At 38.8% G+C, this 121,896-nt stretch overlaps 3 protein-coding genes across 10 annotated transcripts; 2 read left to right on the forward strand and 1 right to left on the reverse strand.

Moving 5' to 3' along the window:
• The first annotated feature begins 8,078 nt into the window (after nucleotides 1–8,078).
• Nucleotides 8,079–12,946, forward strand: BCDIN3D (BCDIN3 domain containing RNA methyltransferase). The gene is made up of 2 exons (XM_012550435.3): nucleotides 8,079–8,452; nucleotides 12,002–12,946. Exons 1-2 carry the CDS (start codon nucleotides 8,213–8,215, stop codon nucleotides 12,590–12,592), a joined length of 831 nt encoding a protein of 276 aa, XP_012405889.2. The 5' UTR covers nucleotides 8,079–8,212; the 3' UTR covers nucleotides 12,593–12,946.
• A 13,270-nt stretch (nucleotides 12,947–26,216) lies between these two features.
• On the forward strand, nucleotides 26,217–75,178 carry NCKAP5L (NCK associated protein 5 like). Of its 6 annotated transcripts, none has more exons than XM_031937931.1 (14): nucleotides 26,310–27,400; nucleotides 37,016–38,440; nucleotides 38,548–38,623; nucleotides 44,678–44,798; nucleotides 46,044–46,112; nucleotides 52,800–52,838; nucleotides 53,864–53,983; nucleotides 68,343–68,456; nucleotides 68,730–71,458; nucleotides 71,831–71,987; nucleotides 72,247–72,328; nucleotides 73,052–73,360; nucleotides 73,610–73,752; nucleotides 74,313–75,178. In XM_031937931.1, exons 4-14 carry the CDS (start codon nucleotides 44,682–44,684, stop codon nucleotides 74,523–74,525), a joined length of 4,092 nt encoding a protein of 1,363 aa, XP_031793791.1. In that variant the 5' UTR covers nucleotides 26,310–27,400; nucleotides 37,016–38,440; nucleotides 38,548–38,623; nucleotides 44,678–44,681; the 3' UTR covers nucleotides 74,526–75,178. The 6 variants fall into 6 exon arrangements, with proteins under 6 accessions (XP_031793792.1, XP_031793791.1, XP_023360028.1 ...); XM_023504260.2 differs by having other exon boundaries at nucleotides 37,016–37,197; XM_031937932.1 differs by lacking the exons at nucleotides 26,310–27,400; nucleotides 37,016–38,440 and adding an exon at nucleotides 26,217–26,294.
• A 22,499-nt stretch (nucleotides 75,179–97,677) lies between these two features.
• TMBIM6 (transmembrane BAX inhibitor motif containing 6) lies at nucleotides 97,678–113,867 on the reverse strand. 3 transcript variants are annotated; one of them, XM_003770863.3, is made up of 10 exons: nucleotides 113,629–113,776; nucleotides 104,789–104,876; nucleotides 104,182–104,290; nucleotides 103,210–103,330; nucleotides 102,452–102,500; nucleotides 102,263–102,360; nucleotides 101,980–102,059; nucleotides 101,214–101,314; nucleotides 100,711–100,786; nucleotides 97,678–99,737 (listed from the first exon to the last, which is right to left on the reverse strand). In XM_003770863.3, the coding sequence occupies exons 2-10, from the start codon at nucleotides 104,842–104,844 to the stop codon at nucleotides 99,714–99,716; spliced, it is 714 nt and encodes a 237-aa protein (XP_003770911.1). In that variant the 5' UTR covers nucleotides 104,845–104,876; nucleotides 113,629–113,776; the 3' UTR covers nucleotides 97,678–99,713. The 3 variants fall into 3 exon arrangements, with proteins under 3 accessions (XP_003770911.1, XP_031793795.1, XP_031793794.1); XM_031937935.1 differs by lacking the exon at nucleotides 113,629–113,776 and adding an exon at nucleotides 113,844–113,867 and having other exon boundaries at nucleotides 99,597–99,737; XM_031937934.1 differs by lacking the exon at nucleotides 113,629–113,776 and adding an exon at nucleotides 112,927–113,045 and having other exon boundaries at nucleotides 99,597–99,737.
• Between the last annotated feature and the right edge of the window lie 8,029 nt (nucleotides 113,868–121,896).

The following is a 121,896-nucleotide window of genomic DNA, read 5'->3' on the forward strand; positions in this document are numbered from 1 at the left end:
TGGTATTAAGTGATTTAGAACTGTCTCTCCTGTAATTATTAATAATTTTCAATTCTTTTGAAAGCTATGTTGTCCTTTCATTTAACCACTTATCCACTGGGGAATTTAATCAACAAGAATTTATTGAGCCCTATTATATTCCAGCTATTGTACTAACCAATGGGGATATAAATGTAAGAGGTGGCTCCTCAGAGAATCAATTGCAGAAACTGATAGAGAGAACAATAAAACTTGAAGAAGCAAATGTGGCTAAACTAGAACAAGAATTTCAGGTATAACATATTGACCAAGAACTACAGGCATACTTAACTGGTATTAAGAAGATCCACTGTTGTGTATGTGATCCACTGTTGGACATAGAAAACCAATTTATGAGAGATTTCCAAGCTGCAAAAAATAATGGAATTTGGGAAAATCAGATCAATCTAACCCCAGGACATCTTTCCCTGTGTAGGTTTTGTTGTGTCCAACTCCATGGACCATTTCACACTAGATCCTTCTTTCTAATTAACATCTCCATTATCTCTCAAAGTCTGTCCAAGCCCAGGTTTTGCTTCCATGGCACTGTCTATTCTTTTCATCCTTTGCCATCCCCTTTTCCATTAGCCTGTAGTCTTTCCCAAAATCAGGATCTTTTCCAGTGAGTAGCAGCTTCTTATTATGTTGTTTTAGATTCAGTATTTGAATGAATAACTTAAATTAATTTCTTCAAACCAAGTAAAAGATCATTTCTGTCACCCCGACGCAAAAGCAAGTACCTACAAAGAATCTGTAAGTTACAGCAGACAGGAAAATGTGCAATACTTTTACCTGGGGAAAATGAGAGAACATGATCATCAGATGCAAAGACCCTGGCAATGAAGTGGTTCATTAGTGACCTAGATGGGCACAGGAGTGATGTGTGCACCCGAGAGAAACGGAGAGGCTGGAGAAGCAAGAAGGAAACAGAGATGGCATCAGAATTGGAGCTCCTGCCCCAAAAGCAAACTTCACCTCAACACTAGTTGCATGTAGCTTCCTTCTACCTGGGCCATTGGAACCCACACAGAAATGACAAAAAGATTGGAAATGTGTTATGTAATGTTGTACTAGACAGTGGATTCCAAAGTGGGATGTGACATGTGCCTGGGAGCAATTCACATTATCCACTTCAAAAGCTCCATACCTTTTCAAGTCATAAAGATTTTCCTAGTGTTGCAAGAACTCAGAAAACCATATGAAAGAATTGATAATCAACAGTATAAATCACTGAGTTTTATTTACAGTCTGTGTATACTACCTATAGTAGTATCCTTTTATCCTTAACCTTTCACATATTTTCCTAAAAGAAGGGGTTGAGTCTAAGTGAAGGGAGAGGGCAGTTATTTGGGAGAAAGGGTTTGTTTCCTAGGAAGTTTGATTAAATATTGATAACACTTCATTTCTTCAGGTATGTCTGGGAAGAAAATTTAGACTGGAGGAATATATTTCTTTCTTAATGTTTTCAATTTAATTAAAAAAGAAGTTTTGATATTCTTCCCCATTTGGTACTCCTAGAGTTCACTCAGAGCAAGGTAACTTCCTCTGTCCTCTCTTTTCCAGAGAGACTCAGAACTGTCTCTCTTCAATCCAATGATGGCTGTTCCATCAACAAGACACTCCATCTCTCAGCTCCCAAACATTTTCTCTGGTTGTCTCCCATGCCCAGAACGCTCTTCCATTTCTCCATTCCAACTTCAGACCTCCCTGAGTTCTTTTAAATCCCAAGTAAATTTCATCTTTTCCTGGAAGCTTTCTCCAATCCCTCTCAATTCTAGTGCTCTCCCTCTGTTAACTGTTTCCTATTTATCCTGTGTGTGACTTGCCTTGCATTTGTTTGCTTGTTATCTCTCCCATTAGATAGTGAGCTCCTTGAGTACAAGGACTAACTTTTGCCTCTTTTTGTATCCTCAGAGTTTTGCACAATTTCTAACAAACAGTAGCTGCTTAATAAATGTTTATTGATTGATTCAATTTTGTTACCATTCTGTCATTATGTCTTGCAGGTGTACTGGCTTACTGTCCCTCACACACTCCATTTCCCATTTCTGGCCTTTGACTCTCTCCTATGTCTGATCTGTACTTCCTCCTCACCTCTGCATCATAAACTTCCTTTCTTTCTTCAAGACATAACTCAAGCATCACCTTCTACATAAAGCTTTTCCTAATCCTTCTCTAATTATCTTGTATTTATTCTATACATATTTATGTGTGTCCATACTATCTCCCCCCAAAGAAATGTAAGCATAAATGTAAGCATCTTAAGAATAAAGATTGTTCCATTCTTTTTTTTTTTTTGTATATATATCCATGCGTACAAGGAGAGAGACATTTCAGTAAGATACACTATTTTTAAGGTCTTTTTTCACAAGGAGTAGTTAATAATGAAAAGGGAAGAATAAGCATTTTTATATAAAGGAAGAAATTTTCATTAAATCAAAAGGTATGAAATGTTTCCATTTTGATGTTTACAATGAGTAGAAAAGTACTTTTTAAAAAAATACACTGCTAATGTATATTTGTGTATGTGCGTGTGTGTGTGTGTGAAGAAACACCTTTCCGACAGGATTTGGATAGTTTGAAAGAGAAGAAATGACTTGTAATATGTAGATATATGTAGTGGGTGCTTAATAAATGTCAACTCTAAACTCTTCTTTGTAATAACTCATAGTTTATCCAATACTTAAGGGTTTTCGCTGAGCCTCTAAGGATGAGGATGCGAAAAGTGATTCTAAGAACTGCAGCTGTTTGCAGTCGTCACCAGAGAGATGACTTCAGGATGAGCAATTCCTGATTGGTTAGAGAGAGAAGAGAACTGATTTCACTAACGAAGAATTTCATGCGTTTCGCTGTTTCACTGTTGGCTGTGGTCCCCCACCTACAAGTAGAAAAAGGTAAAACTTTTCAGAGGGCCTTCTCATCTGTTACCATGTCTTGCATAAGGCAAGGGAGAGAAGGTTTGGGAATTTCTGCTGGCATCCCCGTGAGCTGGCTTCAAGAAGCAATCTGGATTGGGTGGCTGTGACTTCCATTCTGAGTAGGCAGCTAGTGAATGAATTGGCCTGACCTGTCTCCCTCCAGAGATGGCCAGTTAGATGAGTTTGGCAGTTGTCTGGCTGAAAGAAGTACCATTCACCTTAAGAGCTAACATTTTGTTCCAGCAGAGAAAAGGATTTCTTCAAATGTAGAAAGTGGTGAGAATCAAGTGGACATTTTTGTGCCAGGCCTATGGATCAAGGACTAAATACAGTGTGAGCAAAGAAGCACTTTAGTGTGGAACAGATATTTAATATTGACACATAATCTAGAAGTACAAATTATCCTGATCACATGCATCCACCTCATCAGAGCTACTGTGCATTGGCAGAAAAGCATGATCTGGGTTTATATGCATTGTGATGTATTTTATTGTTTATGCATTTGCTTTAACCTATCTCTTGTTTAACTAAGTAAATGGTTATCTTTAAGATCTAGGACATTATTGTGGATGACTGGGTTATGTAAATATCACACTGGATGTATTGCCTCATGAATTGATTATATAGATCAAAAACATTGAATGTGGATTCAACAGCTAGAGGAATTAATAGGGGAAATATTTTTAACAGAGTTTTAATATAACTAGCTAGTAATGGTGGTGGTAGAAGAAAAAGAGAATCTCTGGGCATGTAAACCTGCTAGTGGGAGGATGGAAGAAATGAGTTAAACCCAAAGAAAGAGAAAAGATATCTCACAGTCTATATATGAATTGTGAGACCTGATAAGGTAGAAGAGACCAAGTATGAGAAGTGTTTATATTCAGATTTTTCTGTCAGCCCCTCTCTAATCTATTTATCTTGTTACATTTTGGAGCACCAGAAGAAATCATTCCATATGTCTAGTGATACTTTCCAAAACTATTTACTGCTATGATGAAGATTTGGAACAAATTCCAAGAGGAAAGAAGTTTCTCTGTGATTGGTGAGTTTGTGTTACCACTTGGAAAAGATTGTGGCATGTATTTGGATAAAACCTACAGAATTTGCCCATCATTCTATATATCTGTGACAGTACAGATGGACAATATTTTTCCTATAGATGGACATAACTCCAGGTGAAGAAAGACAGGTTGGAAAATTGCAAAACTCTCTTTTAATGACTCCAAGCTTGCTTTGGAAACAAAGGCCTATTTTCTTAAAATACCAGTATTCTACAGCTGTTCCTAATTAGCAGGAAGACAAGGAATACAATAGTCTCTGAAGGATTAAAAATGGATTATCATATGGAGATACTGATAGAATATGTTGTTGTTGTTGTTTATCCTTCATTCTTGAAAAGGACCATGACATCAAGGAGGTGATGCCATTGCATGGAATGGAAAGATGAGATGAAGAATTTACAGGCATGTGTGAATGATTTTTCTTCATTTTATTTTCATTATTTCTGTATCTCCCTATGACCTATGTGTAAGCCTCTACTTACTTAAACTTAGGCCAGTTACAGACATATTTACTTAACCTAAACTGGTGGCATTTATCAATATTTGACCTTGTTTAACCTATTAGTTTAAACACTGTCAGCTTAGTTATCTGGTGATTTAAGGTTTCCTAAGAAGTGGGTAATTGCAGTAAATTGGTAAACATTCCATTCCCATTTTTTTGACAGCAATATCCCATTAGGAGGCCCCACGCTTCTTAATGCTTTCTAATTTGTGGTGTGGTTACAAGACATTACTCTTGTAACAAAACCTATAAAAAAAAGTATGTTTGTACTAATTCTTTGGGCCTCCTGCTGTGAGTCTTTTTATCTCACAGTGGGACTGTTCTACTTACCCAAGAGTTGCTGTAATAAACAACCTTTTCTGCTTCCTACTTTGAGTGAACTCTGAGAAGTCATTTTTGGGTAGGGGTCTTTTGCATCCCACACACCATGCATGCAAGTGAATTGGATTTAAGTGAGGGAGTGCTGGGCAAGGTCACCTGCCTCAATTTCCCTTCTAAAACCATCTGGCTCTAGTAGCCAGATATAGATCAGGATGATTAGAGATGGACCTGGATGGGGAGGGAGACCAAACATCCTTACACTTCACCTACTCATCCAAGAATTTTTTCATCCAATGACCTTGCTGTTCCTTGTACAAAAATTGAATCTCCCAACTTTTTGTGTTTTCACTGGCTGTCTCCCATGTCTGGAACTCTCTTCCTCTTCTCTTCCTCTTGGCTTTCCAGGCTTCCTTAAGGTCTCAGCTAAAATCTCAACTTCTATAGGAGACTTTCCCCAATTTTTTTATTCTATTGCCCTCCCTCAATTGATGATTTCCAGCTAATCCTATTTATATAGTTATTTGCGCATTGTCTCCCCCATTAAATTGTGAGCTCCTTGAGAGCAGAAATTATCTTTTACCATTTTTGTAACACCAGCATTAACAATCTCCTTTTACAGAGGAACCCACCAACAATTCTTTTCTCCCGGTAAATGATTCCCAAAGAAACTGACCAAGTAAAGAAACAAGGTTAAGACATCTTTTCTCAGGATTCTATAGAGAGATACTGTTAATGGATATTAACTGACCAAGAAGTTCTTAGTTAAACAAGAAATTAAAAAGATCATAGTAGAAAAAATGAAAAACCTTGATTACATAAAAATAAAGATTCTGCACAAAAACAAATTAAATTTAGATGAGAAACAATTAATTGGGAAAATATCTAGGAATAAAGTTTCTCTGACTCCTGCCCAAAATAGAATCAATTACTCAATAGATAAATATGAATAAGAATTCTAATTGGCAAGCTATCATGGAGCGGGAGGGGGGAGGGGAGAAGGTTCCAAATTACCACTAATAAAGAGAATTTTTGTTTGGTATGGGTAGTTGGTTTATGTAGTATCTGAAGCCATTTATGTTCCCTAAAAGGAAGATATTCTTTTTATTCAGATACCTACCAGTTATTTAATAAGTGATGTCCTTTTCCCACTCTCACCCCCACTAGCTAGAGTTGAGGCATCTGCCACCTTAGCTCTCCTTTACTAGTTTATTAAAAATATCCTTATGGTGAGAAGCAAGAACCAGCACAGGATCAAAACTAGTGATCCTTCTGTAAAGATTTGGGGAAGGAGGAGTGTATGTATATATGTGTGTATGTGTAGAATGTGACATAATAACAACACTGGACTTGGAGTCAGTAAAACCTGGGTTCAAATCCCATCTTAGAACCTCATTAATGTGATCCATGGCATGTCATTCAACTCTTCTGGGTCTAAATTTTTCTTCTCTGCAAAGGATGAGATTGTACTTGATAACCTTTGAGATTCACTTCCAGACCTAAGTCTATGCTTCTGTAATTCTTTCTAGCTCAGAGATATGTTTCTGGCTTGTGAGTCAGTAAGGAGAGTTAAGTAGGAGAACCTGAAACAATAGGAGCTATTATTCAGGGTTAGCAAGCTGCGATATAGAACAGGAATAAACAATGGCATCAGGGAAATGAGTCATGCGGTAATTTCCTAAGGGTAAGAAATGATCAGTGGACTAGTAGGATAGAAAGGCCAGGAATATTAAACACTGCCTTCAAAACACCGAGTGGGTCTCTGTGATGGAAGGATATGCGGCAAGAATGCGATAACTAGAATAGTTCTGACAAATACTTCCTATGACTTAGGAGACCCTGGACTAGTCACTTAATCACCACCAACTTTAGATTCTTCCTCTGCAAAATGGAGATAAGAATTACATGGGCCTGCCCTTTTTGTAGTGGCTAGAAACTGGAAACTGAATGGATGTCCATCAGTTGGAGAATGGCTGAATAAATTGTGGTATATGAATATTATGGAATATTATTGTTCTGTAAGAAATGACCAACAGGATGATTTCAGAAAGGCCTGGAGAGACTTACACGAACTGATGCTGAGTGAAATGAAGGACCAGGAGATCATTATATACTTCAACAACAATACTATATGATGACCAGTTCGAATGGACCAGGCCATCCTCAGCAAGGAGATCAACCAAATCATTTCCAATGGAGCAGTAATGAACTGAACCAGCTACGCCCAGAGAAAGAACTCTGTGTGATGACTAAAAACCATTACATTGAATTCCCAATCCCTATATTTATGCCTACCTGCATTTTTGATTTCCTTCACAAGCTAATTGTACAATATTTCAGAGTCTGATTCTTTTTGTACAGCAAAATAACGGTTTGGTCATGTATACTTATTGTGTATCTAATTTATATTTTAATGTATTTAACATCTACTGGTCATCCTGCCATCTGGGGGAGGGGGTGGGGGGTAAGAGGTGAAAAATTGGAACAAGAGGTTTGGCAATTGTTAACGCTGTAAAGTTACCCATGCATATATCCTGTAAATAAAAGGCTATTAAATTTTTTTAAAAATAAAATAAAATAAATAAATAAAAATTAAAAAAAAAAAAAAAGAATTACATGTGCCTAATAAGATCATTTTGAGACGCTAATAAGATATAGAAAGTGTTTAGAGAATCTTAAATTGTCATTAGCTTTTCATTGTTTCCGTGACCCCATTTGGGTGCCATTTTAGTGTGTTTATTTATAATCCCCTTTTTTGGGGGGCAGAGACACTAGAGTGATTTGCCATTTCTTTCTCCAGATCATTTTAAAGAAACTGAGGCAAATGAGACTGACTTGCTCAGCTAGTGAGTGTCTGAGGTCGGGGTTTGAATTTATGAAGATGAGTCTTCCTGATTGCAAGCCCAGTGCTGGAATCCCCAGATTAGTGAGATTATAAATCTCATTTTTTTTAAGTATTTTAAGTATAATTTGGTTCGTTGGCCCAGGCCGGGCCAGTGACTACGGTTCCCCGCCTAATTTTTCCTACGCTCCGGAAGGGCATCAGAGCTCCTCTGAGGCAAAGGAACGGGGACTCTAAGCAACCATGGCTAGAGCCTTCCTCGAATGATGGCGTCAGCAGAGACCCCATCCCTTCACTCTTGTATTCATTCTATTCCTGTCAGTAATTTGTGAGGGAGTAACTGTGGGCTCGTGAAAAAGCTCACTAGCATTTGAATTAAGGATAAAAACGGACCGGGAGGAAACCTCTTTGTTTCCATTACGTAATCCCCAATACACGCTTGCGCACTGCGCAGCCCGGAACCAAAGCTCCCGGTCCCAATAGTTCCACGCTTTCCGAGCGCCCCGGAATCCAAGAGCGGCGGACTGAAGCCAAGAGCGGCGGACTGAAGCCAATGGCGGCGCCCATCTTGTCGGTGGCGGAGGCGGAAACCGATGGAGAAGCGGTGACGGCTGAACCGGGATTCTTGGCACCCGGAGCCGCTCCGTACGGAAATTTCCCTTTTTACTCCCGTTTCCACCCGCCCGAGCAGCGGCTTCGCCTTCTGCCCCCGGGGCTGTTGCAGCGGCTCTTTCCGCCAGAGGGCTCCGATGCTCGGCCGCTGCTGGGGCTCGATGTGGGCTGTAACTCGGGGGTGAGTAACTGGAGAGCTCTGCGCATGCTCGGGCCCCGCCCCGGGGTGACGTGTCGACGTATCTTGAGATATATATATAGATATATATATATATTGATTTATATATTGATATATTGATATATATATATAGATATATTGATATTTATTGATATATTGATAAATATATAGATATATTAATATATATTGATATATATATATTGATATATTGATATATATATAGATATATTGGTATATTGATATATATATAGATATATATATATCGTCCCTTGTTTCCGCAAGCTTTTGGGTCACTTAAAATTTGATTCTAAAGTAATGTTATTCCATGATTTGCAGTTATTATTAAAATATTAACGTTAGCAAGATAATTTTTTTTGTTTGTTTTAGGAAGCAGCTTAAGACCATTACCATATATTGACATATAACTCCCAGATGCAGTCCATTCACCTGTTCTCTTCCTCCTCATCAATTTTGGGCCCAGTTAGTTGTCTTTCTGCAGTACTTACCCAAGATATGTGAATTAATGAACTATTTCAGTGGCCTGATTGTCCATCCAACTGTATCACCCGCTTGGACAAGAATATCATATTCTTAGGCCAAACTCTTGAGTAGATGTGAATTTTTTTAGGGAAGCCCTGAAATGGATATTTGTCATTTTAATCACATCTGGCTCTGCATAATCCCATTTGGGGTTTTCTTGGCAAATATACTGGGGTGGTTTGCCATTTCCTTCTTTTTTTTTTTTTTTTTTTTTTTATTTAATAGCCTTTTATTTACAGGTTATATGCATGGGTAACTTTACAGCATTAACAATTGCCAAACCTCTTGTTCCAATTTTTCACCTCTTACCCCCCCACCCCCTCCCCTAAATGTCAGGATGACCAGTAGATGTTAAAATATATTAAAATATAACTTAGATACACAATAAGTATACATGACCAAAACATTATTTTGCTGTACAAAAAGAATCAGACTCTGAACCACTGCACAACTAGCCTGTGAAGGAAATCAAAAATGCAGGTGTGCATAAATATAGGGATTGGGAATTCAATGTAATGGTTTTTAGTCATCTCCCAGAGTTCTCTCTCTGGGCGTAGCTGGTTCAGTTCATTACTGCTCCATTAGAAATGATTTGGTTGATCTCGTTATGACACAACAAAAGCAATAATGATCAAATTCTGGGAAATAACAAGGTTGAGCCAGAGTACAGTGAGATGGGAAGACATTGTTGGAAAGATTTGGGAACACCAGTGTAGTATAGGATTGAACATTGGTATCAAACTCAAATAGAACTAGGAGGTCACCAAGTATACACACACAAGGATCCCTGAAAGCCACAAGTGTGACTAAATTTTCTAAATGTAATGTTATCTACATCTTACTGTATTTTATTTATTTTGTGAAATATTTCCCAAATTACATTTTAATCTGGTTCTCAAGAGACACATTTGTCACCTCTGGAGTAGAGAATAAGTAGACCAGTGGAATAATTGAAAATTAAGAAATTGGAGAAACATTGCAGAGGACACATTGTTATTAGCTTGGTCATTAGGATATAAGCTTCTGGAAGAGAGGGGACTTGTTGTGAAGGTTTTGGAGAGGGGATTAGAACCTCATAACCACTATGCACAGCAGCACTTGAATTAATTGGCCATAATGATAATCTTGTGGTGTGTCATGGTTACAAAGCATTTTTATATACATTCTCTAGTGTAATCCTAATAATCTTTGGAAGTAGGTATATTATTACTCCCATTCTACAGATGAGGAAATTGAATCCCGGAAAGCTGAAAAGGCATGGTAAGCCAACAAAGCTAGGACTTGAAACCAAGCTTCCAACTCCAAGTCTTCCTACTTATTTCATGTTGTCTCCCATGTGGAGCCTAAGAAGTTGGGAATAAAAATATCGATCCCAAGGTGGTAGTCCACAAGGCTGAGTAGTGTTTTTAATTTAAAAAATGAATAGCAGTAATTTAATGGCAGGAAGATATCCAATCAAGATGACTACAGCAAGTCTATCAGTTTGTGTATTCTGGACCATGTTCTCAAGGCTTTAGAGACCTTAAGATGTCTAAAACCCACCAATTGTAGAATTTCACTAGGAAAGAAGTGAAAGTTAATTTTAGTGAAGTGAGAAATAAAGGAGAATGAAAGTATTTAATGTAGAATGATCACTGTGGAGCAGGGGAGAAGAATGTTGTATCTGTCCTCATTAGAGAGCCTGAATTTGAACCCTAACTTGGATGCTTTCTGTTTGGGTGACCTTTGACATGCCCTACACTTCTCTGAATGTTAGTGTCTTTGTCTGTGAAATAAACAGATTGGAAACGTCAACTCCAGGACGTTTCCAGTGCCAGCCATGCCAGAACCATACTCCTCTGAGGCAGCTGGGGACAGTCAATAAATCTCAGACTTGACTTTTGCTGGCTGCATCTCACTGCAGAGTCATTTAACTTTTCTGAGTCTGTTTCCTTATCAGTAAGATAAGAGTAATAATATTTGAGGTAGCTAGTCCCACAGAGGCAACTGAGTGAGTTCAAATCTGGCCTCAGACACTTACTAGCTGTGTAACCCCGAGCAAGTCACTCAATCCAGTTTTCCTGTTTCCTCATCTGTAAAATGAGCGTGAGAAGGAAATGGCAAACCAGTCCAGGATCTTTGCAACAACAACAACAACAAAACACTCCCTCTTCCTAGCTGTGTGACCCTGGGCAAGTCATTTAACCCCAATTGCCTTAGGGGGAAAAAAAACCCATCCCCAAATAGAACCACGAAGAGTCAGCCATGACTGAACAACAATAGTGACTGTACTATTTACCTCCTCGGGGTGGGGGCCGTGAGGAAAATGTTTTGTAACCATTAAACATTAATTGATCTCTTTGGGATGCTTGGGTGAAGCCTGGTTGGGCCTGTCTTCCTAAAAAACCTAAACCTCCTGTCTCTTAAAATACAGTTCATGACACCTTGTGTCCACTGGAGGGCACCGAGAACCGAAACAGGAGAAAAGCTCACTGTGCAGGGATGCTAGCTCTCTAGTTGTAGCTTAGGGTATTCTAAAGGTAGACCAATAAATCACTTCTGAAGTGTCTATTGCTTGAACAAAGTCAGCTTCTTATTGCAAATGTGGAAAGCTCTTTAATAATGCCCCAAGATGAAATAAATTGAGTTGATACTAGAATCATTCCACAGAATCTCAAAATCAGAAGGGTTTTATAGACCATCTCATACATCCTAAGGGAATGATCATCCAGCATTTACCAGAAGATCTCTAATGAAAGAAAATCTTTGACTCCTTGAGACATTGTGCTCTGAGATAGTTCTGCTTGTTAGGATTTATTTCCTTAAATTTAGCCAAAGTCTGCCTATCTGCAACTTTCATCTGTTATGCTTAATTCTGCCCTTTGGGGCTATAAATCTTATTGTCCTTTTGCATGAAATACAATGGGGGCAAGATCAGTGTTCCCTAGGGAAAGGAGCTGTTTTCTTCTCTTTCTAACTTTCTTCTTTGGGGAGAGGCTAAAAAAATGACAGTGTTCTCTTGGATTTCTACAGGAGCTGAGTATTGCTCTATACAGACACCTCCTCTCACTGGAAGAGGGAGAGATCTGTTCAGTTTCCGCTAGAGACCTCCGATTCCTTTGCTGTGACATTGACCCTGCCCTGGTGGATCGGGCTAAGAAAGACTGTCCCTTTCCTGCAACCATGTCCTTTGTTACCTTGGACTTCATGGATCCCCAGACCCGGGAGCCCCTTTTGAGATCCTTCCTGAACCAGTTTGGCCAGTCAGTCTTTGATATAGTTTTCTGTATGTCCATCACCATGTGGATCCATCTGAACCATGGGGACAATGGCCTACTTGCATTCCTGGCCCACCTTGCCTCTCTCTGCCGCTACCTCTTGGTTGAACCACAGCCTTGGAAATGTTACCGGGCAGCTGCCAGGCGGCTTAGAAAACTAGGCCGCCATAACTTTGACCACTTTCGTTCTCTTGCTCTTCATGGTGACATGGCTGACCGTATCATTCAGATTCTCACCAAAGACCATGGCATGGAGCTGGTGTGCTGCTTTGGTAGCACTAGCTGGGACCGAAGTCTCTTGCTCTTCAGAGCAAACCAGCCATCAGAGCCTACATCATCCCAGTAACCAAGATGAAACATGATGAACAGAATAGATAGATAGATGTCTTTGAAGCAACAAGGTCAGAGGGATAGAGAAATAAATTTAGAGCAACCAAAAAATGCTGACCTGGCTGTGGAAATCTCTGGGTACATCCTCACCTGGACTATTAAGAAGATAGCATCAAAACCAATAGAAGTTGAACGAAAGCTTAATGAATGGTCAAGATAAATGGTACTTGTACTTGTTCCCCAACGCTGTGGGGGTAGGGGAAAGGTCATAGATCATGAATAGGAGAATCTCAAATCAGCAATACCCTGGGATTTCTAGAACACAGGAATGTCCATTGTAATTTGGACATGGTACCGAAGTTATTGGGGGGGGGGGGGGGGCGGTTCTTCAGAGGAGGTTGAGCTGAAACCCAGTCAACTTGAAATGAATTGATCATATTTGGCTTTGGTCTAGTTTCTTTGGAGGGATTCCTCTGGATTGGAAAAAGACTGGCTGTTTTCATAATATATCCCTAGGTATCATGCTGAAATTATACTATCTAGAATGAAGACTTGCTGACCTGACTAAAATAAAGATTTATGGAAAAGCCATCTTATCTCTGTTGAAAAGATCAGGTATAAAACTTACCAGTGACTTGGAATAGTCTACACAAACACAATCAGTTGGATGTGTATGACCTGACAGAACCAATAAACAGATTATGAAATCAGTATGTAAATCATTAAAAATAATGTATTTTGGTTTATGTTAAAAATGAATGTTTTCTAAATGAATAAGAGTAAAGAATAAACTCAGTATCCAACTTTGTCCTAGGGAGCTCTCAACTAGAGACTATCAACAAAATTAACTCAGTCTAGAACAGAATATCTGTGAGTTACAGAAAATGGTTAGCTTAGAACTGTTATATACGACTGGAACTCTCCCCATTTAATGATCACTTCCAAAACACATAAGTATGAGAGTCTAAAAGATATGTACATAAATGCAGATTTAACAGTTGGACAGAAATAGAAGTAAAAAAATAGCAAGGATTGGGATGATCGGAGCCGAGGTCTTCAGATGAGATTGTCTTCATGGAGGAGCTGGGTCTCAAGGAGTTTGAGTGACAGAAAGGATAGATAACCAAGGCAGAATGGCCTTTGATTAATCTGATTCTGCCACTTATTACTCAAGTGTACTTGAGTATATTACTTCATCTCTCCTTATCTATTAAATGGTTGTATGCCCCAAAGAGATCAAAGACATTTTTATGAAGTATTCATGGTAGCATTTTGGTTTTTTTTGCATGGTTGCAAAAACCTATAAAAAAGAAAAAAAGTAGAGGTCCATCAATTAGGGAATGGTCAAACAAATGTTACATGAATGTAGTACAAAATTATTGTGTGATAAAAAACGATGAATACAAAACATGAAGAACATAAGAAAAATAGTATGGACACAGAGGCTAAAATAAATAGAACCCAAAAAACTTCATGTAAAATTATATAAAGGGAAAAACCACTAACTAGAAACCATACAGTGTGTATTTAGAGTGACTATTCAACTTCAGAGAAGAAATATACTTCCTTTTCTTGGAGAAGCAGGGAAACCTTAGAATGATATATACAAACAACTATCAGAGTGGTCACTTTTTGAGTTGGATTTATTTAATTTTTTTTCTTTGAAACTTGGGAATGTTTCCTAAGTAGGACAGGGTGTATGTCCAGAAATAAAAATAGAAAAAGATATCAATGAAACTTTTTGTAAATAAATGGTGAAGACAGACTAGTTCTTTACAATTCCTTCCAGCTCTAAATCTTATTTCAGTCAACAAGCATTTGATTAAGTGCTTACTTAATGCCAGGCACTGTGACAAGTTTTGGGGATGCAAAGAAAGACAAATGCATTATTCCTGACATTAAAGAGCTTATATTCTAATGGGGAGACAAGGTACAAGCAATTGAGTATATACAAAATATTTAGAGAGTAGGTGAAAGGCAGGCACTCAATAGTGAGGGTCCTGTTCTTAGAACAGTTCTTAGGAAGATTGGCAGAAATTGAGAATATGGAATTAGGAATAATGAGGTATATTTTGGGGAGAGGAAGGAAGACATTTATTTTAAAGGAAAAATTGAACCAAGAGATTCATTTGTAGGATAGGGAAAATATATGTTAAGGCCTTAATATGATATTAAGTTCTGGTGAGGAATTTGAAATTTATGCATGGAATATTATAAAACTATTGCAAATCTCAGAGTACCAAAGAAACTGAACAAAATAATGTTAAGAAATTACTCTTGCTACTGTGTATAAGATAGCTAGAGTAAGAAAGAAAGTCAATAAAGTGATACATGCAGGTAGCTAATATTTGGACATAAAATAATGAGAGGAAGAGTTATATGTTATAAGAAATGATATGAATTGAAAGAAACATGAAAAGACTTAATTATACTAATAAAGGGAAATAAGCAAAATCGGAAAACAATATGTACCATGACTACAATATAAATGGAACAAATGAAAAAATTGAATACTGTTTTCATTTATAATTGACAAACAGCTTCAGAGAAGAGTTGAAAAAATGCATTTTGTTTTCATTGAAGAGATGGAAAACTATAAAACTGGAATACACCATCAGTCCCAGTATTTGTTAATTTTGATGAACTACTTTTTTCTCCTTTTAAATCTTTGTTACAACAGTTGCTTTATTGTGCAAGGGAGAGGGAAGAATATATTTGATTTATTCCTTTTCTAGCATTTTTAGTTGCAAGCCTAATTCATTAACCTTCTCTCTCTATTTTATGCAAGTAGGCCTTTAGGTTGATTATTTTTCTCTGGTTTTACCCAGAACTTAATGATTGGAAATCAGTAGTACTAATTATACTAGAAAAATAGGAGCCTCATCAGTAGATGGAGACGTATAGAAATAGTCATACAACATCTACAAAGTGTCAATATCAAGCTGCAGCTTCAAATCCGAAGTGATGTGTAGATGTAAAATGATAAAAAAGTTGTCGAATAAGGCAGACGATTAAGAATAAAGAGCCAATAATTACGTGTAAACCGTGAAAGCCAGTTGCTCTAGAGATATGAAATTTCCCCTTATTACCGCTTTGGCACATCCCACACATTTTGGTATGACGTCTCATTATTGTTATTTTCTTGAGTAAGGTTATTAATTATGTCTATGATTTGCTGTTTCACCCAATCATTCTTTAGTATGAGATTATTTAGTTTCCAATTATTTTTTGGTCTATTTTCCCCTGGCTTTTTGTTGAATGTAATTTTCATTGTATCGTGGTCTGAAAAAGGATGCATTTACTGTTTCTGCCTTACTGCATTTGAGTTTGAGGTTTTTTGGCCTAATATATGGTCAATTTTTGTATAAGTTCCATGAACTGCTGAGAAGAAAATGTATTCCTTTCTGTCTCCATTTAGTTTTCTCCAGAGATTTATCATATCTAATTTTTCTAATATTCTATTTACCTCTTTGACTTCTTTCTTATTTATTTTGTGGTTTGATTTATCTAATTCTGAGAGTGCAAGGTTGAGATCTCCCACTATTATAGTTTTGCTGTCTATTTCTTCTTGCAACTCTCTTAATTTCTCTTTTAAGAATTTGGATGCTACACCACTTGGTGCATATATGTTTAATATTGATATTGCTTCATTATCTATGTAACCCTTTAGCAAGATACAATGCCCTTCCTTATCTCTTTTAATTAGATCAATTTTTGCTTTTGCTTGATCTGAGATCAGGATGGCTACCCCTGCTTTTTTGATTTCACCTGAAGCATAATAGATTCTGCTCCAACCTTTTCCCTTTACTCTATATGTATCTCCCTGCTTCAGGTGTGTTTCCTGTAAGCAACCTATTGTAGAATTCTGGTTTTTAATCCATTCTGCTAACTGCTTCCTCTTTATGGGGGAGTTTACCCCATTCACATTTATGGTTAAAATTACCAATTCTGTATTACTTGCCATCTTGTTAACACCTGTTTATGCTTTTCTCCCTTCCTTCCCCCTTACCCCCCTCCCCAGTATTAAACTTGTGAGCACCACTTGTTTCTCACAGCCCTCCCTTTTTCATATCCTTCCCCTTCTCCCCCTTAGAGTTCCTCCCCCTGTCTTACTCCTTTTCCTCACGATTTCTGTATTTCCTTATGCTTAGCTTATTCCTTCCCTTTTCACTTTTCCGGGAAGAATATATTTGGAAATGAATATGACCTAGAAACAAAAGGTACCAATAAAAATGAAGGAAATGCTTTTTAAAAGAGGAGATGTCTCAGACAACAGGAAACACTTAACTGGAAAGAAAGTAAAAGATCAGTATTAGACATGAAAATTATAGTCATTCATATATATCTAGGTGGTAATTGAAATTGTAAGAGTGAGAGTAGATAAGGGAGAACTTAAAAATAACAGGGACACAGAGATCCATAACATGGAAACATTTTATTGAATGGGGAAAAGCTCTTTTCCAACAGCAGCTGGTGGAAGTCCCTCTTAAATGCCTGAAAAATGAATGCCCCAGGGAAACTTTCTGCAGTCACTGGATTGATCCAAATGGAGACTTCAAAGAATCTGATTAGTCATTTTTATTCAGACTATTACTAGATATGCAACCTAGAGAGTCACACTGCATGTTGAGTTGATAGATTCATTTTACAACCTGGCAGAGCAGATGGTGTATAAAGTTCCAGTGATCAGGATTAGACAGTGGCCAGTCACTACTTTAGTTGGGATCTTTTATGTGCCCTATCTGTATAGTCTTCCATAAATTCCCTGCCTCCTACCAAGTAAACAAATTCAGAGATGAGGCTTGTTTATTGATGATAAAAAGTGCTGCTCTAAATACTTTTGTAGGTTGAATGTTTAATCTGTGCCCAGCACAGTGCTAAGCATTAGAGAAAAAGCCCCTGCTCTCAAGGAGATAACCTCTGCATAAATAGATATCTCTACAAAGCATTTGAGCTGACTCCTGAAGGAATGCTTCAGGGAAATCTAAAAGGGTAGAGATGAGTAGGTAGTGCACTGCAAGCATGGGTACAAGTACAGAACAAAAGCAAAGGGTGGGGGGTGAGAATTGGAATGGAGTGTAAAAGGAACAGCTAGCGGGCTATTTTAGCCGAATTTAGAGTCTATGTTATATGTCTATAAGTCTGGAAAGGCAGGAGATAGATTGCAAATGTGTAACAGAAGAGTTTGTATATCATCCTAAAGAGAAAAGCTTTTTGAGCAGAGTGGCATTGGATATAGAGTGTGCTTAAGGCAGAACATTTAGGCAATTGGAATTAGGGGCTTGTGTGAGGAAAACCAAGGAGACCAGTATAGCTAAACTATGGAGTGCATAGAGAAGCTGTCACCTTTAACTGAGCTTCCTAGTCACCTGATTATAAAAACAGATAGGACTTGAGGGGTTGGGTCTCTTTCCTCAATGTTTGGACCACAGACCAGTAACATGATCAGCAATACCCAGGAAAGCTTTACCTAACTAAATGATCCATATTCTCATTGATATCCCTTAATGTCCTTCCCCTACTTTGGCTAAGTGAACCTCCCTTTCAATAGGTTATGAGTGTCTCATTTCATTCCAGTTACAAACTTCAGGTACAAGCCAAGTAACCTTATGACAATAGTCCTTCCTTCCTTATTCCATCTCTTGTGCACAAAGTTGCCTACTCATTGAGGTTTTTGCACACTCAGGTTTTAAATAACCTAAAGAAGATTCAAATTTCTCCCCAGTTGGCAAATTACCTTTCCCTTCTGCTAGAATTATTGGAAAATGTTTTACTATTTAATGCTATGAGGGATTTGAAATTGTCCTGAATTCACCTGGAAAAAAGATGATCCTTTAGGTCAGTGCTATCAAACTCAAATAGAAACATGGGCTGTTAAACCAAAAAGAAGGATTTCTATGGGCTTTTCATAGTGACTTTAAAAATTACATATTAATATTACCTATGTTCTATTGTATTTATTATTAAATATATACCAATTATATTTGAATTTGGTTTGGGCAGTGTTCCCAGAGCTCTCTTTATTTGGCATCTCTGCTTTAGCTGACTTGATGGTTATTCTGAGTCCCTGGATGAAGGTAAGGATGAGTTTTCATCAAATATACCACAACACAACACAGTACACCACCACCATTCCCCAACAGAAAACAAGAGAAAAACTCCTCATTAGAAGCCTACAAAGAGGCCAACATTTTATATTATCTAGAGAAACAGAGTGTTTGTTTAGATGGCCATAGAACACTGAGTAGGTAGCAGTATGAGGCTTATGGTCACTTAGCTACCCTGGACCTGGGCCAGTAACAACATTATGAGAATTAAGCATCTTCTACCATGGGCCTGATATTCCTATGGTTTATGAGGACAGCCACTCTGAACTATCCCTATCCCTAGCATTACCCTCAGTGTATGAATGATCCTTGTTAAAAAATTGTTTGGTTTTGTATTTAATGACTGTATTAAATTCTGCCTCAAGTGCTGTTTCTTCCTGAAGTCAGAATTATTTTAAGATTACTTTAGTAGGGAAAGTTCTCTAGAATAAAAATTATTGGGATTTTTCTACAAGAGCTATAGTCTGGTAGGAGTAGCTCTTATTTATTGGAAGCAGAGTTGGTCTTCCTTTAGGGAAGCCATTCGTGGGATTATCATTGGCTTGGCTTCCTTGCCATCTATAAAAGCCCATCCTAGAAGGTGTTGGTAGAAGTTAGCAATAAGGGTTTAGCAGAATTTTCACTGTCTTGCAGGAACACAACTTTCTGATTTAGCATGGCCATTGCTATGATGAATGAAGAGGCAGAGAAGTAACATTTCATCAGAATTATATCCTTTTTAATCTTAAAGAAATTTGTTTTTTTTTTTACCACATTTTATGGTTCACAAATATCTCACTACATTTTAAGCCAAACCCTTAATCACTGTACTTTACTGAGCTAGGCCTCACTCAAAATATGTATGATGAAATTCAGATTCCCTCGATTCCTGGTCAGGGAACCAAATGAGGTTCAGATCCCCTCTATTCCTAGTCAGGAAACCAAATGATGAGGTTTGGCACAGGGCAGAGAGTTGTGGGAACCCCTTGTGGTCAAATTTACGAACCCCAAAAGTTAGACTGGCAAAAAGAAGTTTATTGTTGGCACTGAGAAGTCAGCCTTAGCTAGGAAGACTGACCTCCTCAGTGGCAAGGTCCCAACAGAGAGAGATAAAGTTCCTAGCAGAGAAATCCTGGCAGAGAGATAAAGAGGGGTTAACACTGAAAAAAGAATGTCTTCTCAGTGGGTAAGGGGTCCTCATAGGCAGCTATGCCACGGAGAAAGAGAAGTTCCTTAACAAGGCATATCCTGCATTGGCCCTCTGCAAGGTCCTGTTAGGGAAATAAAGGCTGACACTGAGAAGAAAATGCCTTCTCAGCGGGCAGAGGATCCTCACAGGCAGCTATGCTAAGGAGAGGGAGTAGTTCCTTGGCATAGCATGTTCCTGCTTTGAGCCTCTGCAAGAAAGTGCCCCAAGTTGCCCCTTTTTATAAGGAATTTGAAACTTATTATCTTGGCCAGGGGCTGGGAGAAGTTTGAGTTGAAATCAGAAGGAGATCTTTGAATTGAATAGAAATTTTCCAATTGAATGAGTAGTCCTAGACTAATCTCCAACTCAATAGAGGTCGATAGAAATCTATATCTCCAGCTCAGGCTAAGTAGGAGTGGTCCTGGACTCAACTTACCCCACCAAGATAACAGAATGAAATCACTTTATCTTGTTCCCTGGGGCAGGTCTTTCACAGAGGCAAGGAGAATTTCTCAAGAGTTCCCTCCAAAGTCAGAACAGTATTTGGGTTTCCCCATTATGTATAGTTTTGAATGAAGTCCTATCAATTATGTCATATGTATTGCACTATATTTTTCCCCATGGGACAGATTGTGATCTATACAGCAAAATATATATCTTCTTCAAACATTCAGGGCATTCCATTTTGTGTTTCTAGATGCCACATGTGCAACCTTTCACTTCAGAACTGGCTTGGGATATTATGTCCCATTGAAAAACCTGCCATAGTTCTATACTCACCCTTGGATAAACAAACTGAACTTCAGAGCATTCCCAAATCCTGAAATGACTCTGAAACTTCCTGAAGGGACACTAGATCAGCCACTATGTCCTTTTTTTTATAGACTAATACATTACTGTTGTAAGTTTGGGAGTCTAATATTTAGGGAACCATTCTCTTTCCACTTTTGCCTAATTCCAGGCAAATAAACCAAGAGAACATCTTGCATGCTAGACCTTCAAGGCTTGATACATGAAGTATCAGTAATAAACATCATACATGATCTATGTAATAGATCTCTGGAGCAATGGCCATACTTCATTCCAACCTCAGTTGTATGTACAACTGGAATAAATAATGTAGAATTATCTTATAATTACATTCAAACTCCATGGGTATTTAGCACATACAGAAGAAGCTGAAGCCTTAAAAAGGTCAGTGTTAGCAGTCCGTAAGAGGAAAATCTGTCAATAGCAATGAATAGAATGTTTATTATCACTCTACCCCCTTTTTACTGAAAGAGAAAGACATCAAAAATTCATCCATGTATTTAATTGCACTATGATGAACCACCTCTATTATCATTTGGCAGCAGACCTAAGCATCAATTTGCTCATTTGCAAAATGGAGTAACAATACTTACACTTCATACCTCATATACCCCCTTTCTTTCTCTTTTTCTTTTTTAGAGGAAAGTTTATAGCAAAGTGGTGGTGACAGAAATGAGAAGTTTAAGTCTCATGACTTCTAATCTTTCCACCTGATATATTCCACACTCTTGTGAGCTGTGGAAATGATGGGGTAATATTGTCCTGACTTGGGGGGACCATGAGGTAAACACTTGAGAACTCTCAGAGAAGCTCTCCCCTGAGAAAGACTTGCCCCAGGAAATCAAGATAAGTAGTTTCATTCTGTTATCCTGGAGGATACATCACATCCCACATTGATAACACTCACTACTGATTATACTTCTATTGAGTTGAAGATTAGTCTAGGACTACTCATTCAATTGGAAAACTTCTATTCAATTAGAAGATCTCCATCTGATTTCAACTCAAATTGCCCCCAGCCCCTAGCCCCTAGCCAAGATAAAATGTTTCTCCTCCCTCATTTCTTTGCAGAGAGCCAAAAGCAGGAATCATACCATGCCATGGTACCTCTCCTTGGCATAGCTACCTGCGAGGACCCCTGCCCACTGAGAAGACACTCTTTTCTCAACATTAACCCCTCTTTATCTCTCTGCCAGGATTTCTCTGCTAGACCTTTACTTTTCTGCCAGGACCTTGCCACTGAGGAAATTAGCCCCCTAGCAAAAGCTTCTCAGTGCCAATAAACTTCTTTTTGCCAGTCTAACTTTTCAGGATTGTGAATTCTTTTATGAAGTACCTGCACTGAGCAGAAGAGATTCCCACAATTCTTTGCCCTGCCCCAGACCTCATCAGAAACAGTGTGAAATGGTGTCCACACTATGTAAACAGCTAAAGTGTCAAGCTCCTAGACAAGGAGTCCTGATTTTTTTCTGAGTCCTAGACCCCTTTGAGTGCCTGATGAAGTCTGGATTCCCCACTCAGAATAATATTTTTAAATGCATAAAATAAAATACATAAGATTACACAAAGGTACTCAATTACATTGAAATAAAGTGGAAAAAAAAAAAGACAAAAACAATTTCACAGATCCTAGATTAAGAATTCCTATCTAGACAATGAAGTCTATTACATCAAGGAACCCTAACTGTTCAACGTACAGAAGTGAATCAGTAGCTTCCTGAGATGGCATCTACCAGTCGTCAACACAATGTCCCCATTTAAATAATGTCACCAGCCCTGTCTGTTATTAACATCTTTCAGCTTCTTCTAAAGCTTCTCCCGATAGAAAAGGTCATTTAACTCTGCTGGCCTCAGTTTCCCCATCTATAAAATAAGCTGTTGAAAGAAATGGACAAAAGCTCCAGTATCTTGGCCAAGAAAACCCTACATGGGACCGACCATGAAGAGTCCAGCACAACTAAAACAACTGAACAAAAACAATTTAAATGTATTGCTTCATTTTAATCTCACAATAGCCTTATTTATAGGTGAGAAAAGTCGAGTTTCCTGGCCATGAATCTATTAAGTGTCCAAGGCAGAATTTGAACCCATGTTTTCCAGACTCTGACTCCAGCATTCTATTGATTACGGTACCCTGTGTATAAATAATAACAAACATCCTTATAAGAAGTTTAAAATTCAGTTATAGAAATATTGGCAACATGCTTGAAATTTCCAGTTACTTGGAAACATTCAAATATTATGAAAACAAGTTTTCAGTGTATATACATCATCAAATAAAAGGCCAAAAATTTCAAACCAGTCACTGTTCAGCCTTGAAAAAGAAATATGAGAAAGTTGATGGAGATAGCATCTTGTGGCCTCCAATTTATCCTATACATAGCAACTATAATAACAGCCTTTCAATGTTTTCATCACTGTTTTCCTACAAAGACTCCTTGTTCCCCATCATTTAGACCCAGACATTTCAGCCTTCCTTTTATATTCTCAAACTTCACTACAAAAAAGAAATCATCCAAAAAACAATCAGATAATGGTTAAAAATACAGAAAAGTTGATCAATGAAATAGATTAGGTTCATAAGAACCAGAGGTGATGGAACATAATCGTAGTATTTATAAAGCCTCAAACTTCAAAACAAAGGCAAGGACTATTTAACAAAAATTTCTGGAAAAACTTGAATGCTATCTGGAAGAAATTAATTCAGGCCAACATCTTACATTTTTTTTACCACAATAAAGTCCAAGCGACTGCAAGCTTTAGATATAAAGTTAAATTACAAATTTGAAAAACAGGGAAGGAAATACATTTCACAGTTAAGGATAAAGGATAAGTTCTAGAACCAAAGAGGAGATAGAAAAGATCACAAGATTAAATGAATAATTGTGATTATATGGAATTGATAAGTCTACACAAACTAAATCATTGCAGTTAAAATTAGGAGGGGAATAAATTCCCCTGGGGAAAAAAATCTTTGCAAGTCTATTATCTAAGACTTTGGGAGTTTATTCAAATATATAAGAACAAAAGCTATTTCTACATGGAGTATTGACTGAAATTGAGTTTGTATTTGAGCTATGATTTTTTATTAATGTTTGCTTCAGATGCTCTGAATATACTTCTAAAAATGGTTGTGACTAGGACTGTACCTATCCCCACCTTTCAAATCTGAGTGAAACTATTGGCAAGGGGAGTTTTCTGTTCTGTTTTTTTCAAAGAAGATAAATATCAACAAAAAGATAAGCTCAAACCTAGTAAACATGTCCCAGAAGTGATTTAGACAATGTTGTGCAAGGTGAAATGTAAAATTCCTAATTAGCAGTTTTGTAAACTGCTTTATGTTGTGATGAGGTTTAAGTATCAGCCTCCAAACAGATTAATAACAATTTGTTGTTCAGTCATGTTTTACTCTTCTTGGCAAAGATACTGTAGAGCTGAGGTGAATAGAGATGAAGTGCCCAAGACACATAGTGTCTGAGGAACAATTTGAACTCAGATCTTCCCAACTTCAAATCAGAGCTCTAGCCAACTGTACCACCTACCTGCCCTATATAATGACAGTCTTGAACTAAGTTACTGAATACTGTTTTAATTCATTCATATTTAGCATTCTTGAATATGGAGGAATAAATTACCTATCCTATCCTATCCAATGCCCCTTTACTCCTTACTTTTGGCCATAGATATAAATAAAATCATCACTAGTGCATTAGGAGAGGAGTTGTAGCGAGCTAAAAAGAAAAAAATAGAAAAATTGATCTATCTAGGCCCCTTTCAAGTCACTCCATAGAAACTGTTGAAAACTTCATGCCTAGTTACAGAATACTGGGTGGCTCTATACCTTAGCCCCTGTGGCCTAGTCCTTGGGTCCATACATTTTAATTAAAAAAATTTTTTTTGAAAAATTTAAGAACTGACCTATGTTTATTTTTTTTAAAATAGAACATGGACAAAGCTGTCTAGCTTTGTAACCAATGTGTTGAATTAAAATTTACATTTTTTCCCTTGACTCTCTTCCCCTTTTTTGGGGGGGATCACTATCACTAACTCTTTCTGTCCTCCCCAACTTCACTACTACCACACACACACAAAAGTAAAGAGAATTAAGGAACCTTTTTTGTGAGGGTTAGGGTCAGGGTTTGGTGGTGTGGATCTAGGTGATTGGAGAGGATGGAGCTGGGCCTGGAGTCAGGAAGACCTGAGTATAAACCGGGCCATAGACATATAGCTGTGACTCTGGGGAAGTCACATAACCCCATTTGCCTCAGTTTCCCTATCTGTAAAATGAGCTGGAGAAGGAAATGGCAAATCACTTTAGCATCTTTACCAAGAGAATCCAAAATGTGGTCACAAAGAGTAACAACACAATAAAGTTAAGACAGGATAGAAATCCTCTTTTTTATTCTTAGTATATGGAGGTGTTTGTTATTATTATAAGTTTAGAAACAGAAGAATCAAAATTAAAATCCTGGGGAGGGGAGTGGGAATAATAACAATGTTAAAGCTAGAAGCAGTTTTAGAAATCATTTAGTTCATTTCCTGTCTCCTTGCCAGCGGTTCATATAAAATTTGTCAGAACATGGAAATGCTTGCAAATATCTATAGCATACAGATTAACCAAACAAATAATAAAATCTTGGTAGAGATAGGGTGGTAAGATATTTTTGTTTTGTTGCTGAGGCAATTGGGGTCACATAGCTAGGAAGTGCGTCTGAGGTCACATTAGAACTCAGGTCCTCCTGGCTTTAGGGCTATCCACTAGCGCCACCTAGCTGCCCCCATGGATGGTAAGAATCTTAATTTGTTACAGACGAAAAAAAAAATTTACGGATCATCTTAGAGATCCTGTGTCCCGGACCAACATTTCGTAGCAACATTTTCTTTTACTGTTCTTAGTATACGGACGTGTTTGTTGCTACTTGTCGTGTTCAGAATTAACAGAAAATTAAATTTACGACGGTACAATAGCGCACTAGTACGAGGACATCCAGTCCCTGGCTGTCTGGAACCGTTAGGAGGGGGAGGAAGGTGAGGGCATCCCAGGCTAAGGAGCACCCTCTTCCCCATTTACATCACACCCATACAGATATAACGTCATGGTGCAGATACAAACACTTTCGCTGACACAGACACGTGCACACAGGTATGCACCAGATGTGCACACCCGTCTCGCGCCCAAAGGAGGCGGCGAGGCTCCCCCAGCCCCCACCCCGCCCTGCCTCAAGGCCACCAATCCCAGCACGGAAAAGGTGGATCAGAGCGGCCGGGTAGGATAACCGGCAGTGTCTCCCAGACTGGGCGGAAGCGGCGCACGCGGCTCGGGGTGGGGGGTGTGAGAGGAGAGTCCGATTCGGGCCGAGAGCCACTGGCAGAGGCGAGGGGCGGGGCCCGAGCTCTAGGGGCGCGGTGATTGGCTGAGCGAGCGGGCGAGGGCGAGGTCTGGACGAGAGGGGGCGGAACCAGAAGGCCTCTTCAAAGCCCTGACATCAGGCGGCGGCCCGAACCTTGCCTTCCTCCGCCCCTCGTTCCCGGGCCGTTGCCTCAGCCGCAGCCGCAGCCGCAGCCCCAGCCGCAGCCGTATCTGCCATGGACCCAGTGGATCCGGCCCGGCCCGGCCCCGGCCAGAGCCCTCGGTAAGTCTTGGCCACGCGCGAATCGTACTGCGGAAAGCGGGGGCAGCCCCGGCCCAGGAAGGTTAACGCTTTCGTAGCAGCGCGGCCTTGGTCCAGACGGACTCCCATACCCCACCCCAGCCTCCTCCCTCCTCCCTGGGGGCGCTCCCGCCCGCGGCTTGGTCCATTCGGCGTCCCCCCACCCCCGCCCTCTCCGCGCACGCTCCGTGTCCCCGGAAGGAAAACTGGAGGGGCAGAGGGGTGTTCCGGGGCCGGTCCCTTCCCAGTGCCTGAGTCCCTGACCTTGTCCCGCTCCCTCTATTTTCCTGCCCTGAGCATCGTAGTCCGCCACCCCGTTCCGGTCCCCACGGCGAGGGGACAGAACTCCTCCAGTGCTCAGAACTCTCTGCGGATGGGGTGGGATAAAAGGAGGATGGAGGGTGAAGAAAAGGCTGAATGGGGGTGGGTTACGCAGGAAGTGGGGCCTAGGCACCCCCTTCACCGAAGTGGGCCCGGGCTCTTGGCTTAGGGGCCACACAAATGCGGGAAATGCGTCTGTGCCCGCCACTGCCCCTACCCTGACCGGAGGGCGGCGCTGGGGATTGACCCTCCACTCCGCCTCAGCCTTCATGTTCTAAGATCCAGACCCCTTCCGCACCGAGACCCGCACTCCCCTATCCCCGGCTCACTGCCTCCATCGCTGCACCCCGAGTCAGCTCCCGTGGCACGGGGTTTGCCCTGGGGCCGCACTGAGGGTCAAATGGGTCAGCATCCTCCAGGGGTCAGTTAGAAATCTCCTCTAGGCTGAGAGAGGGAATTGAGGTTGATGGGGTGATCAAGGGAGACCTTATATGACAACTCCTTTTCTCCCAACAACGATAGAGACCTTCCTGTAACCTTGAGGAAAATTAACTAGGGTCCACAGACTGTTCTGCAGTCTCTCCTCAGCTCATGCCGTGCCAGCCTTCTGAGAAATCTGTCAAGGAGGGAGTGAAAAAATTCACCGCTGTTCAAGCTCTTCCTCCTCCTCGGCTGATGGGATTCTGGACTCAGAAGAACTCCACATCCTTGCCCCGGCAGATGCTTATTCGCAGCTGAGCCCTGTTTTCAAAACAGGTGGTCCAAGGGTGAGGTGACCTTGGTCCTTTGAGCACCCCTTATCTACTCCTAAGGCAGCAGAGGGAGAGGACTAGGAGAATAAGTTGAACTTCAAGAGGAGGTTATTGTCCCAGAAACGTAGCCAGCTCCAAAATGTAGCAGGATGAAGCTGGTGGCGCCCTGGGAAGGAAGAAAGCCTGGGGTTGAGACTTGACAGGCATCAGGGGACTTAAGCCAGTAATTCAATTTAAATGTCAGTTTACTTGTGACTTGGTTTGAAGTCTTAGGCAAAGAAATCATGGAGGGGGAGGGCAAGGATGAGGTTGCAGCCGATACCTTCCCCTTCTCCTTCCTTTGTCACAGGACTGGCAAAGTCTGCAGGAGGATGGCCTCTGCTGAGATTCTTTGGCTCTTCTAGTATTTGAGTTGGTCCTTTAAGTTGGGATTAAGAAGGGAGGAGAGCAGTGAAATAGGCAGATTCCCAGGAGACAGTTTGAGGTTCAGCTGTTTGGACTTGTTTTAGTATCTGAGCCAGGGAGAAAGCTCATCCATTCCTTCACAGGGAGACGGGAAGTTGGGGGAAGTGCCATGCTGCACTACACCCTTTTAGGAACTCAGAACTGAAGTTGCTTCTTCCCCCTCTGCTTCCCATCCATCCCCCAGTTTCACTTCTTCCGACCTGGCCTATCTTATCTTCCTGATTGTAAGCCCTCCTACCTCTTTATTCAAGAACTATTCCCTCCAGCCCCGCCTTTTTTTTCCCTGGCCACAGGACTTTCTCTGGAGTCTGGCTCTCCAGGTTGGAACTTGTTCTTCTCCTTTGGAGCTAGAGGCCCCTCTGTCCCCCTTATTTCTTTTTATCCTTGGTTTCTTGGGTGCTACTGGGAACATTGGAGGTTAGAAGTACTGGGAACCATCACAGTTTGTATGTACTGTCATTTCTCTCTTTCTATTCACTTGACACAGTGGAGACTTGAGTTTCAGCACAGTTAGTTGCTCAATGTGGTCATATTTCTAGTAGATGGTACATATGAAGGAGAATGTCTTAGTGTCCTATCCTGAGTTTTGGTATAGATTGTGTCACCTCCCAGAATAAAAAACATTATCAAAAATCATTTGCACTGATACACATCCCTCCCTGAAACACCCTAGATGAAGTTGAATTATCTACTAAAGGTTAGACAATATATGTCACTTCTTCAAGGTAGATTGCTTTGGGCCCAGTTTCATCATAAAGTTGGGGGTGACTTTGTCTAAGAGATGGTAGAGGCATGAATTGATCCCCTAATTCAAGGGGTTTTATCTGGATTCCTCAGATACACCCCCCCCCCCCTTTCCCAGGGGGTCTATGAATAGATTTTAGTGGATCCAGGAACTTGATTGGGGAAAAAAAAATACATCATTATTTCTATGTATTGTTTTATTTTCATACATTTAGAAATATTATTTCAAGGAAAGGGCTAATAGACATCAATCAAATTGCCAAAGGGGTCTATTGATACCAAAAAAAAGAGTCAAGAACCCTTATTTTAAAAGAAGACCACCTGATATCTTTGTGGTGATCCTATTGCTCCCATCTGTCATTTTCTATAGCAGCTATATCTTCCCTGACACCAAAGAGTATTTTGAACTTACTAGCTATACTAATGAATTGATTGGATTAGATTTTTTTCATATTTAGGATTTGTTTTGAAACTGTCACATACAAATTCATTCAAATAACCATCCCACTATATTAAAATAATAGAATCTTGGAATATAAAAAGTAGAAGAGATCTCAAAAAATCAGTCCAGTTTTTCATTTCACAAATGAGGAAAGTGAGGCCCAGGGAAGCATCTTGGCATAAAATAGGCATAGGAGTGAGATCTGGTTCAAATCCCAGTTCTTTATAGACCATGATAATGCTGGGCAAATGATTTTACCTTATTGGGCCTCATTTCTTCATCCATAATTGAGAATATGAATGACTATTTCTTACCTTAGAAAGCAGAAGGGATTTTGTAAACCTTAAAACACCATATAAATGTATATTTTTATTTTTGCTTAAGATCACTTAAGTGGTTGAGACCCAGTATTAGACTTGAATTTCCCAATTCCCACCCAGTGTCTTTTCCACTATAACACACTGATTAGCTCATGTGAGAAGGTCCAGCTGACTGGGAGATAGGATTGGAGAGAGGCATAGGCAGGACGTGAAATAGCTAATTATCTTAATTGGGGTTGGGTTCTTGGGGGGTTCTATGCAGTTAGTGTTCCCTGAGAATGAGGAAGGACTTCCTCTGGAGCGTCTTATCAGATCTTTGATATATCTAAGGTTATATCTAGGAGAAGCACTCAAAAGCCTTAAAATGGGGGAATCTTAAATCCAAACCTGTTCTTGAAGAACTGGTGAAAACTCCTATTTGTTGCTTATTCCCAAGCCTTTTTTTTTGTTTGTTTGTTTGTTCCTGTCATTTCTGAGTCTTCCTGTGCAATGCCTATCTGTGGGGCTGGACTCGATTGCCTTTGGTAAGGAGGAGAACTAAGGTTCTTTACCCTGGCATTTCTAGGGTGGCAGCAGGGCAAAGGCAAGCTTTTGTCCCATGCTTCATTGAATGAACCAGGTAGGCCTTGCCACTGTATAGAATTCCTGTTTAAAAGATATGAAAGTGGAAGCCTGGGGCAATGAGAAAAGAGAACTGTAATATGGAGATGGACAAATTAAGAGCCAGAATTGGGATAAATCCTACCTTTTGTTGACCCAAAGGTGTAAGGTAGCAATGTTTTTAGTATAAACATTGATAAAGTTGACATTGATAGAGTACTTCCCCTGAATTATTTCAGGGATCTTGCTGTCTAGTGGCTTTAGCCAATCAGAAGACAAGATTTCACGAGTTTTGAAAGGGGTACCCAGAAGTCAAATCCTTGTTTTATCATTTTATATAACTCTGACTCTTTAGCCAGGGCAGGGAAAGGGCCTAGTAGCTGCCATCTTCAACAGTGAATGAGATAGGATAACCATCCCTTCCCTAATACCCGATAAAAGTTGAAGGGCAATTTGATCATTCTGTCTTCAGTCTTCAAGTGATGTGAGACTCAGAAGACAATATTTTGGAGGTCCTGAGTTCAGTAATGGAAGATTTTTTTTTTCCTTTTGCCTCAGTTTCCCTGCATGTGCCAGTGAGTTAATAACATGCCATCATAAGGGTGTAACTTCATCCACTAATTACCTTTTGCCCAGCCCGGGGAGCTATACAGATGAAAGAATTGGTGGAGACCAAGTTGTTATTAAGGGAAATTATCATTGATGTTATTACAATTTCAGAAAAACTATGCTTCTACAGCAATGAAAAAAGCCATGCCAGGTTTGAATTCATTCTCTTACCATCACTCCCACCTTTGCACATTGTTTTAAAAAAAACCTTGTTGGGTTGTTACTAGCCATCCTCATTAGGTGTTTAATTAGTGACTATTTCCTACAGTTCTACCTCTCATTCCATCTTGTCTTTCAGTTCTCCCATTTCCCATACCTTCATGCCCAATCTAAAATTGTTAAATGGCTCACATTCTGGATTTTAAAATTAGGGGGAGGTGGGAATGGGAAAGAGCACAATAGGATTTTTCTGGGCTTTGATTGGGGGGCCCTCCAACTCTTGGGGTGTGGCTCTGTAGTTATTTAGTGGTGGAGGTTCCCAGGGCCTGATTCACCGTAGCTCTAGGCTGGGCTTGATGTGGGGGATATAATTGGCCCATTGGTATGGGGATCTGTTGAAACACCCTCCACACTGACTGTAGCACCCCAGCTACCTCTAGGAGCCAGTGCTTTTCCAACTCTCCCTCACCCCCACTTCCTGGGCAACTCAACATCACCATTTTCAGCCACTTTTGCCAATTTCCAGCTTTCTTCCTCTAATCCAGAGTTTTTTTCTCAGAGGCTAATAGAGGTTTGGAGACAGAAATTGTCCTGATCACTTCCTAAACAGATTATTTGTTAGTCTAGCCCTTCAAAGATAATTTCATAGTCTTTCTCAATATGAGATAACCTGTCTTCTCACACACACACACACACACACACACACACACACACGCCCTCACTCCCCCTTCCTACATCCCCCAACTGAGAGGATCATCTCCATTTCTAAATAAAGGAAATGCTTTAATATCACTAGGCTGACTCCCCCTCATGTCCTCTTCTGCCTCTCCCTGCTGGGATCTCATGTACAACAACTGCTCATATTCCCTTTTAAATGCCTGCAACTCAGCTATTGGACCCCAGACTACCCATATAGAATAAGAGAATCAGTGCAAGTCAGTCTTGGACCTCTTGCCCAGCTACCTCCCAGAGACATCTAAACTTGACTGGGGTCACCTGAGGACCTGGGAGAAGCTGTGAACAACTACAAAAATTCTAGTAGGTTTGAACTTGCCTTAGGCCCTTCTTTCCTGGCAGGAAAGGAAGAATTGGTTCTGTGCCCCAGCCCTAGTTTGAAAGTGCAGGGTTTTGTGGAAGGAAAAATTTAAAAGGACATAAGATTTTCTTTGGAAGCCTCTCTCACTTAATGAAAACATTCTACAAGTGCTTCTTGGCTTTGGGAATAATGTGTATGTCAAGGCCAAAAAACTGGGAACTAAATGTTGGGAAAAGAGAAATTTAAGGAAGCCTACTATGTTGGGCATCCTCAAGAAAAGGATCCTTGAATCCTTCAAATGATGATACATCCCCACTTTTACCATGAATATTGAACCATGACACTTCTTTGGTTACACTGCCTTAGGCCCCAGGTATGTTAATATTGCACTAAACCCCTTGTGGATATTGCCTGAAGGATGTGGAAACTGATGTCTATGTTCGGGCAGAATCAGCTATTTCTCCCACTCAATGTATGGATGTCTTTTTAGGCTCCTTCTTTTGACTGCTAGTAACTCTGGGGAGCTTAATATTTAAGGGGGGAAAGACCCTTTCTGCCAGGTTACATAGTACCTTGTACCTCAGCCCTAGGCCCATTTCCCAAAGTTTAAGCTTTCCCTTCAATTATAGATTGGGGCTGGTGAGAAGAAGGTGGGGGTAATTAGTTTGTGGCCCTTTGTTTCCTTTGCAGAAGACACCTCCAAGCCTTTGCCTTTCTGTCCCTTATTCTCTTTTGTTTTTGTTTTTCTTAGGAAATAGGTAAGTGGAGGAGAGAATCCATCAAATAATAGGCATAGGCCTATTACAATAAGGTATAACATATATGATGCCTTAAGGTATGCAAAGTACTTAACATATGTTCTCATTAGATCCTCAAAACAACCATATGTAATTGGTGCTATTCTAATTCTTATTTTAATAACGTAGAGCCTGTTTCAGAAAGGTGACAGGATTTGCAGCATAATAAAATGCTGGACTTGGGGTCAGGAATACTTGGATTCAAATCACACCTCAGCCATTTACTAGATGTGTAACTTGTCAATTTACCTCTGTTCTCTGAGCTTGTTTTCTCATCTATAAAATGAGGGGTTTGGCCTTGGTGGTCTCTGAGATACCTTCCAACACTACATCTTTAAATCTAAAACTTGATCAGGACTACATAGTTAAAGGTGTCTGAGGTAGGATATGAACCCTGGAGCTTCTTGACTGTCTCTGCTATACTACACTATCTCTGAGGCCCAGATCTTCTTAAACAGATTGCTAATCTGTTCTTCAACACCAGATACTTCCCAGTGAGAGGATTCTGAACTCTAGAATACTGTCTTTGTAGGAATTGCAAAGCTTTTTCAGGTAATATCTTTTCATATTAATTGCATTGATTTTGTTTGTGTATCACTTTTTAGTTTTATATAATATCAAAATTGTCTCTTTTATGTTCTGTGATCTTCTCTGTTTCATATTTGGTCATGAACTCATTCTCTATTCAGAGTTGCAGAAGCTATTTCTTTTCTTGTTCCTTATCTGTTTATGCTGTGATCATTTATATCTAAGTCATATATCCCATTAGGAGCTTATATTGGCAAAAGATATGAAGTGTTTGTTGTTGTTCAATTTTTCAGTCATGTGGAACCTCTTCCTGGTCCCTATGGACCATATTGCCCATGAAATTTTCTTGGCAAATGCTGGAGTAGTTTGTCATCTCCTCTGCCAGTGAATTAAGGCAATCAGGGTTTAAGTGACATGCCCAGGGTCACACAGCTAAGGAAATGTCTGAAACTAAATTTGAATTCCGATCTTCCTGACTCTTGTGAATTCATTTCATTAACACTATAGTGACTGATTTGGTTTAAGCCTAATTTCTGCCAAATTGCTGTCTTGTTTTCCCAGTAGTTTTTGTTAAATAGTGAGTCCAGTAGTTGGGTGTCTTTGAATTTATCAAATTAAATGATATGTTCATTTCCTTTTGAATGTTACATACCTAATCAGTTTTCTGTATTTTAACCAAGTACCAAATAGTTTTCATAATTACTGTTTTCCATGTGTGGTTTGAGATCTGATACTGCCAGGCTGCTTTCCTTTTCACTTTGTCTGTTATTTCTTTTGAGATTTTAGACATTTTCTCCCCAAATGAATTTTGTTAGTTAATCTAGGAAACATTATATTTTTATTATGTCAGCATGGCCCAAACATGGTCAATTAAGATCTCTCCAATTATTTAGGTTTCTGTTTCATAAAGTTTTGTACTTGTATTCATATAATTCCCATGTATGCCTTGATAGGTGGACTCCCAAACATTTTATATATTTTATTTATGTTTATATGTTATATTTATTTATATATCCTACATTTTTTTAAGTGGAATTTTTCAGTCTCTTCCTGCTGGGATTTGATTTGTGTGGGTTTATCTTATATCCTACTTCTTTGCTGCAATTATTGTTTCGAAGCCAGACATGACCTCATTCATCTTCACCATGGCCTGATGAGGGAACTGTGACCCAGAGAGGTTAAGGTCTTGGCTAGAGTTATATATCATTCTTGATTCTGGTCCCCAGCTAGTGGACAGAGCTGAGCCTAAAGTGGGGCTTGAAGGAATACCATGGTTCCTCTAGTACCCTTTACTCTTTTCCCTTCCTCTTTTGGAGATAGCGGACCACATAGGCAGATCCTCAGCATTTTGGTCCATGCCACGCCCTGCCAGTTGGTCCTTGAGGACTCAGATCAGGATTGGAGTTGCTCAGGCCCAGATGAATGCCCTGCATGCCAGAACCTGTTCTCTTGGCATCCATGGGTCACCCTGGGGCTTTGAATTATGGAAATTTAGGAGATGTATGAGAGTCAAGCACCTATTTGTGAGTTCTGGACTGACTAGGACACATTTCTGAGGTTGAAAGGGAGAAACTGCTTTCCTGTTTTATCCTTCATATGTAACCCATAGAGTTTTTTCCTCTCTTGTGTTTTTAGAGCAGTTAGAAGCCAATCCATTATCAGATCTGCTGCTCTCCTATATGCAGACTCTGTTCCAAAGGATCAGAAGTGAATCTTGACTTACGCCTAGAAGGTTGAAAAGGTGTTGGCTTCCTTGATCTTCTGGGATTGAAGATAGGTAGATTTACAATGTTCATGGACTAGGGAGGGGAGAACATTTCTAGGTAAAGTTGGATTAGCTCAGAGAAGAGTATGCTAAATAAAGCCTGTAATAGTTGCAAGTTTCCTCAAGGCCATAGCCCCTGTGGGATCTTGCTCCTTCACCCCTCGCACTTTACTGAATTTGAACATCAGGACAGGTAGAGTTGGAAGAGAGATTGTGTGAGACTTCAGCCTCTTCATCCTGACAGGTAGGACCTTTAAGGAATAGATATTAATCCTCAGCCTATTAGATAATCTCACTTACCTCCCCTCCCCAGTAATTCCCACTCTGAATATTGAGTTCTCTATTAGTTCACATTTATAAATAGCCTATTATGTGCCCCTGGAATGGGGACTGTGGTAGAATATACAAAAAAATATTATTCTAAACCTTAATCTATGTAGGGAGGAATCAAGACTAACTCCACCCAACATGAAACAATTATCTTCCTATTAGTCTAAGAGGAACACAAAGAATAGAAATTAGTGTGGACCTTGAGAATGAGGATTGGATTGAGAAATGCAGAGGTGAAAGATGGAAATAACATCAGAATGAGTATGGTCTGCCCAGATTATAGTGTAAAATCCTGCCCATTCTTCCCCTGAAATCTGAATAAAAGGCAGCAGAAGCCCTGGACTTAGAGTCTGCAGAACCCCTAATGTGTGACCCTATAAATAAATCCATTGTTTTGGTGTTCCATTCCCTTCCCCATTGCAGCTGCTATTTTTGTTACTTGTGTTGTGCTAAAGCTGGGGAACCCTGCATGTTTTGGGGGAAGGAAGTATTCATCTGATATCCTGGAGCCTCAGGGAAGCATACATAATTGGTAGTGGGCTATGGAAAAAATTTCTGCCCTTTATTGTCTGTGTACACAGGATTCATCTCAGAGATCCAGACAAGATCACCAATGTAAACTCCACAAGTTTCCTAGCAGGGTGTGTGTGTGTGTGTGTGTGTGTGTGTGTGTGTGTGTGTGTGTGTGTGTGTGTTTGTATAAGGAGATTTAGAGGGGATTGTAGCCAGTCCTCCCAATTCTCCAGAGCAGATGTGTCTTCTCACAATCAGAAGAAAAGAGCTATTGTGTCTAGTGGTACCAGTTGTCAGGAAAACAGAGGGGGGAAATTAAGTTGTCTGGATTCTTTTTCCCTCATCCACGGTTTTGATTTAGGATGAAATTACCAAAATATCTGGTTCCAGACTAAGGATGCATCTTCAGTAATGAGGCCCCTTTTAGTCTCTAGAATTGTCAAGCTCTTACCTTGACTAATACTGTCTCCGTTCCTTTTTTTTTTCCCCCCCTGAGGCAATTGAGGTTAAGTGATTTGTGCAGGGTCACACAGCTAGGAAGTTGTGAAATGTCTGAGGTCAAATTTGAACTCAGGTCCTTCTGACTTCAGGGCTGGTGCTCTATCCATTGTGCCACCTAGCTACCCTGCAGCAGGTACCCATTTCTACTCCATTGTGTGCACAGTTTTAAAAGGGACTAGATAAGCCCAGAGGAAATTTTTTGGGTGAGAGTTCTATACCCAGAAATCTTGAATGTATGAGGAAAGAGGAAGTGAGATTGGCTCCAGGTCATTATAGCATGGCATAGAGAGAGTAGGTTCAGATCACATCTCAGAGACTGATTGGGTGTGTGGCTCTGTTTTAACTCTGTAGGCTTCAGTTTTCCTATCTATAAAATAGGGATAATAGCAGTCACTGCCTACCAGGGTTGTTGTGAGGATCAAGTGACAGTTGATGAAAAGCACTTTATAAGACCTTTACAATGTTCAAGAAATGTTACAGCTATCGCTGTCATTTCCTCAGCTTTACCATCTGGTTTGTGGATCTGTCAGATTAGGACTTAGGTGGGTTTCATATGCCAGGAAAAAAGGCATCCCCTGATTGTCAAGAGAGAAAATATTTTCTCCTAAAAGAGATTACTTGTATGCATTCAAATAAACATTCAACATCTCCTGTGTGTGAGGTACTAGCACAAAGATGTAAATGCTCTGATCCTCATGTTGTTTAAAAGGAAGTTGGGAGGTATGACTGAGGTGTTGGTCCTTCTCCCTCCTTGCACACTAGAAACTAGATGGACATTGGGACTGAAAATAGTTCCTGATATCATTATCATCCTTTTACAGTATAAACAGGATCTGAATGAAGTTGGCTTAATAGCAACAGTCACCTGGAGTCAAGTGAGGAGTGGTCTCATCCCTCACAAGGACATCTACCTCCTCCTTCCTGTAGTTATATCTTTGCCTTTTGGAAAACAGGGTTTTGTTTGTGTCTTACACATCTTTTTCTGGACTTAAAAGGAAAGTAGGTATGTTGTAACTTTTCATTAATATTTGCTGGGTGAATGAAAAAGGCTTCTGACATCCATTCTGACTCCAAATTCATTCATTATTATTCACACTATACCATTCTATCTTTTCGTAATTAAGAAGACTTAATAAGGTAGAGAGGGAAGATGGAAAATCCAGGAGGAAAACCCAGTTTATAAATCCAACGCAGGGAAGAACGAAAACCCCTTCCCCACCTTGTTTTCCTCAAATTTTCAAAGATTCTATTTTAGGGGCCTTCAGATTTCTACATATATAATTCGATGGTATCATGAACAAACTAAGTTATATAGAATATATTTTTTGTCCCTAAAATAACAGATTGACTTTCTAAAGAGTGTTTTTAAGTTGCATGCTTCTCTTTTACACAAAATTTTCATTTTGTTCCCCACAAATAATGATTGGGGGGGAAGATGTAGGGAACCTTAAAGGTCATTTAGTCAATCCTCTTAGTTTACAAATTAAGAAATTTGGTCCAGAGAAATAACTGAATTGCCTAAAGTTACATAAATAGTAAATGGCTAAGTTGCCTTTGAAGTGAATACCTTTTGTTTTCAGACAATATAGTTGTATTTTCAGAGTTCATGATTTTTTACTATAATCCTATTTTTATTTTTTTTAAACAACTGCTCAGATGTAAATCAGACTAAATGACCTTTAAAGTTCCTTATACCCTGAGATATTGTATAATGACTTGCAAAAAAAAAATTTTTTTTTTAGTACTGCATGTTTTTGTAGGGGAAAAGGAAGCCATTAAGACCCAAAAGATAAACTGGGTGAGTCAGATAACTCTGACCTAAAGTTTTGCTTGTAGGACTGGCTGGACTGGGTTATTAGCAATGTTGATACTTACGAGGTTAGTTGAGAAAAAAGTAAAAGCAAGGAAAAAACCCAATTAGGCAAATGAAGACAAAGCAAGAATTTTGCTTTAAAAGAGATTTTGGAGGCTTTGTTGGGGAATTGGCTCCTGAGATTCATTGATTATCTAGCTGACCTTTGTTGATCAGCAAAGGACTAGATGAAAGAACTAGTTAATCACCCCTGGAGCTTATTGAAGTCCAAGAAAGTAGATGAGTATATAAGAGTTGGAATCATAATTGGGAAGAACAATTACAAAATAACCAAAAGTAAATGTTGCAAAATTAAAAAGAATCGGCATGGCCCTAAAGAAGACAGGTGAAAAGACTTCTCTCCAACTCCTTGGCAAACATGTGAGGTCTATAGGTATGATACACTGCACATATATTCAGACTTTTCTGGTGTTTTGATTGGTTTGTCCCAGAAAAAGTGACTAATCTCTGTCTCCATGACACTGTGCTTTCCCGTTCCAGGCCTGGTGACTGACAGAAGGTGACCACTGTAGCAATTGTAGTTGTGATATCTTCAAATTGCTGAGCTGAGAGAGAGGTAAGGGCTTCAAACTGTCATGTATATGGAGGGGAATGTTGACTGGAGGAGAAAATGGCCCTGAAGAATTAAAAACATGGAGGATGGATAGTATAGTAAAGATGCAATCTTTAAAGTCTAATAAAATATGATAATTAAAAGGTAATGCATAAATCTTTACACTTACTGAGCTCCTTTCCTTAGAGAGACAAGCTACCAATCTTTTTTCTACCCATGGATTGTGGATTTTCCTACTTAGTAGGAAAAACTTGCAGAACTACTGTAGAAAAGATATAACTGACAGATTATCTGATACACATGTGGAAAAAAGTACTAAAATAAAGCCAGTTGCCCTCTCCACAACTGAGGGTGGAGTTCAGGCTCATAATTCAGATAAAAATGAAAAAACACTTTGTACCTTTGACAGGGAATTTGGGAAGAAAGAAGAGTTTGGGATATGTTGATGTTAAATTTTTATGTCTTCAGTTTGAGATGCCTGTGGATATACAATTTGAAATGTCCTAGAAGCAAATAGCCATATGTGGCTGGAACCATAGAGAGAGACTAAGGCTTAATATAGATCTGGATATCATCTGCATAGAAATGATCATCAAGCCAGTGGAAGCTGATGGGATTGCCATAGAGGGAGATAAGAGGGCTGAGGACAGACCCTGGGGAAATACCCATAGATAGTGATTGTGCCACAGATGAAGATGCAGCAAAGGAAACTAAGAATGATCAGACAAATAGAAGAACCAGAAGAAAACAAGAGCTAAAAGAGAAGATGGTGATCAACAATGTCCAGTGTTGCAGAAACTGGATCGAGGAAAGGCCATTAGAGTTGGCATTTAAGATTACTGATAACTGGAGAAAGCATTGTTAGCTAGAGAAAGGAGAAAGATGTATAGGCATCTAGTGCTGGATGGCTTTTTCATAGAATTAAGAGGAGGACATGAATCAAAAATAGGAACAGCTGGCAAGGCCAGTTAGAGGATTTATGTATTTATTTATTTTGCTTTTAGGATGAGGGAGAAGCAGACTTGTTTATAGGCAACAAGGAAGAAACAGATATTTAGGGAGAAATGAAGATAATGGAGAACCTGCTGAAAAAAATAGGAGGGATGAATATTGAAGAGTTTGCTTTGTGAAAGCTACCTCTTATAAAAGGGTGAAGGAGGAGATAGTGGGGGATAATGTCTTGAATGATATGAAATGAAAAGGGAAATGAAGCAGGAGCAAAGTCAGCTGAAAGAATAGGGGGAAGGGATATTTGGGGGAGTTTTGGGAAGAAATGAGCATGTTTAAAATGGCCACTGTACTTAATGGGCTAAATGATTAAGGTGGTGTAAGAGGTTTGCTTTGCTGAGAGAAGGGAGAGCCCACTTGAGATTATATAACATAAATTGGTAGTGGACCAGTCAGCATAGTTTTGTGGTATCTTTGAGCTCTATTCATCTGCACATGGATAAGTGCAAAGGAATTAGATTGTGGGAATTTAACAGTGCGTGATTGGTGAGAGAACAAGGGGCAAAGGACTTATGGGAGTAAAGAGATGAATTGTTCACTAAACATTGAGATAGGGAAGGAAGGACAGCTTAGCCTTTGTAGGGTTGATGACCTGGAAGAGAACTGAAGGGTGGAGGGATTAGTGTTTACAATAAGGATGAAAAGCAGGATTAAGAGCCATAAAGAATAGGGAGAGATAAAAAGTTGAAAAATTATGATCAGATAAAGGAATTTCTGAGCTCATGAACAAGTGGAGCACTTGTGAGTGAGGGCGAGATCAAGGTTAAGACCACCTCTGTAGGTGAAGTACAGCAGATTGTAGGAAACCCATAGGTTGAGTGGTTGGGAGGAGGAGCCTCAGTATGCATATGGAAGAACAAGCTATAGTGACCTAGAACTCAGTGTACTGCACCATCCCCTCCAACCAGAACCTTTTGTATTATTACACAATATAAACTTCAATCAGGGAGTCACTTTTTTGAATTTTGAAACTTTTATTTTATTTTATTTTTTATTTTAAAAATTTTATTATTATAGCTTTTTATTTACAAGATATATGCATGGCTAATTTTTCAGCACTGACCCTTGCAAAACCTTCTGTTCCAACTTTTCCCCTCCTTCCCCCCATCCCCTTCCCTAGATGGCAGGTAGACCAATGCATGTTAAATATGTTAAAGTATATGTTAAACACAATATATGTATACATATCCATACAATTATTTTGCTGCGCAAGAAAAATTGGACTTAGAAATAAGGTTAAAATAACCTAAGAAGGAAATCAAAAATGCAAGCAGACAAAAACAAGAGTGGAAATGCTCTGTTGTGGTTCACATTGATTTCCCATAGTTCTTTCCCTGGGTGTAACTGGTTCTCTTCATTATTGAACAAATGGAACTGATTTGGTTCATCTCATTGTTGAAGAGAGCCATGTCCATCAGAATTGATTATCATATAATATTGTTGTTGCTGTGTATAATGATCTCCTGGTTCTGCTCATCTCATTCAACATCAGTTCATGTAAGTTTCTCCAGGCCTTTTTGAAATCATCCTGCTGGTCATTTCTTACCAAACAATAATAATCCTTTTTTTTTTTTTTTTTTTTTTTAATAATTATATAACTTGTTATTGACAGAACCCATGCCTGGGTAATTTTTTACAACATTATCCCTTGCATTCACTTCTGTTCCGATTTTTCTCCTCCTTCCCTCCACCCCCTCCCCCAAATGGCAAGTAGTCCTATACATGTTAACTATGTCACAGTGTTTCCTAGATACAATATATGTGTGCAGAACTGAACAGTTCTCTTGTTGGATTCAGAAGGTAAAAATAACCTGGGAAGAAAAACAAAAATGCAAGCAGTTTACATTCATTTCCCAGTGTTCTTTCTTTGGGTGTAGCTGCGTCTGTCCATCATTGATCAATTGAAACTGAGTTAGATCTTCTCTTTGTCGAAGAAATCCACTTTCATCAGAATACATTCTCATATAGTATCATTGTTAAAGTATATAATGATCTCCTGGTTCTGCTCATTTCACTCAGCATCAACAATAGTATGTATTCCATAACATTCATATACCACAACTTACTCAGCCATTCTCCAGTTGATGGGCATCCATTCAATTTCCAGTTTCTGGCCACTACAAAAAGGGCTGCCACAAACATTTTTTTGCACAGGTGGGTCCCTTTCCCTTCTTTAAGAGCTCTTTGGGATATAAGCCCAGTAGTAACACTGCTGGATCAAAGGATATGTGCACAGTTTAACTTTTTGAGCATAGTTCCAAATTGCTTTTCAGAATAGTTGGGTGCATTCACAATTCCACGAACAATGTATCAGTGTCCCAGGTTTCCTACATCCCCTCTAACATTTGTCATTATCTTTTCCTGTCATCCTAGCCAATCTGAGAGGTCTGTGGTGGTATCTCAGAGTTGTCTTAATTTGCATTTCTCAGATTTGGAGCATCTTTTCATATGGCAAGAAATAGTTTCCATTTCTTCATCTGAAAATTGTCTGTTCATATCCTTTGACCATTTGTCAATTGGAGAATGACTTGATTTCTTATAAATTAGAGTCAATTCTCTATATATTTGGGAAATGAGGCCTTTATCAGAACCTTTGACTGTAAAAATGTTTTTGGGGAGTCACTTTTTATTGGATTTTGGTTTTAGGGAAATCCGGCAGTTAAAATGATTGTTAAAAATTTGTATTATAGAATACTTACCATTTATATGGGTGAGGTGGAGAAGCATCATTTGATACATGAAAAGTCAGAGCCTTTGCTCAACAAGTTAGTAGTAGTGCCAAGATTCTAGAGAGTCCAGGTCCTCTCAGTGGTGACCTGCTTTTACATTAGAATTAAAAGAATTAACCTACCTATATTTTGAAAACTAAAAGAAATGGGGATTTATTAGATGTTGGTGTCAGTTCCCAAATTGGGACTTCTACATACCTGACTCATAATCCTACCCCTAATCCTGTCTTATCATTGAGTTCATAAAGCCCACTGGATTTAGAGTTGGAAAAGACAATGGAGAAGAGGCCACTGGTCTAGATTCCAGGGGGTTGAAAAGTACCGACTACCCTGAGGATCAAATCAGCCAGGTTTCCTGTGAATTAGTAGAATAAAACTTTATTTTACAATGTAAAAACCATTCTTAGTCAAAAGCACAGACAGGAACTTTCTAACTCCTCTAGATGATTTCTAAATTAGAGGCTGTGGCCTCACTCTAAGGTATGATTAATTAGTCAATTGGAAAGTGGAATAGGTCACACATTACTCTCTAAGCAACAGGCAGTTTGGGAGAATGTTTCCAAAATGATCTTTATCCTTGTTCTTCCCTATGCTTCCATTCTTTTCACTGTGTAAGTTCCCAATCTCTGTAAGCCAAAGGTATAACCCTATGTTTCCAGGGTGCCCAGAGCAGTAGCTGTGCAGGTTCCATTGGGAAAATTCCACATCTCCAAATTATTTTGTGCCTATCGTAGGTATCAGAGTAGGTATCTATTGTCTTCTGAAACAGGGCCTAGTAAGTAAAAAGTTTCATGATCTTTTTTCATATACGATGGGACAGACTACTCACACAGGACAAGTGATCATGGATGGGTTTTGATCTGCATAGCAGATGGATTATATTGTCTTTCCCCAAAAAATCACTCCTCTTCTGAACTTCTCTATTACTATAATGTATGGTCCAAGGAGAAGGGTCCCTTACATCCTTTTTAGGTAGTCTACTAGGTTAAAACTTTTCATAATAGTAGTAAGATGTTTTAATTTCTAATGTGGTAAATATAGATATAACACATAAAAAGGAGGCCTTGTTAGTTTTTAAGAGTATAAGGGAGATAGGTAGTACAGTAGAGCACCAGGCTTGGGGTCAGGAAGATCTGAGTTCAGATCTGGTCTCTTGATACTTCCCAATTGTGGGACCCTGGGTAAGTCACTTCATCCTGATTTATTTCAATTTCCTCATCTGTAAAATAAGGACACACAGGAGAAGGGAATGGCAACCACGCCAGTGTCTTTGCCAAGAAAATACACAGACAGAGTCCTTGGATTCATGTAGTCAGATGTTGACTAAATAATCACAGTGGGATCATGAGGTCAAAAAACTAAGTACCTCTTCTCTAGAGGACAGCACCATCCTTCCTGCCTTGAGATTCACAGCTTCTGTATCATGTTTGACCCTGTCACCCTACATATGTAGTCAGTCTCAGAATGTTGTCATTTCTTGCTCCAGGATAGCTCCTTTCATTAGAAAGGATTAGTATGATAACATACTGCCACTGCCTATTTTTAGACCTTCCTTTCCTCTCACCTGAATTATTGCAATAGCCTCCTCATTGAACTCTGCCTCAAAGCCGCACAGATGCAAAAATGTTTTTGTTCTATCATGTGTATGACCATGTCCCTCTCATTACACTCCAGTAATTCTCTTCTAGAATTAAATATTTAGTTTTTAATGCATATATTAATGTATATAATTTAATATATAAAGTGATAATATATGTGTATAACATAACTATATAATTATAAATTAATTACATACATAATAGGGGAGCATGTGCAGTTTTGTTTTTTTTTTTTACTCCTGAAGGGTTATGATCAAAAAATTTTGGAGGAAAAAAATAATAAAAGTTTGAAGACTATGTATCTATGGCAGGGTCAGCAAGCTCAGAATGGCTTTTGCATTTTAAAATGTAATAAAACCTTGTTTTTACATGTAAAAACAATTCTTTATTTGACCCATGGAAATAGTTTGCTGATTCCTGAATTACACCTGATCCCCTTGTTTTACAGATGAAGAAACTTGAGATCCCAGGAACTGAATTAGCAGAGCCAGTTCTAACCACAGATTCCTTCACGTATTCTATTCTGCCACTTTTTTATCATATACTTGGTTTATAGGACTTGGTTGGTAATGATGATGATGATTGTTATGTGAAAACTAAATATGAACCACAAGAACATGTAACATATAAGAAAAGTAACATAGAAAGCCCTATTTTTCATAATTCCTGTTCAAATTCTTTTGGGGTTTTTTTTGTTGTTGTTATTGTTGATGTTCCAAAAGCTTGATGTCTCAGGAAGTTGAGGAACCAGCTGGGGACCCTGGAATCCCAAAGCCAGGAGGCAGCGTTAACATGGAGTTAGGGACTCGCCAAGAACTTTTGCATCGACTTCGGGAACTGGAGGTAAGATAATCAGGGTGGGGTCTATAGATTTAGAGAGCTGGCAGTGGATAGGGCAGGAGAACTTTGAGATTTCTGCTAACCCCAAGAATTGGGGATAGATGCCAAATCAGGCATCAGTATGTGTCAGTAAATAGAGTACTGGTCTTAGAATCAGGAAGACAATCTGAGTTCAAATCCAGCTTCAGATATAAATTGTGTGAACTTGGGCAATCATTTTACCTCTTTCTACCTCACCTTCCTCAATTGTAAAATGAGAGTAATAATAGTGCTAACCTTACAAGGTTATCGCAAGCATCAAATGAGATAATATTTGTAAAAAGCTCCTAACAGTGCCTGGCTATGTGGTAGGTACTACATAAATGCTTAGTCCCATCCCCAAACTAAACCAGATTGCTGGTATTAGGTCTGAAGGAATTGACACACAGAGGAATTGAGTTCAACTTCCAACTCTGCCACTTAAGAACTGTATCTATCTATGCCTCTCTGCCTCAGTTTCCTCATATGTAAAATGAGAGGGCTTGACTACATGGCTTCTGTGGCACATTTTATCTTTAAATGTATAATCCTGTGATCTTTAGTACTGTTTAGCCCCTTGTGTCCAAAGGATGAGTCTCCTGTCAATCCCTGACTTTCATTCTTAGTAATACTGTTGCAGAAAAGTAATTTTAGTACTGCCCTGGGCTGCATAGTTAGAATAATGAGCACCTGGGAGGGGCCACATCTTTTCCCTATGCTCCTTTTCTCCCTCCACCCAAAGCCCAGGAGCTCCCTAAGCAAAGTGTATTGCAGCAGCTTTACCTAACTCTCTCTACTAAAGTTCCTTCTTGTCTTTTATTCTCTCTCCTATAAGGAGTCCTTAGAGCAGTGATTTTGTTTTTTCTTTTTCTTCATATCCTGCCTTCTAGCCTAAAATTTTGAACATTCCATTCCTCAACCACTAAACTAGAACTTAGTGTTTACAGAGAAATAGATTTTCCTGGTGTCAAAGGCAAGGTTCTAGAAACAAACTTACCTAAAATTATCTATGTGACTCAGACCTGTGCTGTTCATGTTGGAGTTACAGGATTTGGAACAAAACATAATCCCTGTCTAAATGGAGTTAGAGGAACATTATATGAAAAATAGCTCTTTCCCTAGAGCCCTACCTCTAGACCCTATAGCTTGTTTATTGTATTCCTAAAATATATAAGAATAAGTTAGAAGCCTATGTAAATCCATGAATTTGCTGTTCTTTCTTCTGTTTAGGCAGAAAATTCAGCACTGGCCCAGGCCAATGAGAGTCAGCGAGAGACCTATGAGCGCTGCCTGGATGAGGTCAGTGACAGTAGGCTTCATGTCCACTGGGTGGGTGGGAGAATCAAGAAGTAGGTTTCAAAGACTTTATTCTGGTTCCTTTCTTTCAAATTTGAAACAAACTTAAAAGAACTATATAAATACGATTACAAAAAACCCTTTCAGAAAGGTCTGAATAATTAGAGAAATAGTAATTGTTCATGAGTAAGCTGAAACAATATAAAAAAGACAATACAACCTGAATTAAATTATATGTTCTGTGCCAATCAAAGGACTACTTTATAGATCTAGAAAAAATAACATTTATCTGGAGGAACAGAAGATCTAAAATCAAAAAAGCACTATCCTAGTTCTTAATAAAACAAATGATCTCAACTATTAGGATAAGAACTTAACTGTTCAACAAAAACTGTTGGGAAAATTGGAAAATAGTCTAGGCAGAAATTGGTATAGATTTAACATCTCACTCATGCTACATAAGCTTGAAATGGGTACGTGATATATACAAAAAGGGTAATGTCAAGCATATTAGAGGAACAAGGAAGAATTGTAATATCTATAGATGGGAAATAATTCTTGACCAACAAGAGCTATAGAGGATAACAGGAAACAAAATGCATAATTTTGATTACATAAAATTAATACTTTTTTTGTACAAATGAAACTAATTGCAGTTAGTTTGTAGATCCATTAGATTAAGTTAATCCATTAAATGGTTAAATGCAGATCCATTCCATTAAATAGTTGAAATATGAATGGCTGTTTTTCAGAGGGAAAAATCCAAATTGTCAATAAAACAGACATATGAAAACAGTGCTTTAACTAATATCTGGAGAAAGCAAATTAAACAACTCTGAAGTTCCGCCTTACATCCATCCAACTGGTGAAGTTGTCAAAAAAAAAAAAAAAATGACATACCAAAGAGATGGCAGACAGTAATTTGTAGCTATGCCCAATAAGTTACTAAATTGTTCATATCCTTTAACCTAGTAGTACTAATATTAAGTTTATACCCCAAAGAGACCAAAGAAAGAAGAAAAGGCCTTATGTCTAAGAAATATTTATAGCAGCCCTTTTTGTTGTGGCAAAGGATTAGACATAATTGGGCTACATATAAATTGGGGGGTGATTATTAAGTTATAGAATATGAATGTATGAATTACACTATAAAAAAATGATGAAGATGGGACAGTTTCAGAGGAACCAAGGAAGACATGTATGAGCAGATGCAGAACCAAAAAAACAACTTACATAATACCAAAATGACTTTGAAAGATTTTAAAATTCTGATCAGCATGGCAACCAGTCACAGTTCCAAAGGACTCATGATGTTTAGGGCTACTCACCTTTTGACAGTGAGGGACTCAGTGAAGATTGAGACTGTTTTGGTTTTAATTTTCTTCTTCACTTCCCCCCTCACTAAGACAGTAAGCACTTTGATATGTTATAAATGTGCATTCATGTAGAAGTCATGTTGTATAAGAAGAAATAAATACTTCCTCTAGATCCTGAAAAAATCCAGAAGAGTAGTTATGTACTTGATATAGAGCATAGAAATGAATCCACGGTACATGAAAAAGAATTTTGACCAAATAAAATTCTTATGAAGTTAACACTGGAAAACTTTCATCCCTAAAATGTTCATTTAGCAGTCCCCATGTTCCTGGCAGTAAAATACAAATTGACCTGTGAGCTTGTGTTTAAGACCCATGTGTTTAGATCTCCTCCTACAGAATTATTGAGCTATTCCAACACTCTTCCCCCACCTCTGTTCCCATTTATCTCCACCAGTTTACTCTGCATAAGGTGAGGGTCACCTTTTTCCTGGCACTGCTCCATAGATAGGCAATATCTTCCAGAAAACCTTCCCTTTATCCTACCAAAAGTAGCAGATTCTGATTTTGCCTTGCAAAAAAAAGAAAAATGGTGGAGAAACAAGAGTAAAACTGTGGACTGGGAGTCCAGGATATGTGACTGCACTGAGCCTAAAGGAAAGAGGACTGAAGTAGTTGGAAAAAGAGGGATTGGGGAATATAAGAGAAAAAGTCTGAAAAACCAAAGGTTTCAAGATGAAAAAAACTTCACAAACAGATAAATCAATAGACAGATCTTGGAACTAGAAGGAAGAAAACATACTAAATCCTCATGGCAAAATTTGTTAGCTTTCTAACAAATATTACTCCCAAAAAAAGCCAATGCCTGATGAACTAGAGAATGTTATAGACTCAAAAAAGCATAAAATAACAAGAGAATAACAGAATGGTTCAAGAGAAATGCAATCCATTAAAAAGAAATTAGGCATAAGTAGGACAGAATTTAGAGCTTTATCTTTTTTTAGATTTTAAAAATTTTTAAATAATAGCTTTGTATTTTCAAAATATGTAAAGATAGTTTTCAGCATTCACTCTTGGCAAAACTTTTTGTCCAAATTTTTTCTCCCTCCTTTTTCCCACATTCTCCCTCAGACACCAAGTAATCCAATATATGTTAAACATGCTGTTCTTCCATACATACTAAGACATTTGTTATGCTATACAAGAAAAATCAGGTGAAAAGGGAAAAAAATGAGAAAGAAAAAGAAAAACATGTAAACAAGAAAAAAGATGAAAATACTATGTTGTGATCCACATTCAGTGGATTCATAGTCCCCTTTCTGGATACGGATCTCCATCAAAAGTCTGAATCACCTCATGGTTGAAAAGAGCCACATTATCAGAATTGATTATTGTATAATCTTGTTGTTGCCATGTATAATGATCTCTTGATTCTACTGACTTCACTTAGCATCAGTTCATTCAAGTCTCTCCAGACCTCTCTGAAATCATCCTGCTGATGGTTTCTTATAGAACAATAATAGAATTTAGAACAATTAAAGCAGAATTTTTTTTTTAAGCAATTTGACAGAAATAAGGCTTAGACCAATATAATAAGCCACTTCATAAAAAAATTAGAAGGAAAGCAGAACCTATACCTTTCACAATCATGAGTAAAGCAATAATTAATCAACAAGGGGCAGCTAGATGTCACAGTGGATAGAGCACTGGCCCTGAAATCGGGAGAACCAGCTCAGATTTTATTTCCTAGTTGCATGCCCTGGGCAAATGAAACACTGATTGCTTCAGCAAAGAAAAAGAAAAAAAGAAAGAACCAAACAAGGAATACAGGCAATTACAAAAAATGAAAGAAATAGTTTTGGTTACATAAAATTGACAAGGCTTTATCATACATAAAATTTTATACTTAGAATAAGGAGGGAAGCAGTTCTCTGATGAAATTTTTTTGGTCCCAGATGGGCAGTCAACATCCATTCCCCAACAGAATAATCTAAGAGTATGGACAAAGTTCTTAAAAAGAATTGCATAAAACTAACGTGTTCTAAATCTCTAATAATGAGACAAATGCAAATCAAAGCAGTCCTGAGATTTCATCTCATATCCCACAAATTGGCAAAGATGACAAAAGATAGGAATAGTCATTGTTGGACAATAAATACAGGCACAATGCTAATACATTATTGTTGAGATTATGATTTAGTATTTCAAACTAGGAAACAGTTTGAAATGTGCAAATAAAGTTACTAAAATATCTATATCCTTTTATATTCCACTACTAAGCATATACCTCCGAAAGTTCATTGATAAAGCAAAGGGCTCCATATATGCCAAAATATAAAAACACTTCATGTCGGCAAAATAATGGAAATAAAACTGATATTCATTGATTTGCCTATATTACAATTAGATTACCAAATTGCAGAACATGAGTAAAATGAAACCACAAACATGATGAAAACTGGAAAAATTTAAATGAACCAGTGGAAAGTGAAGTAATAGGGAAAACACAATGACTGCAGGAAAGCTGAATGCTGCAAAAAGTACAGACAGGCAGCTAGATAGCACAGTGGATATAGTCTTAGGTCTGAGTTGAAATCTGCCCTCTAACACTTTTTTGTGTGATACTGTTTCTTCAACAGTAAAATGGTTATGGTAATAGCATCTAATTTCCAGAGTTGTCGTGAGGATCAAATGAGATGGCATGTAATAAGTACTTAAATGCTTTTTCTCTTTCCCTTCTCTTCAAAGAACAAGTTTGATTCCAAAGAAGACATAAGAAAACACTTCTTTAGGTTCCCTTGCAGAGTTGGGATTCCACAGATGTGGAACATTGGATATTTCATTATATATATATATATTTTTAACGTGTGATAAGTTTTGATGATTTTGTTTTCTTTTTCCTCTTCAAAAATAAATTATTTGATATAAGGAATAACTTTGAGGAGAAGTAAAGGGAGGGATATAAAGAGAATTGTAGGCAGTATGAGAACAGTAGCAATAAAAATATTTCTAAAGTAACAAATATTTTTCTAAAACCAATAACTAGCTTTATATACCTAAATAAATAAAATCACCAGTTACTCCACTATTCTAAAAATAAGAAAAAAAAACTAAAGATATAGAGAGACAAAGAGACAAAATATACCTATTTATTCATAAACATGATTTATTTAAAAGTCCTACAGAAGCAGCAAATTTAAGATAATGGCTCCAATAAAAGTATATACTATAAAATAATCCACAGACAGAAATACTTCAATATCCTAATAACAAAATCCAGGAATTGATACTAGAAAAGTCCCATTCTAAATATTTAGCAGCTAGGTGGTGCAGTGGATAGAGTGCTGGGCCTGAAGTTAGGAAAACTTGAATTTAAATGTGGCCTCAGATTTTTATTAATTGTATGATCCTGCACAAGTTCTTTAACCCTTTTTGTCTTATCTATAAACTTGTTTCCTCATCTATAAAATGAGCTAGAGAAAGAAATGGCAAACCACTCCAGTATCTTTGTGAAGAAAATCCCAAATGGGTCACAAGAAAGTCAGACATAACTGAAAAACAAAAAATTAAACTAGAATGTGAAAAGCATTTGGGAATCGGTCCATAAAAGCAGACTCAAAACCTATTCAATTACAATTACTAAAGGCTTCTTAAATAAAGAACAATATAAATAATTGGAAAGATAGTCACTGCTCATAACTGAGCCTCCATATAATAAAAATGACTATACTCTGAAAGAGTTCACAGATTCTTATACTTTTCAGATTGCCAAAGGAATATTTTATGTTTTGGTGGGACAAGAGGAAAAACAAACAAGTATTTGTTGACTATTGTATGCTCAGGCATTTGCTTTGCACTTTACAAATATCTCATTTGTTTTGGACAACTGGACTAAATAGTAACAACAGAATTTACTTAAAGAAATAAAAGATCCGGGATATTGAGTGAGATACTTTCAGACCTCAAATTATTATTATAAAGCTATTGATAGTCCATGAGCTGAATCTGAAAGAATCTGAACTAATTCAACTCAGTAACCCATGCTGAATCACACAAAAATAAATTAGCTTAGAAACAATTTTTTATTTTCCTGTTCCTTTATTTTGTTTAAAATACAATTTTATGGGGCAGCTAGATCATGCAGTGGATAGAATGCTGGCCCTGAAGTCAGGAGGACTGGAGTTCAAATCCAGCCTCAGATACTTAATACTTCCCAGCTGTGTGACCCTGGGCAAGTCACTTTAACCCCAATTGCCTCAGCAAAAATAAATAAAATATGGTTTTATATCTAAATCTAATCAGACCACTTTCCAGGTTTATCAGTAGGTTTTATCAAATAATTCTTATCCTAGTCCTTGGATTTGCTGAACACTTTACTACTATGTTAATTTGCATATTGCAGATACAATATAGTATATGTCACTTTCATTAAAAGGTTTTTTTTAATATCAGAGTTTTGATGATTATTGCTTTATAGTATAGTTTGAAATCTGATATTGCTAATCTCTCTTCCATTGCTTCCCTGCTTTTTTCCCCTCCAGATTAGTTTTGTAATTTTTTTTTTCTAGTTCTTTAAAATAGTCCTTTGATACCTGGTATGATAGTGAATCTAAATTAATTGAAGTAGTTTTATCATTTTTATTTTATTGTCACAACCCAGACACAAAATGTTAGTATTCTTTTCCTGCTTGATTTTGTTAATAATATACAAACAATAAGTTTGGGATTTATGTCCTGCTACTTTACTAAACTTATTAATAATTTCTATTCATTTTTAGCTGTCTAAGTAACATGTTATCTGTAAAACGATTGTTTCCTCATCACTTAGGCTTATTTCTTCAATTCCTTTTTTTTTTTAAATCTTATGTAGCAATATGCTCATCTAGTCATGCGACTAGAGGTGGATGTCATCTAGGACGCTACCCTGAGCGTCTCTCCCCATACTGTTTCAATTTCCATGAATTCAATGATTATCTCTGTGTTGATTTTCCGATCTACTAATGTAGCCCAGATCTCATTCCCTACCTCCAAACTCCAACTGCCTGTTAGATACATTGATGATAATAATGTAAATGGAACAAAACAACAGAAAAACAGACAAATCTTATTGTGGTAAAATTTTAAAGACCAAATTTGACTCAAAGAGATGTTTGATGCCAACCCATTTCTTAGCAGAGTTTCAGGACTATGAATGTGGAAATCTCAGATAGCACCGTTTCAATGTGTTGGGCTTTTGCTAATCTTGGAGGGGATGGGAGTTGGGATGGAAGATACAATGGGAAATGTAAGTGATGGTTAAAAAAATTATGTAAAATGTATTTTTTAAAAATTAAATTACAATGTTTTGACATCTCTCTGTCTTTTTATTTCCTAGGTTGCCAACCATGTGGTACAGGCACTTCTGAATCAGAAGGTAAGGGGTAACCTTAGCATTGGGCTTAGAGGTTGGTTCTATATCTTCCCTAGATCACTTATGATCTAGCCCTATGAATAAAAATGAAGAGATGGAAGTGCATGGAGAGGCTAAACACCTTTAAACTAGTCTTGAATGCCCTCAAGCCCCGAGTTCCTATGGAACTTTGTGTCACAGAATCTCCCTGACTTATTTATATGATTTCATCCCCCTGGGCAGAGTCCTATGGCTCCTTCTGCTCCAAATGGAATTGGAATATAATGGCATCTCAGGGATATGGAATAGACTGCCTTTCTACTGGCTCCCTGAATCAATCTATTCCTGTTCTTAGATGGATGAACTCTATTCTCTGACTCTTGGAGCTATAGTAAATAATTCTTAAGTACCCTTCAATTCTAGATTCCTCTGAATGGATTTTTGTTATATCCCTCTGCTTAATTCCATCTGATTTCTCTTTATTTGCATTTAAACATGTAATCCCAAATGACTAACAACAAGGATGATTACTGAGTGGACAGGAAAATACTAAAAAAATCTTGGTGATTATAAATGACTTACTGGTTTTAGATGATTGAAATACTTGCTTCTTTCCCTATCTTGAATGGCTTTATCCCATAGAAGGGGGAAAGTCTTATAATTTGCTGAATTTTACTGCCTGAGTTATCAATTTAGGATCTTTAAAGAAGAAGTTTTTGCAGGGGATAGGAAAAATTCCTGAAGCAAATTTAATTTCCTTCATCATATAGTAAATTTTCTGTAATGAGTTAGTATTACTAAAAATATGAATAGATTTTTTTAAAGAGTTTAGGTAATTTTAAATTATGGAAATCTGGGGATACCTTTAACCTGATAATAAAAGTTCTTTCCCTTTTCTGTTAAGCCCCTTGTTTCTGTCAGAGGCAATCCAGGGCTGAACCGGCCAGTGGATTTATTCGAGTCCCTTCTGAGGTTCTGAAGAAGAAAAAGGTGTGCTAATCCAATCTCTTTTCTTCTCCCAACCTAACCTCCACTCTTGGATGCGGAAGGACTTACGTGAAGAATGCATCAAATTGAAGAGGAGGGTATTTGACTTGGAACGACAGAACCAGACATTGAGCACTCTCTTTCAGCAGAAGTTACAGCTTTCAGCAGGTTCTCTTCCACAGGTAAAGTTGGCTATCTTTCCTTTAAAAGAAAAATCTGACTTTCTGTACACTTATACCTCTACACCCATAATGATCAACTTTTCCATAAACATAAAGATGCAGATTGTCTCCATCCATATTCCAAAGGTCTGTGAGCCACCAAAGAATTGGCAGAATTAGGGATTTGGAAGAACCACCCAGCCCCAGTAGATTAGAAAATCTAAGATAGGATGAAAGTTGCCTGGTAGATCCTCAGCACATTAACCTTCCCTTTTCTCATCTAGAAAGACTTGACTTCTTATCAATAGGGGGGAAAAAAGCTCATTCCCTTCATCCTAATGCCTAGAGAAGGGTGGAGCCTGGAAAAGCAGGTACCTCAGACTCCTAGAATTTCTGCCTTCAGGGATCTGGCACAGCATCTAAAAAGGAAGCATGATGAGGAAGATCCATAGCCTTAGTGTGGCAGAGAGAACAGGGAGAACTTTGAAACTCACCGAAAGCTCCATTCAGTTAAACAAGCCTTTTATTTAAGCATGTTCTATGTCACAGGCTCTAGGGATGTGAAAAAAGACAAGCATTCTAGGATACTGGTGAAGCTATGAATGGTTTCAACCTTTATGGAAAGCAATGAGTTATGCTAAGTGACTGAAATATCTACACTCAGAAATTTGTTAGCTATCCCAAAAAGGTAAATGATAAAAACACACGGACACATACCCCAAGAGATGTAAAGCAGCACTTTTTGTAGCAATAAGAAACTGGAAACAAGTCTAATCTACTGGGGCTGGGTGGTTCTTCCAAACCCCTAATTCTGCCAATTCTTTGGTGGCTTGTAGACCCTTGGAATATGGATGGAGACAATTGCAGACAAGCAATAAGAAACTGGAAACAAGTACATGGATTCAGCCATGGCTAAGTGGTACATGATATAAAGAATAAAATGGAAAATTATTGCGCTGTAAGAAATAATGAATATAATGAATACAGAGCAACTTTGGGAAGACTTACAAGAATCAATACAATTAAATAGAACCAGAAAAACATACACAGCAATTACAGCAAGATAAAAACCAAATGCCCGGCAGTTTAAAGAACAATTCCAATATTAGATAAATTGATTAAATGGTAAAATCAGGTTGAATTTTTAGCCAAAATGCAGGCTGGTTCATCATTAAAAAAAAAATTGAACATGATAGATTATTTCAATAATAAAAACAATAAAAATCATGATCATACCAGCAGGTGCTTTTTACAAAGTACAGCACCTCTATGTAGAGTATAGTAATAATATAATTTTTTTTAAATATGGTAAGTGGTGTATCTGAAATATGAGGCCTTTCCAGTAAGATTAGGGGTAAAAGCAGGGGTATCCATTGTCAACACTTTCATTTAGCATAGTTCTAAAAATGTTAGCTATAACAGTCAAAACTACAAAAGAAAGTTGAAAGAATCAGTATTTGCAAATGGCATGTGTATATTGTTTTCCTCGTTCTTATTTCATTTTTATCAATTAATGGGAATACTTTAAAAGCCTTTTTTTCCTTCAGTAGTGTTTAATTTTTCCAGTTACATATAAAGATTGTTTTCAGTATTCATTTTTGTAGGATCTAGGGTTCCAAATTTTTCTCCCTTCCTCTCTTATCTTCCCCTCTTTCCAAGACAACAAGCAGTCTGATATAGGTATATATGTGTGATATTTAGAGTATTTTGTTTTTCCAAATACTTGTAAAGCTAGTTTTCAACAATCATTTTTGTAAGTTCCACATTTTCTTTTTTTTTTTTTTTTTTTTTTTTAATAGCCTTTTATTTACAGGATATATGCATGGGTAACTTTACAGTATTAACAATTGCCAAACCTCTTGTTCCAATTTTTCACCTCTTACCCCCCCACCCCCTCCCCTAGATGGCAGGATGACCAGTAGATGTTAAATATATTAAAATATAAATTAGATACACAATAAGTATACATGACCAAAACGTTATTTTGCTGTACAAAAAGAATCAGACTCTGAAATGTTGTACAATTAGCTTGTGAAGGAAATCAAAAATGCAGGTGTGCATAAATATAGGGATTGGGAATTCAATGTAATAGTTTTTGGTCATCTCCCAGAGTTCTTTTTCTGGGCATAGCTGGTTCAGTTCATTACTGCTCCATTGGAAATGATTTGGTTGATCTCGTTGCTGAGGATGGCCTGGTCCATCAGAACTGGTCATCATATAGTATTGTTGTTGAAGTATATAATGATCTCCTGGTCCTGCTCATTTCACTCAGCATCAGTTCGTGTAAGTCTCTCCAGGCCTTTCTGAAATCATCCTGTTGGTCATTTCTTACAGAACAGTAATATTCCATAATATTCATATACCACAATTTATTCAGCCATTCTCCAGCTGATGGACATCCATTCAGTTTCCAGTTTTTAGCCACTACAAAAAGGGCTGCCACAAACATTCGTGCACATACAGGTCCCTTTCCCTTCTTTATAATCTCTTTGGGATATAATCCCAGTAGTAAATTCCACATTTTCCTCCCTTTTCTTTCCTCCCTCTTTAAGACAGCAAGCAATCTGATTATTTGTGTGCAATCCTTTTAAACATATTTCCAGATTTGTCATATTGTACAAGAAAATCAGACCAAAAGGGAAAAAAAACACGAGAAAGAAAAAAATAAACCAAAAAAAAAAAGTGAAAACACTATGCTTTAATCCACATTCAGTCTCCATAGTTCTCTTTCTCGATGTAGATAGCATTTTTCATCCCAAGTCTATAGGAATTGCCTTGAATCACTGCATTATTGAGAAAGGCCAAGTCCATCACACTTGATCATCACATAACTTTGTTATTACTGTGATAAACAATACTTTTAAACATATTTCTATATTTTTTGTGCTATGCAAGAAAAAACAAAAAAAGAGAACATTAGTATGTTTTGATCCATATTCATTTTCCTTAGCTTTTCCTTTGGATGTAGATGGCATTTTCCATCCCAAGTCTATTGGAATTATTTTGGATCAGTGACAAGAGCTAAATCTATCATAGTTGTATATTGTAACTTTTTGCAGTGTTCTCTTGTTTCTGCTCACTTCGCTCAGTTCATGTCAGTATTTCCAGGCTTTTCTGAAATCAACCTGCTCATCATTTCTCATAGAACAATAATATTCCATTACATTCATATATCATAACTTATTCAGCCATTTTTCTCCAGCTAATGGGCATCCATTCAATTTCCAGTTCTTTGCCACTACAAAAAGAGTAGTTTTTTTTGATCTTTTATGATCTCTTTGCAGTAGATACCCAGTAGTGACATTGCACACACAGTGTGATAGCCCTTTGGGCATAGTTCCAAATTGTTTTCCAGAATGGCTGGATCAGTTCACAACTTCACCAATAATTAATGTCCCAATTTTCCCACATCCCCGCCAACATTTATCATTATCTTTTCCTGTCATCTTAGCCAATCTGAGAGGTGTAAGGTATCTCAGAGTTGTTTTAATTTGCATTTCTCTAATCAGTAATTCAGAACATTTATCATATGACTAGAATTGGTTTTAATTTCTTATGTGAAAATTGAAAATTGTCTGTTCATATCCTTTGACCATTTGTCCATTGGGGAATGACTTGTATTCTTATAAATTTATAAGAATTTGACTCAATTCTCTATGTGTTTTAGAAATGAGACCTTTATCAGAAATACTGGCCATAAAAATTGTCCTAGCCCTATAAAGTAATTTTTTGGCAGTTTGATTGGTATGGCACTGGGTGAGTGAATTAATTTAGGTAGAATTATAATTTTTATTATACTAGCTTGACCTACCCATGAGCAGTTGTTTTTCCACTTGTTTAAATCTGACTTTATTCATGTGAAAAATGTTTTGTAATTGTGTTCATATAATCTGGGTTTGTCTTGACAGGTAGACTCCAAATATTTTGTATTGTCTATAGTTATTTTAAATGAGATTTATTTATCTTTCTGTTTCTTGCTGATGGTCAGTTAATAGTTAGAAATCTATCTATGTGGGATCATAGTGTCCCAAATGTCAGAAGCAGAGCCATGACCTTGACCAATCTAGGTTCCTCCCCAGAAGAAACTTGCCAATGGAAGAAAGGGTGCTAGCAAGGCAGAAGGACTTTTTAGGTAGCAAGCACCATGGGGGTTTAATGGGTTTTCCAGGGTGAAGAAACCCCAGAAGCCAAAGAAAATTCCAGAATAGTTTGCATTTGGTGCTGTGATTATTTAGCCATGGTGATCCATGAAACAAAGGTATGAAATGGCCCTTGGTCCTTAGTGGAATCTCTTTCCCTTCTGCAGTGATGGTGGTGGTGTCAAAAAAGGGGCAGAGAGCTATAAAACTTGATGTTTTTGCTATTAAAACAAAAAAAAAAAAAGAAAGAAAGAAACTCCAACCAAATAGATGGAGGGATTACAGATCTTCTTGGAGAAGCAGAGAAAGGAATTGGAGGAATTGGTTTTATATTATGTCTAAAAACTGCATTATTTTAGGGATTATTTGACCAGCTGGTATTACCATACTCATGAGTGTTTACAAAAAGACTGCCATGAAAATATCTGCTCCCTCTAGACATAACTTTTGAGAGGATAAAGATAAAAGAGTTGCCCAGGATGGTTTAGTTATATATGGGTTGCAATTTCCCAGAGAGAATATTCAGAATAGATGAGATGACAGATCCATTTGGGGTATCCCAATGGCATCTGGCACCTAGTTCTGTACACAGCAAGTACTTAATAAATGGTACTTGAATTGGATTACTTGTCTAAAGCACAATATTCTAATTTCCACTATGTCTTCATTATTAGAATCAGCTTTTGCTATTTACTAATGAGAAGGGAACAGAATATTTTATTATAACTTTTTATTGACAGAACATATGCATGGGTAATTTTTTACAACATTTATCCCTTGCACTCACTTCTGTTCTGACTTTTCCCTTCCCTCCCTCCACCCCCTCCCCTAAATGGCAGTCAGTCTTATACATGTTAAATATATTATAGTATAGCCTAGATACAATATATGTGTGCAGAACCGTACAGTTCTCTTGTTGTACAAGAAGAATTGGATTCAGAAGGTAAAAATAATCTGGGAAGAAAAACAAAAAATGCACACAATTCACATTCATTTCCCAGTGTTCCTTCTCTGAGTGTATCTGATTCTGTCTATCATCGATCATTTGGAACTGAATTAGAACTTTTCGTTGTCGAAGATAAACACTTCCATCAGAATACATTCTCATACAGTATTATTGTTGAAGTATATAATGATCTCCTGGTTCTGCTCATTTCACTTAGCATCAGTTCATGTAAGTCTCTCCAAGCCTCTCTGTATTCACCCTGCTGGTCATTTCTTACAGAACAATAATATTCCATAACATTCATATACCACAATTTACCCAACCATTCTCCAGTTGATGGGCATCCATTCATTTTCCAGTTTCTAGCCACTACAAAAAGAGCTGCCACAAACATTTTTGCACGTATAGGTCCCTTTCCCTTCTTTAAGATCTCTTTGGGATATAAGCCCAGTAGTAGCACTGCTGGATCAAAGGGTATGCACAGTTTGATAAATTTTTGGGCATAATTCCAGATTGCTCTCCAGAATGGTTGGATTCGGGAACAGAATATTTTTTAAAATCCTTTTTTGGGGGGTTTAGAATGCAAGTAGAAACACACAGATAGCAGCAGCTGTCACCTGTGACAAAAGCACCTTTTATCCTCTTGTAATTGGACAAAATTCCCTCCTGACTTATCCCTGAAGCTGAGCGATGATGTGTCCATCTTATGGACAATAAAGGATAGATAATCATAAAGTAGTAGTATTTTGATGAAGGTATGACCTCACTAATGTGAATAACCCTTTCTAGGGCTACAGATCAAAACTAGTATAAAATGACCTCTGTCTCAGGAAGAAGTGATTAAATTTCCCAGGAGATTCAGCCACTGTTTGCCACTTTTTTAATTATAACTCCAGTTTACTATCTACAATGTCTGTCCAAGGATACTGAAGAACCAGTTCTATAGGTTACAGTTCAATAGTAAGCTACAGCTATCGGGAAATGGTCATTCTTTATGTATTTATTTTGTTTTCCCTGCATTGGAGAGTTAAACCAACCTCTTGAAAGATTGAAGTTTGATGAAATAAACATAATGTGTTTTTATAAGCTATTGCTTCTGGAGAACGTTGCCAACTGTAGGAAGTTCTCCTTTTATTTAGGCCTTGAATTGGACTTCTGTGACAGTGGCAAACACTTTTCACTTTACTTCCCATACTCTCCCACACTTTACTCCCATACTGGGAAATACTTCCCAGAGAGTATTTATTGATTTTATTTATTGAATTTTTTGATTTGTTGAATTTGATTGAATGAATATTGCATGAATTGAATTGATTTATTGAATTATTTATTGATACATCATCAGAGAGAAGTTCTATATAACTTTAACATATGTATGGAAGATGCCTTTTTAGAGAAGAGCCTTTTTTTACTTTGCCAAATCAAATTATATTTTTAATAGTCAACACAGTAAACAAATTGTATAACTAATCGTGAGGCCTGGTGTGCAGTATCTTTTGCAAGTTTGCCTATTCCTTTCTCATGCCCTCAGTATGCAAGTAAGTTATTATGTGAAAGACTTGGTGGTAATGGAAAAGTACGCCTAGGAGTCAGTAGCTATTAATCTTTTCTGGATTCTCTTTTTTAAGTTGTAATAATAATTGTTGACATTTTTCTCAAACACATGGTATCCTGTGTTGGTATCCTGGTATCCTGGTATACCCAGAATGGGTATCCTGTGAATGGATCCCTTAAAACACAGATTTGCCCAAGGTCACATTGAATGGATCGCTCTTTTGTGTTTCCTTGGGCTAGTCCCCTTGCCCTTCCTGTCTTTGTTCTTTGGTGCTGTTTCTACTTCCTCTTTACATCACATCCTGGACTGTGATGTACAATTCAAATATGGTAGCTTCACTCTTACTGATTTGATTGTTATAATGATCTTGAGGGATCTCTTAAAATATTTCTCATTTATGTTACTTTTCTCCTAGTTTCTTTCCTTACCAGATTATGGGGTGATTTTATTTAATTGTATCCATTGTCATGCTTTCTGTATCCTTAATCTTTCTTTTTGTTGCTTCTCACTAGCATCAGTAGTTTGATTACATAGATTATGTATTAATTTAGAAGTAGAAGGGGCCTTAGAGGCCATGTTGTCTAAATCTATTCATATTTTTGGTTGAGAAAACTGTGGCCCAGAAAGATTAAGGAACTTCTCCATATTTCCATAATTAATGGAACCAGGTTCTCCAATCACAGATCTACAGCTTGTAAGTGGGCCAAGTTGAAGATGTTTTAGTTACAAGCAATGTCTTTTCATTTATGTTCTTTTGTCTACTTTGATATTAATTTTGGCCTTTGCTTTTAAATGTGTGTTCTGCCTGTATTCAGAAATGATTCCCACATCATTAGAATTTCATTAGAATATAATAAACTTTATTTTGGGGGTAGTATTCAGTATGTTTAGTTATCCAGCAGCCTCCATAACTTTTAAGCAGATATCTATATTATAGAGATGTGAGATCGCTAGACAGTCTACAAGCTTTTGACTTTTCACTTCTAGACCTGAGCCACATTTTTCAGGGTCTTCACCAGTGCCCATCTTTACATCGAAGTCACCAAACATTAAAGCGTTTACGGTATTTCTTTAATTTGGAAAGCTGTATCCTGCAGAATTTTTCTATTTCATTTATCTTTTGCAGCAGACATTAGTGCATAAGTTGCACAGTTCTCTTCATGGCAGTAGAAACTTCTGTAGAAAAAAAAAAGAAGTCTGTCATAAACAAATTTATTTACACTATTACATACAAGCATTGTTGTTTGTGGTCAAGCATCAGAATAAGTTATCTTACTGTTAATTAAAAACCTTCCTTCTAAGATCTTCATATATAGTTTTCAGGAACAAACAAAAGTCCACAGTTCAAATTAAGTAACAGTTCAGAGTATAGGTAATAGGCTCTAACTAATTAAACAGTACAATAGTAACTTAAAATGTGTGCATCCTGGAGAATCATTTTCTTAAAGTGTTGAGTCGAATTTGAAGGTGAAAAATAGATAAATTATTCTGCTGTGCATTTACTTACCATTTAATTAATTTTCTGGGAGCTGAAAGTATCTTAAACTTTGAATGCAGTTTCTTCTTGGTGATTAAAGGGAGGAAAAGTTTTAGAACAGGAGCATTGTTTCTCTAGACTTTGGCTAAATATTCTGGAAAGGTCTTTACTGGAGAAAGTGGTTACTTTTTATTAGTTTTAAGAGAAGAGGGAAATTCATATATGCTAATATCTCCCACATTAGAATTTGAGCTTTTGGGGAGGCAGAGACTATCTCTTTTTTCTACTTGTACCCACAGTGCACATAGTAAGCACTAAATAAAGGTTTTTCATTCATTCCTACAGTTAAAATAAATTCCTACATTTGTGAGAAGAGGTAACAAAATATCTGGTGAGATATTTGTTATCTTTTTTAATCTCCTAAATATTGCATAGAAGCAACACCCTCTTTTTTATTTGTACAGATCTGTAAGTCATTCTTCAGTTTAGCTGCAGTTTTCTTTAGTCTTATAACTAAGAATGTCAATATTATTATAATTGATATAAAAGCCAGTATTGTGTCCATTTATTGTTTTTTACATTAACCAATTTTATTTTATTTTTTATATGCATAGGTAACTTTTCCAACATTGACCCTTGCAAAACTTTTTGTTCCAAATTTTCCCCTTTTCCCCCACCCCCTCTCCTAGCTGGCAGGTAGTCCAATACATGTTAAATCCAATATATGTATACATATCCATATAGTTATCTTGCTGCACAAGAAAAATCAAATCAATAAGGAAGGAAAAGAAAAACTGACAAAACAAAATGCAAGCAAATAACAACAGAGAGAGTGAGAATGCTATGTTGTATTCCATACTCTGTTCCCATGGTTCTCTCTCTGGGTGTAGATGGCTCTCTTGATCACTGAACAAGTAGAACTGGCTTGAATCCTCTCATTGTTGAAGAGAGCCACGTCCATCATAATTGATCGTCGTATAGTCTTGTTGTTGCCTTGTATAATAATCTCCTGGTTCTGCTCATTTCATTTAGTATCAGTTCATGTAGGCCTCTCCAAGCCTCTCTGAAATTATCCTGCTGGTCGTTTCTTACAGAACAATAACATTCCATAGCATTCATATACCATAATTTATTAAGCCATTCTCCAATTGATGGGCATCCACTCGGTTTCCATCCACTCATTACAAACATTTTTGCACATATGGGTCCCTTTCCCTCCTTAAGATCTCTTTAGGATATAAGCCAAGTAGTAACATAGCTGGATCAAAGGGTATGCACAACTTGATAACTTTTTGAGCATAGTTCCAAACTACTCTCCAGAATGATTGGATCCATTCACAGTTCCACCAGCAATATATCAGTGTCCCAGTTTTCCCACATCTCCTCCAACATCCTATCATCTTAGCCAATCTGACAGGTGTGTAGTAGTATCTCGGAGTTGTCTTGATTTGCATTTCTCTGATCAATAATGATTTGGAGCGTCTTTTCATGTGACTACAATTAGTTTCAATTTCTTCATCTGAAAATTGTCTATTTATATCCTTTGACCATTTATCAATTGGACAATGGCTCAGACTATTATAAATTTGAGTCAATTCTCTATATATTTTAGAAATGAGGCCTTTATCAGATCCTTTGGTTATAAAAATGTTTTTCCAGTTTATTCCTTCCCTTCTAATGTTGTCTGCGTTAGTTGTGTTTGTACAAAAACTTTTTGACTTAATATAATCAAAATTATCTAGTTTGTAATCAATATTGATCTCTAGTTCTTCTTTAGTCACAAATTCCTTCCTCCTCCACAAATCTGAGAGGTAAACTATCCTATGTTCTTCTAATGTGTTTATACTAATCATTCCTTTTGTCTAAATCATGAACCCATTTCGACCTTATCTTGGCATATAGTATGAGGTATAGGTCTATGCCTACTTTCTGCCATACTAGTTTCCAGTTTTCCCAGCAGTTTTTGTCAGATGATGAATTCTTATCCCAAAAGCTGGGGCCTTTAGGTTTGTCAAATACTAGTCGTTGTGTGTCCATTTAGACAAAAATCTCATATATAGATCTCTATTAGATAGAGAATAGGAACTGCCTTTTTTGTGTCCCATTACTTAGCACAGTGCCTGGCACACAGTAGGCATTTAATAAATGCTGAATAATTAATTGTGGTAGCATACTGACCGTTAAATGAATTTTTATGGAAGGTCAAAAAACAGTGATTCTTAAGAGTCATCTGCCCCCTTTTCCACCAGTCTGTCACTGTAGGATTATAAGGGGTCCTCATAGGACAGAAGACTATTTTGAATTTTTATTTCTTTTTTTTTTTTTTTTTTTTTTTGAATTTTTATTTCTTTTATGGGTTGCCATAGTCAAAGAATTAATCATCTGTTGACCAATCTAGTAGTGAGGATCCTCTGTGTACTTAAGGGAAGAGAAGGAAATAAATATTTAGATACTGTCTACTGTGTCAGGAACTGTGCTAAGCGCTTTTCACACAACTCTGGGAGATATGCTGTTGTGTATGATTCCCCACTTTACAGTTGAAGAAACGAGGCATATAGAGGTTAAGTGTCTTGCCCAGAGTCATACAACTAATGTCTAAGGGTAACTCTGAACTCGGATCTTTCTGACTCCGAGTCTAGCATGCTAGCCACTGTGATGCTTGGTTCTTCATAAGATAGGCTAGAAAGACTTACATGAAATGAACAGAACCAAGACAAGATGATGTGATGAACAAGTATGACAGACTTAGTTCTTCTCAACAATGTGGTAATCCGGGACAATTCCAATAGACTTGTGATGGAAAATGCCATCTGCATCCAGAGTGAGAACTATAGAGACTGAATGTGGCTTGAAGAATAACATTTTTATGTTTTTTTGTTTGTTTGCTTTCTCTTTCTTGTGGTTTTTTCCCTTTTGATCTGATTTTTCTTATATAACATGACAAATATATAAATATGTTTAAAATGATTACACATGTTTAACCTATATCAGATTGCTGTTTTGGGAAGGAGAGAGGGAGAAAAAATTTGTAACACACAATCTTAGAAAAATAAACGTTGAAACTCTTGAGGTTCCACCTCATATATCTCAAATTGGCTAGTATGACAGGAAAAGATAATGATAAATGTTAGCAGGGATGTGGGAAAACTGGGACACTAGTGCATTATTGGTGGAGTTGTGAAATGATCCAACCATTCTGGAGAGCAATTTAGAACTATGCCCAAAGGACTATCACGCTCTGCATACCTTTTGATCTAGCAGTGTCACTACTGGGTCTGTATCCCAAAGAAAGCATAAAAGAGGGGACAAGAATTACATGTGCACAGATGTTTGTAGCAACTTTTCATGGGGACAGGGAATTGGAAAATAAGTAGATGCCCATCAATTAGGAAATGGCTGAATGAGTTATGGTACATGAAAGTAACTGTTCTATAAAAAATGATGAACAGGCTGATTTTAGAAAGGGCTGGAAAGATTTACATGAATTAATGCTGAGTGAAAGAAGCAGAACCAGGAATACATTGTTTATAGTAACAGCAAGATAATGCAATGATGAATTATAACAGACTTGCTTCCTCTCAGCTATTCAGTGATCCAAGGTAATCCCAATAAACTTTAGATAGAAAACACTATCCTCATCTACAGAGAGATCTATGGAGACTGAATGTAAATCAACACATGCTGTGTTCACTTTTTTTTTCCCCTTTTTCTTTTTTTTTTTTTTCTCATGGTTTTCTCTTTTTGTTCTGATTTTTCTCTCTCAACATGATTCATGAGGAAATATGCAAGAAGAAAAAAAACTACACATGTACAGCCAAAAAGAAAAAGAAAAATGAATGTTGAAAACTGTCTTTACACGTATTTGGAAAAATAAACAAAAAAAATATGGGCTAAGAATAGCCTGGGACTAAATTTTGCCATTCCTTATCAAATCTTGAGAAATGATTGGATTTATGAACTTTTGACCCCCTTAGTCAATTTCTAAAGTTCTTTCATAAATGCCTTTTTACTTTTGCTTTAAATATTCCTCTGATATCTATAATCTGAATTCTGAACCAAGTCTCTCTCTCTCTTTTTTTTTTTTTTTGTTTGTTTGTTTTGTTTTGTTTTTTTAATAGCCTTTTATTTACAGGTTATGTGTATGGGTAACTTTACAGCATTGACAATTGCCAAACCTCTTGTTCCAATTTTTCCCCTCCTTCCCCCCCCCCCCCCGACGGGCGGGGTGCCCGGGGATGTTAAATATATTAAAATATAAATTAGATACACAATAAGTATACATGACCAAACCATTATTTTGCTGTACAAAAAGAATCAGACTCTGAAATATTGTACAATTAGCCTGTGAAGGAAATCAAAAATGCAGGTGTGTTGGATGTCCCAGGAGTTTTTATTAATTATCAGGCATGCTATAGCTAGCATGAACCCAATGTCTCCAATTCGGTTGTATAGGACAGCTTGGAGGGCAGCGGTGTTTGCGTCAGTCCGTCCAAATCACCATCCGATGAGCATAAATGATATGATGCCTACACCTTCCCATCCAATGAACAAAAATATAGGGATTGGGAATTCAATGTAATGGTTTTTAGTCATCTTCCAGAGTTCTTTCCCTGGGCGTAGCTGTGAACCAAGTCTCATAACATTAGAAAGTACCTAAGATCTTCTAGTATAATGCTTTGGTTTTATAATGAGGATTTGTCCAAAGCATCTGTCCGAGTGGCAGAGTTGGGATTGGAGCCCAGGTATTCTGATTTATAATCCAATGCTAGACCACCATTTCCTTCTTTGGAATGGGTTGATCAAGGGCCTTTCATAGTTTTGGTTACTGGGTTATGTCATGGAAACAGGACTCTAGCAGACCACTTTCAGATGCTTTTTTTTCCTGCTCTAACCTTTGCAGGAAGACCTACATGTCATATGTAGAACATTTACAGATTACATGAAGCTAGAAAAATTAGCCAATAGATTGGATTATAGAATCAAACTCTAAAGTGATCTTTGTAGACTATAGATAACATCTTGTACAGGAAGCCCTATTGTGGCTCAGTAAAATACTGGGTTTGGAGTTAGAAAAATGGGCTTCAAATCCCCTTTCTGGTACTTATTAACTGGGTGACCTTGGGCCAATAAAATCGGGGAGCTGAATTCCTTGACCAGGTAGGTCCCTTCTAATTGTAAACCCATGTTTTCCTATGGGAAGTGGCTAAGAAGTAATTCATGTAAAGTAGATCTGATGATTTTAGGGATTGAAAGTTCATGTGATATCAGTCAACATCTGAAGTATTGAGTTCATTTCTGGGCACCACATTTTAAAAGGGACAGAGTGAATGGAGCACATCCAAAAGAAAGTAGCCATGAAAGTCTCTAGAAACTGTGCTACTTAGGGATCATTTGAAAGGAACTGGATATGTGGAGCTTAGAGAAGAGATTGTTAAACTTCAGATACTTGAAATGAGAATAAACTGAATGATCTTCAGATAGAAGAGGGATTAGATCCGTTCGATTTGACTCCAGAGGGCAGAAGTCGAGTCAGTAGTTTAAGGGAGGGAGATTTTGGCTAAATAGGGAAAATTTCCAAATAATTGGAGCTCTTTCAAAATGGAATCAGCTGCCTTGGAATTTACTGAATCTCCAGATCCTAAAGTATTTAGCAGAGACTGAATGTGTATCAGTAATGTCAAGATTTGTGATTTGGTCAGGTATTGTAATAGGAGACTTTGAGGTTCTTTTACAACTCTTGAAATTCTGTGATTCTCTGTCTCATGCTGTTTTTAGGTAGGGAAACTTAAGGCCCAAACTGGTTAAGCAGTTTGTCCAAGATGAATCAGGCTTCATCCCTAAGAGGGTTGAGGATCTGGGCTTCCCGGGCCACAGGCCAGTTCTGTTACCCAGAGGTAGTCCCCTACCCTAGATTGGTCCCTTCCTTCCTATTCCTTAGCACCAGCCCCTGGAGACTTGGAGACCTCAGCTTCATATTAGGGAAAGATTTGGCTTGGCTTGGTACTACTCAGAGGAGCCACTAGCTTCTGAATAACTTCCTCAGAGGTACTTTCATCTTCAGATTACTTGGCCCCAGGCCTTAGTAATGAAAGATCAGTTTTCTTGCCTACTATGTGAAAGGTATATCAGACTTTGGGCATAGACGAGGCCTTATTCTCATTGTTTTTTTATTGAGGATTGGAGAACATTTTCATATATTTGGTGCAGGATAGGCACAGGGCTTTTTGTGGAAATACCTAGTGACCCTTTCTCCTCCTTTTCAGCTCCCATTACATCCACTACAATCAATTTCAGAGCCACTAGCCACCACCCTCCTGAATACTGAAGAGGGACCAGCAGCCTTACTGTCAATGGGGCCCTGTACTGGACAAAAAGAGGTACTCGGGAGCAGGAGTAAGTGGGGAAAGAGAGAGGTGATGAACACAAGAATACAAAGTCTAGACACCTGACTCAAATTATCTCTGCTTGCTTGTCCCATCTTAGTCTACCTGCCAGAGTGAGGAGAAAGGAAGTGACCAGGAGCTAGTCACAGAGTTCCTGAAGATTGTCCAAATAAGCAATACCCATTTACTTGGGTTCATTTGAATTGGCTGGGCCCTAAGAATGGACAAAGATCTCGTCCTGAAGCCTCAAATCTCTATTTCCTTTAGGTAGGCTGTGAGCAGCAGCAGCAGCAGCAGCAGCAGCAACAGCAGCAGCAGCAGCAGGCCTTGGGTAGTCTGGGCCCCCAATTGGATGCTCTTTCCCCATTTCTGAAGAAAAAAGCTCAGATACTGGAGGTGTTGAGGAGCCTAGAAGAAACTGATCCCCTGTTACTGCACCCCATCACAGCTTCATGGAGGGCAGCAGGGCAGTGTTCCCAAGGGGATCCCAGCATCCACTCTGATTGTTCCTTCAAGGGCAAGGCAGGTGAAAAATGGAATCCAGGTGAGAGGCTGGGCTCCCCAGAACCAGTCAATGGTGAAGTGTGTACCTCATCCCTGCCAGAGCCTGCACCCTGGGCATCCTGCCTACTCCTGGGCCCTAGTGGACTAGGGGGACTACTCCGGTGGGAACCTGTCCTGGGGAGCCCACTGGGTGAGGAGAAGTTGGGGAGGCTTTGGGGCATGGGCCAGGAATCCCAAAGGTCTCCAGCACCACAACCTGGCCTCCACAGTGGACAAGGCAGCAGCAGTAGCTCTTCCTCAGATGAAGCTGGAGAGCCAGGAGAGGCATTAACACCAGCTGCCCTTCTCAATGCCTTGGCCCGAAAGCAACTGAACCTGGATCAGTTGCTGGAGGACACAGAGTCTTACCTACAGGCTTTCCTTTCAGGGGCTGGAGGGCCCAACAGTGGAATTACACCACCTGCCAATGGTCCTGGCTCAGGACAACCACCCCTGCCCAGTGAAGGGCTTCCCCAGTCTCTAAGACCCAAAGGTCTTCCCAAGACAGCATGGGGTGGGGTAGGATCTGAACCCCTCAAGCCAGGCTTAAGCACTACCTCAGAGGGCAATGGGGCCCTCCCCTTCCTCAGTGTGCTTGTGGATGGGGGAGACACCTCTCCAGGCTCATGGCCCAGTTACCCCCTTTCCTCATCTCAGGTGAAAAGCGAGCTCCAAATTAGCCCCTCTTCCCCCATTGAGACCCAGGAACTCAACTTCTCCCCACCTAAGAGTCTCAATTTCTTGAAGTTGTCTCTAGTCTCAGAGAAGGCCCCTAGCCCTGGCACCCCTCATCTCAGTCCCCAGTTGCCCCGAAGCTCTCGGATACCTTGTTGGAATGGGGGTCCAGATGGGAGTTCTTCTCCCATGCTTACTCACCAAGGCCTTGGGGGTGAACTGGCTCCTGAGATAGTTGCCCAGCGCCAATCCACCAGCTCCCCACCCACCCTCATTGTGGACTCCATCCAGTTTAGACCCACACATCCAGCCCCATCCTCTGTCCTATCACCGGAGCCCCCAGCTTGTCCAACCCCATCTCGCTATGAAAATGTCCTGGATCTTTCAACTGGCTCCTTTGGGGACCCATGTCCAGAGCCACCCCTCACCTCCCTCCAGTCATCCAGTTACCCACCATTGGCCCCAGAGACACGGGACCAGAGTCTTAGGGGCCCACCTAGCCCCTGCCCACCTCAGCTCTGCCCTTATGGGGGTAGCCAGGGGAAGGGTAGCGAGAAGGCAGGACCAGAGTCTCCACAGGTTGGCTGGAGGGGCACAGGTGGCTCCACTAAAAAGCCAGGCAATGGGGCAGGAAGACGGCCTGGGGAGCCAGGCTTTACCCCTCTCCGAGAGAGACTGATAGCACTGGGCAAACTGAAGACAGGCCCTGAGGGAACCCCAAGCTCTGACAAGAATGGCAGCCCTGGGAAGCTGGCAATAGAGAGAGCCCGGCTGCCAGGAAGGCTGAGGGAAGGGACTGCAGACACGGCCCCCAGTTCCTTCAGGCCCCTGGAGCCCACTGAGGCGAAGGGGCTCCCACGGGGTGCGGTGCCCCTGGGTACTAACAGCCTGAAGCAGCAGGACCACGGGTCTTCTGGGGAACCAGGTCCTCGCTGCTACTCTTCACACTCTATGGGTGCTCGTCTTGACCTGGACCCTGTTTCATCTCGTGGCTGCCTCACCAAAGTGGAGCTGGCAAAAAGCCGGCTGGCAGGAGCACTGTGCCCCCAGACCCCACGGACCCCAGTCAAACTGCCTACCACAGTGCCCAGCTCAGGCAAACCCAACAAAAGCCCCCATGGCAGTCCCACCAAGCTGCCCTCCAAGTCACCCACCAAGGTGTTACCCCGAGGTGGATCTCCCCAAGTGTCCAAGGACCTGGTTAAGTCCGAGAAGGGCAAAGGGCCCCCTTGGGCAGACTGTGCCCCCTCCCAGCCAGTGCCCAAAGTAGCTAGCCCAGGAGGCCAAGGCCAGGGTTCTGAGGGGCCGGCGCTCCATTCAGCCATAGAGGAGAAGGTCATGAAGGGCATCGAGGAGAACGTGCTCCGACTACAGGGCCAGGATCGGACACCAAGCACAGAGGCCAAGCACCGCAACTCAAGCAGCATCGTTAGCTGGTTTGGACTAAAAAAGAGCAAGCTGCCAGCCCCGAGCCGCCGAGCGGATCCTGGGAAGAACAAGGAAAGTCTGGGGGGCACTCCCCTTGGCAAGGGGGGCAAGCAGGAGGCCCGCAAGCTGGAGACCGAGAGTCTCAACATCTCCAAGCTGATGGCCAAGGCCGAGGACCTGCGGAAGGCCCTGGAAGAGGAAAAGGCCTACCTCAGCAGGCAGGGCCGGGGCCGGCCAGGGGGCCCGACACGAGGTACAAGTGGCAGCGAGGTGGTGCTGGGCCAGGGACAGAGCCAGCTCACCATCATGTACCAGGGCACCGACACCTTCATGCAGCAGCTGCTCAACCGGTAAGTAGAGCCGGAAAAGACGGGGGAGACCCCCCCTCGGACAAGAAGCCATTGCACCAGCATTCCTAGCTGGGTCTGTGGGAGACCTCTCTCACCTGTGTCTCCCATCCCAGGGTTCTCAGAGAAGAAAACACAATGTCTGGAGGTGGGTGGAGTGGCAGAGTGTCTGCATTAAGCCTCTCTTCTCTCCCCCCCTCCTTTTTCTCTCCACCCACCTCCTCCCCTCCTCCCCCTCCCCCATGAACAGATAGGAAGTCCCTAGGGAGGGGGAGATTGGCTGTCTTCCCTAGAATCCAGGGAGAAAGGCAACAGGAAGACCTGACAGCCAGGTGTTTGTCCTCTCTGTGATGTTCCTACTTCACCCCCACATAGGGTAGATGGGAAGGAACTGCCCCCTGATAATTGGCAAGAGTCCAAGCAAGATTTTGGAGATTTTCAGTCGTCTGTTCCTGAAACCAAGGGCCTCCAGCCACTCCGAAGCCCCCGAAATGGCCTAATTGGTCAAAGTGCCAACAAGTCATCTGGGAAGGTGAGCTGGGGAAAAGGGGAAGGGCCAGCTGGGACCAGTAGAAATAACCTGCCCCACCACCTGCTGTTCCACTGTCTCCAAACCATGCCCCAAAGCATTCTATGGTGCTCTGTGGGGCTAGCTCTCCTTCCCCCACCCCTATCCCCACCCAGTCGAGGACCCTTATGAAAGGGCTGGCCAGTGCCAAAAATGAAGTGTTGAAGGGGCTAGGGAGGAGAGGGAGGCCTGCAGTCCCTGAGTACCTCCTCTAAATGCACAGAAGAGCAGTGAGCTGGCCCAGAGGGAAGCGGCCCCTGCCGAGGACAGACTCGCTGAGCCCATCCCAACCCCGAATTTCACAGGTCAGTAGGGTGCTGGAGGGAAGGGGGGGTTGAGGTCTCCACGCTTCTCCTTTCTTCTCTGTTTCTCCCATTCTTGGGTCCTTGAACTTCAATCCCAACCTAGCCCATGGTTGTCTTCCCTCCTCCCTCTCCACATAGTTCATTCTCCTCTGGGCCCTTCCCTCCTTTCATGACTCAATCCCTCATGAAGAGTCTCTTGGAGGGCCCACACTGTTTCATGTCAATCCCTAATACAGTATCTGGCGCACAGCAACTTCTGAAGGAATGACTGGGAATGAGGATGGTCTATCAGAATCCATTTAAGAAATACCCACTGTGCCCAGCAGAATTCTTGGTGCTGGGGTTACAAACAGAAAAATCAAGATAGGCTTTGCATTTAAGGAGCATATATTCAGCCCCAGGGGAGAACAACATATTCTCAGAGAAGTGAAAAGAGAATGCTCTGGACCCAGCTTCTTCATCTTTAGAAGTAGGAAGTTGAATTTGATAATAGCTAGCATTTGCCAATGCTGAACATATCTCTTATTTGATCCTAAAGACTGGATAGACTTGAAAGTGTCTGAGATCCAAGTCTGCGATCTTTGAAATAAAAAAAGTGATAAGGGGAGGCGGTAAGGTGGTGAGTTGAAGGACTCAGGAAAGGTCTCTTAAAAGGTGATTAGGAGGAAGTCTTTTCAGCCCAAAGTCTCTAGTTTATTTCCCAACCTTTTTTTTGATCCTCAGCCTGTAGCTCCCTAACCCGAACTCTGGACAGCGGCATTGGTACCTTCCCACCACCAGACCACGGTAGCAGCGGAGTCCCTAGCAAAAACCCACCCAAGCCAAAGCCTTCTCGCCTGGACCCACCCCCTACTGAGCATTTGTCCCGACCCTACCCCCTCACCAAGGTTCCCCAGCGGGCCAGAACACTGGATCGAGAGGTGCCTGCTGTGGAGGAGCTGCTGGTGGGCGGAAGGAACCCGAGTGTCCCTGCATTCCATGCTCTGCTTTCTCCCACTCCTAGGCACCATGGACACAAGGCCTGCACAGATGGTAGGTGTCCCATAAGAGAGGAACAAGCCTGATAATAGCTCTAGCCACCTGCTGTTTGTTCGTTCAAATCTCTGTGTGAGAGAAAGTGAGTTATCAATGATGAGCGAGGAGTCCATATCATTTCTAGGGTCATGATGAGGGAGAATGGAGTTATCCAGGCCCCTAGGGCACAGGATATTTTCTGGATTTTAAAGGCCTTGAAGTTTCATGCCCCCCAATAAGAACCTCTCTCATCTGTCCCCGAGATAGATTCCAGTGGGCACCCTGGACGGCCACCCCCAATTCAGCTCTCCAAAAACTGGACTTTCCCTAACACACGAGCTGGTGGCAACTCTTCTGACCCCTTCCTTTGTCCACCCCATCAATTAGAAGGGCTTCCCAGGACACCTCTGGTAAGAATACCCGAGTTGAAAAGAATTAAGGGCTGGAATGACTGAAGGGCAGGGTGGGGAGGCAACTGGGTGGTAGAGATGCTGAGATTAGAAGTGGGATCTATGAATTCTCCTTTCTTCTTCCTGGAGACAAGGATATAAAATAGCTTCCAAAAAGCATCTGAGAAGCTCCTTTAGATATAAATAACTTTAAGCTCTGAGCCTTTACCCATTGTTTGCCACTTCTAAAACTGTTGTCCCTTACTCTGCTTCAAGGAATGTGCTGGGCTCTAGGATGGAGCTTCTCCTCCACCTTTGCTTGTGATACATCAGTTAGGACACTTACTCTGAGTCCTTAAGAGTTGTTCTGTTCTCGCCTAAAAACCACTTAAGTGAAGAACACAATTTTTACTACAAGGTTTGGAACTGTTTCCTAAGAGACCTTTGCACCTAGGACACCCACATCTACAGAATAGCTGCTGAGTTGATTCCTGGGAACATCTACCCCACCATTCTTCCTCAGTGTCCAAGACATGGCCCCCTTGTCCTTCCCACCTTGACCTATGACTTCTATCCACTAGGTCCCCCCACTTGAGAGGAAGCAGGCTTCAGAGGGAGGCCACCCACCTCCAACAACCTCTGGCCCAACTTTTAGTGGCAGTCGTACGCCCAGCACCTCAGACATGGGAGAGGATGGACGCGCCTCCGGTGGGGGCCCTCCTGGATTGGAAACGTCAGAATCCCTCAGTGATTCTTTGTATGACTCCCTATCCTCTTGTGGGAGCCAAGGCTGAGTTGGAGAACCAAATGCTGGAAATATTCTTTGCTCACCACCCCAAACCAGAAATGGAGACAATAGATTGTACTCATAAACTTGTTTTTTGTGGACCAGAATAAGGGATTGCTCTGCTTTGGGACCTAGTTTGAAGCACATCCCCCAGGAGAAAAATAGATGGAGAAGAAGAAATTACAGTTCACCCTCCCTTCTAACCTAAATCACCCATTGGAAGGATCAGATAACTGGTCTCAACTTAGAGACTCCACCTTATCCTTTCTCTTGCTCAGAATAAGACCTTGACTTTCTGCCCCATCTTGAAACCCAGGGGCACCATATTATGGTGCTGGGCTTCCCCTCACTCTCCCACTGGCTGTCCCATCTTTGCTTCTTGGCCTCCAGTCTGATCTGACTACTCACCATTTTCTAACACTCACCTTGGATAAAGGCCAGAAAACTGTTGGTGGATTGGAAGCCAGAAGGAGGTGTCGGAGTTTGCCCTCTCTCCCCCATCTCACTTGCCCCAAGGTCTCAGTGCCCCTCTGTGGGCCTCCTTGCTCTTTGGATGGTGCTGTCCTGACCCTTACCCCATGTCTCTGGGGCTTTGTTTAGGAGGAGAGTTGTTCTGTTCTGTTTAGTTTTGTTCACATTAAAATCATTTCCTCTCTTCTCCCTTGGCTTGGCTTAATTTATCTGCTTTCTGAATGGGGCTGCACTTCTGATCTCGTCTGCTGTCAAATCCTTAATAAAACATGAAGTAGTCTTCCTTAGCTGCCACCTCCCATCTTCATCTCTCTCCCCCCCGCCCCCCCCATGACTTAGTCTACTGCCCAGGAACTAGAAACTCAGGTCTAGTTGGGAGCAAAGACATGGGGGCCTGTGGGCAAAAGTTAGGAATGGGAATTAATGATAAGAGAGAAAGAATTGGGGAGTAACTTGTTGCCCTAAAATCATGGTAGGGGACCAGAGCCCTGAGGTACCATTCTAGGGTCCTCTGTTCACAACAGAGGTGACAAGATGGGAATATCTCAGGTGGGAGCAATGTGGGCATTTTCCTGGGGAGGTGACTAGAAAAGGGATGCTGGTTCCCAACCACTCCCCACTCTGAGCAGGTATAAAGGTGGGTGTTCCTCCTCTGTTAAGCATGACACAAACTTTACTGGCCGTCATTCCTAAGGCCCTTGGCCCCCAGTCAGTTAACTAAGCAATGCTAGTGCCGCTTAAGTACCACTATGTGCTTCGGATACAAAGAAAGGCTCTCAAAGTGCACCAACTCAACTGATGGTAGGAAAATTCATTTCCAATTGGGCAAAAGACAGTAACGTCTAATCTTTTTTTTTTTAATTTTCCCAATATTTTATTTTTCTGAATATATGTAAATATAGTTTTCAACATTCATTTTTGTAATACTGTTTCAAGTTTTTCTCCCTCACCTTCCCCCTCATGTGCAATCCATGTTTGTCCTGTTGTGCAAGAAAAATCAGATGAAAGGGGGGAAAAAACCACAACAAAGAAGAAAAGCAAGTAAACAAAAAAATACTATGCTGTCTCCCACATTCACTCTCCATGGTTTTGTCTGGATTCGGATGGCATTTTCCATCCCAAGTCTATTGGAATCTTGAATCACCACCATGTCAAGTCCATCACAACTAATCATCATATAATTTTGCTGTTAGAAAATTTTGCTGTTTACAGTGTGCTCACTTCACTCAGCATCAGTTCATGTAAGTCTCTCCAGGCCTCTCAGAAATCATCCTGCTGATCATTTCTTAGAGAATAATATTATTCCATTACATTCATATACATAACTCATTCAGCCATTCTCCAATGGATGGGCATCCACTCAGTTTCCAGTTCCAATTGTAGTCAACTACAAAAAACTGCCACAAACATTTTTGCACATGTGGGTCCCCTTATCTCTTTGGGATACAGACCCAGTAGAAACACTGCTAGGTCAAAGGGTGTGCACAGAGTAACTTCTAATGTTGACAAAGGATGCTCATTCTCCCCACCCTCCCTCCTTACACTTTGAGCACCAGATTGGGAAAGAGGAGAGGGAGCCCAGGACTGGTTGGTGCCTTCTCCAGATTCCTTTTGGTAAGCAGGTTGGGAGTGGGTTTGGAGCCATCCCCAGCCTAATATTCCTCTTTTCACAATATATTCCCAAAAAGGAGCAGATAAGCCAGGGTTGATGGGGCTCCCAGAACAGGAAACTAGGGGTTGGGATATGGCTGAAAAGCACTTGATTCTATACCATCAGTGATGCTTGATAGGGGAAGAAGGAGACTGTGATTTAGGAAAGTCCATGTAGAGCACCAACCTTAAAGATCCTTTTATAGGGAACTAACATAAGAGCAATTCTTGAAGTCTGAATTTCAAATGAATTTGGTTGTTAAAAAAAAAGTTACTTTATTTTCACTAATCTCTAACTGAAATTTAACATTTCCTTCAATTGTTAATTTAAATTTTTTAAACATTTTCTGAAAACGTGTCAGATTGCCAATGGGGTCTATCTGGATGAACACAAAAATTTAAGAACTCCTGGGCTAGAAGTGAGGGTATGTTGCCAGCTTGTTTATTTTTCAATAAGATAGGTCTGTTTTAGCATAAAAACATCTTTGTCTTAACCAAAGGCCTAACCGTGTTACATTGTTTACTGTATTTCCCTTCTGCACTACCTACAACTTTGGGGATCCCCTACATATAATGAGGACATCTCATGGAGGCTCTGCCTGTGCAGGGATTGAACATCACTAATCCTATGAGCAATGCTGCCACTCCTGAGCTAGCTTTTGTTGGTAATTATTTGCATGTTAATCTCCCTCATTAGACTTTGCAATTCCTCAAAGGACTGTCTTTTGCCTTTTTATCTTCAGCCCTTAGCCCAGGATTTGGCTCTTGATAAATGTTTATTGTCATAATTTTATAACACAACTGAGACCTTAGTGCTACATGCTTCTACAACTGCCTTACTTCACTCTCAGTAACTTCTTAAGCCTTCTATCAGAAAAGGCAGAGTCAAAAGCCATCTTAATTTTCTGCAGGCCATCTATAATGGGATTTGGTTGTTTTTTTTTTTTTCGATTTTCTGGTAGTCTCTGGGAGCAGCCTTCGTTTCAGTTCAGTAATCACCACAAGAGTCGCCAGGGGTTAAAGTCCAAATCCTTTATCGTCTCCTTCACTTGGGGCTCAGCTAGTTCTGGAGGCCTTCCAGATCTTGGTTTCAGGGGAGAAGGGAAGGAGACCAGGCCAGCCACCAGGAGCCTGACTGAAAATGGAATTGAATCTTGTCCCATCCTTGCTGGCTGTTACATACTCCATTATCATAGGTGTGAATCTTGTGGAGCTAACATTAAGTACTAAGTACATGTACTGAACTAGAGAACTGTTAAGCACAATGTTAAACTAGATAACCATTGTCTCATCAATTAAACTGACTTACACCTTGTAAGAATCCTTGTTCAGAGTTCTGGCCCATAACAACCCATCCAACTTCCTGCCCTCAGAATCTCCACTTTGTAACCTGCCATACTGTCTTATAGCTGGATTTCAGAAAATCTCTGATTGTTCAAATATGCTGGTCCTTCAATCTCCCCCCTACCCCCAATCCAGTGTCTGAAAGCAAGAAAGAGGGACATCTTTAGCTGTCAGGATAATCCTTGTCCGTTGGTAGTTTAATCTTTTTTGTTTGGTGCTTCAAGGTGTTGAGGTGTAGACCACATGTTGAGGTCTACATTTGGGGTACCTAAATGAAATTAGGGTTTAGTTAAGGTCTAGTGGCAGGTTTGGGGTACAGGGAGTCAAATAGAGTTCCCCTGCAACCCCCTTGATTCGGCGCAAGGATACGGCGGTATATGAGGTCTAGTAGCGGCGCAGATTCCCAATAAAAGCATTTATTAGCCCAGAGAGCTAGATTAATAAAAGAGGTTTATTATTGAGTTTAGAAGTAGGAGATAGGTGAAGGTAGAGATAAGGAGGGCACTGGGCAGAGGGTCCAGTGGACAGAGGGTCCTCACATGGCGACCATGTTTGGAATCTCTGCAAAGAGGGGTTCCCAGTGTGGTCCTTTTAAGTCGGAGACTTAGCTCGAGGGGCTTTGGGGTATAGCTCCAAAGTTGGCTCAGATCCGGGTGGGGCTGGGACAGGTCCAGACCTTCTATTGAAATTCAAAGGGACCAGGATTTGTGAGTCAAAGGGTAATTTACATTAGCTAGGGGGGTTGGGAATCAAAGATTGGAATCTTTCCCGCATCAAAGGCAGGTCAGTCTGTGTTTTAAAAAGCGCACCATCCCCCCTCACGAGTGCAGTAATCATGTAAGGGTAGAACAGTCTCCCCTAAAGCAGAGACCATCTGAGTGTAAGTAATAATCAAAACCCAGACAAGGCTTGGGATATTGGGCACAGTCACAGCGATCCCCATAGGCTTTCCTAACTGGGTTTAAAAGGCAGCATAACAGGTATAGTTAAGTAATTTGAGCCTCTTCCAAGTTTTACTAGAGGATTTCCTCAGAACTCAATTTACCCTCAAAAAGTAGACATTGACTCTCCCACTGATTTTGAAGGATTGAAAATTATTTTCCCCTCAGTAGATGTTATCAACAAGCATTTGTGAAACACCTACTGTGTGCCAAGCGCTGCTAAATTCTGAAAATAAAAAAGTAAAAGACAGCCCCTACTTTCAAGGAGTTTGAATTTTAATGGGGGAGAAAACATGTAAACAATTGCACAAGTAACATGTACAGTATAGGATAAATTGAAGATAATCAACAGAGACAAGTTTAGCATTAAAGGGGGTCGGGAACAACTTCTTGTAGAAGGGAAGATTTTAAGAGAATTGAAGAAAGCCAGGAGTGAAGATGAGGAGGAAATTCCCCCTGAGGGACAGTCAATGATAATACAATGATAATTGAATCCATGGGAATCAATGAGATCACTAAGCAAAATAGCAGAACAGGACTCAGGACAGAACCTGAAAAAGCTCATGGTTTATGGGCATAAAGATTTGCACAAAGATCAAGAAAAAGACATTGAGATATGGTCATATAAATAAGAGGCTAATGGACAGAATCACAAAAAAAAAAAAAAATTAGAGAGGAAATGATAATGTCAAATGCTGTAGAGAGGTTAAGAAAGCTGAAGTTTGAGAAAAAGACCAATTTGTCAATATAAAAATCATCGGTAACTCTCAAAGGAGCAGTTTCAGGTGAACGAAGTCAAAGTCAAACTGTAAAGAATTAAGAAAGAAAGAGGATCTGAGCACTGTCCAGAGTGCTGCCATTGCCAAATGCCCAATGCCATTGCCATTGTCCCACTGGGCAAGGACAGTTTCTTATTAAAACAGGAAGTGCGTATTAATATTTGATGACTGATTAAAGTAGTGGAAGGTCCTCTACAAAATCTTAAGGACCTTACCACCAAAAGGTAAAAAAATGTAGTGGGAACAATAATTTCTGTCTCTATCCAGGTTAGGCTAGTTTTCCCTTGAAATGTATTAAAACCATTCTTGGGGGGTGGGGGGGGAGGAGGAGTAGCCAGTTGGTTTAGTGGACAGAGCACCAGCCCTGAAGTCAGGAGAACCTGAGGTTCAAATCTGGCCTCAGACACTGAACACCTCCTGGTTTTGTGACTTGGGCAAGTCACTTAACCTCAATTGCCTCAGGAAAAGAAAAAAAAAGCCTTAATTGGCACAGGGGACTAAGGATTCAATGACTTCTGGTCTTCTGAATATAAAAAAGCCAAGAAAAAATACAGGAATTCTCTGGTACCTGGACGGTGGACCATAATGGGCACCTCAAGAGTCTTCACTCAACTGAATCAACTTAGGATATCTTCAGTGCATACCAAGTTAAAAAAACCTTTCTTTTCTTATGGCTAAATGAACCTCCTTTTGCTAATCACTGAATGAACGACCTATGAGAATCTCATTTTACTTCTAAGATCAAAAATAAACTACCAGGGAACTGATCTGAGACAAGTCCACCTCAAAATAAATATAAAATTAGTCTGTAAAGAGCCTGGAAAGAATTACATGAAGTGATGCTTAGTGAAGTGAGGAGAACTAAAAACAAGATTATATGATGGTCAACTGTGATATAGTTGACTCTTTTCAGCAATGAGGTGATTCAAGGCAATTCCAATAGATTTGTGATGGAAAATGCTAGCGGTGATGAGGTTAGTGGCAGTGCAGAGAGTTGTGGAAATCCCCTTTTGTTTGAAGGTGCAGGTTCTTCATGAAAGAATTCACGAACCTGAAGAGTTTTACGTGGCAAAAATGGAAGTTTATTGTTAGATGAGAAGTCAGCTTTGCTAAGAGACTGACTTCTTTAGTGGTAAAATCCTATTAGGGAAATGAAGGCTGGCATTGAGAAGAGAATGCCTTCTCAGTGGGCAGGGTCCTGGCAGTAAGGCCACATTCTGCAAAGAAATGAGTAAACAGAAACTTATTATATAAGCAGATCTTGGGGGCGTGGGGGTGGCACTGGGACAGTTTGAACTGATCAGACCAGGATCTCCCAAATGAAAATTACTTTGAAGGCTTCTTCAGCCTGAATTTGAATAGAGATTGGGCTTGCCTTAGAAATGGCCCAGTCAATTAACCTGTCTGGAAAGATAAGCTTCCCAGGAGGGCCTGAGGCTCAAATCTCGCTTCTTTATAGATAAAAGGTACATAATTTTAGAGTGTTAATTTTACAGATTAAAGGGAACACAATTTCACACTCCCATCATCAGCATTCAGAGAGACTGTGGATCAAAGCATAGTATTTTCCACCTTTGTGGTGTTGTGTGTTTGTTTTTATTCTTTTTCATTTTTTCCCTTTTCAATTTTTTTTTTTTTTTTTGCACAGTATGATGAATATAGAAACGTGTTTAGAAGAATTGCTCATGGTTAACTTATAATGGATTGCTTGCTGTCTTAGGAACAGATAGAGAGGGAGAAAAATTTGGAACACAAGGTTTTGCAAAAGTGTTGAAAATTATCTTTGCATGCATTTAGAAAAACAAAATATTATTTTAAAAATTAGTCTGCAAATGCAATTCATAAATGGCATGGATAATTATCTCTAAAGTCTGGTTCACCCCTCTCCAAGGGAGATTGAGATTTCTGACTTGAAGGAAGCAGGAAAAATTCTGTGACTGGACACTTGATCTTTCCCCCACCTTTCTCCACAAGTAGCATCTGGGTAGAATTATATTAACTATCCACCTCAAATTTCTCTGGTCTAGGGATATAATACTTAGGGGCTCAAAAGGAAACTTGCCTCTTGCCACTCGTAAGGGCAAAGATAATCCTTCACTTACATTGCCCAACTATATTGTTCCTTTCTTCCAGATGTTGATTATACAAGTTACCATTGATACTTTTAACCGTTGGGCGGGGGCCTGAAACTTTGTCCTCCTTTTTGGGGAGAATTCCTGAGTCTCAAACTCTCCTAGCCTCTGGGGAGAGGCCATAAGGGAAACTCCCAAGATAAGTAATCTCTTTTCAATTAGAAATCTAGGCCTGGGATATTGTCAACATTGAGTGACAAACTCCCAATTAAATAATCTCATTTAATTTTGAATTGATGTTAATGCTGTAAAGTTACCCATGCATATAACCTGTAAATAAAAGGCTATTAAATTAAATAATAATAATAATAATAATAATTTTGAATTGAATTGAAGCCCCAAGCCTCAGACTAATAAAAGACAACTCTGAACCCCAAATCTTCTCAGGCATCCTAAACAGGATTATGCCCACTGGTGAAGATATTTTCTTCTCAGTGTAACTCACCTTTGCTTATTCCCTGTCGACTAAGAAGGCTGACTTTCTAGCAAGCTATCTTCTTAGTGGAAATAAAATTCCTTTTGCGACAGACTTCAGGTTTTTGAATTCTTTCTGGGGCTCCGACCAGAGGGGATCTCCCACCCCAATTCTCGCATGTCATCACCATCACAGAAAGTAAAAAGTTGGTAAACCCAATTATCCAAACAAAATAGCAAACAAATATTGAAGTTCTTCAGATTGTCACATGACAGAAAATACAAAAGTTTCTTCTGGGAGCAAGATAAGATCTTAGCTCAAAATAGAGGATCTCATCCAAAGGGAAATTCTTCAGTCTTCCAGGGAGCCAAACTGGAAATCAGGAATATATAGAAAGGCTGATTTCCCCTACAGGTCTGCAGTTTCTCTCTCCACTTGTGTCTCTGCCAAAGCACTGACACCAATTTTATTCCTTATACAAGTATGCAGCACTGCCTCAGTATTCTGTCCACTAATCTGGAGTCACATCTTCTTTGATTACTACTGATATTATGCACATACTACAGCTACATTTATTTGTTGGTTGTAAATTGTTTTGCTGTTCCTTATTTCCATATACCTTAATATTTAAGCATCTTATTTCATAAGCTACTGACAGAATGCAATTGTGTTGATATGCTTATTTGCTTGTGTTCTATAGTTTTGAATGTACTGTTGTGATATAAGCAAATATCAATTCTTGCATGTAGCTTAAACATGAATTACTGAAGCACCCTGTCAAATGATGCTTTGTGTTGTGCAATATCTATTACATATACTATTTAAGCATATTTCCTGTAGAGGGGACCCTGAGATAATTTACTTAGGATGCTGGAATAATTACCATGATATTTTAAGCATTAATTCTTTGCTGCTTATGCTATAGATTTGCAAATGATACATATGCTGTAGGTAATTTTTGAAGAGTCTGCAAAATTTTCTTGGTCACTCTTGCTGGGAAAAGATAACAGAACTTTTGACCACACCCAGAAGGGTGTGATTCAAATGTACTTGGGAGGAGGTCCTTACTGCTGCTCATGTGATAAGACTGACATTGACTTCCATGTTTGCTGTCCCTCACCTTTGGAAGGAAGGAATTATAAATAAAAGATGGAGAAAGATGAATTGAGAAAGAAGTGAGCATACAGAAAGAATGTGTTGAAGCTGTCACAAATGAGAGGCAGAGTTTGGAGAGACAGACAAAACAGGCTCCACAAAGAGAGGCACAGAGAATTACTTGGAAAGGAAGTCATACCCCTAAAGAAGTAAACTGACAAGGAATTAGAAGGGGAGGAGAGAATTATAGCAGCCTTCTCAATAAGTTTGATTGACCAAACAGCTTAGCTACCAACCTCTCTGGCTTCTCCCTCCACTTACTTTTTTTCTTTGTTTTCATACAGTTTCAATTTTTAGCTTAGTTCCACCTCCTCTATGAAGTTTACTCAGATCTTTCTTCAACTGAAAGTGGATTCTTCCTCTTTATCTTTTCCTAGAGACTTGTCTTTATTCTTATCACATTTTATCTTGAATTCATGCCATATCTGCCCTTCTCTCTATACCTTGCAAGGAAGAATTATGTTGTTCTTTCATCATCAAATTCTTAGTACCCAGATAATTTTCTTACACAGAACATACATACACAACACACATGCACACAAACATAAATGCATATATATAATATATATGTAGAATTATAATGATTTTTTGCATTACCTGTATTTCCCCCTGCTATAAATATTCTGAAATGTTTATTTTTATTATTGACTTTTTTTTATTATTGACTTTATATCTAGCAATGGAATCTCTGGATCAAAGAGTATGGCCATTTTAGTCACTTTTGACTAAATTAGTCAATTCCAAAATTTTGTTTTGTCCAAATTTATCCAAATATTGTGTAAAATATTTGCACCAATTCACAAATCCACCAACAATGTATTAATGATGAGGTTCAGCGCAGGGCAGGGAGTTGTGGGAACCCCCTTCTGGTCAGCACACGTCCTTTGTAAATGAAAATTGTGAAATGAAATTTTGTGAAATGTCCATTTCTGTCCATCATTGACCAATTGGAACTGAGTTAGATCTTCTCTTTGTTGAAGAAATCCACTTCCATCAGATGTATTGCCTAATTTTAAAGATTTAACTATATCAGTCTTTTGTTCTAAATACTACTTTTGTCCATCTCATTTAGTATTTATTTTTGATATGTTCTGTTTAATCTTGAAAAGCTGGCAGTCCCCAAGGACAGAGATGGACAAGAAAACCACACAAATAGCTGAAGAACACAAACTATGAGCAGAAGGCATGTACCAGAGGTACGGAGACTGCTGAGCCTTTTACAGGTCTAGCACTATCACCTTGTGGCTCGGCAAGGAAAGGCAGAGCCCACAGTATATCCCTTGGCCTTAGTGGTGCTGGTCTTAACTACCCACCAGAAAGGAAGGATAATCAAACTTAGAGCCAGAATTGTCAGTATAATGAAAGAAAAACAGTTCAGCCTAAGGAAAAGTTATCTTTGGAGAGGACGCAGCACATCCACCTCAAGTGTAACCCTTATGAACCATTCCGGGATAGGGAATGATTATGACACACTGAGAAGCTGAAGGAAGGACAGGATATATGGGGGTCTCCTACAGGGCAAAGCTTGGTAGTTCCCACTATATCTTTCCTCTGGGGTGTTAGGTGTGTTTGGGGAAGACTAGTACCTCTGGCTGGAAGCTGTTGTGCCTTTTACAAGGCAGCTTTCCACCTTTGGTATTTACCTGACTCACCTCTCACCTGAGGTTCCAAACAGCTAGCATGCACAGCAGCCATACTCCACTAAACCATTTTGGCAGATGGGCTAAACCAGGTTAAGGATAACCAAAGGGTCTCAAAAACTACTAAGACAAGGGGATGTCTATCCTAGACTTGGAAAGGCTTCCCCTGGTGGAATGGGCAGATGAATTTGTCCCAAAGGCCATGAAAGCAGGTAAAGCTTAGAACTAGTATAGACACTGAAGACCCCAAAGTCATCCACTGCATCTTGAATTATCACCAATCATCTTGACTCTGTCCTGCCACTGGACAATGGTGGCTTCTTTTTTTTAAATAAAGCTTTTTTACTTTCAAAATATATGCCCGGATAACTTTACAACATTGACCCTTGCATATCCTTGTGTTTCAGATTTTCTCCTCCTTCCTCCAATCCCTCCCCTGGATGGCAAGCAATTCAATATATGTTAAATGTGTTAAAATATATGTTAAATAATGGCTTTAGAAGAGAGAATGAGGCTGACAACTTCATGCATCTCTGTCTCAAATCCAATTTACATCAGAAGGTCAAATGGGTGGTATTTAAATTTTGTTAGATACTTTTCAATTTTTTGTTATATTTTGTATATACGTCAGAAACTATTCATTGGATTAGACCAATTAATAGTTCTACCACAAATACATTAGTATGTCTGCTTTATCTTTTTAGTTTTCTTTTAATGGAAGAAGATGGCAAAACAACCACAACAGGAAAGGGGACAGAGAAAGAGAGTACTCTGATGTTTCCAATGCAGGATAAAAATGATTAGAGTCACAAACTGCATTTTCAAGGCCTGAATTGGATATCTATCTATAGGAACCTCTCAAACTCAATTTTTTCTTCTGTAGAATGAACAATTTGTTCCAATAGCCATGAAGGCAGGTGAAACAGATGTGAAATGCTTAGAGCTTGGTTAGATGCCGAAGACCCCAAGGTCATCCACTGCATCTTGAATTATCACCAGTTGTCTTGACTCTGTCCTGCCAATGGACAATAGTGGCTTTAGAAGAGAGAATGAGGTTGAAAACTTCGTGCACCTCTGTCTAATTTAAATCTAATTTACCCATGAATCAAAAGACATCACTGTAGCATCTCTTAACGCTACCCTAACCTTGTAGCTCCCCTTAGAGCTACTCTTAATGCACACCCCTCAGTGGCACAACTAGACCACCCTTATCCGTCTTCAGGCACCAACCCGGATCCCACAGGCAGAGACTGACCAGGAGGTAGGGGTGAAATGAAAAAGAACTTTATTCTTAGATAGCATATATTCATATCCCTCTGAGGATGGAACCTCTCATCCCTCAGGTGTTCCCACAGGCCTTGAGCCACATTCCTTGCTTTCAGAGGCTTTTAAACCCTTACATCTCCCCCTCTTTTATTAATAAAACTGAGAGTTCTCATGTTGATGAATGAGAAGCTCTTCCATAAGCACCTCTAAAGAATTTTCTAAGAATATGTATAAAGCATCCTAGCAAAATAAGCAAAAGCAAAAGAAGCAACAATACAAAAATGGCTACATAGAACCCATGGGATACAATAGAAGGAACTGGGAAAGCAAGTATGATGGATCCAATCACTAAGCCAGTCTGGCAAGGGTAGTCATCTCTCTGCTACAGTGCTGTTTCTGGAGTTTCTTGGGTTGTCTCCTCTTCTTTTTCAGCCCCTGTTTTAATAGGGGCAGCTTTCCTTGTTCTTTCTGGAATCCAGCAGCCTTCCTCATCAGGACCTGGAACACATAAATATTCCAGCCCTCTCCAAGGTACTAAGGATGGACCTTGCCAATGTCCCTCCTCGTCCTTCCAAAGGACCTTTTGAATGTTCTCTGGTGCTTGAAGTTCTGTTTTCATGGGGCCTAGTTTTCTGTCCTGTCTATAAGATTGTGCCAAATGTATCATTCCTGGAGAGAGGCTGTTATCCCCATCAAAGCACAAAAAATTGTAAGTATATAAGGTCTTATCCACATTCACCTGTGTGGGCTATCAGGGGTTCTGTCTACTTCCTCCCCCTTTCTGTTTAATAATGAAGGGCCTTCAGAGTATGATGGGTCCATTCCACTAGGGCCTGACCCTGTGGATTATGGGAAATCCCTGTAACATGTTTAATGGTGAATGTGGCAAGGAAGGTGGCTTTCTGCTTAGAGGTATAAGTGGGACCATTGTTGGTCTTTATGGTATTAGGAACTCTGTGAGAGGAGAAGCAACTATACAAATGTTTAATGACCAAAGGAATGTTCTCACAGGAGGCCAATGTGGCCCAAAGGAATTTAGGAAAAATGTCAATACAAACCTGCATGGCCACACGGCCCACATGTGTCACATCCATTTGCCACAAATCACTGGGGAATAACCCCAGGGATTAACTCCTTTACTAGGTGGAGGAAGGAGAAACGGAACACACAGAACACATTGCTCACTGTTCCCAGGTAAGGCCATAAAGGCAATGTAGAGAATTAGCGGGTAAGTGGAGAAAATCATGGACACGTTCAGGGGGTGTGGTGACCGTGAAAGGGAGCATTGCAAAGCATGGTCCGCCACCTCATTGCCTGCAAATACGCCTCCTGTATAGCATTGGTGAGAGTATCCATTCAGGAAGTAAATGGGATGTTTCCTAGTCTATAAAATCAGCTGCAATTCAGCAAGAAGGTTAGCAATTGAATTCTGAGGTTGTAAGACAGCATCCTCAATGCCTCTGAGCACTTGGACAACATATAAGCAAATATGATGTTAATGGGCTCTGGGTATCTCTTACATCCTTTCAAGATGTCATATAAAAGCTACATTAAAGAAATAGGAATAGGGACATGAGCTCTTAACCATTGAATTTGTCCAACTAGTTTCTGAAATCGGTTCAGAGTATTCACCTTGTCTAAGTGTAAGTTAGGTATCTGATTAGTCCCTGTAGAAGTCCCCATGCGGAGCCCCAGGTAAATGATGAGATAGTTATGTTGGAGCGAGAACACTTTTGGTCTCTTTAAGCAGGACAGAGAGATCTCTCCCACTGCTCACTGATAATAGTATATCATCCATCTAATGCAGTATCCTGGCATGAAGTCACACCTTCCTAATTGGCTCTCACACTTGTGCTAAGTAGGCCTGACACAAGGTGGGGCTACAACACATCCCTTGGGGGAGAACTTTGCATCGGTAGCACAGATCAGGCCCTGCATTGTTTATAGAGAGGATGGCAAAAGCAAATCTTTTCTTATCCCCTGGGGACAGAGGGATGGAGAAGAAACAATCTTGTATGTCTGTTACTGTAACTGGCCGGCCGGTGGGTACTAGGTTAGGAGATGGTATGGAGGCTGTAGGGCTCCCATAGGTTCAATAGTAGCATTAACGGCCCTAAGGTCCACTAACATTCTGAATTTTCCAGATTTTTTCTTTATAATAAATACAGGGCTATTCCATGGGCTGGACATTGGTTCTATATACCCGGTCTTCAACTGTTATTGCACAATTTCACGTAAGGCTTGGGCTTTATCAGCTGAGAAAAGCCATTGGGGTACCCAAACTGAGGTGTTAGATTTTCATGTTAATGTTGTGGGTGTGATATGAAAGGTGGTGCCCAAGCACCCAATGACCCCAATTAAAAATCCTGTGGAGATGGTATATGAACTGATGCCCCACAGGCCTTCAATATGTCCCTGCCCCATAGATTGTACCTGAGACCTGGGACCACCAGGGGTTGGAATATCCCCTGTTTGCCTGCAAACTGCCAGGGCAGGTCTTCTGCTGTAACCCCTTTAGATATAGCAGCTGCGAGGGCATCCATTGGAAAGGCACTGGAACCGACATTCTCACATCTCTTTATCATCTCTCCCAGGCCAGCCTCCCCATCTAAAGTGAGCACGGCCTTCTGGCAGTTAGTTTTAGTATTCTCCCCTGCCAAATTCTGTATAAGGAGGCCAGTGGCTTCTTCTCTGCCCACTGACCTCTCAGTCATCTGTAGGCAGGCCACAAAAATCATCTGGGCCCTGCTTAATTCTAGTCATTGAGGGCCTCTGCTTTCCAGAAGCTTGAATTTTGCTAAATTCTCTTTGGGCACTTTGGGACACAGCTGCATATACTGCTGCACTATATTGCATTTGATCCTCATTTCTTTTATACTTTACAGCTTTCTGTATCATTTGTCCTAAACTTGTCTGGGAATCTCCAAAGCCCCCACAAAGGGGCACAGAGGGAGCGTACAAGAGACATCTTTTCAGGGAGGGCAGGGGATAGGGGAAAAGGCCATGCCTTGGAGAGAGAGGCGACCTTCCCTCTGTTTGGTTTCTCCTCCCTCTTCTTATCACTGTCTTTTTTCTCAAGGTCATATGTCCCTTGTTTATTTTCTCATTACTCATCTTATCCCTGCCTCCTCCTGTTCCATCACTTCCTCACCACGTCTTCCTGTGACATCACATCCACCTTGTTTTCTTGTTTACTTCCTGATTCTTTCCCACAGCTAACTACTGCTGGCTCCATTTTATGGGCACGGCTGGTCCCGGTGATTGCTGGTTTATGACCCTTATTTGTTTTATGACCCTCCGTTTGCACTACCTTCTACTTTCCACTTTTAAAAATCCATTTTCAATCCTGCTTGCTTTACTCTTCTATAAACTTCTTTCCCCAGCACCTACTGGTCTGGGATCCTCACAATAATTTGTCCCGTTTCCTAACTTTCTACTCAGAGTTCTGTCTCTCTTCCCACCTGTAGGTCTGCTACAAGGTGAGGTCCTAGCCAAAACTGTCCCTGTTCAGGTGCCACTTGTAACGTTCCCCTTTGGGCTACTCTAACCTTTGGGCTACTCTAATCGGTGGCACGGCTAGGCTACACTTACCTGTCTTTGGGCACCAATCCAGATCCCACATAGACAAGACTGACCAGGAGACGGGGGTGAAGTGAGAAGGAACTTTATTTTTATATAGCATATATTTATACCTCCCCTTACCCCCCCCCCCCCAGGATCTGGGGGAAGGGGGAGGTACTCTAGGAACCTGGCATAATGGGATTAGCCCAAGAAGAAGGAGGGAGGCGGGCTAGGCTTTGAGAGCACTAAGGAGGAGACGTGGCACCTGGGGTCAGACATCACCTCTTGGGGCTATTCCCCACCTCCATGTAGTATTCACCTGCACCTCGGAACCTCTCATCCCTCAGGTCCTCCCACATGCCTTGAGCTGCATTCCTTGCTCCTCCAGGCTTTTTAACTCTTACACATCACCATACTCTGATATAACAATGTCAATTTGGTCTTCTTCCAGTACAAAGGAAAACAATCAATCTTTCCTCTGGGACAAAGCCTCCATCACCAATAAATTTCTTTAAAAAAAAATGTTTTTATTGAACTAAATAAAAATTTAAAAAATAGAAAAAGACAGAATGGAAAAATAAAAAACCAAACCAAAAAATTGTTATATGCCCAGCAGAACATCAAGGGGGATCTCAAGATCTATAACAATAAATTTCCATTTCAAGAAGCACATATAATAAAAGAAATTATATTCATGAGCTTCCATCTTTTCTTGTAGGTTACATCAATAAATTTCTAATCATAAGTCAGTATACATGGTCTAACAATGCATATTCATTTGAAAAAGGTCTTATTAGAGGCAGTGAACAGTCAAGTAGTTATCCCTATCACTTCTAAGATCATATGTAAAATTCTATTTGGTCTTCAAAGCTTCTCATAATCTTCCTTCCCTTTCTGTTTTTTTTTTATATCTTACAGCTCCAAATATACTCCAATCATCTTGCTATTATTCAAATACAACTCCATTCTTTCACTCCAGGCATTTTTACTCATGCCCAGAATTCTTTTCTTCATCTGTGCCCTGGTTTCCCTGAAGTCCAAGCTTAAATCTCACTTCTCCAGGAATCCTTGAGAGCAAAAATTGTCTTTTGCCTTTCTTTAAATCCTCAGAGATAAGTACATAGTAGCTACTTAATAAATACTGACTGGAAGGAGTTTGGAATGTTCACTCTGTTCCAAATTTTTTTTTTTTTTAATTAAAGCTTTTTCTTTTCTTTTTTCTTCTTTTTTTTCCCCCCTGAGGCAATTGGGGTTAAGTGATTTACCCAGGGTTGCACAGCTAGGAAGTATTAAGTGTCTGAGGTCAGATTTGAACTCAGGTTCTCCTGACTTCAGGGCTGGTGCTCTGTCCACTGCACCACTTACCTGCCCCCAAGCTTTTTATTTTCAAAACATATGTATAGAAAATTGTCAACATTTACTCTTGCAAAACTTTGTTTTCCAAATTTTTCCCCCTCCCTTCCTCCCATCCCTTAGAAGGCAAGTAATCCAATACATGTGTAATTCTATACATTTCCATAAATATCATTCTGCACAAGAAAAATCAGATCAAAAAGGAAGAACAAATAAGGAAACAAAATACTACTGGGCTTATATCCCAAAGAAATATTAAAGAAGGGAAAGAGACCTGTATGTGCCAAAATGTTTGTGTCAGCCCTGTTTGTAGTGGCAAGAAACTGGAAATTAAATGGGTGCCCATCAATTAGAGAATGGTTGGGTAAATTGTGGCATATGAATGTTATGGAATATTATTTTCTGTAAGAAATGACCATCAGGATAAATACAGAGAGACTTGGAGAGACTTACATGAACTGATGCTCAGTGAAATGAGCAGAACCACCAGATCATTATACACTTCAACAACAATACTGTATGAGGATGTATTCTGATGGAAGTGGATATCTTCGACAAAGAGAAGATCCAATTCAGTTCCAATTGATCAATGATGGACAGAATCAACTACACCCAGAGAAGGAACACTGGGAAATGAATGTGAACTACTTGCATTTTTGTTTTTCTTCCCAGGTTATATTTACCTTCTGAATCCAATTCTTCTTGTGCAACAGAACTGTATGGAGCTGCACACATATATTGTATCTAAGATATACTTTAACATGTTTAACATGTATGAGATTGCCTGCCATCCAGGGAAGGAGGTGAAGGGAGAGAAGTGAGTGCAAGGGACAATGTTGCAAAAATTATCCAAGCATATGTTCTGTCAATAAAAAGCTATAATAAAAAAAAATACATGTTGTAATGTTTAAAAAAAAAAAAAAAAAAAGGAAACAAAGTGCAAGCAAACAACAAAAAGAGTGAAAATGCTAAGTTATGATCCATACTCAGTCCCCACAGTTCTCTCTCTGGGTGTAGATGGCTCTCTTGGAACTGGCCTACATCATCTCATTGGTGAAAAAAAGCCACATCCATCAGAATTGATCATCATATAATCTTTTTATTGCTGTATACAATGCTCTCCTGGTTCTATTCATCTCACTTAGCATCAATTCACGTAAGTCTCTCCAGGACTCTCTGAATTCATCCTGCTGATCATTTCTTATAGAACAATAATATCCCATAACATTCATATGCCACAATTTATTCAGCCATTCTCCAATTGATGGGCATCCACTCAGTTTCCAGTTTCTTGCCACTACAAAAAGGGCTGCCACAAACATTTTTGTACATGTGGGTCCTTTTCCCTCCTTTAAAATCTCTCTGGGATATAGGTTCAGTAAAGACACTTCTGGATCAAAGGGTATGCACAGTTTGATAGTCCTTTGGACATAGTTCTATGTAGAAGGCCAGAACTCTGAAAAGGTGTATTTAAATCTAAGTCAGCAAGGTACTTATAGCTAAGCATATACTTAGATGTAATGGTTGCACACAGTGTGTTGTAATGATCGTACTGAGATATTTAAGGGAGTCTCAGATAGAACGCTCTCTCAGCCACAGACACAAGAGAAGACACCAGATCCCATACTCCATCTTTGACCAGCCACGTGGCAGCTCTCCTGCCTCCTTCACTCCTCCACTAAGACCAAGGACTGGGGCTAATCCTGAGGTCCTCTAGAGAGCTAGTCCAGATTTTATAGTTCTGAATTGCTTTTCAGTATGGTTTTATCAGTTCACAACTCTACCAACAATGTATTAGTGTCCCAGTTTTCCCACTCCCCTCCAACATTTGTCATTATCTTTTCCTATCATCTTAGCCAATCTGAGAGGTATATAGTGGTACCTCAGAGTTGTCTTAATTTGCATTTCTCTGATCAATAGTGATTTAGAGCATCTTTTCATATGACTAGAAATGATTTCAATTTCTTCATCTGAAAATTGTTCATATCCTTTGACTATCAACTGGAGAATGGCTTGAATTCTTATTTATTTGAGTCAATTCTTTACATATTTTAGAAATGAAGCCTTTATCAAAACCCTTGTATATAAATTTTTTCCCCAGATTATTGTTTCCCTTCTAATCTTGTCTGCATTGGTTCTGTTTGTATAAAACCTTTTTAACTTAGTATAATTAAAATTATCTATTTTGTATTCCATAATGTTCTCCAGTTCTTTGGCCACAAATTCCTTCCTTCTCCATATATCTGAGAGATAAAACTATCCTGTTTTTCTAATTTGCTTATAACATCACTGTATCTAAATCATGAACCCATTTCAACTTTATCTTGGTATAGGGTGTTAGGTATGGGTCAATGTCTAGTTTCTGTCATTCTGTTCCAATTTTTAAGGATATTGGAAGGATATTTCTAGTCTAGGAGTATTATATGTTCTTTTGGGATTCAGGGTAAAAATCATTCCTCTAGTCATTGCAGTTTGGAAATAGTCCTATCCCACATCAGGAGGCCTTTTTCATTGTCTGAGAGAACAAATTTATCAGTGAGCAGTGAGACAGAAATTGAGAAGCCATATAGAACAGTACACAAGATTGAAATACTCCTGCTTAGTCAGGAGTAACATGAAGTCTCAAGTTAAATGTGGATAGAATGATCTCACCTGATAATTGAGCTCTGAGCAATTTCTGGAGGTACAGACTGAGAATCAAGGGACAAGTTGTGCTGACAAGATTTCCCTACATAGCTGAAATTAATCAATGAATATTTGTTTTCAGTTAATGAAAATCTACCTACTGTCTCCCATCTCCTTCCTCCTTCCCATCCCCTCTATTGTGAAAGCAAGAAAAACAAAATCCCTGTTATAAACATATGTAGTTAAGCAAAACAAGTTCCTAAACTGGCCATATCCTAAAAAAAAATTCTCAATTTCCATCAAATCCCTTTTTTTTTTTCCTCTCATGATTTTCTTTCACTTTTGATTTGATTTTTCTTGCACATAAGGAATATGGAAATATTTAGAATTGCATGGTCAACCTATGTCGGATTGCTTGCTGACTTGGAATGGAGGGGGTAGGGAGACAGGGAGAAAAATTTGGAACACAAGGTTTTGCAAAGGTGAATGCTGAAAACTATTATTACATGTATTTGTAAAAATAAAATGCTATAATACTATTACAAATTTTTTCATAAAAAAATTATTCTAGAAAATCTGGGTCATTGAGTCAATCAAAAGATAGGTCATTCAGAAGTCAAGAGGCTAGGAAAGGATTGTAGTCTGATAAAAATCTTTTTCCTCTCTGCCAAAACTTATTTCCTTCTGCCTCAGGAGTCTAACTCCTTCCTCCCATTCCTAATCCCTAAACCTGGCACAGTGGTATGTGTTTATAAAAACTCAATGATCATTCCCAACTTGTGGAGGTTATGCAAACATGATTAGAGATGGATGCACATGGATGCAGATATCTGTTTATGTAACATTCCTTCACCCAACTAAGTCATTCAATCTCTTCTGGATATAAGGAAAGGACATTCTCTTACTCCTGGACAGAATGACCTTCTAAACTTGCTTCTAAATTGTCCTTCAAGGGCATTCCCACCCTATCTAGAGCTGATGTTAGGGGGATCAGGGAGAGACACACGAGATGCTTTATGTTTACATTATTATCAATTATCCAGTAACAGAGAACTTTCTTTTTAATCTAAGAGGTTAGTTGGACAACTACCTGAGATACAAAACTAAGGTTGGGGAAGCCTTATCTAAACCATTCAAATCAAATACATTTATCATGTGTCTAGTATGTTTAAGGGACAGGAACATGAGATTAAAAAATAATTAAATTAAAATTTATTTAAATTTACATTACATATGTATAAATTATATATTTATAAAATTAATAGAATTTAAATTTAAAATTGTCTTTGCTTTAGAGGAGTTTATCATTTTATAGGGTATAAGGGCAGATAGAGCACTAGTCTGGAGTCCAAATTAGTGAGTGGGCCTCACATGCTAACCAACTATATGACCCTGGGCAACTTACTTAATCCTGTTTGCCTCAGTTTCCTTGTTTGTAAGATGAGCTTAAAGAAATGGCAAATCACTCTAGTATCTTTGCCAAGAAAACCTCAAATGGGATCACAGAGTTGGACAGAACTGAAAAATGACTCATACTAGAGTATGAGAAAATAAAAGACTATTCCTATTTCTTTGAACATATTTAAGGTTTCCCATTTCCTGGTGGTAGATGAGAAATACTAAAATGTAATTAGTTCGACATCTGAGGGCTGTGTGCTACTTTATGAGCACATACTTATGAAACCCTTGGGGGTAGTTGTGGAAATAGCAGTCCAGTTTTAAGTGATGAAGTGATTTTTGCCCAAAGTCACATAACTAATGTTAGATGAAGTATTTAGTTTCAGGGAGAAGTCTGAGGTAGCAAAATGCTAGATGATTTCTGAAATGCAATCCAGCCTCCACTTTTCCTCCTATTCATTTCTGGGACTAGTTCAGTATCCATAAGTAAGTTCTTTCCAAGATAAGTACCAACAAAGCAGTTCTATAAGCCAACTACAGAAGTGGAGACCAATGGTTTCAATATTTTGATTATACAATCCTATTATTAAACACTTTTGAGCATATACCCTCAGTCTGTGTATTTATAAATTGTATACTATTATACCAATAATTATAGTCACTTTTAGGAAAAGCATTTTGGCAGGAAATAACTCCGGAAAGAGATGACAAGAACATGAATTAGGATACACTATCCTATAGGGTACTATGAATTGAGAGAAGACAAAATACATTTTGGAAATAGAAACAAGATTTGGCAAATGACTGGGTATATGAAATAGTGGAAAATGGTAACTAGGTAGTAACTAACCCTGGGTGACTAGAAGTATAGTGGTGTTCTTTACAGAAAAAGAAGGTTCAAAAAGATGGTTTGGGGAAGAAAAACAATTCAGTTATGTGATAGCAACATACTTGGGTCTATCATGAGACTCAGTGTGTCCAAGGCAAAAAGGAGGAATGAGTGCAGGGCTTTTAAGTCTTCACCACATTAGAATTTGTCATCTTAGGGATCCCATGGGAACTTTGGTAGAAACTGCAAAGGCTTGTTTAGGTTTAATATCAGGAAAGGTTTCTGAATTAGAGCTATTCAAAAGTGGAAGAGGATACCTCCGGATGTGCAAGAATTCTTCCTTGGAGGCCCTTCAGGCTCAGACTAGATTACTTGCCAGGAATGCTATATTGGGGATTCCTTTTGCACATGAATTGGACAAAGAGGGCTGTTATCTCTTCCAACTCTCAAATTCCAGATTGAAGAAGCGATGACTTTAATGTCTTCCAACAATTTAACCTAATTCCACATATCTAATAAGTTACCAAATGTTAACCATTTTCACCTCCACGCCTACATTTTCCCTATCCTTCTACACAAAGATGCCAAAATTATTTTCCTTAAGTATAGGAATTATAACTAAATCACTGCCCTACTCAAAGTTTGGTGGCTCCCCATCAATTCTAGAATCACATGATTTTCTCTATCTTGCCTTATAAATTTCTATATGTTTGAAAATGTACATAATTAGTACAACAGTACATATATATTAAGATTGTATGCTAAAGAAAAGCACTTTTTAATCAATTTTGTTTTCTTATAACTGAATCAATAAAAGGCTTTGCAGTGTTCTAAGGCTTGATGCAATCAGCAAATGTCAACATGGAAGGCAGCAAGACTCCTTTTTGTTTTTTTGCCTTGTTTGGCCTTAATAAAGGATATTAACCAGTTCTCTCTGCTTGCATTAATCAAGTAGTTTTGTGTGATTTTAACATCCACAGGAAACACCTTTCTGGGTACAGTGAGAGAAGAAGTATTTAATGTAAGCAAGTATTGGAGGAAAAAAACGAAAAGCTTAGACAACTGCTTCCCTTTTAGACTTGGGTAGCAGCATCTTTAGCACATTATCTCATAGGACTGTTGTAAGATTCAAATGAAGTTAATAAGTGTAAAGTATCTTGCACTTCTAAAGTGCATTAGGTTAAGTAGTCATTGGATACACTGTGTGACAGGAGGCAAGTTCCTTTGCCACAATGCTTCAGTTATGGTTCTAAGTTGCAGAGCAGATGCATTATGTACTGGCAGTGTCCTAAACCAATGATCTCTTAGAGTTCTAGTATAAAAATTAAAATGTTAGTTAATAATAATGAACTGTCCCCCCCTCTTATTTGTGGGTGCTGGAGAGAACCTGGGTTCATGAGAAAGTTTCTCCCAAAGGGAAAACTTCCTTCTATCAGGCCACCAGGACACAGGAGCCCAACACCTAGCTAGGAAAGACAGGGAGTCGAGAGCCTATCCTTTGTTAAACAATACCCCAATATCTCAAATATATATATATATATATACACACACACACACACACACACACACACACACACACACACACACACAAAGCACCAAGACAGATTAAGGATTTTTTCTTTATTTTTTACAAATTAAGACTTTGTAGATTTCATATATTTCTGAATCAAAAACACCTGTCTTCACAGTATGAGTTATAGAATGCAGCCTGAGCTGAAAACCAAGAAACTAGAAAAGAAAGTGATAGTTACAGTGATTACTGTATTAAAAACCTGTTAGGCATTCTCTTTAAAAGAAGAATTTTTTTCTTGTCATTCTTGGCACTGTTTCTAAAGAAAAACTTTTATCCCAAGCAAAAAGCACAAAAGGTGGAATTTGGCTTCAGGAGACATTAACACAGTCAAATTCTCAGCAAGGACAGAGCAACATCAAATATGTGGACAAAAGGCTGCTGGGGGATACATCAGGGATAAATAGTCCTACTAGGTCTGGCACCCTGGGATCAGAGACAACTACTCAATCAAAGGTCAACAATCTACAGGAGACAGAGCTATCCTGAATGCCACAGGGTCGAGGAGCAGATGCTTCCCCAGAAACAAAGCAGTACTGTGCTACAAGAGACCAAACTTATAATCCCAGCAGAAGTACTGTCAAACAGTACTGGCAAGGGGAAAGGAGAGCCAAAATAACAGAAGGCTGCTGGCAATAAGCTTAAAGTAATTCCATCCCTCCTGCAGTACAGCCTCACAACTATTCTTAGAGTCATTTGGGTTGCCATCTTCATTTGTATGCCATCTGACTCTGGTTGAAAATGTGGTCATTGGCATGTGGTTCTATTAGCTTTCTCCACATACTTGCAACTAAGGTAAAGTAGCACAGGGTTAAGGGTTTGGTCAGGTGAGCAATGCCTGCATGGGAAAAGGTTGCCATCCCGTCTATAAGACAGGCAACAGAACAAGAGCTAGCAATCATCTGCCAAAATTTTATCTGCTGACTTCCAACACACTGCTTACAGATATTCAGCTGGGGAATGGACTAGATGGCATGGAACGTACAGGTCTGCCTATTAAGTAATCACAGCAGCCCTTACCTGGGAGTCAAAGAGCCTACCATATTCTAGCCCACAGAGGTATTTGGAGGTGTGCTAGCAGAAACAATCCCATAGAGCTCACTATGGATCTTAGCCCTTCTTGGGGCCCTAACTCCAAGATTTTTTGGACACTAATGAGTCAACTCAGAGAGCTACTCAGCAACTAAGACCGAGTTATACTTCCGAGAGGAAGAATCTAGGGGGAAGTTTAGAGAATTAAACATTATCCCACTTCAACATGCATAAGGTTTCTTTTGTAGTTTTGTAGTTGTCCCAGTAACTATTATTTATATCCATACATACTGAAAACTCTCCTACTCTGATGGATTTTAGTGGGGAGGTTCCCTGAAATAGGACCAGGGAAGGAATTAGGGGAACATCCACCAACCAGGATTTCTTGAGAATATGGGGCGTGGGCAAGATGGTGTGTCTGCCAGATTGGCAGTGACTCAACAAGGCTCAGAGGAGGTACAGTGCCTTCCACAAAGCTTCTTCTGAAGTAGAAAGACCAGTTCACTTTATTTGCAAATCTCTTTGAGGAACTGGCAGAGGTTCAAGTCCAAATAGAACATAGGATCTATGGCTTTCAGAAATCTCTATTCTCCAAGGAAGCTTCTATTCAACTTGCTAAAACACATATTGCTTGTCTTTCCCACCCACAGGAACGGTTATTAAACCCAAATAATGTTAAATGAGAAGAGAAGGCTTTGCAAATTAAAAATTCATATCCACCAATAAAGTACTGCCATCAAGAAGAATCCTGAAACTTGCTCCTTCTGCTTGGTTGCAGTTACTCTTCACATACCAGGGACTGACTGCCGAAGGACAAAGGAATACGGAATCCCAGGGAACATGAAGCCAAACTCCAAATAAGAATCTGCTAATCAGTTTTCTGATTAAAAAAACTCAAAACAGAGAAAACCACAAAGTACAAAAGCTTTTCTGATGCTTTTCATTATCACAGAACACGCCACCTGTAATGTGTGCAAAGAGGAAATGAGAGGATGAGGGAAGGGAGCCAAAGAGGGGAAGGCTGAACAGCTGTCTTACTTCTTCTCTTTCTTCTTGTCCTAAAAGGAAAGAATCACAGGGTCAATCCAAACTATATTTCCAAAACTTATGCAGAATTAATTAAGCCACCAACCTTCCTTCATGCATCTGAAAGTATCAGGAAAGATAACCACCAAATGGAGAGGTAACATGTACTCCAAGTGTTTGTTTAATATTCAATTAGAAAAGAAAAATCTTGATAACCTTAATAGTAGTGATATTTTAGAAAAAAGATCAGAAAAAGTTCAAGAGTTCATACTCCAGTACAAATCTGATTTTCTAATACAGGACAGTCAGTCTAATGAAACTGACTTAGTCTAACACAAAGGACATGAAGTCCTCTGAGGACAAGTTACAATGTGACTGTGCCTCTCTGAGCATGATGCCATCAGAGCAGCACCGATTACTGATAAAAATCTCAGCTTCTTGGTCATGTTCCTTTTGTACAAACTTTAAAAAAAGCTCAAGTATAGGACAAGGCCTACTTGTTATGTCTTTCTAAGGTTACTTCAAGTCTTGTTCAATTGCATCTCATTACCCAGAATGGTGGACAGAACAGGCATTCCTTCACTTGCTAAATCTATTCCATTGTCATATTTTTCAGAATATATTTGATATAAATTGCTGACTGATAGGAAGTTTGTATGGGGCTGGTCCTCCATTACTTATTCTCATTCACTAGCAAATGTTCTGCTAACACATTTTCTAAAGAACTATTTTCACAAACATTACAATTTTCATGTCTGAACTTTCATTTCCTGCTACTGAAATGTACACTTTCTGTTCAGCCTTCAGGCTATCATTCTTAGAAAATGCCTCTTTTCTACCATCTGGTTCATCTCCCACACATAATAAAATACCTTTCCAGCACTACCCATTGGCCTGTAATGAATACTTTCAAAATAAAAGTTTGTAAGATGTAAATAGGGTGATATCTTATTTAGGTATCTTAGAGCATTTTGTTTTAAGTCTTGGACAACAGAGTGGACTTACCTTTTCGTTCATTGCTAAGATCATCATGAGTTTCCGGAAGAGGGTGACAAAATCCAGGAAGAGGTCAACACAATGCCTGGGAGAGAGAAACCAGGCCAAGAAGTCAATACAGTATTCTGTGTCACCCCAAAGACCAAACAACAAAACAATCTGGAATCCCTTTTCTTCATAGGCCTCAGTTTCTAAGATGCTCTACCAGTTAACTAATATTCTGGCATCTTAAGGGATGACTAAAAGCTGGGCAATATGCCATGAGTATATAAGGCTTGATCCATGTTAATTATTCCTTCTTCTATACTTCCAGTTCTAATTCAGTTGTGAAAAGTCAGTACTACTTTGAGGATTTGACATATTCTAAACCAGATGAAAGCCAGGTTAGATTTAAGGCCATTCAAAGAGTCAAGATCCTCTTAGAGAAGGGAAAGGACATACAAAACGAATGTCAATCATTCCCCTCACGTCTTATATTAATTAAAATGACAAGTTAATGTTCTCACACTTACCAGATGTAATCCTTATCTCCATTTTCAGCTTTTTCAATTATGAGTTGAGTATCAAAAAGGACAAAGCCACACATGACCACCAGTCCCACATACAGATTTGCCTAATGGAAAAGGAATAGGAACAAGGTTATCATGCAAGCGATATGTGCTGAATTGAAGACACTTTTAAAAAGAGAGAAAGATAAGAGAATTTAGAAATTCTTTATCTAAAATGATATGTACTACTGAAGCTTTTCCTAAAGCATGTGGACTTATTTATGATTTTAGACCACTGGAACAGTAACTAAGAAATGCTAATATTTCTAACAAATGCCAACATCAAGAGGCACAGAAATCTGCAAAATAGATCATGATCTTTTGGGGGCATAATTTTGTAAACTTAATTAGATCAATGAAATAAAAGAATAGCTGATTTATTCCTAAGGCCCTTACAATTCCAGCATTCAAAAAATTCTTTGAATCTCTAAAAATATTTAACTTAAAGGGAATTATGCTGGTGATGTTAAGTAGGGTCATCTCATAAAGATATATTTCAATTAAAATTAAATACTTAAATGCCACAGCAATGCCTCTGGGACTAGGATGAAGACAAAAATAAAAACAGTACTCTCTGCTCTAAAAAGAGTTTATAATAGGGATTATAGTTTGAAAAGCCTATTGTCTTTTATTGAAAATAAACTAATACTATATTGTTCCTAAAACCTCTCAGAGTTCAAAGACAAAATGATAATATTCAGTAATTTCATTTCACATGTAAATGATTTACCTGGAAGAGCCAGTAAGATCCAAAGAAGAGGTTCCCAAGGGAGGAAAACAGCATCAGGCTCATAGCTGACATCAAGATACCTACAACAGGTGGTATGAAACTTACTTTTGAGAAAAGCCAGAATATCCTCTCCTTTTTACAACAACAGGGAAAACACAAGACAGACTCTGAGTCAAACCCAATTAAGAATCTTCAAGTGAAAAAGTAGGGGGGGAGGGGCATTGTCTTAATGAGGCTTCAATACAGAGTAAGGGAAAAACTCCTTTTTTTAGTTTCTCCTTACCTCCCAGGAAGAGGTAACTGCGACGCCTAGCATAGAGTGCACTCAAGGTGAAGCAGCTGAAAATCATTGCTGTGCCAAGGAAGGAGGTGGGAATGATGCTACAAAAGAAAAGGGTGATATTGAAGATGGCCAGATTGTTAGTGGGCATATAAAGGCTAACAGATTCTAAAAAATTCCAATGTCATTTACCTGGGGTTGATGGCAATGCATAAGTCCAAGGCAGGGCCCAAACCAACTCCTAAAAAAATAAACACCCCACAATCCATTATTAACCATCAGTTATTGAAAAGGTGCCTCTTACCCACAGGGATAATTCCTACTAGGAAATATACCAAAAATGTATACATTTATTTATGATTTTAGACCACTGGAAGAAACCTTCAACATTAACTAAGAAATACTAATTCCTTAAAGACTTACCTCTCACTTCCTTGGTTAGATTTTTTTTCAATAATGTATTTGGGGGACTGATTTGACTAGACACAGACTGACTTCCAAATAACTTGGAGTTACATATAAGTCTTTAAAATATTTGAATAGGGCTCATAAGAAGGTAAACTAAGTATGAGGCATGATAACTCTCAGTCATTTATCATTTTATAATAAAAAAAAATGTTTCTCCTATCTCATTCGATCTTGGAAAAAATCCTATGAATTAAGACATAACTGGCCCCATTTTGTGAATAAGTACATGGATACAGAAGGGTTAAATAATTTGCTTATAATCACTTAGCTATTAAGTGGTAGAAACTAGGAGTAGAACTTTGGACTTTTTTCTCTGTAGCAAAAATGGCTGGCTAGTTTTCGTTAGAGCTTGTTCTTATGAATGGCAACAATCATATCCTGGCTCTAGATCATTCATGGAGGGAATAGAATAAACACAGAGCACTTTAACATTTTAATGGGATATTAAAAATATATCTTCTCAGGCTGAATTCAGCACTTACCTGTAAGGAAAGCAAATCCAGCCAGAAGGCCCAGTCTCTTCTGCTCAGTTTCATGACTGTGTGGTGTTGCCATCAGCCATATCATCAATCCCAAAGAACCCAAGGCTGAGAGCAAGCCAGCCTATCAGAATCAAACAGACAATTAAGTACTTGAAGGTCCAGAAGAGTCCAAATGCTCATAGAATTAAGATACTCATGTATTCTTGAAATAAATGCCCAAGTAGGAAGAGCCTATAGAATCTGCCCTTTGTCGTTTCCAACTCTTTCTTTTCCCAGCTTTTACTGGCTCTCTCCAAGGATAAATGGAAAATATTCTTTCTCAGAGGTGAGGCTGTTCAAGAACCTTGCCCTGAAAACTATTATTCCTAGAACACAACAAGAATTTATAGGACATTTTTTACAAAACTCCTGACAATGTGGAAATTTCTGCTCATTTGTGGTAAGATATAATAATCTTATTACTTTGCATTTTCCTATCAAACACAGAACTAAGCTACAGCAAATTCATTATTAATTATAATTTACATATAGAAATCTTATGACACTTCTAAAATCCTTCCTCACAAGAGACCTGTTAAGTTAAATAGAAAGTTATCTTCATTTTACTCATGAGAACACCATAACTCGGACCTAGATTTCTAAGTTAAGCCTCCTAATTCTAAATCCTGGATTCTTGCCTGGCACCAACTGGCTTTTACCTTATCTCTATATCTACAACTCAAATGTTCTATTACTTCACCATGTGATGTCTTGAGCAGAGAAAGTACAGGTGGGAGAAAGAAGAAACAGAACAAAAAGGCTACATATTAAAGAGAATCTCAGCAAGTAGCTATCTTAAGATAGGAACAGCAAAGCATTCTTTGCTAAAGAGTCAAGGCATTCTGGTTTTGATATCTGCTTGAAATACCTTGAGATCTGCATTAAGCAAGTTCCTTAAATTATAAAGGAATTAAGTGAGTCAATTGTTTTTACCTGAATGAAATGGGTAACCACATGGACATAGGCCCCTGCAGCTGCCACAAACATGCAGAGAGCAAAGCTGGCATAGACCTTCTTCAGGTGCTGCTGTGTAGAAGGTGTGCTAAATGATAACAAAAATAACAGTTGTCACTCTAGGAACTATGGCCACTCATGAATCAATAAATCAAAAAGGAGAGGAAATCTTGAAAAATCAGTCTACTTCCCCTAAATGTAAAAATCCTTTATATTCTAAAAGTCATAACACAAGTATTTCTAACTGTTATCAGGAAAAAAACATATCAAGACATTTCAAAATAATGTTCTTAAAAATGGATAACAGCAATGACAAATGTGTTGGGAAAAGGCAAATCATATAATACCTGAAAATCTGGTTATCTATGATATACAAATTATGGGAGCATCAAAGCTAAAAAATAGTTAAAAGCTTTCTAATATTATGCAACAATGCTAGGGGGATCTTGGGTCTTCTGATTCCTGAAAAGATTTACTAGTTTGTCTGTTAGCCATGCACATGGAAGTTAACAAACAAATAAGTATAGATGTTTATATATACATATAAATATATATATAAAAGCATCAAGGTTATTAAAACACTTACATGTGTGAAAATTTTAAGAGCGCATCAAAGTTGATCTTCCGATCAAACATGTTCATGGTGCCGGAGTCTGTAGGACACAGCCTTCACTCTGAAAGGCCAAAAGAGGAGCAAAAGACAAAATTAAGTTTAAAGAATACAAAGATACATAAGACATGGATACATCACTTAATACTTTCTCAAAGAATAATCCACTGATTTTTCAAAAGAACAATAAATTGTTCCAGGAAATTCTGTCAGTGATTTAAAGTTAATTCTTGGAATATAAAAATGTTTCTGCCATTTTTTTTCCAGGTGGCTAGAGAATTTGAGGGGAAGGATATAGTGAACCTGAAAAACTCAAAAAGAATACCAATGATAATCTAAACAATGAATTATCACTTCTATTCTTCAGTGTATGCTACACATACACTTTCAACATTTATAGATTTCAAATCAACTCATTCATTTGAAGGTGCAATGATTTCTCAACTCTAATATGAAAAATTACAAAAATGTCACAGGAAGAAAGAAATCCACATGTTCCTCCTCCAAAATCAAAGTATATACTTAGGAAGGAAACATAATTACTAACTGGAGCATTTCCAAGCTAACAGGTCTAACACATTATTGCAATAAAAAACACCACCTGGGATTTTTAATTCCATGAAATCTGGCTCTTCAGCTTTAAATATACTTTATAATTCAGCCCTCAAAACAGGTAATATTCATTATTGAATCTAAACTATACTAATGAATCGTTCACCTCACATTAATTTTCAAGTCTCCCAAATTTGACTCAATTTAAGGCAGATGAAAAAAGTACTAGTTTGGAGTCATATGGCTTGGGGGATTATCAAGCCTCAGCTCCTACAAATCCCTTTCTATGTATGTGACCTTGAACATTTTCATCTATAAAAGTAATTAATCTAAATGACCTTTAAGACTCCTTTCAGTTTTAAAATCTCTATTAAGTAAAAACACATATGCAAACATGTTTATAAAAATATAAAAATGTATAAAGAATATAAGACGAAATGTATTTCATATATATTTTGATTAACACCTAGGAATACCGCAAACACAATTTAAGGCAACTAGTGTTAAAAGTACAAAGTCACTAACCAAGATTTGGGCCAACGTTTCCCTTAATAAAAGGCTTTTGAAACAAGAAGAAAGGAGAACACTCAGTAAACATTCACATCAGTTCTGCGGACTCCTGGTAACAAGTCAGCAGTGTTTTGTGCAGGGCACAAAGCACAATCACTAACTTCTAGTTTCCTTCCCCCCCTTTTGTTCTGCTTATCTCTACCCACCTTAATGTTTTTGTATGATCAAAATCCTTGAGAGTTGGAGGTACTGCTAGCTGCTGAGTCTACTAACGCTGTTGCTCTCAACTCTAAGTCATGGGACTTTGGGTTTTCTTGATCTAGATGGTGCAATTATTGCAGGCTGTTGCAAGCTAACCATAACCTTCCATAACCATGATGAGCAAGTTCCCTGAGGAGCTCTTTTACAGGATGGCATAATCCAGCATCTGGAAAGTGTCATTAATTCTCTTAATGATATCCCTAGACAGAACTTAGAAGGATTCTGAAGCAGCTTCCAAAACCATGTATTATAGTTTCGATGCAAATTCCTAATTTAAGGGAGATTATTTTTTGTTTCCAGTTTCAAGGTATACTTTACAAGGGGAGGAAAAAAAAAAATCAAAATTCTAGTGAACTACTTTATGTGGCCCCTTAGATCTATAACACAGAGTGTCATGGGAAAAAAAAGAGCCATGGTAAGCAGGAATTTCTTCTTGAGACGAAACAATTTCTAGTGTACAACTTTAGACTCAGCCTGATTTCTTTAGAAATCTGAAACACCTAGACTGAAAACACCTAGACTCCCTTCAAAATTTCAATGGAGCAAGTTACCTAGTTTGTTCCAAATCTATTCCAACAGGGACCAGACCGGTGATTTAATTGGTATAGACAACTCTCAGGTGAGGGAAATTGTGGTGCCAAGGAAGGTACTTAAGTCTGTAACTTTTGGTCTTAAAGAGTTGTTTAGAACACTAATAAATTAAGTGACTTATCTAAGATCAGACAATCAAAATGTGTCAAAGGTGGGCCTTGAATAGATCTTCCTGGCTTCTAGGCCAGCTCTCTATTCACTATACCACTATCTTCTTAACAAAATCAACTCTTTTTTTAAAAAACTTTTAGTTTAGTTTAGTTCTTCTGATGGAATATTGGACTCAATATTTAATGATCACTGTTGTAAACTCTGGTTCAGACTAAATCATTTATGTCTCAAAAGGGGAACTGGAGGGACAGGAAAGCTCCCAAGTAGAAAGGAATAATTTTAGCCTTATGATTGAAAGACCACCATTCAAAAACAAGTAGTCATGTAATACTTAAGATGAGAAAATGGCAAAGGAACTCATTATGGGATGGTTTTAAGTAAGAAAGATTTTATTCATTCATCACCAGTCAGTCATAATCCATCAAGGTTAATAATTTTTCAACTCCAAACCACAGAGGATTACAACTAACAGTTCTTGCCTTAGATACAGCTGAACTCTTGAGAGAGGCTGGTTCTAAAGAGTAATCTACTATTAATCTCAGAAGACACTATAATTCTAGAACATTTTGTCAAAGAAAAATCCGTAATGAAAGGAACATAAGGCAAAAAATATTGTCAAATGCTCAACAACATAACATGTATATATAGTCTTTCCAATGGTAAAAACAATTAAATTAGTTTTTTAGGATTTCACCAGCCATACAATTAAATTAGTTTTTTAGGATTTCACCAGCCATTTAGGAAATCTATGAACCTCTTATTTAACAAAGCATGGTTCCAAACTCAAGTGAAAAATTCTTCCAAATTTCTCTAAAGTTTATAATTTCACTTTATGACCTTCATCCTTATGAGATACAAGAACCCTGAAATTTGTTAGGGACTATTCTAAATATATATACAATCTCCCAAAATTCTACTGAAGCATTTTGTGAATTATGTAGGTTTCTTTCTGCTAGTAAAATTTAGATGAAAAAAGTTAAAACTTTTGTTACATTGTTCTGTGTGCCTTCCCCACTCATTTGTCTTGCAATGTAATTTTTTAAAAAACAATTATAACTTTTTATTGACAGTACATATGCATGGATAATTTTTTACATTATCTCTTGCACTCACTTCAGTTCAGATTTTTGCCTTCCCTCCCCTAGATGGCAAGCAGTCTAATACATGTTAAATATGTTATTGTATATCCTAGAGACAATATATGTGTGCAGAACTGAGCAGTTCTCTTGTTGCACAGGAAGAATTGGATTCAGAAGGTAAAAATAACCTGGGAAGAAAAACAAAAATTGCAATGTAAAATTTTAATACTAATTACTTACATGCGTATTTGGCTACTTTAAGATTTATAAATCTTCTCTTTCACAGTAAAACTGTTGAAATTAAGTAGCATACTATATTGTTTTATGGTTGTCTTTTCCAAATGAATTTGTTATATAGTCTTACTCCAAATGTCTAACAATGACGGGAAGATCCCAAGAGATCCTAGGTGCCATAAACAAATTATCCATTTACAGTAACCGCTCAAATAGGCAATAATGATGAGTAATGACAGGACTGCCTACATGATCAAATTATGTTTTGTTTTTTAAAAAGAAACCTTTCTTTTGAAGAAACTAAGAGAGAAAGCAGGAGCCAACCTGTGTATATGTACATTTAGTGATTCCCAAAGCCAACAAAATGAGTAAATATTTTCACAATAATTTCACAATTGGGATGTATTGATAAGGTTGATAATGCAGTCACTTTAAACCCTGGTGCAACCAAACATTAGGAAAATAAATTGGCAACTAAAAGAGCTATGTCCTCAAAAATACAAAGAATGGAATTTATAGTGGGAAATTTTTTGAGTTTTTATTTTTCACAATTTCTTTGTATTAGTGTTAATATGTAGTAGTAATAATAAATATGTATTAGTATTAATAATTAAATTTTATTTACATTCAATGTTATGAAGCCACTTGTATTTTTATTGAAACTGTTTCTATAAACACTTTTAAAAAGAATATTGTAGACCTCATTTGCATATTCAACATTATATAATATGTAAGATATTATATCATATTATATTATTTATAAGAGTAACAATATGTGGCTTCTTCAAGTGTATTTTTTTTTTAAAGTATAGGACTAGCTGACTTCTAGAGGACTTTTATAATTACTACTACTTCAAGGGTATTTATTCCAATAATCATGACATATACTATACTTTCTGTAACAAAGTGTGAATGAGTTACTAAAGAATCTAAGAGTTGAGAACTCAATGCTACCTAGCCACCTCTTTTTAAGAATGCAGCTTATTTATAGGACAATTATAGTGGAGTTCTGCTTCAGACTAAGGAATGAATCCATTTCAGTTCAGGCCTTTGGTCATTATAGGTTAGCTATCAGGACAAACTGTGAAGTCCCTTAATCAACCAAGAAACCAATGTGTCCTCAGATCAAGGACAATTTGCAACTGCTCCAGGTTCTGTTGAGCTCAAATATGGTCAAATGCACAAGGCTGACCCCAAACCAACATCCTCTGGGGAAGGAACCTAAGTTGAATGAGCATCTTTCTCAATAAATTCTTTCAACTAATTCCAATCATTAACTGATCTCCCCCTTAACAATAACTATAATATTAAATTTGGTTTCATATGCCAATCTTTTTCTGTTCTTTGTGTGAGAAATGCTCAAGTTTTTTGATGTTTGTCAAAGTATATAAAAAAGGGAATTTAAAATTAACACCAAAAAAAAAAAAAAAAAAAAATTAACACCCACAATAACCACTGCCCTACCAAAGAATAACAAACTAAATTCAAAATTTCTTAAAGCAAAGAGCCAGAACCGCTCTGAGGATTCTATGACCAGTAATATAACTGGTCCAGGTACCCTCACCACCACTCTTCACACCCACATCTCCACTCTCACTCAGAAGCCAATTTAGGCCAGTCAATGTTCTGGTTTACACAAGAACACTCCTAAAAGCTTAATTTATTCAAACTCTTTGGGGCGGGGGAGCCTGAACAGCAGTTTACACCAGACATTGGACTTAAAGCAAGCATATTGTATATGGACTCTGGAGCACCAGGGCTATTTTTACTGAAGCTGACCACTCAGGATATCTACCTTCAAAGGGTGTGCTATAATTATAGATTAAACAATTCTTCTCTCACCTCATCTTCTAGACATTAGCTTATAAAGAAAAAATTGCACATAAAAATTTAAAAGCTAGGAGGGAAAGGGATCACAAAAGTAACTAAGATATTGTCACAAAACTGACTTTCACCCACTTTCATCATATTTTCTACCATACTGTAAATAGAAGAGAAAAATTTTCAGAGAAAGAATAATTATGTCTGTTGAAAATGGAATTTTAAAATTCACATCATATATGAATTTGACTGACAATTAGGAGGTTCTTAATAGATGTTTATTGATAGACCCATGATTTTATCAGTACAAGTTGATCTACCAAAGCAGATCAACACCTCCGCAATTTATAATCTCAAGAGTCGCCTGGAACAGTGAAGGATTAGTGATTTATACTCAGAATCAGGAGCCAAAGTTAACAAATGGGACTTGAATCCAGATTTTTCCCCAGCTCTCTATCCACTACACTAAGTTGCCAACTGTCCTCTCATCCTTTACTACCAATAGGCCAGCCTTTCATTTTTCCTGTATACTTTTCAATGATTAATCTGCATCACTTCTACAACTAATAATTTTCCCCAGAGGGAGAATAATCCCCTTGAGTGGTTTATGAAATAAAGTGAAACTCTTTTGGTTCCTTCCACAGTAGGGATATAGGCTGTCATATCAATAGATAAAAAGAAAATAGAATGGGTCTTAGCTGATAAACAACAATGCTTATTTGAAAATAAACAGTTTAATATCCTAAACGTACACTTTTCAATAAATGAGAATCTAAACTAAAACTACATAAAAAAAAACTTGTTGACAATTTCAGGAAAATTTGAACTGACATATCGATTCATTTCTCTTTTATTAACAGTTAACATTTAGCTTCCTTCCAGCTCTGGAAGTTTAAAGTTTCCTAAGCACTTTTTTCATACATCATCATATTTATTACATTAATAATTGTCCAAGTTCTACAGATGAACAAGGTAATACTAAACAAGAAATGACACCAAGGAATTGTAAGATTTGAACCCTGGTCTCTTCTGATTCCAAGTCACATGTCATTGTCATTGGAAATCATTGTTATTTCCAAATGATCCCATTAATTCCAAAAGAATCTTCCCTTGCAAGAAAAGTACAATCAAGCAAAACCAATTAATAATACAGCGACAGTATCTAAAAATGTACATCTCATTTTGCCCTTTTTGTCCACTACTTTTGCCAAAAAACATGCTTGTTTCACTATCAGACTTCTGAATTCATGCCAAGTTCTGAAGTCATTCTAACACTGTTTTAATTTACTTTACTGTGGTCATTACATAAATTGTTTTCTTGGTCCTGTTTACTTTGTTTTGCATCAATTCATACAACTCTTCCTAACTTTCTCTGAATTCTTCAATCACCATTTCTTATGATATAAAATTACATTACATTCAGAAACAATTTATTCCGCCAATCTTCAACTGCTAAATATCCACTGTGCTTCAAAAGCCATGTTACCATATAAGTTTTTTTTTGTATTTTTGTATATTTATTTATTTTTTATTTTTTGTGTATATATATTATATATGGAACATCATGTGATCTTGTTGGGTCAAAAGGGCGGTATGATTTAATTAAATTTTGCATAACTTTAGAAACTGTTCATTGCATTAGAATAATAATTCTAATTATTAAATTAATTAATAAATAGCTCTACCACAAGCACATTAGTATATCTGGTGGTCTATCACACCAAGCTACTTTGCCTTTTTAGTTTTCTTTTAATGGAAGATGGCAAAACAACCACAACAGGAAAGGGGACAGAGAAAGAGAGCAGTACTCTGACATGTTTCCAATCCAGGATGAAAATGATTAGCGTTACAAACTACATTTTCAAGGGCTGAATTGGCTATCTGTCCATAGGAACCACTCAAATTCAAACTTTTTCTTCTGTAGAATGAAGATAATTCTTTTGTTACCTACTTTAGTGCTGTGAGGAATGTATTTTAATGTAATGTAAAAAACAAAAGATTTAAGGAATCTTGCAAATTGTAAACATGAACCTCTGGTAATAAGTCTACAACAAAAGAAAATGGTAAAATAATTGGGAAATATTCATGAAAAAAAATAACATCAGCTAAGACTTATATTGTACTTATTGCCAGGTGTTATGCTAAACACTTTACAATCATTATCTCATTTGATCCTCATAACAAGACTGGGAGGTAAGTTCCATTATTATCCCCATTTTAAGTGCTGGAAAATAGAGATTAAGTGATTTGCCCAATGACCAAACAGTTAAGTATCATCTTTGGCCAAATTTGAACTCAGGTCTTTGTGACTCTAGGTCTGATATTCCAAAAAGTTCAAAAAGCTTACACTGATACTGTTCTTTGTAGCATATGAAGTGATTTGCTCAAAATAATTCTGAAGAAGACATTATTATTATTAGGTATTAATACCTAATAGTTATTAATAATAAAAAAATAATAATAGCTATTATTACCAATTTGTAAAATAGGTAAACAAGTAAACAACATTCAGGACTTTTGACCCCTTCCCTCCCCAAAGTTTAAGCTTTCCACTGTGACCCTCAAATAAGTCTGTTTCTAGCTTCAAAGGCTGCGTGGGCCACCTTTCTTATGAAATAGTTAACAATTCAGATAGTTAGAAGACGAGTAACAAACTTTCAAAAAATAACCAGAAAAGGTTTTTTTCTATTTTAAAATCAAGGACAATTGTGTTTCAAACAGTCGCTTACCCTGCTCGATTAAATATCGCAATTACACTATTTCAATTGAAGTAAGATATCAAATAGAGCTTTTGAAGAGTTGGGGAGAATGGATGGGGGATGGGTCACTGTGGGGTGACAAAAGACAACACAACACACTCCCTTTATGGTCGCTAAACCTTCGCCCTAATCCCTCCTGAAACGGTGATCTCAGGACGCTGGGAAGCACAAGAAAGGGAAGGTCGGGGCCTCTCACCTGTCCAAAGGTAGCCAATTCTGCTAGGTCGGGGCTGCCCTTTGGGCCCCGGGACGCTGGGCCAAGGGCCCGGTCTTCTATTTATTATCCACCTCCCGCCTCTGCAGTTGGGCTTCCAAGTTACCAAGGAAGCCCGAGTGTCACAGAGGAGGATGTGACATCACTCGTTCCTCCACCATGACAGGACAGCTCCAGGCCGTCCGAGGCCAGCTTAGGCCTCGGCCCACAGGACCGCCCACGCCCCCCCCCCAGCTCCCCCTGCCGCCGTGCCAGAGGGGATGGCTCGGGATCCCTGGTTTCGCTTTCAGTTACGACCAACCAAGAGGGCCGCGCCCCGTCTCAAAGGGAGGACCCAAAAGGAATCCTCTCCCCCTCCTCCGAATCGGCTGGGCGAAGAGAGTAGGAAGGGGCCCCGAGTCAGCGAGATAGCCAGGGGGATGGGCTGGGTGTGGGGGAAGGGGGCGCGTCCTCCTTCCCCTTCCCCCATTTCTACCCCACTCAACGGCGCACGCGCAATTCCCTCGTCTTCTCCCCGAAACCGCACGGCCGGGTAGGCCTCCCGGCCGCACAGGTAAGCTCCCTCAGCGAACCGAGAACGCTCCGATTAAAAGCGAAACCCAACAACTGCACCGTGGATGCCTTCGCTTCTCCCCAAGCATCTCTACTTCCCTCTCAGACCACAGTCAGGACGCATTTTCTCACCTGCCACTCACACCACCTACTCCTCTCAACGCCGGAAGTGTCACTAATCCTCAGCTCAGCTCCAGCCCCTTTTACCCAGTTCTCCGCCCCTACCTCCCGCCAGGCCCCAGTCCCTATTGGTCCTCAGTCGCTCTCCTGCCTATCCAATGGCTGATCCTCCGTAAACACGGCGGAGCTAGTCGACGCCTATTGGCCGGTGCCCCTATAGATCAAACCTGGGTTTTCGGCCAATCATCGTCGTGAAAAGCAGTTGCCGCCCTCCGACGCCTTCCGGCCCCCTTGCCCTCAGTGATCTGCTGCAACTGACGCCACCTCTAACCAAGCAAACATATAGTAGGGCAACTTCCAGTTGTGATGGTGTTGGTGGCGCCTAACTCCGTAATTCGATACGCAAGAGCAAAAGGAATTTGCGTGCAAATAGAAATATTAGAATCCCGGAGTCGGAATGTTCTTGTCCTAAAAGATTTCGCACATGCCTCCATTTTGGGGAGCGTGAACAAGGACTGGCGGATGATAGAAGGAGCACTTTGCTTTCCCTCTCACGTTTCCTGCGTGCATTGTGCCTTTCTCCATCGGCTCTCTGGCAAACAACGCCTCGCCCACCTGCTAGATGAGAACGGGCCCTTTTTAAAAAAAAAAAGGGGGAGGGCAAAAAACTCCTCAGGGACTGGTATTACGTCACTCACTAAAAATTACCCACCCCTTTCTATCTGAAACAATAACCTAGCACCTTGATGTTGTTGTATCGAATCCAGGAAGCTTTATTCAGGAATAGTGAACAGGTAGTTCTGATAGACTTCAATAGTTATGCCGATTCAAGCGTTTCTACTTAGCGTTCAGTCGCCGGGCTGGGTACTGATGGGAGTGGACCACAACTGGGCCTACGCATGTAACTAGGGGCTCAAAGGCTATTTGCATACGACTCTTCTCATTGGAAGATTGAACTAAATGAGATCTATGTCCAGCCAGTTGTAAATCCTCAAGTGCCATATAAATGTTTTTTTTTGTTTGTTTTTTTTTAATTACTCTATATTCTGCCTTTGTGAGGAGTGGAGATGAAAATAATTTGGGAGTGGAGAACTCGATCTTTAGTCTTTGAGTTTCAAGTGAAAAGATTTTATCTTTCCAGAAGGGAGAGAAAGATGTTGGGGCAAAAATCCCTGTGTAAAGAAGGCAGCACCTCTGTCAGATCCCAGTCTCAGGCCATGCATAGCTGAAAAGTTTGTAATAAGATAATGCTGCTGAAGCCTGAAGAGCTGACAACTGAAGTCATCCTCGGTGCTTTGTTTCCCTTAGGACTGACCAGTCTCTTTGATGACTTTGATGACTCTTAACAGGGATGGTCCTTTTTACAGATCTCTGGTACAGGTCTCACCTGCTTCCACAAAGCATTCCAGAGTCAGTCCTTCACCACTCAAAGAATTGTTTTCTTTGAGAGAACTAGTCCTACTCTTAACCTAACACAAGATTTTTCCTGTGTGTCCCAGTCTTCTTCATTCAACGGCCAAAACCATTTAATCCTCTCAAATTTGTTGGGAGGTGATACAATATTCCTTACTTTTTGCAATACATTGTTTTGTTTTGTTTTGTTTTAATTTTTATTTAAGCAGTCAATCACTTAGTCACTTAGCTCTAATCAAGCACTAGCTCTGTTCCAGGCACTACGCTAAATGCTTGGGATACAAAGAAAGACAAAATTAGACCTTGATCTCAAAGAGCTCACATTCTCTTTTTTTTTTTTTTTTTTTTAATTTAATAGCCTTTTATTTACAGGTTATATGCATGGGTAACTTTACAGCATTAACAATTGCCAAACCTCTTGTTCCAATTTTTCACCTCTTACCCCCCACCCCCTCCCCCAGATGGCAGGATGACCAGTAGATGTTAAATACATTAAAGCATAAATTAGATACACATTAAGTATACATGACCAAACTGTTATTTTGCTGTACAAAAAGAATCAGACTCTGAAATATTGTACAATTAGCCTGTGAAGGAAATCAAAAATGCAGGTGTGCATAAATATAGGGATTGGGAATTCAATGTAATGGTTTTTAGTCATCTCCCAGAGTTCTTTTTCTGGGCATAGCTAGTTCAGTTCATTACTGCTCCATTAGAAATGATTTGGTTGATCTCGTTGCTGAGGATGGCCTGATCCATCAGAACTGGTCATCATCTAGTATTGTTGTTGAAGTATAATGATCTCCTGGTCCTGCTCATTTCACTCAGCATCAGTTCGTGTAAGTCTCTCCAGGCCTTTCTGAAATCATCCTGTTGGTCATTTCTTACAGAACAATAATATTCCATAATATTCATATACCACAATTTATTCAGCCATTCTCCAACTGATGGGCATCCATTCAGTTTCCAGTTTCTGGCCACTACAAACAGGGCTGCCACAAACATTCGTGCACATACAGGTCCCTTTTCCCTTCTTTATAATCTCTTTGGGATATAAGCCCAGTAGTAACACTGCTGGATCAAAGGGTATGCACAGTTTGATAACTTTTTGAGCATAGTTCCAAATTTAGCAATACATTGTAATCACATTGTGATTACATATAAGAACTCCTATAATATGAGGGGAGAAAGAAACTACCCCAATAAATAAAAAGTAATTTCCAGGAGAGCAGGTTCAAGTAACTGCAGGGAGAGAATAGTGATCATGTTGGAATCCCAGTAGGAAATAGTACTTGAACTAAACTTTAAAGGAAGCTTTGGATTGGATGAGTCAGGGATGAGGAAAAAGTGTATTTTTGGTATGGGACAAGGCAACGTTTTCCATTTTCAACCCCTTTTTGTCTGAGAAATTTTTATGATCCCAAGCGTGTAGGTATATAAAATAAATATATAAATCAAAATTTACTAAATCATAATTTCACGACCCCCACATTCAGTTATTAGACCTCAAATGGAGTTGTGACCTCCAGTTTTAAAAGCTTTGGAATTGGGAACTGATTGCCTATACAAAAGCACAGAGAAAGAAGGTTGATTGTTGACTATAGGAAATGCAAATACTCTCTGGAACTTAAGAGATCATGAGAGAGAAATGTACAATAAATCCAAAAGGGCATGTTGAAACCCAACTATTACAATAAGTCATGCACAAGAGATTTTATTTAAAAACAAGAGCTAGCCAGTGGAGTTTCTTGAGCAGGGTAGTAACCTCGTTAGACCTGTTCTTTAGAGGTACCAATCTGATTGGCCAATATGACAAAAAAGAAAAGTAACAAATGTTAGAGAAGATCGGAAAATTGGGAAACTAAAGCATTATTGGTGGAGTTTTGAATGGATACAATCATTCTAGAGAGCAATTTGGAACCTTGCTGCAAGGGGAATCAAATGGTGCATATCTTTGATCCAACTATATCATTACTAGGTCTGTATCCCAAAGTGATCATTAAAAAGGGAAAAATAAATGTGCAAAATTTTTTATAGCAGCATGTTTAGTGATGACAAAATATTGGAAATTGAGGGGATGCTCATCAATTGAGGAGTGACTAAATAAGCTGTGATATATTAATGGAATAGAATACTATATTGTGCAAATTTCAGAAAAACCTGGAAAGACTTGTATGAACTGATGTAAAGTGAAATTAGCAGAACCAGGAAAACATGATACACATATCAGCAATATTGTATGACGATCAGCTACGTTTGACTAGGCTCTTCTCAGCAATACAATGATCTAAGACAAAGGACTTACAAAGGAAAATGCTACCCATAACCAGAGAAAGAACTAATACAAATCAAAGTTTATTTTTTTCACTTGTTTTATTCTTTCTCATGGTTTTTTCCTTTTGATCTATTTCTTCTTTCACAACTATGACCAATATGGAAATATGCTTTTCATGATAGCATATGTATAAACTATATCAAACTATCTACTATCTTCAGAAGAGAAGAGGGAAAGGGAAGGTGGGAGAGAAACTTGGAACTCAAAACTTGTGAAAATGAATACTGTGTTTAATTTATATTAGATTACTTGCTTTCTAGGGGAAGGAGGTGAAGGGAAAAAAGGGAGAAAAATTGTGGATACAAGGTTTTGCAAGTGTGAATGTTAAAAACTATTTGCATGTATTTTGAAAATAAAAAGCTATTTAAAAATGAATGCTAAATATTTTCTTGACATGCAACTAGAGAAAAAATAAAATACTATTAACAAAAAAAAATTGATAGGCCTAGGGGGATGGAGGAGGGTAATTTATCAGTCTGAGAGGATTCTGAAAAAATGGCTGAATAGGTAAAAAATAAATTCCAAATTCTTTAGATTTCACCCACAAACAAAACAAAATAGCACCTTAGGGAGACTATAATTGTAAAAATAGTTAGGTCAGAGCAATGGTCCTCCTGAGACAAAGGAAGAAAATACAAAAAAAAGATAGCAGGATCCCAGAACTTTAACCCAGAATGAAGTATAAACAACTCTAAATAGTGCTACTGAAACAAGTATGAACCTTTGGGGCTAGGTGGATTTAGAGGTAACCTTGGCTCTAACAACAGAAATTTTCATTGTCCAGACAGTATAGGGAGTTGGGTATCTGAGGGGCAGAAGACTGAGGGAATTTTTGCTGATAAAGGATCACAAGCCTAGCTGTGCTGCTGCGACTTGGCCCTAGGCAAGAAGGAACCAGCACACGTTCAGTGAGTACAGAAGCAACAAGGTAGGGACACTGCTGGTTATGGGCCTTTATTAGAGAGTGGAGTTCTTGTTTTGGATGCCAGGCCAGAGGGGAGAACTGAAGAAGGACCTAAGGCTAGAGGCACAATCCCTCATACCCTAGAACTAGAAGTGATTACACTAACAATCTGCTATAAAATTAAAAAAAAAAAAAAAAAAAAAGAGGCAAAGGAAAAAGAACCTAACTATAGAAAGTTACTGTGGAAATAGAGCAAAAAAAGCTTCTCCTACCACAAAGAGTAGTGGTGTTTTTTAATTTTAATAGTATTTTACTTTTGCAAATGCATGCAAAGTTGGTTTTCAACATTCCCCTTTGTAAAAGCTTATGTTCCAAACTTTTCTCTCCTCCTTACCCCCCTCCCCAATCTGATATAGATTAAACATGCAATTCTTCTAAACATATTTCCATTTTTGTCATGCTGCAAGAAAAAATCAGATCAAAAGGGAAAAAACCATGAGATAGGAAAAACACACAAGGAGCAATGTTAGTCATCTGCCCAAAAAGAATTCATAAAAAAACTCAAAAAAGATTTTAAATATCAAATGGGAGAGATGAAGAAAAACTTAAAAAATAACATTGTAAAAATAAATTCAACCAACTAGAAAAGGAGGTCCAGAAGCTTAAGAAAATGAATCCTTCAGAAAAACTATTAGCATAATTGACCATATCAATAACCAAATTAACAAAAACCATATGATCATCTTAATAGATGCAGAAAAAGCATTTGATAACATCCATTCCTATTAAAAATACTTGAGTATAAAAATAAATGAACTTTTCCTTAAAATAATCAGTAGCATCTATTTAAAACCATGACTAAGCATCATATGTAATGGGGATAAACTGGAACCATTCCCAATAAGATCAGGAGTGAAACAAGGTTGCCCACTATCACCATTATTATTCAATATTGTATTAGAAATGCTAGTTTAGGCAATAAGAGTTGAGAAAGAGATTAAAGGAATTAGAGTAGGTAATGAAGAAAACAAATTATCACTCTTTGCAGGTGATATGATGGTATACTTAAGAGACCCCCCCCAGAGATTATACTAAAATAACCCACACCTTTAGCAAAGTTGCAGGATATAAAATAAACCCACATAAGTCATTAGCATTCTTATATATCACTAACAAAATCCAATAGTTAGAGTTACAAAGAGAAATTTCATTTAAAGTAACTACTGATAGTATAAAATATTTGGGAATCTATCAACCAAGGGAAAGTCAGGAACTATATGAGCAAAACTACAAAAAACTTTCCACACAAATTAAGTCAGATTTAACCAATTGGAAAAATATGTGTTCTTGAATAGGTCGAGAAAATATAATAAAGATGACAATACTACCTAAAGTAATCTATTTAGTGCTATACCAATCAGACTCCCAAAAAACTATTTTAATAACCTAGAAAAATAACAAAATTCATCTGGAAGAACAAAAAGTCAAGACTTTCAAGGGAACTAATGAAAATGAAAAATCAAATGAAGGTGGCCTAGCTGTACCAGATCTAAAACTATATTATAAAGCAGCAGTCTCCAAAACCATTTGGTATTGGCTAAGAAATACACTAGTTGATCAGTGGAATAGATTAGGTTGAAAGGGCAAAATAGTCAATTACCTTAATAATCTAGTGTTTGACTAAAGACTAAGCCAAAGACCCCAGCTTTTGGGATAAGAATTCACTATTTGACAAAAACTGCTGGGAAAATTGGAAATTTAGTATGGCAGAAACTAGGCATTGAACCACAATTAACATTGTACACCAAGATAAGGTCAAAATGGGTTCATGATCTAGGCATAAAGAATGAGATTATAAATAAATTAGAAGAACATAGGATCGTTTACCTCTCAGACCTATGAAGGAGGAAGGAATTTGTGACCAAAGAACTAGAGATAATTATTGATCACAAAATAGAAAATTTGATTATATCAAATTGAAAAGTTTTTGTGCAAATAAAACTAATGCAGACAAGATTAGAAGGGAAACAAGCTGAGAAAACATTTTTATAGTCAAAGGTTCTCATAAAGGCCTCATTTCCAAAATATATAGATAATTGAATCTATAAGAAATCAAGCCATTTTCCAATTGATAAATGGTCAAAAGATATGAGCAGTTTTCAGATGAAGAAAATGAAATGATGAAAAAAATGAATGAAATTATTTCTAGCCATATGAAAAGATGTTCCAAGTCATTATTCATCAGAGAAATGCAGATTAAGACAACTGAGATACCACTACACACCTGTCAGATTGGCTAGGATGACAGGAAAAGATAATGCTGAATGTTGGAGGGGATGTGGGAAAATTGGGACACTGATGCATTGTTGGTGGAATTCTGAATACATCGAAGCCATTCTGGAGTGCAATTTGGAACTATGTTCCCCAAAATTATCAGACTGTGCATACCCTTTGATCCAGCAGTGTTACTACTGGGCTTCTATCCCAAAGAGATCTTAAAGAAGGGGAAAGGACCTGTATGTGCAAGAATATTTGTGGCAGCCCTCTTTGTAGTGGCCAGAAACTAGAAACTGGGTGGATGTCCATCAATTGGAGAATGGCTGAATAAATTGTGGTATATGAATGCTATGGAATATTATTGTTCTGTAAGAAATAATCAGCAGGAGGATTTCAACAAGGCCTGCAGAGACTTATATGAACTGATGATGAGTATAATGAGCAGGACCAGGAGATCATTATATACTTCAACAACAATACTATATGATGATCAATTCTGATGGACGTGGCTCTCTTCAACAATAAGATGAACCAAATCAGTTCCATTTGTTCAATAATGAATAGAATCAGGTATACCCAGTGAAAAAACGCTGGGAAATGAGTGTGAACCACTATATAGCATTTCCAATCCCTCTGTTTTTGTCCGCTTGCATTTTTGATTTCCTTCACAGGATAATTGTACATTATTTCAGAGTCTGGTTCTTCTTATGCATCAAAATAACTATGGATATGTATACATATATTGTATTTAACATATACATTAGTATATTTAACATGTTTTGGTCTACCTGCTATCTGGGGGAGGGGGTGAGGTGAAGGAGGGGAAAAATTGGAACAAAAGGTTTGGCAATTGTCAATGCTGAAAAAAATTACCCATGTATATATCTTGTACATAAAAAGCTATATACAAAAATTTAAAAATATATATACGTTAAAAAAAAAAAGAAAAGAAAAAAGAAAATGAATCCTTCAAAACCTGAACTGGACAAGAGGAAGCTAGTGAAGAGACCAAGAAACAATAAAACAAAATATAAAGAATGAAAAAATATAAGCAAAATAATAAGATGTGTGGAAAAGGACTGCTAGACTTCCTTACTCAAACTGATTGTTTAAGGGCATCTTCAGATATAAACAGGAAGCATTTATTCAGGTTCTTGCTGGAGAGGTCCAAGCACATCAGCTGAACACCGATCTCCTAGCATGATGCATGACCCCAGGCCCGGAAACAGGGAATCAATTATCTAACAAAAGATTTGAATTCATTGGATAGATTGCAAAGGAAGTAACCATTGACCAATGACCAGCAATCCTGTCTATTTCTTGTGGGTCATATAACTTCCTGAAACTTATG

This window comes from Sarcophilus harrisii, chromosome 5 (genome assembly GCF_902635505.1).
Source record: "Sarcophilus harrisii chromosome 5, mSarHar1.11, whole genome shotgun sequence".
NCBI lineage: Eukaryota > Metazoa > Chordata > Mammalia > Dasyuromorphia > Dasyuridae > Sarcophilus > Sarcophilus harrisii.

Coding starts and splice junctions, on each gene's coding strand:
- BCDIN3D (XM_012550435.3), top strand. CDS start 8,213: ATGGCGGCGCCCATCTTGTCGGTGGCGGAGGCGGAAACCGATGGAGAA. Junction 8,453..12,001: donor ATGTGGGCTGTAACTCGGGG/GTGAGTAACTGG, acceptor GGATTTCTACAG/GAGCTGAGTATTGCTCTATA.
- NCKAP5L (XM_031937932.1), top strand. CDS start 44,682: ATGTCTCAGGAAGTTGAGGAACCAGCTGGGGACCCTGGAATCCCAAAG. Junction 44,799..46,043: donor ATCGACTTCGGGAACTGGAG/GTAAGATAATCA, acceptor TCTTCTGTTTAG/GCAGAAAATTCAGCACTGGC. Junction 68,457..68,729: donor CCTGTACTGGACAAAAAGAG/GTACTCGGGAGC, acceptor TATTTCCTTTAG/GTAGGCTGTGAGCAGCAGCA.
- TMBIM6 (XM_003770863.3), bottom strand. CDS start 104,844: ATGAACATGTTTGATCGGAAGATCAACTTTGATGCGCTCTTAAAATTT. Junction 104,291..104,788: donor CTCTTAAAATTTTCACACAT/GTAAGTGTTTTA, acceptor GTTATCATTTAG/CACACCTTCTACACAGCAGC. Junction 102,361..102,451: donor TGCATTGCCATCAACCCCAG/GTAAATGACATT, acceptor TTTCTTTTGTAG/CATCATTCCCACCTCCTTCC.